This window comes from Chaetodon trifascialis, chromosome 6 (genome assembly GCF_039877785.1).
Source record: "Chaetodon trifascialis isolate fChaTrf1 chromosome 6, fChaTrf1.hap1, whole genome shotgun sequence".
Lineage (NCBI taxonomy): Eukaryota > Metazoa > Chordata > Actinopteri > Chaetodontiformes > Chaetodontidae > Chaetodon > Chaetodon trifascialis.
Window position 1 is genome coordinate 15,295,208 of NC_092061.1, and position 107,529 is coordinate 15,402,736.

Here is a 107,529-nt window from a genome sequence, read left to right on the forward strand (position 1 = left end):
CATCACACATTTCATACTGATAACACAAATTCATACCTGGTCTGACTGAATTTCTACTCTGATGAAGAGATAAAACGATTCCAAACATGAGCTACACAATTCAGGAATTATTCTGTGAGGGCAGAAAACTACTGTTAAACCAAGAAACTGTAAATACTCCCATTATAAGGTTACACATTACACATAAAGAGGTATCATGGCATTGAATGTAACACTCAGACATATCAGATATTTAAAAAAAGTAATCAAAATGTAAATAACTACAAAGACAATATTCATATTTTTAAAACTTTAATTGCCAGTTTAGACAAAAGACATGATTGAAAAAACAAAAATACAAAAAAAAAAAAAAAACAAATACAAAAAAAAAGGTCTGCAGTGAATGTTTTGAAACCTATGTGTGAGCAGATGATATGCACAGTCCAACACTGGTATAATCCCCAGCTGACAGATTTATTTTGCATTCAAGCGACTGAATGCACTGATTGATCCACTGTAAAAAAAAAAACAGAAACAAAAAAAACTACCTGCCAGATCCCACATCAGGTACAAAAAGCGTGATCAAATCTTGAAAATCCCGACAAAATACTGAGCAAGACAACGAGCATGTTTTGAGGACAAGCGCACACCTGTGGCACAATCAGAGGTGTGGAGTCCACACGAGGGCAGCCGGGCTGAGAGATGGCACGCGGGATAAAAACCCCGGCGAGCAGTAATGGGAACAGAGAGTGGAGCTGGACTGGAGGGGCAGTGTTAGTTGGGATGGGCTGGGATGAGGTGGTGCGGGGGTCCGCGATAAACAGCAGACAGGGAGGGGTCTTCACAGACAGTTGGAAGGCATTAGGGTGTCAGACAGGGACTTGTCAGATGCAGCTGTTGCTGTGGCTGATTGATAGAGTTTGTATTCCACCCTGATGGGAGACTGGAGTCGCTAGCCAGTGTTGAGAGGGATTATGCCGATTTCAAAAAGGAAAATCAAGAAATAGAGTAAAAATGTAGAAAAACAAAGACATTTACTGAACACTGAAATGAAACTAAATCCATCACGTCTCTACCATGAGGCTCCGTCCAGCCTGGTCAATCATCGCAGCTGTTTTTTTTTCTTTTTTGGTCTTTGATTTGAAAGAATTCATAAGTGTGGTATGATATATATAAAAAATCTGAACGTAGCTCTATGAGGTTAACATACAGAGCTAGAAAATATATATCCTAAGTTGCACATTTATAAAAGCATTCAGACTTGCTCCCACTTCCTCCAGAAGGACTCACGTCTCCATAAAGTCACATAGCACTTAGTCACATGATAAGTAGTACTTGCGTATGGCTGCACAGGAGGGTACTCGGCAATATGCTTGTTTGCATGTACATAATACTCCATGGAGATACTCAGACTACACTATTCAGATTAGATATTCAGACATGGTGCGACACACCGATATGTAACTACCGTACATAACACAAGGCTTTGGACTATGCACTCCGATCACACAACATTCGTTGTTACCAAGTCAAAAGGAGAAGCACACTTGACAGCCATACAGTACTTCTCAGTGGAAAGAACATCAACAGTGCCCACCCACACATCCTGTAAGGTAATTACTGGACATGTTAAACATATCTACAGACAACCTGGCCTCCACTTTGTGTGTGTGTGTGTGTGTGTGTGTGTGTGTAAGAGTGAGAATGTGTGTGTTAGTGTCCGATGATGACTGAAGGAATGCCATGTGTCCCACATGCCACAATGGCACAGACAGTAGTAAACAAGATTTCCATTTCTGGCAAAGTTCGCCGATTTTTCTTGACAAACCGCTTTACATTGGGTGGGTCTAATGGCAGCTCTCCTCTGTCAGGTTGTAGTAGCCGACTGTTGCGTGTGCACACTCTTCTGATTTGAAAAATGAGAGCGTAGTGAAGGAGGGTAACATACAATACACTTCTCGAAGAGCCAGGCCAACATCTGCCGTATTTTCTTGTGTGTGCGTGTTTGTGTCTGTGCATGAGTGTGTATACATGGGCACCAGCAAGATGTGGTGTTTTCTGTGTCGTTAGCAACTAATGCCTCTTAGCATTAGCAGCGTTAGCATCATATCCTTGCAGGTTCTGTGTCCTTGTCCTCCAACAGACTAATGAACTGACCAAAGATCTCCTTCACTGCCTCCATGTTGTCAGTGGTGCTGCCCTCCAGGATCCAGCGCTTCCCTCTGGCCAGCGGCTCCAGCTCAAAGTACTTCTTGACCTGCCGGCAAAAACAGAATGTGGTCAGTCAAAACAATGAGTTTCACTATCACTAGTCTCAAAAACTGCCTCAATGAAGGCCGAGAGTCTGCAGACTTTCATGCCAAGCTAACACAACATCAGGTGATCCCGATTAAACAAATAAAAACAGAAGCCTCTCGAGGACGCCCCTTTCATACCCAATCATACTGTCACCTGTTACCAATCAACCTGTTTACCTGTGGAATGATCCAAACAGGTGTTTTTGGAGCATTCCACAACTTTCCCAGTCTTAAGTTGCTCCTGTCCTGACTTGTTTCACACGTGTTACCACATCAAAAACAGAATAAGCACATATTTACAAAAATCAATGAAGCTGATGAGGTCAAACATTAAATATATTGTCTTCGTACTGTTTTCACTTGAGTATATGTCAAAAAGGATTAGCAGGTTAAAACATTCTATTTTATTTATGTTTTACACATTGTCCCAGCTTCTTTGGAATCAGGGCTGTATGATCTTGAAGTAGTTATCTTTAGCATTATCATTTTGAAACTTTCATTTTGACTTGAGTGTAAGAAAAGCCCTGGTTTTTGTGTTGCATTACAGTTTTCAGAGGCCACACTCTTTGTCCTCTGAGGCCAAGAGCATTAAAAAGAAAAGAACCAAGAGCCCTGTGTATCATCCCTTCCCACACTTCAATTAGTTTTCCATGCACAATGTGTTTTCCTCACATAATCACTCACAAATACATGAAGGCACAGCCAAAAACTGTCCAAACACAGCTTTGCGTCCAGAATGCAACCAAAGTAAAGACATAAATAAATAAAGTAAAATATTTAAAAAAATAAATAAATGAAATAAACAGTCTTCTTATCGGAGAACTCTGGGGCTTGCTGGCTTGGCAACAGTTGATTATAAAGCTGGCTTTTAGCAGCTCGTGACACTGGGAGCACGGGGAGGTTGAGGGGAGAACCAGAACCAGCTGTTAGGCAAAAACACATCCCAACAGAGGGAAACGATGTCTTAGACCTCCACTGAAGGTGCTGCAGGTTGTTAGGGCTCCTGACATTTTCAAACTGAGAGTAATGGAAGTAATTTCGCTCGCCCCACGAGAACAAAGTTCAGCCATCTCCTCCTGTTTGTCTGACAGCCAGAGAGGAGCACACAAAGACAAATGTGTACTGTCAGCGGCTCTGAGGAAAAAATCTAAATGCAAATACTGCCAGTGATGCAACAGAAGTATAATGTCCCACCATGCATACGTACTTCTTTGATTTCATGTTTTATCATCTATGACACTTATCAGTTGGATCCATACATGGATGAGGTATTCAGAACTCCTTTAAACAGAAAATGTTCAAATCTGAAATATTTATTTATCTTCACTTGCTAAAATATGAAAAATATGACTTGTGGCTTGAGGACACATTCCCAAAGTGCGTTGTTTTTTCTTGGCTTCTTGGTCTGATCATTGTCATCTGGTTTTCACATTGGGTGTTTGTTAAAGGACACAGGCTGGACAGGAGACATTACTGTGAAGCCATGTAAAACATTACACGACTAGCAATTATGAGTTTGACCACAGTCTGGATTCAGATAGCATCTCTACATATCATCAATGATTTAACACATTCTTAAAATCAAAATAGTATAAGCTCAGTATTTTGAATGAATCTTTTCCAATACAAGAAGACAAATACATGTGTGCGCCCTGTAAACACCACCAGCTCCACACAGGTGCCCGTCACACAGTCAAATGACTTTTCAACTTCAAGTGAAATTGCTTTTGTCTAGACCGTGCTGGGCTGTCTCGCTGTGCCATGGTGTGTGGCATGAAGAGGATGGGGGGGACGAGGAGGAGGAGGAGGAGGAGGAGGAGGAGGAGGAGGGTATTCTTTGTGTCTGCTCAAATCCAGCCAGCCATGCCAGTGAGTGGGAGAGTGAGTGCTGTCTCTGCCCCTGAGCCGAGTCTCTGTCCGGGTGTAATGTGAGTTTAATGACAGATTAAGTCACCTCAGCCGCGTTTGGCTCAGAGGCCTGGCTAGAAAGCCGAGCGGACCCAAACAGTGTTAACAAATCTGTCTGGGTAACTTGAGCTGCCCTAGTCCAGGCTCTAGCCCCAGACCTAGACTGCAGACGATGCGGCTGGCTGCCTGTCTGGCTGGCTGGCTCACTTGTCTGCCTGTAGCCAAGGCCCTCTTCTGGAAGACTCTGGCCCCTGCACTGGCAGCCAGTCAAAAGGCCAGCAGTGACCTCTGTGCAAGTGCAGACAGGCTCAAGCTTCTCCCACATCCCCTCCTTGTCTCACAGGCCAACAGAACACTTCCAGGGGCTTCTCACAACGCGCCAAATGCCTTCTGTCGTTGTTGGTAGGATCAGTTGTCTGATACCAGATGACTTACCAAGTTTTCAGTGCAGCTTTACAGTTGCACAGTCATGATAACACGGGTAGTTTGAAATATCAAAAAATCCCCCATTTATTTAATACCTAGTTGGTATGAACACTTTCATACAGGCCACTCTTCATTGACAGCGTACATCCAATCTGGAGATTTTAATCATACAGCAGGTGGGCAGGATACGCCTCCAAAAACTGCCTCAGCGTTACGTGACCGAAGGAACCCCATGACCCGAGAATAGACGGGTGCATCCACACTGGCAGTCAACAGTGTGGCCCAAACCAGTTTCTCTGAGATTAAGTCCTCCTAAGCACACTTATGCTTGCTTAAGGAATTGCGTGAGGCAGTGGGAAGGGTAAGCCACACAAGACGTGGGTTGCCAGATGGCTCCTAGGATGACCACTGGGTCATCCAGTCTAGCTTCTTCTAGGTCATACAGTCCGGGGGCCTCGCCTTGCGCATGGGAGAAAGCGGCTTATACATACATAAGAGTGTCAAAAAATCTTTAATCACCTGAGTCTGTGTCAACTGTATTCCCGCGGCTAGAATCCACCGCAGTGTACTGAACTCCCTGACAAAAGGCCTGGAGAGCTGAAGTGACTTCTGAGCAGAGTGGACAGTGTAATGACTGAGAGTTTGCATGAGTTGGATTTAAGATTGAATTTCTTTGACTGATGTAATTACAGGCAATTCTATTCAACATTACTGCATTATTCTTTTCCAACAATAACTGATTAAAAAAAAAAATTGTCAGATTTATTTTGCAAGGTGGTCAATAACTCGCATGTAGCGTACTGTATCATATGTTTACAGCCTTAAGGATGCCAAAGGGTTGTAATATGCTAATACCTATTGGTCCAACAGAAAAACAGAGAAGAACAAGGAGAAGAAGAAGAGTGGTTTGCCAATCCTGTTCTCACCTCCTGAACATGAAAAGATGAGAGCCGTGTTATAGATCGCAGACTTCTGAGATAACAGCAATGCTGACAGTGCTATAAAATCATTCAGGGGGCTCAGATTGCTGAAAAGCTCAGAGTGCTACAGGGAGACAAGATTCAAGATTAACAACATAATGGTGTCATAGTAACATAGCGAGACAAATGCCTTTGGGGATATTTCTGTGAGCTAAACTTTGGGATGTTGGCAGTAAGGAAGTTGATTAACTTCCTATTTAATCAAACTGCTAGTAAGAACGCAGAAAGAACATTTTTTATTTAAATATGAAACTGACTACATGCGCCAACATGTGCGCTGTTCTTGTACAAAGAAGGTCAATGTTTTATTAGAAAACACTTTTTAGAAATAATGGGTTTCAGTAGCTTTTAATAATTCCATTCATGAACATGTAAGTAAGATTTCAGTGTAAATTAAGTGATGACTGAGGATCCAAGTTAGTGTTCAAGTATGAAAGTGATTTAATGACTGAATGAGGGAGATGTGAGAAACAAGTTGGCCAGAGTAGGAGAGTGTTTATAAAGGGAATTTCCAGATATTCATTTTATCGCTTTTGGAAATCAGCGTATGAGCTATTTGTGGGACAGAAACCAAAAATTTCATCTTAAACCTCACTTGTTGATTAAAAGAGACAATTCAGCAATTACTTTTTGGACAATGAGTCTGAAGGAAACGTCATTTCATTGAAGATCATTAAGGTTTGACAATTTGTGACCCAGTGTCTGCAGGGAGTGGCTGCACAGCTCGTCAGCTAAGCTTAAGCTCCAACCCCAGCAAGTAAACTTCAGGCTCCTTAAGACAGTGGATGGGCATGCATGGCACGTGCACCCAGCTGCTCCCTGACTTATGCCAGATTATTGCATGTGATGTTACAGTTGGCATCACGTCGAGTCAAGAGGATATCCTGGTAGCATAAAAGGCGCTTTGGCAGCTGTCTCCTGCCAGCAGAGGCTTGCTCTGGCCTCCTGACCAACTAAACACACCAGGGAGGCTGACAGAGGTACGGAAAAAAACAAAACAAGACTGACTGGACAGGAGAGAAGAAAAAGATGCCTGAGGCCAAGTTCTAGTCATGGATGTGCATAATGTTGGCTGCTGAGAACATATGTGAGAAAACCCCCTGACAAATTTATATCCTCTGTTCTGCAGTTCTGCGCTGGTGTTAAATTTAAAACAAAACCCAGGATTTAAACTAGAAAGCAGGTGGCATTGTGCTCAAATGGCTCTCTCTTCTCAAATGAAATTTAACCTTTGATTGTCATACCACCATCATCATGAGAAAAAAAAAGCACCACTGAATCTTATAACTGTATGCGTTCGTCGAACATGATCCACCTTTGTCTTGTTTGCAGTGGTGGTTTATTGACTTCAAAATTGAAGTCATTTTCCATGAAGCATTCTTATTATGTTATCTGTACCGTGCATGTTTCCGACAGTCATTTTGGAAGTCGGGTGTGCGCTGAGTAATTCAGGTTAAGTGCCCTTCTCAAGAGTGCGATAGCAGAGGTCCAAGGCAACAGAGCACACGCAATTGACATGCCATGTTCAGGATCTCTGATAAACAGACTTGCTGTGGTTCAACGGTCTCATGCTATGTACATGTATTTGGGAATTATAAAGTCAGTTCTAGCATTCTTGCAGAGGCTAACAGCAAAGCCAGATGGAACAGATGCAGGTTTGTTGGATACACTCCTACAGCAGATCAGTATCGTAAAAGAAAGCTAAATGACCTGCGCGGTCAACTCTCAATTTCTCATTTAGGGCAAGCAATTTTTTTTTTTTTTTTTGCGTCTGGCTCTTGCAGTTGCCTCGGGTGCCAAAAGCCTGAGAAAAATATCTAAACTAAATTCAATAATATCAAATAATACTAATAATCTCTTCCTGTTTAAGTAATAAGATCATAAAAGGAAGAACAGGAAGCGTTCACTTGAGAAGATTTTGCCTTTCAGCCATGTTTAAAAAAGCCAAAACATAAAGAGGAGCTGATAAAAAAGACTTACTCAAACAGATATGTTATCCTTCAAAAGCTGCTTTCCTGCAGGCAACTATCAAAACTCCTCTGTGGAGCATGGAGAGCTTTACTCAATAAACTCATTGGAGAACCAATGATTTCAGCCTTGAGGTTTTCATTTGGATAAACTTCAGCAGGGATCCCTTTTCAACAAAAATAACATCCTCTGTTCAAAGGCTACTTATGAGAATGTATGCATAAAGTGACCTATGGGAATGGCAACACAAAGTGCCCATACAATCTTTATATATATTTAAGAATTTGTTATTTTAGAAGGGAATTTTTGATACAGTATTAGCTTTAAAATATCAGTCACTTGCTGGGAGATATGGCCTCCAATGCCCTTGTCCTAATATGTACTATGACCACATGTCTATCCTGCTTCACTGTCATGTGTCAAAACCTCACCACATGAGTAAGCTATATAACTGGAGAAGGAAGCATTAGGGGGTCTCTGAACTAGGGAAAGTGGCATACTCAAATATCCAAGACAATCAATTACACCATCCCTTGACATGTTGGCCCCTGTGAAAATATCAGTCACTTGGAAAGTGGCCCACACTGGCGACTGCACTGGAATGGGAGGGTAATGTGAGATCCACTTACCATATAATAGATATGCCTTTGTTTGCTTTTCCGGCTTACCTAAAGAGCCTTAAAGACAAGAGAAAGCCCAGAGGTCCCCAAGAGAGGAACACTTGGGAAGCCTGTGAAAAAACAAACATTGCACCACAAACTGTGGGAGGTGTCAAATGAAACAGCCCTCTGACCAGCAAGTAAAACCTAAAGCCTATTTAAGCAAGGCTGTAACACCTTGGGCAATGGACCCAAGATTTTCCATCTGAGGGGATTACTGTCCGTGAGCCTTACCCAAGGTAGATAATGACCTGATCACCTGTCAAGTGAAAGTATTAGCTGTAGGTGAAGCACATGACACTACCACCTTTGTTTCCAGATTAAATAAAGTGAGGACTATGGGTCCCCCCTCTGAATATTGTTGGCTAGCAGGTGGCACAGAGAGAGGAATATAAAGGGGTCAGCATGTCAAACCCTGCCCCATCTCATGTTCACAATAATTCTTCACACACTCCTCCTTGCAGGTGTTATTGTTCTCCGACACAATTGCTGCATGTTGCCATTGTGAAGCACATGAGGCTGAAGCGGAAGCAATCAGCTCAGGGACACCAACGACCAACAAGCCCATCACCAATAAGCGCTGTACAGCTGGCACAGTTGAAGACCTCAATGCTTCAAATCTTGTGAATGCAACAATAGTCATAGCTACTTAGAAACAAACCCAGAAGAAAAGGGTATGTCCAAGCTTAGAAGAAGTTGCGGCGACAAAAACATCAAATACAAGGACCAGAAACTTAAAGTCCGAGCACGGAGAGAAGCAGTGGGATAAAGAAAGAAAGATATGGACTTTCAATTTAGTCCTGTCATTTGCTGTGGAAACAATGCACGCTAGCCAGCGCGTAAAAGCATTGAGGTCAGCCTGGAACCAAGCCATAGCTGTAGAACTGTTAGACCAGGGGATTCAGCAGGCAACAAATTAAGACTCAAGTAACCATGTCACAGTGCAAAAACTGAGCTGCCGTTAGATTTACTGTCCTGTTCCACTCAGGTGGGACCATGGGTCTCCCTCAGGTTCAGTTCAGTGTAGGTTCAAAGTGATTCACTTGCGGTACACTTCTCTTCAAAGCCAACTGACCACTGCCAGATCAGAGCCATCCTCAGAGGTGCTGTAAATCTATGCAAGCCTGCACGGGGACATTCCTTCTGACCCTTTCAGTTGCACAGAGGCATTTATTTTTATTTTTCTTGCAGCAGATCAGATGACTTCCAAAAACACTGGCTGCTCTTACCTGGGTAAATGACTCATGCCTCAAGCCTGGTAGTGGCAACAGCAGATGCATGCGTGCAGAACACACATTCAAACATACCTAAACACTGGGGATTAGGGCTATGTGGTGATTCAATAATGTTTATCCACTTTTAGTAGAATCATACCGTGATGATACAGTATGATCTTATTCTGTTTTCATTCTGGAACTTTCTGCTTGCCAAATTAATAATTCTGAGCAGGCTGTTATCAAAACCAGATCAGTTATCGGAACAGCCCAGGAACAGACAGCAACTGAACCCTCAGAAATGGAGAACATAAAACAGGCAAACCTGATATGGACATTTGCCCGGACAGGATTATTAAACCTAATGCCATGAGTTTCTGTTGTGCTATAAGGTCTCAAAATACATTTCCCTTTGAGTCAGGTCCCTGAGAGAGATCAAGGACTGAAGGTCAGAAACCTGGTGATGTTACAGTCTAGAGGCATGAATGACATTTTCTATAGTTAGCGTGCAGGTTGGGGGCAAAGGGGAAGAAAAACATCCGTCCTCGTGTGTGGGTTGGAAAGTAATTGGCAAGTTCAGTAGCTGGGACATGGCCTCTTCACCAGGGGTTGACCTGTGGGACACTAAGAAAAGTCTGAGAGGGCAGAGTATTTGGGATGTGTGTGTAGTGGGGGAGGTCGGGTGCCCACGTTTGCCTTGCCTTATTACAGATTTACAGTAACTCAATTTATTAAAGGCCAGAGCTCCCTGACAAAGAACATCTGGTCTGTGGGACTTGAACGGGTGAGCTGGCGTCTTGCCCATGCTCCCTGCTGCAGGGGCCAAAGCACCAGCACCTTCCCTTAGAGCCTGCCCGCCCGCCTGCCCTCCCTCTCTTCTTGTGAAGAAGGCCGCCTTGCTGTAGCAGCCCACACAGAGGGCCCTCAAAGCCCAGGAGGTCCATTACAAGCCACCCCTCCTCCTCCAGGACCCCCCTAGTGGGACCCTCCAGCCCTTTCACTCTGGGGCCCCCCTTTCACGCTCCAGTCCTGACAGTTGACCAGCTTTAAAGCTGCAGCAGGCCCCCGCTTTAGCACACAGCACGCGGCATTACAATCAAAGTGCTCCCCTTCTGCAAAAGATTTAAACCATGCGTCAAGCTGGAGTCTGCGCAGGCACACACACACACACACACACACACACACACACACACACACACACACACACACACACACACACACACACACACACACACACACACACACACACACACACACACACTCATATGCCATGGGAACATCATCATTGGAATTCAAGGTCTCTGGGTCTTTTTTTACCTTTTATGCCTTGCATACCTTCTCCCACTAATCATGACCACATCTTCATATTGTTTCTTTGTGTGCCTATGCATGTATACATGTCTGTGTGCGTGTTCTGTAAACTGACCACACAGTGTTTTCTTACAGTAGATGGCATCAGATGACACAAATGAGACACCAGAATAATCAGAAAACAAAGAAAGCAATCATAAAATAAAGGAAATGATGAAACCACGGCTTGTTTGTCCAAACCACACATCACACATTCCACAGCATCTTTTCCAGCTGTTTCAAGTCTGTCTCTAACTCTTAGTAATCGCGGTGTAAATCTACCAAACTGAAAATCTCTTAAATCTACACATCAGTGGTGTTTCAAAATATATGCATACATACAGTGCTCCCTGGGCTCAGCATCAAAAGTGAGATGTGGTGTACTTTAGGAAATGTGTTTATTTTTATGCCCTGTTAATTCCCTCTGTTACAGAACTGCTTCTGACTGGTTTCAATCATTACCAGGAAATCAGGAGTGTACAGCCAATGCTGTGACCCAGCCCACAGCACTGACAAACATTTTCATATCACAACTGTCAAGGATGAAAGCTGTCCCACGTACTCCTTCTTTTTCAGTTAATTACGCATAAACTCAATGGTCGTGAGGTATTTAAGAATGGAAGAGCGAAGGAGATTGAAACGCAGCCATATCTGCAGAGCCGCGATGAAACTTGTCCAGGAGTCCCACATTTGTAAAACACTGATATACCACCAAGGAAACTTTCAGAAAAAAATCATTAGTCATTTTGAGTTTCGTCAAAAGGTTAAATTTCAATGGATGAAAAACTCCATGGAAGAGAACCCCCAGAGATTCCCAGCGTTTGATCCCAGCGAGTCAGCGATGGAACCTGGGGGTCAAATCACATGCTGAATAGGCTTTTCGGAAGTCTTGTCCTGGCTAGTGGCGGCCGGTCGTCCGACCCTGCTTGACCAGCAGACAAAAGGAGGGCACTGACCACAATTGGGATGGGGGGAGATTCTTTTCTCCTGCAATGGAAAGTCCGGTCCTGAATAGGGTCTGGCTGGCTGAATTGCGTTCCACACCGATTTTGAGAATGAGGACCCACTGGGGTCAGGGTTCAGCAGCATTTGACGCGGGCTGTGGGAAAAGGCGAGCATGGTGCCCGCACAACCTGCCGACTGCCCTCTCACCCACAGTGCCCCTTAACCTCCCAAAGGGGCGGACCACCAGCCCAGGGATGACAGGATGAGAATGGCTGTATGGGTGGGAAAAGGAAAGAAAGCGGAGATGAAGGTGGGCGGGAGGGCTGCGCTGGCGGAACAGAAAAAAGATGTAAGAGAGATAAACCATCAAAGACGTTTCTAAGTAGCTTCACATATTGCACTTCGAAGACCTGGTGCACATTCTCAGGAGGGTAATCAATATGTGCTGCTTGACTGGTTTTCCAACCCTCGCCTCCCAAGGTGGATGGATGAAGCACTGGTTACACATCTGCAAGTTCTCTCCAGACACTGAGGGTCTGCAGTCCTTTTTTGCGTAATCACTAACACACCACACACACACAGAGGTTAACTGACGTTATGGAAATGGATGCTACAGAACCTCTAAACATTGCTGACCATTTATGAAAGAGTCGGATATATTCACCTGCAAAAACATCTGGACTTGCAACTCTCTTTGTCTTAGTAGTGCGGTCTGACATGAGGCCACCTAGCAAGATGTTCAGAGTTTCTCTGACAAATACGTTACCCCGCACTGTGACTCTGTCCTGTTTCAGTTGTAATAACTGCTGACTGACAGTTGTGAGAAGTGACAAACTTCTTGCAACTTCATTTCCTTCCATCAACTGCAAGAAGATATGATAACCAGACAGGAGTCAGGCACTCTGTTCCATATGCAAGATGCAAAGATGCTGCCCACTCTCCAACCACCGCCGAGGCAGTTTTCACTGAGATCACAGACTCTGTGGGATGGGAGAGCGATTAAGTCAGCTTCAACAGGTTTATTAACTTCACAGCTGCAAGGGATATTAATGATACCAGTGGCATCACTCGTATTACCCCGAGGTGATCAAGAACTGCAAACCTGACAGGATTTGTTGGGCTTTCAAACATATCTGCATTAAGTTACATTATTAAATGATTAAATCAGACAATGGGGAGCAATGAAGAGGTAACACGAGACTGAAAGGCAGACTCTGGCATTCAAAGACAGCTTAATTGAACCAGTTTACTGTTCTGTTGGAAAATCAAGCTGTCAATGCTGTGTTTTACCAGGGAGGATAGAGTCATCTTACTGCACACGGTGGGGGCCACAGGCTGGCTGGAGACACCTCTTAAAAAACTATCACGCTCTGCTTTTCATGGAATGTCACACTTTGGGGTGCCACACTGTACACCTCATCAACTGACAGGAGGAAAATAATATACTGGCAAGAATAAAGTTTTTCTCTGTGCTAATACAACACGAGTGCTGTGCAATGCCACAAACTACTTTCGTCAGCTGATTCACATTGTAGGTTTCCCAACTAAATTATGTGTGTGTACTGTAAAGTAACATAAACCACAATTATGGCAAGCAAGCATTAAGTAAATCAGTTAGTGGCTACTGGCGTCCAAAACAGGAAGTTAAAAATTACTCATAAAACCACACATCAAAAGAGTAACAGGCAGCAGAGTGGGAAGCTCACTCTGGCACTGGCATTTGTATTTTATCTAGAGTGAGTGTGCTTTCATTTAAAGGGCTAACACCTTGTAAAGAAAAAGAGGCACTCGGCTGATTTATCTCTGTTTATGTGTAAACAGTAGAGCACTGTCATTCATTTTATATTCACGTGCTGAAAATAATGTCTACAGAAGAGGAGTTAAACATAAAAAGCACATCAGCTATTATCATAGCTACTACCATCATATGCTGTGAATATTTCCTTATTATATTACAGTGAAAGAATACCTCTCTCATGCTGTCAACATGTCGAGGACAACTTGAGCTGGGCTCTCAGTGTGTTGTTATATTGTGGTCAATATGTTTATATAATGTGGCCATAGAGCCGTTTTGGACTTGGGTAGAAATGAGGGACAGAGCTCAGCAAGGTCACCTGCTCCTCATCCGTTTTTCCACTGTAGCCAGCAACTCACAAGTCGGGGGTTGGGGAGGAGAGTCGGGGGTGGGGAGGGTTGGTTGCTGACCGGCTTCAGTCTAGACGGCTCAATACGCAGTTGACTTTTTAAACCCGCTTGTCTGGAAAAAGAGCAGACGTGAGGTAAGAGGGGGTGAGCTGCAGCAGAGAGGTGGTGGTGCATTTTGGCTGCCACAGCCAGCAGGCTGGACTTGCTACGAGCAGGCAGAGAGAGAGGGGATGAGAGGAAAAGAGAGGGCGAGAGAGAAAGAGAGACAGTGAGAAACAGACAGCGAGGCAGAGAGTGAGAGCGAGAGACGCTATCGGAGAGAGCTATCCGAGTCACTGGCTGTGGCTCCATTGTCAAGGTCAGTGAGCCGCGGAGTAAAAAGTCACGCCACCTGACCCCCCCCCCCCCCTCCCCCCGCCTGTCTGCTTTCCTGCTGTTCATCCCGTTCTCCCCCTCAGTACCTCCATCAGTCTCGTCTGCTCACTCAGCATACACGTGGAGAGAATCTGATCTCACTGATTGCTCAAATATTTTAGTTATACCGACATCATACCAGAGGTGCTTTACTATTTCCATCACACCAGAAGTACTTTACTATTTCTCCCTTTATGTAGTTTGATAGGGAGATTACGAGTTAAACGGACCGCCCAGCTGCATATGATGCCGCTGAACATCTGAAAGTTTCTCTAATAAAATAGATTGTTAATTCCACAAATCTGTGAAAACACCGTGGTGGTCTCCCTGCTGATGCTATGTCTAAACTCTGCACCAGAAATATTTATGCAGCAGCTGGACCCTTAAAGTTTAGAGCACATTCATCTTCATTTGGCATCCTGAAGAGAGGCTTTAATAGGAAATTAGCAGAATTCAGAAAGAAGGTCTGTTTGAAATGCTGACTGCACTCAATTTGCAGTTTTCATTAGTCCCAATCTTTGGCAGTCTAGCTGATAAAAATTATTTGACATTGCGCAATGATCTCATCTTTACAAGACTGGCAGTGAGCCCTTTTGGAAGTTCTCTTAATTATTATTCTGCAGAGAGAAGAAGACAGATTATATTGGCTCACTTCTACTTTTGCAACATTACTTAACTCTCTTAAGGCAAAGGCAACCCAGTGAGGGATACTGACATCTGCTGAATCATTTGACGGGGCTGCAGCAAACCGTTACTGATTGTCTGCTGGGTCTGAATACTTACTACTGATGATTAAACCTAGATGAAAAGACTAAGAGAGGTTATAACTCACAGACTGCCCTTATGATGATTAAGCACTGACCAGTGCTTATTCCGGCAATGAGGTATGTGAAAAAACAAAGGGCAAGCCAACGCAATAGTGACATGCTGTGCAGCGTTAAGCATGGCATCACTTTGTCGTGAGCATCAGTGTTTATGTGCAAGCCAACTTGCCTCCCTCCAGGCCTTTTAATATCACCAGCCCTTCCTTTCCTAAAGAAAACACAAGCAGAAGAAGGAGAGAACACACCCTTCAGGATACAGCACCACTTGTGGCGATAAAGACAGTCAATCGACAGACATCTGAAATATCATTCACAGCGGCACCGTGCACTCATGACCGGATCAGAAAGAAGGGGCCGTGCTGATGTTATATCATCGGTAGCTGTCAGAGTTGTGTGAAAACAACAATTCTGGTGACAGACCGACATTAATCTCTTTTTATCAGATGTGGATCTGCTCATTGCTCACACCGAGTCATTATGTTTAATCATCTTTGTTTGACGTGTCCCCCTCTCACATGACCTGCGAAGATCCCAAACTAATTATGATCCCCTGCTTCGAACAAAGCACAGTTTAACTGAACGTGACTAAAGTGCTGAAAGTGATGGAGACGTTCTTCTTCTGCAGTTATAAAGAGTGATCTAACATTTTGCTGCAGTGGATGTTGCAGAGGTGACTGTGGGTGTTTCTGATGCTGTTTGCATGTTCCTGTGTGTGGCTGGATGTGCTCTGTTGTGCATCTGAAATGTATTTTAAAGTCTCTCTTGCAAAAGTGATCTTAATCTCTGAGATTATGCAGTCAAGTTGAAGTTATGATAACAACCTTCAATTTTCTGACATTATAAAGTCAAAGGAATTAAAAGGTCAACCTGGCAACATTTGTACATTTCCAAAAATATCACAAATATCACTTAACATTCTTCTCTGTGACTGACGTACAACTTTCATCCTGTTGATTATTCTAAATGAGCTGGCAATAATTAGACATTTCCACTCAGCCATGACGCAAGTGCAAGGTATTGTAAGGGTGATCTTAACAAGTTAGTTAGAGCCATTTGGTAACGGAGTTGCTCACACTGTGTTGTTTCCTTCTTAAGGTTCGTTGATTGGCCCTTACCTGTGCCTCATCTTCCACACAACCAATCAGCAGCTACTGGGGAATTTAGAGCCACCAGCGTCACCAGCCACAATGACACACACACCATGTGCCAGACGTTTGACGAAAGTTTCAGACACTGGGCGCCGCATGAGTCACTGAGCACAGCCACCACCCAATGTGTGCCAAGACCTGCAAGTTCACCATGTGCAAAATGTGACAGAGGACAGTGGTTGACTAGCCACTTCCGGCCTACACTATTCCCAACACAGTTTGATCAAAAGTTATCACTGCACTTTCTGCAATGTCAAGTGACAGCAATGGAGACTGAAAACAGAATTAACGCCCCAGCCGCATGAGGAACCTCAAATGATGGGATTTCTTCAAGCTAGTAGGGGTCATCAGCACAATGTTATTCTGAGCATGAGAAACAAATCTTTCAGCAGCAACCCTTTTTTTCTCTTTAACAATCTCTCATCTTGTATAAATGAATTTCTCTGGCCTCCCAGGCTGTGAGATTTCTAAACTGTATTATTAGCTGTTTACAGATAAGTGAACTTCTCAGTCAACATTTCTGAAATGCCAGTATTTACATCCATTTAGGGTATCAATCAAACTCCTTGGCAGATTAAAGTGTCCTGGGGTTTTTTTTTTTCCCCTCACAGTTTTAATGACTTATATAAAACAGTCTGAACAAAGTTAAAAATAAAACCGACAATTCCAATGTTATCAAAACATATATAAATGTCATTATGTTATACACACACACACACACACACACATACATACATATGCTTTGACATATGCTTAGATGCTGATGTGATGTGATGTGAGATGTGAGGCTCAATCGTCAATCATCTTGAAAGCCTCAATTTTAACAAATTACCTGTTTTGATCATAACTGCCAGATCGTGTGCCAACAATTATTAGGAACCTACTCATTTTTATATCACCTTAATGTACTATAGGTGCACAGAGGGCAGGCAAGACTCAGCATGTGCTGACCTCCATAAGATGTGCAGGGTGGGACACGCAGCGACGCATCACATACTTGGCAGTGTAACTACCTACGTGCTACATGCTGAGAGAACTTATGAACTAATTAATGGATAAAAGCAAGTGGTCTATCGGATGTAACATTCAAGTAGCCATCTGGATGTCTACCACCTGTCGAGGGTGAGTAAGAACATTATGTGGCTAGGAGCGAGATGCGTCATATTTCAAACAACAAGTCACAGTTTACTAACTTTGTCCATTACTACAATAGTTAAAGAGCATTCCTAATCAATCAACCAACCAATGCAGTGGATCTATCATCTATCTATGAATCCTTTCACACAGCTGTCATCCACGTCTGTCTACGCTGCTAGTCATGATCTCCATTTATGCACAGAATGAGATTAATCTGATGCATCTTGACAAATGCGGCCAAGTGATGATGCATCATATTACATCCTGTCAAGGATGTAATATGATGCATTGTGTTACAATGTGAGGCAAAATTGGCTGTAGTTTTGTAAGAAACCCTGTAAAAGGTATACATCTGCTCCCTCCATGAATAGGAGAAGGACATTTATCAATCTTTTGGGAATAATTTTCAGACATAAAAATAAGGCTTTGCTTAATAACAGTGCCTTTCAAATAACAAAAGAAAAACACAATCTTTATCTTTAAAAGGCTGGAAACATACTGCTGTTCATAGTGCATGTATAGAAATTTAAATGGCTCTGCAGAGGAAAATATTAATCTAAATTTAACTTAATAGTACTTAACCTTATTTCAAGCACTACAACATTTATGTTCTGAAGCAAAGTACACAGGACATCGTGGTATCTAATGACTTCCTTTTATCTGGAGGATTTTCTGACTGTAAAAGAACTGATCCACGTGTTTAAGACAGAGCACAGTTTGCTGTGCATAAAGAATATATTTTACAGAGCTCAAAGTCTTTTGATCTGTTTTTTTTTGTGAGTGAGGGGCAAAGGGGGACATGTGACATTTGTGTGAGTTGTAACATTTGGCGACTGGCAGAGATAGAGAGATGCAGTTCACTGAGGGAGACTCACAATGAAAGCAGGGACATTAAGGACAATCACTGGACGTAAAAATTCCTGGTTAAAAGCACCGAAGCCCAGTCGAAGATGTTGGAGCTGATGTAGCTCATGACATCGCTAACCTACAGCTCACACAGCCACTTTTCTCCATCTCAATTTCTAATACGCTGTGGGGTTTCCCTGACCTGGAGCGAGAAGACAGATGTAAAACATAAACTGAGTAAAGAAATAAAACACAAATTGAAACACGGCTAAAAATGGCGCTTTGCATATTGTTAGGTTTCATTTTTAGATGAGTTCAGGTTTCTTACAGAAACAGAAACACATGTGTTGGAGTGCGCAGTTGAGTTGAGATTTCCGGGTTTGAAAATTTGTGTACAGCTTAAGTATTTTTCATGTATATCATCATTACAGGTACGGGTGGCACAGAGCTGACAAGAGAAAACAGAAACCAAGTGCAAATACAACAGCTGTCCAGATGCCTGAGTGATATTTGTTTGTGCAGTTTTTCCCTACGTGCATGATGAACATCAATCTAATGGCACTCTGACGCCTGTACAGACATTTTTGTATAATGTGTTTTGTCAACTTTCTTTAAACTTCATGCTGAAATTGTATCATGAAGTGCACATTTGGTTCGTGTTATAACAGCAATACAGTGGAGAAAAATGATACAGCACTGATCCACTCTGAGAAAAGCCTGGACAATCCTCATCGTGATGACAGTGAAAAATGCCTCCAGCTCACGGTGTTTGTATTCCTCTCTATTAATGAATCAGTAAGTCAAACAAATGTCTAAATGTAAAGAGATGCTTATACTGTCACTTCATTGAGATTTCCTTTAGAAACACAAACACAATCCGTCGGCGACTGTCAGAGCGATGCTGGGAAGTCCAAAATCATTATCACCCCGAGGATCCCAAGACTCTTGGAAACTTCTTTAAACAAATGTCCTGAATGTGTATTAAACAAAGGAAAATAGGGAAGCTGTCGGTGATATATTGAAGTAAGACTGTACCATTATTTTGTGTTTTTGTGTTCAACCAGTGTGCAGAGAAAAATCTAACCTTTAATGAAACAGCTGCAGGAAGGTTTCAGTGACATTCATGAAAGTCTTTTTGTGTGCGCGTTGTTCACAAAAAAGTCATTAAATCTATGTTTCTATTGAATGACTCTCATCAGATTAATCAGGCATTCCGGTAACGCAATGCCTCCAAGAGCAGAGGTCATCAGCTGAAGGTAACTGTACATATTGTTGTGCATTTACAGTACCTAAAACCTAGAGGTGAGAGCTTTGAGAGAGCTCTTCTCCAACGTTATCAGCAAATTACCTCCCAGTGATCAAGTGAAGCCTTCCCTGTGGGGAGTAAATTAGTACATTTTGGATGAGAGTCAAATGAACATAAATTATAAAATCAAAGTCAAATCAAATCAAAGCGGATAAAGCATAGTTTGCTGAGTGAGCATTGTTGTGGTTGCTGGACCTGTTCCAAAATTTGGCAGTGGCTTGTTCAGTTGCACAAAGAGCTGTTCATTTTCATTGTCTGGCTGCTTTGCTTTCATCTTTCTTTATTAAGACCCTTTGGGTTTGTCTGGTCAGACCAGTCGCACTGCACTGGAGCACTACGGAGGTATCGCCTGCAACGTTTTCACAGTTTATCAAACACTGCTGAAAATATATGTGGCTTAATAAGATCCTTTGCAGTGAAGGAAAGTAACTAAGTATATTTATCCAAACACTGTGCTTTTAAGTATAATTCTGAGTAACTTGTACTTCAATATTTCAAATTCATACTACTTCCTACTTTTATTCCACCATATTTTAAGAGGGAAATACATTTAACTGATAACTGTAATCACTAATTACTCATAGCGAGCATATAAAACACAATGCATTGCTATACAGTGAATTAAACCACCCAAGAGTGTAAGAAATTAAAACACATTAAAATAGGAACAATGTGCTGCATACATGTTACTGCATGAATGGTAATCTTATAGTATAGTATATAACTATGTACCAGTGAGCCCATTTGGCTGCATAGTGAGTACTTTTATACTTCAAGTATATTTTCTAGATAATACCTGGGTAAGATTTTTGAATGCAGTACTTTTTTTTAACTGTGGTGCCCATATTCTTACTTTTCTTAATAAATTGTAATAGTAGCATAGTAGTAATAGAATTAGTAGTAATAGTAATACTCAAGTGAAAGATCTTAATACTTCTTTCAGCGTTGATGTTTTGTGGTGAAGTGACTCCGCTGGAGGTGTGAGCAGACTGTACCTGTTTGGTGTGCATGTCAAGTAAACAATAAGGGCCCTCAACACAATGTATTACTTCAAAAAGGCCTCAATTACAAGAGATCACTACACATAAATGTTTCCGTTAAACATGCCATTGTCCGGATGTATACAGTTTTCATGAGTAATTGTGAGAGTTGAAATGTCATTCTCTCCATTGTCAATGACTGGCAGTTCATTTCCACAGGTGATAAACAGACCATCTTTCCACAGGCTAGGATTACCAAAGAAAAGAGGACACAATATCATACGTTTTGAACAGCGGAAAGTCCCTTCTGCACAACAGACACGAAAGGTGTCATTTAAATGGAGCAGGAAGGAAGAAAAAGCTTTTAACTCCTCGCTCCACATATTGGAAAATAAAAGATTTCTGGCCTATTCCCAAAATAAACGCGAAGGACGCTTATCCTGGTTGTGTGCCTGCATCCTTAGAAAGCAGAGCTACCGCAGTGTTCATCTGGAAGCTATGCCACCGCTGCCTCTACAGCATCCAAAATCATTTGATTCACTTCCAGTAAGTGCCCGAATCTAATCAGCAGAAGCAGAGTGTTTTGAGAGGGTATCAGCGCTGAGGACTGGTCGTGCCCCAGGGTGCAGACAATAGGCAGACTCCCCGCAAGCTAACCCGCGTAGGGTCATTCTGGTCATATCACATCAGAGACCTTTAACATTTCACCATTAGCCCCCATTAGGTCTCGGCGGGCTTAGTCACATCCCTAGACATTTTGTTCATTCCCTCACAATCACTGGTTAAACCTGAGGGCCAGTGACTCGACCTCAAGACTGTCATAGCACGCCATGTGCAGTGAGAATGCATGCAGGGATACGGACTCACTGATCTCACGTAAATTGCTTTTGTAATTTGGTGTTACGCAAAAAGAACCTTTTTTTTTAATATAAAAATACAACAACGTTAACACTTATGTGTCTGCTTCCAAAACTGCCTCCAGTCTGCCAACCAACACCAAAAACAAGCCATACTACCAACCCACAACTCCTTCATGGTATAATGCAACATGGCACACCGGGGGAAATGCTTTCAACCGGCGCTCACGTATCCACAAATCTGCAAATCTGGCACATGCCAGTGGTACAGAGACAATCATGTGCTATGCCCACAGTTTAAGAGGCAAAATTGACGACGATTACCACCACCCACTTGAGAACTGGAAAGAATAATGTTATGTGTGGGAAACAAGACGGATTTTCTTTTATATTTGCACTTAGCAACAGGACAAATTGCACATTGGGCATGACAAAACATGTGCTACCAAAAACAAACACATTAGGATTTTGACTCTGATGTACATTACAGTTGCTCAGCAATACTCTGATCACATTTTTTTTTTTGGGGGGGGGGATATTTAAAAAGCAAAGTTCAACTGAAAAACTACACCAATACAGACACAGCAACAGTGAAATCTGCACATCCTCAGCAAGTGAACTTTGTAGGTGCAGTTCCATGTAAGGTTTTTTCCCCAAAAAATAACTGAAGAAAGAGAGAGCAGCAGCTAGCCAACAGCAGCACAGAATTACTTTAATTAAAAAGTCACATGGTCAAATAATCTTGGTTTGTGGTTTCGTACCACTTGGATTTAAGCCTATTTTACTTAAAGTAGTGTACCATATAAAACACATGTAACGACACTATTTAACTTGCTACTGTATGTGTTACAGAGGTATTTACTATGATGTTTTCAGAGATTTTAGCTTCTGAAAGAATTATTCTTTGAAGTCATAATTTTGCGCTCCTTCAATTAAAATCAAGTATTAGACAAACAGGGTGGATCACAGCCGCTGGTGTGAATGGGAAAACCAGTTGATCAAACACACTGTCAGAGCTGGTTCACAATAGACTTTTCCGCAGGCTTTTTTTTTTTTTTTTTTTTTTTTGTTCGAGTTAGGAGATGTTTGCATATAAGAGTAGGACGGAGGTTCAGGTGTAGGCCCCCAGGCCCAGCTAATCCTACTCGAAGTGCACGTCCCATTAGACGGTGTAATCAGGAATGTGCTGCAAAGCAGGTGTGTTAATAATGCTTATTAAACAAACGTCCGTTTACTGCCGTCTGCTTTGGATACCTGATGTTGGTGATGTCATGACAGACATGAGAGAGGGAGGGAGAGAGGAGGAGGTAAGGTTAGTGTGGAGTATTTTCACAGACTGGCGAGTCCAGACAGAGAGGCAGAGCGAAAATAGCTCAAGGGGCAAACAAGGTAACGTTTTTCAAAAGACGCTTCAGGGGGTGTCTGCCAAGTCCCACACAATGCTGTCTGCAGTGAATGTCTGTGCTGCCGCTGTATTGCACTGCAGAACAAAATATCTTAAAACGTCTGGGTGCATGTTCTTAAGGCAGATCAAATCTACTGAAATGGTCCAAAGCTGCTCATCTGAATGCCAACAATGCATCGCCACCTGATGTGCAACTTAATACGCTCCTTGCAAAAAATTTTTTATTCTGCCCAGCTATTGTGTCATTCAGACCTTTATAACTGGGACTACCTGTGAATCTGTACTGGCCTGACGATAAACCCTGCAACCCTCCTCTTCCCTTTTGTTTAAATGAGTACTTTTCCCCCGTATGATTGCTACTGTGTCTCTTTTTGTGGGCCATTTTTATCACCTGTAATGACACAGATCAAGGAAACTTAAATCAATGCCCATATAGTCCCACTTGTCATGAGGTCATAATGCATATATAAAGGAATGCAGACCCTACACTCCCTGCTGGTACTGTGGATTGAGGCAGGCACATGACCATGCTGCACTGAGGTCATGGACATCTCTTGTGTTCATTACATCATAACCACAGAATAAGCCATGAACATCTCGTATAGGGCTATAATCGGATCTCCTACATGGTAACTGTTGTCAAGAATAAGGCCCAGAGGATAACGCTGCTCAATTTACATGAAAGATGAGCATATCCATTCTAAGGCATCACCATGATTCACAGCGAGGGCCTCTGTTGTTGGGAGGGGGGGCGAATTAAGGCTATGCGACAAGTCTGGACACACCCATGCCAGCCGGGACATCCCCTTGTTTCTAAAAGTGGAGAGAGATGGGGCGCGGGGATCGAATGGCCGGTTGTTTACAAGGTGTTTGCCCACTCATATAGATAAGAACTCAAGGGACAAGAAAGCAGGTGAGGCTTGGTCAGATGCAAAGATCAGGGGAGAAAACAGAGAAGATGACCTTCAAGCTCCCCGGTGTTTTGGTTCATTTTAATTCACTTCTATGTTAATAAGGTTTTTTTTTAATGTTAAACATTTTACATTTTCTATGCTTTCTAAGAAGAAATAAGGGTTCACTGAAATCACACAAAGCTTTCAAAACTGTCTAAGAAATAAATCACAGACACTGAAATAGTTAAGGGTACACAGTGAGTTGAGTATGTGACGTGGGTCCAAAAAACAAAATCAGAAATGACTGTGAATGATGTGTGTAAGCAGGAGAGGTGGATTTAAGTGCTACAAAGTGACCGGCCATGCCCTCTCTTTGTGTCCTAAGGCCAGAGTGCATCCTCTATGAGTCCCCTGACGTGCTCAGACCTCATTCATGGGTAATGTACCAGACAGAGCAGATAACTCCCCTTTCTTCATTCTCTCCGCTCAGCCGAGGAAATCCTCCCTGGCCATACCTTCTCGTCCACTTTCTCTGTTGTCGTGTTTGTCCAGATACCAGCTAGTGTGTCTGAATTTGAAAAGGTGAAATTTGACGTAAAAAGAGAATCTAAAAAAGGACGAAAATACTAAGGCGGTGTTTCAATCACGAAAATTCAAGTATAAATGAAGAACACCAGCTCCTAAACTAGTACTTGTACCAATCTGTTGTTCTTGTTCCATAACTTTTGCTCACTGTTCCTCTAAGTAAACCATTTGGCATCAGGGATTGTTTGAAGTGATGGTTACAACCGGATCTCTGAGACTGAGTGATTGCTATCAGCTACTTGTGTTTCCTTAAGTCCTTCAAGAGCAATCTGAAGATTTCCACAGTGGTTCTGCACTGTGAGCAATGCTGGGACACTATGCAGTGTTTACATACACTCACTCATCCATCTCACACACAACGGTGATGGAGGAGTGTTGGGCAATGAGGCATTCACGTCTAGTCCATGGCCTATTTGTCTCCAACGAGCAGTGGCTGCTCAAATGCAAATAGCTGAAAAAATATAGTCTTCTTGACTTGCCCAAGTAAGAAATACCACCTCTGAAAAAAAAGTTTGTGTTGGCAGTGATCATTTTTGTAGAATAATATAAAATGAAAATGTTAACGACTGTCTTATCCGGTAATTACTGTTTTTCGAAGTCCGACATATGTAAGTCGCTCTGATGAATCGCTCTGATCTTAATGTCAGAGGAAAATAATTGCTGAGTTAGATGTGACAATATTATGACTCTACGCGGTGTTTCCCCTCTGCCTCTTTGAAGTCCGTCCTCTCCCGCTCCTCTCCTGATTTGGTGAATTAAGGGTGTATTTCAACCAAGCCAGAGACGGCAGTGATTGGTGGACCAGTGGAAAAACGAACCAAGAAGGTTTTGGTGAGTTTCAATTAGTTTGTCGAGTTTAAATGAAGTGTGTTTTACGATGATAAAATGCCTGTTTCTGTGAATGGAATTTGGTGCTAACGTGGCTGTTTTCTGGTTAAACAAAACAGATCTTACTCTTTAACAAAAATGGTCTCTTGCTGTAGGGATCTTTTCCATAATGTTGTTATTTTTATAACAATCTGGGCCTAGTGGACAGACCTTGACGGTGCATGAAAATTCAGAGGGATTACATCGCAGCCCTTTTCATGGCTGCTGGCTGCAGCTCTCTCACGCAACACTGGACCAATTTAAAAAAATACTGCCTCCATTAGTCACTTACACACAAATACATGAGAAAATAGAGTCCTGAAATACAGATAATATTGGACGGAACTTCTCTCGATCTGGGTCACTGAAATTTTCCAGGACAGGGACTTTCGTTATAAACCCTGATGCATGTGATTACAGGTTTTAAATGGCTGTTTAATACATGCCAAATGTAACTGTATTGATAGAAGCATTAAAGAAGCACGAGAAAGCAGCTGAAACATCCATCCATCCATCCATCATCTATACCGCCTATCCCTTTCGGGGTTGCGGGGGGCTGGAGCCTATCCCAGCTACAATGGGCGAGAGGCGGGGTACACCCTGAACCGGTCGCCAGCCGATTCCAGGGCCACGCAGCTGAAACAAATGGTACAAAACCCTTGTCAGAGGGTGAGAATGTGTGATTTTGCCCTTATCACTACATCCAATCAATTATCAACCCACGCAGGTCTAATGACAACATAGCACAAATTATATCATGTATGACTAATCCACAACATATTTCTGCTGGTTCATCTGATCAGGCCACCCATTCATTCACTGCAGTAGAAATGAGTTGTCATTCAGGAACATCTACTTTGACTGTGGTGAGCACAGTGCAATAGGTTCACTATCACACAGCCACACAGACGGTCCCTTCTCAGGACCCTTCACCACTGACTTCGACGTTGGCTGTGTCACAAACTCAGGCAGACAGAGTGAAAGAAAGCAAAAGAAGGGGAAGAGCTGGCATATGAGTTAGATCCACAGGTTTGGCATCCAGTGGGGCTGGCAGAAACACTGCTAAAGATGGCTGAGTGCATTCCCAGCCCTGGCAAAACAAATGGAACTGTTGTTTGGGTTCAGAGGAGCTGGCCCTCAGAAAGGACACCACGGGAGGGAGGTGGAGGGGTGGGCAGGCCAGACAGGGACATACGAGGACACTGGAGCAGGGTGGCTGGGTTGCATGGCTCACACCACCCACATCAGCTCCGACAAACAGCATCGAGCTGTTCCCAGAGAGGAGTTTGTGGAGAAAAAAAAAAAAGGTCAAACTCTGCGGAAGTGACAACTTAAATAGAAAAGACGTTGTAGTGTATATGAGGCAAATAATGTGTATTGGATCAAAGAATGAAAGAGGAACAAATATGATGAGAAGACACGCCATGATGTGTCACTTTCTCTCGGCATTTAAACGGCATCAAAGGGCTTTGTTTTGATATTTTCTGAATGAAAGTGACTGTGAAGCTCTGTTTGTTGAATCAGTTGGATTAAATATGTGGTGGAGTTAAGACATTCAACCTTAAATTATCTGTCAGGGTAATAATGCAGTAATATTTTCGGTTTTCTTTTGACTCTGCTCTCAAGCACTTTGGAAGGGTAACCCTGATCACAGGAAGCTAAGGAGGAGCGTCTCATGTGGCTCAGACAGCCCAGGGGACTTGTCTGTAATTTGGCGCGATAATCCGGCTGGAACAGTGAAACTGCCCAATGCAGCATGCACTACAAACAGTGATGGATGGGCCTTGAGATGTGTGTGCGAGTGACTTAGTAGAAAAGGATTGATGCTGGCTGACTTTAAGTAGCCGTTTAGGAGAAAAGAAGACTGCTGAGATCTTGTCTTTAAGGACCTTTTGGTCCAAACAGTTCAAGGAGCTAAACTCAGTGGTCAGGAACTCGCAGTTTCTTTAGCTTCACACCTTAAGAACCGGAAAGAAAAGAGAAAGCAGACAAATGGATTAAAATGAATCAGCTGAGATGTAAATTTTGCAAGCATCATCACAGCAACGCAGTCTTTGTTCAGCGACAAAGCAGAAAGTATCCAAACTAACGCTGGTCTGCTGAGGTTTGTCTTTTCTTTTTCTGTTAGTTCTTTTTCTGTTGTTGTAATTATAACTTTGATGATGATGTCCAGCGTCGTCGTTTTGGTGGTTGGTACAGTCTGTGCAGCTTTCCTTCCTGCTCTGACTCTGCTAAGCATTACTCACATACCCTGTCTGCCCCCAGTCATCAGGGGTGGCAAAAAAGAATTCATCTTGTTTTTTACTGTTAGAGTCAAATAACTCAGCACTGGCAGTCCTCTATCATGAAACGGCCTTCATCTGCCTCATCTATTCCTGTTCACAACACCACCTGCAGGCTCACCTTTGTTTATGGTCTGCATGAAACCTGAGACATGATCACAATACAGACAACATGCAAACACAACACAGAAATAGCGTGCGTAAACACACGTGGCGTGGTTGGACTAATGATTATACAACTAGCATATCCAGACACAGATCACATTTTGGTCACATGGATGTGTGGGCTCCACGTGTACCGGCCAGATGAAAACAAAAAGCATATGCAAGAAGCTTGTATAGGAACATGTCTATCATTTGTAATCAAAACATACATGACACAACATTACCCAACCTATTCACTGACTGGAAATGCTGTGAGAAGTGGTTAATGGCATGCACAGTTAGTCAGTAGAAAGCAGCAGTCGGTACGGTTCAGTAACCCCTTCAGCGTGATATGTTATCTCACTTGAAGAATGTTTGTGATAATGCTGCGGCTTTAATCGTACCCAGGCAGGCTTGTGTTGCTCAAGACACCTGGTTTCCAAATCCTGTCGGTCACATCTCCATTTTTGGTCGACATTTTTTTCAGCCATTAAATGCGCCTTGTTTGTGTGTGTGTGACCTGGTATTTATCACATTGTGGGGACAAAAATCTGTTTACACAGTCATATTGTGGGGACTCACCTGCCTTATGGGGACAAAATGCAGGCCCCCATAATGTAAATCATTAAATTTTAGGGTGAAGACTGAGGATAGGGTTATTGGTTAGGTAAGGTTAGGTAAGGTACAGGGTTGGGAATAGGCAAATAATGGTTATGGTTAGGGTAAGGCTCCAGGAAATGAATATAAGTCTATCTAATGTCCCCACAAGTGATAAAAACACAACGTGTGTGTGTGTGTGTGTGTGTGTGTGTGTGTGTGTGTGTGTGTGTGTGTGTGTGTGTGTGTGTGTGTGTGTGTGTGTGTGTGTGTGTGCGCGTGCAGACAGGGTGGCCATGGCTGTTCACCAGCTTTGGCTGGTACAGAATGAAGGAATGCATTTTTGAGAAAAGACTGAATCTGAAATCAGTGATGTTCAGTGAGGAGGCTGTGTTAGTATGAGTACAGTATTATGGCAGTTCAATATTTCTTCTTGCACATTTTGCCCCGTCTGCTTTTATAAATGAAGTCAAAAAGTACAAGAACGTGGACAGGTGCTGATTTGCAAATTTTAGAGAGAAAAACCAGCCAATGATTTACTAAGTTAATCTGCTCAATGCTCTTTTCATGCTCTTTCTTCACTCCACTCAGTATATATTATTTATAGCCACTTGATCAGGCTGTTCCTCTGACAGGGTTAAAAAGCAGAAACCCTGTAAGGAAGGGAAACATACAATCTGTCCCCGTAGCCATTCGGACTGAACTGTACCAGAGAGAGTTAGCAAACACTATCAGACCATCTTTTAAGCCTATAGGAAGAAAATATTGAGCAAACCTCTCCAGCCTAAACTGTCACTAAAAATCATTTTGTAGGATTTTTCAAATGCAAGCTTCCCATTCGCCTCACCTGCTTGGGGGTGTCAACTGAAGTTTGAGATGCTAGCAGTGTAACAAGAGGTCACTGTAATGCTCTGCATTACCAGTTATTCTCCTATCCACTTACTATTGATAACACCACTCATGCATTATCAACTTGGACAAAGAGCTGTTTCTATCATCTCTTCAGTATGTCTTTAATAACAAGATCAGTATACTGCTATTGAGTGGGTTCTGAGTGGCTGGATATTGTATGCAAGAGGCTGTGTTACCTTAATACAAAACCCCACAATCAGTGAGTCTCTGGGCCTTTTTAATTGTCTGCAGAATGCATTAATTTATATAATCAGAGTAAATATTCTTTGGCAAACAGCTCCTTTTTTCACTGACGAGCACAAAGACAAACTAAATCTCTATGACACGTGTCCCTGCTGTGTGGCACGACTGCAGTATTGACAGACGTGCTAACAACTTTATGAATCTCAAAAATGTACAGGTGTGCAAAACCCAACACACGTGCAAACAAGCCTTAACATCTGCTTGCTTCCACACCCAACATCACAAACCACCTCTCCTGCCTTTGACAGATACAACAGGTAAGGCCATATACTGTTTACATGAAAGACAATGCTTGCCGATGCAGATGAGCACCTCCCACGCAACTACCTCACTCCTAACCTCCCTCTTGGCAGAGCATACCAATTTCCACCTGGATGGTCTTCAACTATGTGCCAAGAGGATATCACGGCAGCTCCATATCCTCTGTGTGACAGTGTAATTCCCTCTGCCCTGCAGCAATGTCTGCAAAACTCAGACAGTTTACATGTTCATGTAGCTACATTGCACTGGGGAAGAGTGATCTGCCAAGTATTCTGTGCATTCATTTGCTTTCTGGCACAGACAGTTTAACCCCTCCAACATGTGCTTTCACAGGTGTAACTAAGTCAAAGGGGGAGTTGTGTTTAATCTTTCTCTCAATTCAGCGTATGTCAATCAAAACGCAACACTCTTGACTGCTTGTTGAGTCTTCTGCTTTGTTACGTTTTAATACATAACCTGTAGCATTCGAGGTGAGTGGAAGTACTTCATTTTAGTGCTGAGCAGCACAGTAATGACTGTGTTATGTGGATGAATGGATGTGGGGTATGGGGATATATCAAGTTCCAGACATTATTCAACCCAGGTATATAGAAAAAAATCCTACATATACTATAATTAGGCAATATTGTATTTCATGCTTGATTACCGTACAAAGGAGAGTAGTAAAATACATTTCAATCATTTAGATTCAACATGTAATTAAATCTTCCATATCTCCAGATCACTGACAGTCAAGGTTTCTTTAATCTGTGATGAAATATTACATGTTTTCAATCAAATACAGTAAAGTACAGTAAGCCACAAAATTATTATTTAAGATTGCAAAATCCTCTGGCTACGTGCCAGTATATTACTGTAACTATAATACCACCTACATTGCAGAAGTGGTTAAATGAACAGATGAGATAGAGTAAATACACTTTCAAGACTAGACTGCTAAATTGTTCACTGACTGGGAAGTGGTTGGATATTAAAGACTTCATTTACAGCTCCTACAACACAAGCACTACAAAGACTCCATGATTTCCATGTCAGTCCTCCCAACTCAGTGGAGTAGCTCACTATTTGGGTTCTGGGCTGCCCCCTATCGGAAGAGTCAAGAGCAATCCATTCCTAAATACCTGTGGGGCTGAGGAGCAGTGATGAGAAGCAGAAAGTTTAGTGGTGATGGATTTCTCGAACAAGAGCCAAAAACATCCCAGTTCACCTGAATGCAAGCTAGTTTTGGAAATATATTGTACTATTATGGGATAATTGATCTGTGATCCACAATGCACGTGCTTATCCATGGGGGTCAACATTCAGTTATGTACCAGGGTGCATTACAGTTTTGGTATTAATGTAAAAAAAAAAGTGCCAAAATGAGAAATTACACTTCTCTCTCTCAGTGTCAGTCAGCTGGTCAGAGAGCTTCTCCCACATCATATCTAGATTTCTTTTTTTTCTACAAATTCACAGCCAACTGAACATCTTTGGTCAGACTTATGCCTGAGGAGAGACAATCCAGCACAAGGCTCTGTGGGTGCTCTGTGAAAACCTTTACCAGGTTCCCAGACAGTATGAAAATTGACTAAAGGATTTTTTGGAAATAGGATGTTACACCTCTTAGAATGAGCTTGAGACAACTAACAAACAGCCGAAGGAACAAACAGAGGCATATGTTCTTCAGTTTTTAAACCGATTCTCCATCGTAGACAGCCAACACCAAACACCCCCCACCCTCCACCCCAAGCTAAGGCTATCAGACAACTAAAGCTGCAAAAGTAAAACGACCTGGTGACTGTTAAAGCCCTTGGGAGAGTTTCTGTCTGGTTTCTGGGCTCGTCTATCAAAACTCAGGGAATGACTAAGGCCAGGCCAGGTTTTATAGATGTTTGTGCACATATAATCTTGAGGAAATGTCACCAAAGAATATCTAACAAATGAAGAAAACATGTGCAAGTTTTATGTATAGGGATTTCACAGGAAATCATTTGTTTCAGACCAAAGCTGTAATAATGTACATTTTAATCTCCAGTTCTTGAAGTGTGGGAAGACCCAGTGGATGGATCTTCCAGGTCATGTCCCCCATCCTCTTCCCTCTTCACACACAGACTGGCCAAAAGCACTGTGGTCCTGCCCTCCTGGCCTGTAGGTCAGCGGACGCGCCGATTACCCGCAAGTCCTTGACACAAGACAAATCTGAGCGCTTTCATCTGTGTCGGTGGGTCACCCCTCAAAGCCTTGTTACAGGATTGGCGCTCGCCAATTAGCACAATTAGCTTTTGGCAAGCTGCCGGGGGTGTCACATGGCACCAGCTTTGCACTGATGGTACCTGACAAGCCCGCAGATCAGTCAAGTCTGCCATCACAGGGGGTAAGTTGGTTGCAGGATGGACAGGAGAACAAAGATGCAACTCTTGAATTAAACACAGACATACGTGTGAGTACACAGGCTATATACACAAAGGAGGCACAATCTTTTCTCACAATCTTCAGTTAAGGCTCAGGTCCACCATGCAGCAGTGGAAAAGGTGTCCCTACAAGCAGAGTGTGAAGCTCACAAGCAGTTGGTCTAATATGATCAGAAAACAATGCAATCATCAGTCACATTGCATTGAATAATGCATTTCAGAGTATTCTTTCTGCAAAGTATGATGACAGAAAACCTTGAAGACACATTGGTCTTGAGATGGACCTGTAAAGTTTTTCTCTAGCTTTATAATCCTGCACAGTCATATATCTCAACCTGTCATTTGTCTTTTTAGGACAGGGAGAGAGTTTGTTTGTGAGGTCTGGTTCCCTTAATGTTTTATCCAGAATGCACTGTTGAGAGGCTCACATGTCAAAGTCTTTGAAGAGATGAGAAACATTGGCAAATAAAGTGGCTTTATTGGGGGAAATCCAACCCAAGAAAGCGGTCCCTGCCTTTTCAGGAAAAAAATGTCGATGGGTACAGTATAGGAGGAGAACATCTGGAGGTGGTTGTGCCATGAAGGAATGCAGACGCTAAAACACAGAGGCTTTGGACAGAGTGCAGAGCATCATTATATCAATGTGGGTGTGTCTATTGTATGTGTGCGCAACATGCATGGAAAATCAGCTTGGAAAACAATACACCAACAGCGGTATACTGGAGGAGGCAAACACATGTACCCGAACTACCTGCATTATGCAGCAACAACTCGGAGAGATCACTGTCACATGTTTGATTCAGGATCAGGTCGTTTAAAAGCCGACGACAACCCTGGTGACCAACAAAACAGCACTGACACAACATCAGAGCGACACTCAATAAGTTCTGTATGAATCCTCAATGCTGCTGCACTGCGTGAAAACGATCCCTGATCCTGAAACTGAGCTGAGATCCACAAAGAGAGGCAGACCATAATAGGGCTGGGCGATAAAACGATAACGATATGTCTCGCGATAGACAAGTAATCAAGATCAATAAAAAAATGCATTCGATTAAATATATGATTTTTTTTTCTAAAGTTATTCATATGTCTAGGCTGGTTTTATAGTTCAGTCAATCTTACTGTACTGTCTATCATGTTTAGTTGTTTGTATGTTAAAGATGTCAAGTCCACCTCAGTTTCTGCTATGTTTACAAAACACTGCACATATCTGAAAACATTTTATTCACCAGATGGTGAATCAGCTTGTGAACTTTCTGCACTAAACCTGCAGAAAAAAAGTTGTCAGGTTTCTCTCTGTTTACATTTTTACACTTTTATTTACATTTATTATTTGACTGTTTTCCATGGTTGTGTTGACATTTCCTTTCCTTTCTGCCTTGATAGCTGAGGGGATTATAATCAGAGGAAGATTCAATTTAAAATAAAAATGCTTAAATTGAATGTATTTTTCTCCTGGTCCTTATTTTAAATAGGTCATAAAAAATATCAATAATTATCGATATCAACTGATATAAAACACTTTTATTGTGATACAGTTTTCAGCCATATCGCCCAGCCCTAGACCATAAACAAACCTTCAGGAGCCAAAGTCACTTTGTGTTTATCGAAGTACCGTACCCCCAAAATATTTTGATAGAGGAGGTTCGATAGAGATAGAGAGTCAGGCCACAGCCAACCATGTTTTGTAATCAATGCCTCCCAGGTCTAAAAGAACAAAAAGCCAGGTTACTGTTTTTCTTAGGATGAGCCAATACACTTAAACTATATGAAGAAAGGGCTGGGGGTGTCCATCAATTCCTCATCACTGATGTGGCAGGTAGATAAGACTGTTTTAGCACACCTTTACAGTACCAAGTAGTGCTATTACGAAAACACAGTGGCCTGGATGCAACTGGTGTGCTGACAAAAGAGCCCCAGACGATGGGCAGAAAGATAAGCAGCGTGGGGGGTTTTGGGGCTCTGACACTCTCATTTGCAGCTTTGTATTTCTTTGGCCCTCTCGCTTTTCCTCAGCCTCATCAGTGTAATCTCTGTGTCTGGCTACAGCAAGTATCTTAGGTAACACTGCTCAAGATTAGTATCTCCCCCTCAAAACAAGAAGCCAGGAAGTGTCCCGTCTGTCATTATCACAATTCACCCAGCACTGTGGTTTTCCTCCTCACATCAAATCCATTCTTTATGGTTTCCTTCCCAGGGATCTTGTGTTAGTTTTTTTAAAACCTTTCCAGCTGAGGACAGTAAAGGAGAGGGAGACCACAGCGTCTGTGTATGTGTGTATCTACGTGCGGTGCAGTCGGAGTGCAGCTGCATTCCTGAGGGAGAGCAGTGACTTGACCACACAACACCATGGTGTGTGCAGGAGTGTGACACAACCAGGAAGGGATATTGTGGCTGGGAAGGTTTGTTGATGTAAAACACAACAGTTTGATTTCCACGAGTGCACGCATAAATGAGTACATCAGCACAGCTGCTCGTGGATAGACGTGTTAGAGCGACACACCTTGTCTGACAACACTCAGGCGCATCTGGAGGTCTTGAAGATGAGACAAGTTAAAAGAGCGGCTTAATTATCTGGCCTGAATACCAAAGACACTCAAATGAAAACATTCCCATCTCTTCTCCTCTTCACTCTTCCTGTCACAACGTTTCTTCCCCTCACAAAACCGACCATGTTTGCAATCCACATGAAAGCCTCAAAATAAAGAGTGCACCAAAACACCTTATCATCAGTTGTTAATTGCACCGGGAAGGAGCATTTACAAAGAAAGGAAAACACAGTGACCCTAAAGTATATCGCAAAACTGGGATTTATGCCAGCAAAACAAAAATCAAAGAAAGGGAGGCTGAAAATTCCGTCGTTTTCTCCGAAGTCATTACGCACAAAACTTGTTTCAAAACAACTTTGTGTGACTTATTCCCTGTAATCAAATCAAATGGACCACCTGAACCAGTCAGTTGCTCCAGCCCTTGGGTGTTTTGGATGTTAATCTGCTGAAGTGATTATAAACTAAAGAGACTGCTTGGGAAATAAGTCACAAACAGTGACCTCATCCAGTGTCTGCTAGCAGAAATAGCATGTTGAAAATGCACTGTACTAATTGCTCTTGATCCCCAGTACCTGGTTGTCCTTTGCTTAGCTACAATAAAGTTAGATTTAACTCAGTGTTTTCAGCTGTTTTTCTATCCTGCTATCCAATGACAATTCAACATAATGAAAACATCTTGTGGCCCAATAACATCAGGTCCTGCCACTCCTGTTTTCTGTTGAAATAATATCCAAACTTTGACATATTGCACTGCATCAAAGGAGCTGGTCACAGGATGCACTGTGGTTCACTGCACGGTGAACATTTGCAGTACACTTTGTCACTTCATGCATCTAGGGCAGATTGGCTATCTGATATTAACAAAGCTAAGTGTAAATGCATTCAAAAAGCATACAAGATAGACTGAAGTCTGGCGGATCAAACCACCTGTAGGGGAGGTTTGAGATGAATTCTAAGCAGATGTTGAAAACATGCAAATATATCCACCTCTCCAGGACCCCAACGCAATATTTACTCCTCCCATAGCACAGCTTCACCAGTAACCAGTATGTAGAAATATCCACTCACCGTTTTAGTTTCTTAATACATCTAATACATCCATCTCGGTCTCCTCTGTCCTTGTGATAACAGCAGCTAAAGTTAAACTAAAATTACACTGAAATTAGCTGCTACTGGATCTGCCTTAACCTTTATAAAACCTTTATACTTCATGGATGACTCTTGCAGACAAGTAAATATACAACCATTAACGCTAAAAATCTATTATGGCAATATTCTGCACTGCATTGTCAATTAGCACTATCATGAGGACGTGGACAAAGCCGACGGTTTCGTGTATGGAGCCGCTCAATAGTGGTGCAGGTGTATGTGAAAGGGTGCAGTCTGGTTGTCTTGTCACAACATTCAGTTTGAGCCCTGAAGACAGAGACGGCGTTATCCTCTTATTGTCATGGAGAGTAGTGCCTTGGAGACTTGAGGCACAAAGGCTGAAGGAAAGTTAGCCGTAAAATCTTCTTTGGGGATAGAGTTAGACATTTGCATGATGGAAGAACATCCTCAGAGGAAGGCTTCATGTTCAGTCAGTGGGGTTAGGATAGAAAATCACCTTTATGCCTGCTGGATGTCAGTGACTTCACTGGTGCATATTGTGCCTTTTTTGTCTCATAAGCTATGACGATACAACTACGACTACTACTATGAGTACTACTACTACTACTACTACTATTAATAATAATAATAATGAAAAATAATAATAATCTTAATTGTACAGCTCAAAGTGCTTTCACAGGAGGAAAGAGAAAGGGGGAAAAGGGAGAGGAGGCATATTTGTCTAAACAATGTAATGCAATCTTTACCAGAAATTGCACAACAAAAACTCCACACAGAAAAGACATGTTTGTGCTAGACAACAAAAGCTGGTCTGCAACCACTTGAGCGTGGGTGAGCTAGGCCTATGTAAACTTTGATGGCGAAATTTACCGAGGTGTGAATATCTTGTGGTCGAAACAGTCAGAAACATAAAACCAGCTTGTATTAAGTTCCATACCTCAGATTTGCATACACTTGTGCATGTGCACACGTGTGTGTCCACACACCTTCCAGGCTCATTATACCCCTGTACCTCCACTCAAGTGGAAAAACACACCAATCACTTTCCCCATAGCATCGTCACTCCCTTGCTAGCTCCCAGTCAACATCCACCCCTGTCACCCTTGCTCAAAAAAATCCTTGAGGAGGTCAACTAAGAGATTAAGACCCTTCAAATGGGGTCATAGAGATCAATGATCAAACAGAGAGCCTGTCCCAGCCCCCAAACCCCCACTCCACCCACTTTATTTCAGGAAGCCTGATAATAGAGACAAAAAGGCTGGCTAACTACTTCCCTACACCATGACCCAACCACCCTCTTAATCTGTGGCGGTGGCCTAACCTATAGCTGGGACTGACAGTTCCACCAGTCACTGATCAGAACATCTCCATTAATTGGGGGTGAATCTCAGCAATGTGAGAGTAACTCTGTTCACAAAATTACCAATGTCCAATGTCCAAGTCCAATGATATAAAACACTGTCTGCAAAATACAATACTTATATCTTATGATGTGTAATCACAATTTATGCCCATTGCTACATTTTAAGCTTACTAGAGATGTCAAATTATTAGACATTCATAGACACTTAAGCAGAAAAAATGAAACCTGTGAAAGTACATTTCTTGATCCAATGAGTCCATCAATTATAAGACTTGGTGAAAACATGCAATCACACCTGTCACACAGTGATCTATTTCATCTACCCTGCTGTGCACACAGACATTGGTCGAATGAGACCTCTTACATGGAAAAAACAATTTCTTGGTTGTGGGTTTTCCATCATTGTGTGAGCCACATTCCTGTGAACCACAGGAGAACAGAGCAGGCTGCAGACAAACCCACTCAGCTGTGGGGTTGGCTCCAGAAAAAAAAAAGGTTGTTCCCTTCCAAAAATACGCCTTCCAGTGACTTCTACATTTTCAAACACTGGGGGAAATTCAACACTTTTAGAAGTAAAAGCAAAAAAAATATATATATATATATTGGGTGTCTAAGAGTGAGGAAAGAGAAGGGAGGACATGGAAAGTGATAAGAAAATAAACAGCACACGGTTTGACAGACCAAAAAGGAATTACCCTGCGGGTACATCTATAACATAAAGCTATGTATACTCTATGAAAATAAGGTACAGGGTTGTACGACTTGTCAATACAGCTATACATTTCTGACAGAAAGGTCTCAGAGTCAATAAACTGTTACAGTTTATAGCCGCTATTTCACCACAATATTTTGAAAGAAGTTGTGTGTCAAGTTCGGTCTAAGCACAGCCGGGCAGATGAATGAACGCTAAAAAAGGCCAAGAAAAGGGAGTGGGGATAAAGAGCGAGAGGCCGGGGATGTGACACTTCCCATCTCTAGTGTTTATCAATGGAACTGATAGTATTCTGACACTGTAGTTGTGGGAAAAGAGTAGAGAGAGTGAACACAGAGTGAATTCCTCTTTTCTACAACTCTAATAGTAAGTAGGAAAAACATAGTCACAACACAACTTTATACTCTGAAATTTTAAATGCCACATATGAGGTCTGTAACAATTATTACAGAAGAAACTGAGACAGAACAGACCTCCACCATGGCCCACAGTCCACTCTTTCATGATATGCAAAGGTGCATGTGTAACTGCTATATATATGTTTGGATATATTTCCAAAACTATTACAATCTCACATTTGGATGTAAGTAAGATCGGTTTCATGATGTGTCCATTTATACGTTTCTACAGCCTCACCTTACTTTGAGAAAAAGGCATTTCTTGACGTTCCAATGTCAAAGAGGGAACAAACGAGCTTGGCTGTGTCAACTTTCCAGCTGCTGAACAGGTTCTTTTGCATATGACACCATATTTCTTTCTTCACAGTGGCATAAAATGAACAGGAAAATTGAATCATTAATTGCAAATATTTGTATGACAATAAATTGACCACGCCAGTGACTGGAGTGTCTCTACAAGCTATGATTTGAATAAAAATGACAAAAAATACTGTGACTCTAGAGAGAAGAGAGAAGGAAATAAAGGATGCATACCATACTGCAAAATGGGTAGAAATGAAAAAATCCCATCCAGTAAAAGAAACAAACTTGAACATGTAAATGAAGGGTTAAATCCAAGAGGCCTGGCCAACAATGACTTCATCTATGCAGTGCAGATGCAAAGTCTCACTTCACCACTCATCAGATGGCATTTCAAGATATGTGTAATGCTTTCTTTCACTGTCTATCACCCCCTCTCAGTGTGCGTGTAAGTGTGTCTCTGACACATTCATATATACACAGCATGTAAGTGTTACAACGTAGAATAAAGATGCAGACACATTGCAGTGAACATACAGGGCCGCAACAGCTGGTGACTGCAGTTCTCAGAGTGGGGTTTCCACTCTATGCTCCATTAACATAATCCAAAACTCATCGGATCATTCACCAGCCACACTCCAGCAATTCTATCAAGCTCTAACTCACATAAAGTCACCCAGGCACCAAACGCATGTACTTGCAGAAGGAAATTTAATGCATAATGGCAGTTTACAGTTAAACACTGAGAACTCAACATTTGAGAGCCTCTTCCCTCGACCTACTGTCCAAGACAAGGTCTCATCAACAAATGAGATGTTCTGAGATGTTTGGCTTGTGATTGTGTCAACAGCAGCTGAATGCAGAAAATGTTCTGTGAGGAACATGATTCTTTATAGGATCAACACTGAAGGCAGAAAACATGGCACATATGGCACATATAGAACAAACAATGTCTGAATCATGCACATACTGTGTCTGAGTGCATGTGTGTCTGCTAGTCTGTTTCTGTCAAAACATGGCAAATTGATGATTAATGATTGTTTGCATGCTGGTTGGTGAGGAGGTGAAAATCTGTCACAGTCTGCATTCTGCTTCCTGGAACAGTTGTCTCCATTTTCCGGAAATTGAGACAACAAGAACACAAAGAGTGTTTAAAAACGCAGTTTTAACAATTAACACCAACCTTCTGTAATTCACTTTATTGTGTCACTGGTGTAGCAGAGAACGCTCCACGAGTGTGTGACGCATTTGAATGGCTGCTCGTCTGTGTGGTGTAACTTTGTCACAATGCATAAGCAACATCAGATTTATCTTTGGTACACTGAAAACAGATGTGCTCCAATTCATACCAGGCACTGTTTTCCTCACAATGGGCTGAAGGATGAAGGGACTGTTCCGGACTGAATTGACTTGAGTTTGAGTGTGTGTGTGTGTGTGTGTGTGTGTGTGTGTGTGTGTGTGTGTGTGTGTGTGTGTGTGTGTGTGTGTGTGAGTGAAGGACCGAGGGTGTGAAAAAGAGAGAGAAGAGAAAGAGAGAACATGGGGGGGGGTGCATTACCCCTTGAGTCATTTGGAGACTTTCACCACAGTGTTTCAATGCTTCTGTCTTCAATTTTGGAAGAAAAGCCATCATCACGGTTCTCAAGGTTAGAGCTTGCAGCCTCTCCATTTTTCCTCAGTTACCAGTATTTTTTATTTATCCCTGTCTTTCCTGTATTCTCTCACCTTTCCATGTAAGACCTTCTGTTCTCCCCCCTCTGTGGCTCAATCTATCCTCTGTTGCACTTTTGCAACCCCAACTCCCAAAAAGCTGGGACGCTGTGTAAAACATAAATAAGAACAGAACGTGATAATTTGCTAATCCTTTTTGACAAATACTCTGAAACAGTTATTTAAAACAGTACAAAGACAATATATTTAATGTTTTTCCTCATCAGTTTCATTGATTTTTGTAAATATCTGCTTATTCTGAATTTGATGCAGCAACATTTTTCAGACAAGTTGACAAGAATGCTCCAGAAACACCTGTTTGGAACATTCCACAGGTAAACAGGTTGATTGGTAACAGGTGATGATTGGGTATGAAAGGGCCATCCTGGAAAGGTTCAGTCGTTCACAAGCAAGGATGGAGAGAGATTCACCACTTTATGAACACATGATTGGATAAATATATAGCTGATGCAAATGAATGCATTCTGTTTTTATTTGTGTTTCACACAGTATCACAACTTTGCTGGAATCAGGGCTGCGTCATCAGTTCAATTCTGTTCTCTTCCTCAGATTAGACAAGCGCCAACAGAACCAAAGAAGACCTCTACCTCAGCCCACTAACACTGACAGCATTTTCTAAAACAAGAGCCCCTCGTGAACGCAGTCCATTAGGCCCATCCATCCAAACAGACCTGCTTTGTTGAGGTGTTATATCAACAGGGTGACCTCCCCTCCACTCCTCCCCAGCTTCCTTGGGCCCCCCAATGGCAGGAGATTGATGTCAACAAGGAATTTTGTCCCACATTTCCTTCAACCTCCTCCAGACCCACCCTCCTCCTGAAAAACACTTGCACCAGCACAGAGGGCCCCAGTGAGGCCTTAACAGGCCCACTGAGCTGTATTACCCCACCGTCACCTTCTCTCACCCCTCCCTCAAGCAGTGTCAGAAACACCCTAAGTCACTAACGTTACACCATAAACAAGGGGTGCCCCAGAAAACAGCATTAGCAAATGCAAGTATGTGTGTGTGTTACGGAAATGAGCCACCTTGTTCTGTCAACAGAGTGGTTGCTGTGAGAAGAGGGCCAACATGGAGACGTCATTTGTGTATAGTGTCATCGCCAGAAGAGCTGCCAATAGAATTCGGACCAACTAAATTTGGGCTTGTTTTATGGGTGGCGCTTGTCAAAAATTCACAAGAACCTGCAATGCAGCTGCTGTCTTTGGAGGCTGGCGGAGTTCAGATGGAAAGCCGTTGCAGGAGTCAGGGGTCTTCAGCAGGATGTTTGTAAAATCCAATAAATGTTCCAATAAAACTGCACAATGATCCATAATTTCCTTCACCTGTGGGCCTAATCTAATCTTGCAATCTAGGTCACGCACAGACATTCAGTCACAGACGCACTACGTAGCCTTCCCTACAGACTTCCCTCAGAGAATGTGTGCTTTCATATTTACATAAAACATCCTTTTAAATGTCACACAGGATGTTAAACATCACTTCAAAGCATGTCGCTGATAACTGAGGCTTGAGATTTAATGTGCTTCAGAATGAACCATTTAACTGAGTAGATTAAGGCCTAAACAACAAATCTGTCATTTTTCTTTTTTCATGTACTTTTATGCACGTCGCATTCAGATGTTTTTTTTTTTAATTTTATTTTAATTTCAGACGTAAAGCTCAAACAGAGAGCAACGTATCACAGTACTTTTAACATCAGTTAATCCTTACGCAAAATGTTTCTTTCATTTAAGTTTTCCTTTAAATAACCCCAAACAATGCTGATTCCTGTGCACTCAAACATCATTATGTTTGTGTTTACAAGCTGCTTGGAAGTTTGAATGCAAAAAGTGAGTTACTCTTTTTGGGTGCCAATTTATTTTTGCTTGAACCAGCAACTGAATCTTTGTTGGTAGGGATTCCTCTGAGTTGCCATTACAACCATGATTCAAATGGGATGCTGTGTAAAATGTAAAAATAAAAACAGAATGTAATCATTTGCAAACAAACTGTGTTTACCGACAACAGCTTTACAAAGTCTGCATGAGCCTGTGTAGTCATACAATCATGAAAACGACTGAGCCTTTCCAGGATGCCCCTTTCATACCCAATCATGATTCTATCACCTGTTACCATCTCCCAGTCTTTAGTTACTCCTGTCCCAACTTGTTTGAAACGTGTTGCTGCCATTAAATTCAGAATAGGCAGATATTTACAAAAATCAATGAAGCTGATGAGGTCAAACGTTATTGTCTTTGAACTGTCTCCAATTAAGTATATATCAAAAAGGATAGCATATTATTATGCGGGGGAATGCCATATCATATACTTCAGGATAACATTGGTATAATTTTTAATATGCTAAAAAAAATCATACTGTGATAATGCTAATACTCCCACTTCTGATGTAATGACATCATACTGTTAGACACAGCAACAACAAGCTTGGCTGAACCTGAAGGCAGCATTGCTTCTGGCTCCATGCTGGAGCAGTCAGTTCTAAAAGGTGAGCAATGTCAGTGGTGGTTTGGTTATGAGAGATCAGATGTACAACAAAATGTGATAAAATGTAAGAAGTGCAAGAAGACAATAACAGGGGGCAATACAATAAACTGATTTCTCCACCTCAAGCAGAAGCACTGGCCTGAGAGCAAGGGGAGCCAAAAATCCAGGGAGGAGCGCTCAACAGCTTTGGGAGTTATAAACCAAGCAGACAACCTACATTGGCACAGCACAGCATCACCCAATCTTTGACAAGTTGCACCGCATTTCTCACATTGTCAAAAAAATCGCTATCGCAGAAATACCCTGAAATATTGTGATATTATTTCAGAGCCAAATCGCCAACTTCTATGATCACATTCTGTTTTATGTATGTTTTCCAAAGCGTCCAAACTTTTTTTGTAATCTGGGTTATAGTTGGTTCAATATATCAACCCCTAAAAGTATTAAACAAATATTATATTGAAGTGGCCACATTAACACGTCAAGTTTAATCTCAGGGCACCTGAATAAATCCTATTTAGGCCACATATGCCTCTGGAAAATAAATAAGATGAAGACATCATAGGGTCCACATGGAACCACAGTCTTGTGTGAAAGGTACTTGAGTAGGGGGATTGAAGGGGAACACTGTGGCAAGACTTGCAGCATTATATCCATGCATCACATATGGTATATACAAAACCTAAGGCATGACTTCTTGTTTTAATTTAGGGTGACCTGTCTAATAAACATTTAGACATGCTTAAATCATTTAAACATTTCAAAGGGATTACTAAGGATGGAACCGGACGCAGTTTTCTGGAGCAAATTGTTATGATGGATCAAAGGTTAGGGCTCTTGTTGAAAAGGTTATTTTCAAAGGGTTATGGATAACAGTAATCTTCAATGTTATTACAGCTTTTTTTTTATTACCTGCGTTTCTCTAGTGTAGTTCCCTGTTTAAATAATTAATTTTGACATGACTTGGTCTTCATATCTGCAGCATACCATGAACAGCAAGAAGAGAGGTTTGTTTCCACTTCACGTCTACCACTTACCATTTATTACAGTTCAAAGGTATTAAGAAAGATAAAAAAATAATAGTTCAGGTTCTCTAACATGTAAGGTATTTTTACAGTGTCACTCTTCTATCCTGGTGATGACCTCATAAACAGTGTAAAGCTTCTATGAAGGAAAAGTCTGAGTGAAGTAGCTCCACTGGCCCAAAACATCTCAAAGTAATGTGCACTGACCCCTTAGTGGGACTTGTTTACTCAGGAAAAAAGCTATTGGAAATTCTAATAAATAATGAAAACATACATAACATACCGGGTATATATGGTGTCTTATACAAGACCTTTAAAGGATAGTGCATGTGAGATTATTTGGGTCCTGTGGAAACAGACGGGGCTGTATGACTGATGTAGACACTTTTTCTGGTACTGGTGAGGAAGCTACAACAAGCTGAAAATGACCGTTTAGCACAATAGATGACATTTACTATGCTAACCTACTTTCCTTGGACTTTCATACAGGTTTCTGGGACTAGAACACCACTTATGCTTCACTGTATGTTTTAAACTACTCACGGAACATAACAGTATAAAATGTCTCATAAAACACGCTAAACCTAACTCTTCAGGAAAATCAGCTACAGCGGCTATGCAACAAATTCAGTCAGAGACATAATTCACAGTACCAGTACACATTCTCTGGACAGCCTAAGTAAAAGAGTGATGAGTGAGTGACAAATGAGTTTAATAAGTAGTTTCAGAAATGCAGCTGGACGCAATGTACATAACATGACACTTTCGAGGGTTCACTCTGAGGCCTTGCTGCAATGCTCCTGACAACCTGGCTGCTGAGGATGAGAAAATTGTGGAAATAAGAAGTGGCATATCTTTAATTGTGCTTTTATCCTTAGCTGAGGAGACACGCTGCACTTACACTGGACCAGCAAGGCCAGTGCTAAGAGTGGTTTGCCACCTGTTTCTGACATGTACCTAGGTACTTTTAGCGTAACTTTCATTTAATATTAAGCAACTCAGCTCTACAGCAGAGCATTTTGACAACCTTTATCAATAAGTAATGTGAACACATAAATATTCCCAAACTTCCTGAAGACAAACCATACGCAAGTTAGGTGGCTAAAGGAGCAACGTACCTTAGCAGCTGGCACAACTAGCAAGACCTTCTCAGTTCTGTTAATAATTTACATTGTACAATTAATAATTTACAATTACAAAGCAAATATTAATTTCAATAATGAGGTATGTGATGATATGTGATGGCTGCTAACAGATAGAGGCAGATAGAGGCTGTTGTTGCCGCAACGTAGTCAAATGCTTAGAAAACAAATCTGTAAATAAAAACCAAAACAACAATAAAAACAAAAATACAAATAACAGAAAATGAAAGTGAAAATTGTAATATGGCAAGAGAAGGGAAGATACAAACCAGCAAACGTATCAAATATTCATAAATGCTTTCCTCTAAAAGAAAGTTTTAAGAAGAGATTTGTACGACGCTAAAGATGTAGCTCGTCTGATTTCAATAGACAGAGTGTTCCACAGTCTGGGGGCTCGTACAGCAAATGCCTGGTCACCTTTAGTCACAAGCCGGGATTCTAGGAACAACCAGAGGAGCTGCACCCTCTGAGCTCAGAGAATGCCTGGGGACATAAATCCTTCTTATAATTTGAAGCAAAGCCATTGCTAATGCTTTAAAGATGATTAACAAAATTTTAAAATGTAGAAACAAAAAGCATAAAAGCACTTGTTTCATTTTTGAGGGTCTATACCTGTTTTTTATTTGCATCAGCATGGTCTGTAAATAATGTTTTATCACAAGACAAACATCTTATTTTATCTGTGTTTCCAAGATGCTCCATAACAGAGGTGAAAGCTACTCTTAAGTGAACTAGAAGTGATAGCATGGGAACCTTGAGGGAACTGAAAATGAACTCCAGGAACAGACCCTTGTGGATGTTGAGCAAATGTTTGGTTAACATACTGAGGGTTTGCCCTCTTGCACTGTGCAGTGGTAGACTGGGCAAACCATTTCCAACCTTCTCTCACCTTTATTTTCAACAGTGTAACACATGATGCTACCTGAAGCTGGATGTCCATTAATGACATTAATAATGAGGGTTATTACTTCGCTCGTGAGCTTGACATACAGTATAGAGGCAAAGAAACAGTGTGAGAGAAGAGGTCGAGTCAACCATTTCTTTCATAGTTGGTCTAAAAATTTTTTTCATCTTAGCAAAGATTACTCATGAGTCACTGAACACTAAGCTCCTTCAGTGACACAGCCATGAGTCAGATGATAATATGCACACACGGGCATGGTAACACTCATAATGACGATGTAATTGCAAACACACAAACGCATTACAAATATACACACACTTTGAAAAGCAGGCCAAATAAGAGAATCTCTATGTCCCCAAAACTGAGTTCAGTGCTACGAGTGCAGCACTCCACAGACCCGGTCTATTATTAGACCACTGCTGGTGTTAATCAATTAAATCTGTCATCACTTAGCCTGACGTTAAGACTTAAAAAAATCATCTCCTTGTCATAAATAAACTAAATAACAACATGGATGTATGTTGGAACGTATGTGGATGCCACCCTTTGGTGTTTGATATTAGCAACTGAGAATAAGAAATTACTGCAATCTGCATGTACGGATTTCTTTTAATTTATATTTAATAGATGTGCATGTATGACAAAAAGGTGTGGCGGTGTAGGAAAGAAATAATAGCAGCCTGGACAATGCAAAAATGCCCATATATCCAATCATGTTTCGCTGACAGAAGTAGATGTTGCATGAAAACAAGTGCATCAGTAATAATCAGCTTCTTCAGCAGCCTCGATCAACTCACTTTATGTAAGTCATTCATCATGAACTCAAACGGCCCACATGACACGGTGCAAAAAAAAGGCCTTTAGGTGGAATTAATGTCATCCCTCCTTCCCCACAAGCTAGTCTCACGTGTCATCAGTGTTTGCAAACAGTTCAGAAAAGTCAATACTTCCAGACACTGGTGCAGTGACGGATCAAATATGGCAGAGGACACATCACACGAACGCTGGTGCAGGCACAGGAAGCTCGCAGACTGGATTAATTGGCTGCATTATGAGGGCCAACAAAGAGACCAGTGCTGTGGGCTTAAAGCAAGCAGTTGCCATTTAAAATATCAATAAATTTGCAGGTTTCCGTGACTATAGTGGTGCAACCAGTCCATACTAATTAGTTAAACTAAGTCAAACTGATTCAGGTGGAGTCACAGGTTTTCCTCAAACATATTCAGTTTGGCTCACACACAGTACAATCTGGTATAAAACTTTTCTCTCTATTATTTCCCACTGATGTCACATTATCTGTCAGAAAAGATGAAATAATGCTTTGCTGATGATGCATGTGTGTGTGCATACATATTTGTGTTTATGTTTGTGTGTGTGTGTGTGTTTTGTCAGCGTGTAGGTAAGTGAGGTTCCAGGTTTTGAAACCCGAGTGAGCATTGCAAAGAGAATGCTGTCCATAACATCCTACTCCGAGAGGCTCCTCCTCCGGTAGGGAGGTAGAGTGGTAAAGAATAGCTAGCAAAGAGGAAGAGCGAGGTAGAGATAGATAGATAGAGAGAGAGAGATAGATAGATAGAGAGAGAGAGAGAGAGAGAGAGAGAGAGAGAGAGAGAGAGAGAGAGAGAGAGACTTCACTGGTTGTGCTGTGTTTTATCCCTGCCTCCACTATGAGTGATTAATTTTGTCCTGAGGGGAGGTGGTGACATGACCTACTACTCCATGACTACAACATGACATTTCTACTGTCCTCTAACTATTACAGCCTGTCTGTTGGTGGAGTGGCAAGCTGCTGCTCGAGACAAAAGAAAAAAATGCACTCATGGGGTTTCTGCACTGGCCAGGGCTGGTAAAATGTTCAGTCAGAAGTACAGTACATTTATTCCTACTGTCAATATACAGAGAGGATTCGATGAGCAAAACCTGGCTGTATTTTATATATGTATATAACGTGCGTGCGTGCGTGCGTGCGTGCGTGTATACACACATAGATAGATAGATAGATAGATAGATAGATAGATAGATAGATAGATAGATAGATAGATAGATAGATAGATAGATAGATAGATAGATAGATAGATAGATAGATAGATAGATAGATAGATAGATAGATAGATAGACTAAATGCTACACACTGACCTGCAAAACAACAAAAATCACAACAGAATCTGTAACTTCAATAAGGGGAAAATACAGACAAACAAACCAAAAAGGGTAATCTCTGTTCCAGAGGCCAAAAGCTGTTTCATGGACCATTTACCGGCAAGGATAAAAAGCAAGCATCTTGGAAGCACATGCCCTTCATGTTCTCCAACCCTGTGAAACAGATGAATGTATTTCAAAAAGTGAGCTGAGACTGGAAAATCTGGCTATATATATATATATATATATATATATATATATATATATAAACAAAAGAAAAATCCTCATTGGTTACGGTTAATTGTTATGTTCGATATTTCTGTTAATATTTCTGTTTATACCGCTGGTATAATTGTTTGTTGTTCAATTTGAGGGAGCAATGGTTTCTCAAAGCTCCATCCAGATGTTTAAGCTCATCTTGTCCCTGAAGGTGAGCCAAGACACATGTGAAGAGAGAAACACATTTCTTGCATTTGCATCCATAACCTTATTCTTGTGGTCAGAACCCACAGTGTCCCAAGAGCTGGTCCACTGTTCCACAATCTGTATGCCAGTTGTATTTATCCTGAGGAGGTGTGTCAACCAAGACAGCCCAACAACACTTTGAACCTCATCCCTGGTACATGGAAAGCTTTCTGATTACAACCTTCAACAAAACGATGTGCAAAGTTTACATCTTACAACTCTGCCTCTTTCACAGAGAGCACGCCTGTCGAGTTCATAAGTTTCTCTAAGTGTTCTTCCCACACTGCCCAGTGATTTGTCCAGGTAAGGTCAGCAGTCCTACTCTCCTCTCCTGAGATATTGAATGCTTTGGTGGAAGCTTGTTGAGGCCAACCAAAAATCAGTTTTTATGAACTCCCCAAAAAAGACCAGCAGAGACAACAAGAGTTGCTAAACAGTGGAGTCCCACCAGCAGGTAATCAGGCTTCCACCATGACAGCCACCAAAGACCTTCCAGCATCAACCCCTTGAAGACACATGATCAACAGTGTCTTCCAGAGGTGAGAGTTGGAGACTTTTGATCAGTCAACAGCACTCAGTACCTTATGTTCAAACACAGTGTTCATTATGTGCAGGCCATGACTAGTACAGAAGACTAAAAGCAAAATGCCACTCGACAGGCCATTCTGCCCCAGTCACCCTCCATTAATCCCCACGAGTCTTGAAGTCCCTGTACAAAACTATGGAGCATCTGGGTGGTGCCCTCTCTTGAATCTACCCAGAGAGTCCAAAAAGGCTGGATACCCCAAACTGGTGTCCTGTGGGATGAAACAACGGTCTTTTCCTCAGCGAGAGTCACTAAAACCATGTGATGCCTCTCTACCACGACAACTCGGAGAGAGGTGAATCCAATAATATCTAGTTGGTGTAAAGGTGTAACGATCCGTGCTCTCGATCAATGTATCGATTCGTTGGTCAACAATCCAATAACATCGATGCTACGTGAAAATTCCCATGCCATTTCTGTGTCACCATTTCAAGGACACTAGCATTTGTATTCTGTCATCATGTCCATTTAAGTTCTTTATGAAGACAAAAGACATTTCCGACGTTTTAGCTGAGTTGAAGTTCTTCATGAAAACAATTTGTTGCTGTTTTTTGCTGCTGCTTGATGAGCAGGAACAGCCGTTTACTAGAACTCAGAAAGACTGGCTGACATGTGACTTGTTTTTGGAAATATGACTCTCTAGAAGTGTGTGATTCAACTTTTCCCATGGTCTATTGTTAAAGAAAACGATCAAAAATGGCAATGAATGGTTAATATTGGGTCAACAATACTTGTAGAATCGCAATACTTAAGTAGGGGAATACATATCCATTCATCGTGAAGTATCGTGATCAGGAGACAGGCATATTGTCTCAGCCCTGGTGGACAGTGTGTTGCTGCTGACTAAAGAGTGTCTATGACTAAAAGTGATCGTAATTTAACTCCCAGTCTGCCTCCCGTCTTCCGTAAAGCAAATTAAGAATTGCAGGTGTAAGTTACAACTTCCGGGAGATCTGTGCTACTGCTGGGAACGAGCAAAATTTAACATCAGCCACAACAACTTAACCGTGAGTCAGACAAAACATACAGTAACTTAAAAATAACTCTAACTAACCAGGCAGTGCGAGAGTGAGGGCTGGATTTCTGTTTCACATAGACGGCCCTGTTGAACTGCTGGGAACTGCTGGGAACTGACTGTACAACTGTCTCTTTCAACTCTCCTCCCTCCTCTCCCCGACTGCTGCCATTCAAAATCTGTTGCTGGCTGCTCATATTTATGACTGTCACACTCTATCCAGTCATCATGTAACTGATTGTGTTAAACGGGCATGTGGTACCATCTCATATAGATTGTGGGCCCCTTGAATTGAATCGAAGTCATTTTGTGGCACACTTTGTGACATCAGTAAATATTATATTGTTGTCCAACAAACTGATATAACATTGTATCGTGAAAAAACTTGTGATTTACATCCCTACTTCCTGTCTCATACTAGCTCAGACTCCTTCCACAATGGAGAGGTGATATTTTGAATGGCCACTTGGCAATGTAACAGACTCCTACACCTAAGCTTTGAGGGGGCTGACCCACATGGCATTAGCTCCATGTTATTTATTGGAGCTGAGCCTTACCACGCCCAATTGATACAGGTCAGCCACAAGGGACTTGCCTGCAAGCTCCTGTTCAAGGTCTGGCTGCAGCAGGAGGCCTTGCTTTCACTCTTCCGGATGAGGTTTCTCTTTTCCCAAAAACACTAATTTACTGAGATCTTTTGATCACTTAGCTTGGCCCCTGCCTGGAGACCAGTTTGCCTCGGCAGACCTGACCTGCGTTGCAACACTGCTCACAGGCCGTCTTTAGACATGCATGGGATGGAATAAATTAACAATAGAACTGTGAGCGGGCTAGGTTACCTGGTTTGGCGTCCTTGCAGCAGGTTTGTCCTGATGGTTGGCAAGAATGAGGAAAGGCAGTGTGCAGAGCTGCGGGTGCTGCAGGGCTGAGTGGAGCTCGTTACGAGCTGCCTCAAGGTCCTCATCTGATGAAGCGCTGTCCAATACGAAGACTACACCCTGTGACCCCTGGTAGTAACGACTCCAATATTTCTTGATGTTGTCGGCTCCTGTAGACAGATGTAATGCCATTAATGTGTCAGCTTTGTAGTGGTCATTGTCATAACCGATGTTAATGTTGTCATGTGAAAACCTCCTCAGTGCCAGCATCTCCTGGAGAAGAAGGCTGTGCATCATCAAAAAATAGTGTCAGTTGGTTAACACATTAAATAAACTCTATCAAATTAAAAAATACTATTTCTAATCTATCTGAGTTCAGAACCAAAACATCTTTACATCAATATATTAGAGTATAAGGCGTATATTCTATAGTAACTTTATTTCTGAATGTATGAACCACAGCATCTTGAAATGGATAGCAGACTTTCTGTAACCAAGAACACCAACATATTTTCCAGGTAAATCACATTAAATATGTTTATTTCCAACCAATAATTGCTGTAATATTTAGATTGGTGTTAAATCATTTGGAGGAAAAATAGGCATGATATATACAAATTAAAAAAAAAAATCAAACATCCACTGTATTTATTACACTTCTTTGTGCAAAACCAAAAACCTCTTCTCATGCCAGATTTCCTGGCAGTTCCACAAGCCATTGTTGAGACACGGGAGTGATCTCCAAAGTCCTTAAAGTAAATACTCTTATTCACTGGATTATTTGAATGGAGGTTGGGCTTACTTTCAAGGCCACACCGACACAGACTTCACAGTGAACAACATATGGTTCCTTTTTTGTGCGCTAATTTGGAGCAAGAACGTCCGCTCGCAATAATTTACTTCACAGCAAGTTTATTTGTTAGTGTAAGTAATTTGAGGAAGAGAGCTACATGCTCACAAAATGAGTCACTCATGTCCGTCTTGCCACCCCACCCCTTCCACTACCAGTCCATCCTTTTGCCCACTGACACTGAGTGTGGGTGTTGCTTTTGAGTAAGAAATATGGTTGTTGTTTTTTTAGAGAAATGTTTAAAAGATTCCTTTTTCATTATTCTCATGGCAAATTCCTGTGCACTTTCTTCAGTGTCAGGTCAATTGTTCAGGGTCTGTCCAGATCCCATCTGCTTCATAGGATTTGGACCCTAACCCAGCCTTGACCATAACTTTAACCATTTCTCACTTGAAGCAAATCATTGCCATGTGATTATTGGAGCTTAGCGTGGCCAGTTCATGGCCTGGGACATTTCCTGGCAGCACATTTTGGGGCAATAAAGTCCCTTTGCAATCTTCAGCGACCATGCCCCTGTCAAAAAACAATCCTCTCACACTCAACAGCACTTTTCAATTCAAAATTCTGAAAAAAAAAGAATCAGTCTGTTATGTACTGGAGCTCCAAGACAAAGTATGGCATGGTGGTTTTTGTTCGATGGCCTGTCTGCAAACTGGACAACTGCAGTCCTCTGGATCTGGAAGTGCTCAACCTTTCATAAACACATCTTGAACCTTTGTTCCTTAACTTAGTAGTGAGAAAAGGCTGTGTTTGCTTAACATTTACGACAAATACTCATCATATTATCATTCAGTCTACAGAGAGAAAAAAAAAGAAGGTTCTTCATGAGGTTAGAGGTTAGGAGAGACTGCCCGATGACAGCGTCTGCTGTCGCCCTCTCTTCACTGCTGCTGACAAACTCACTCGACATCACAAACCATGATATGCTAGTCATATCCTCCATGTTACTCATGCTCCTTTAGCACTGGGACATCTTGCTCCTTTGTTGTGACTATTGGAATCCATCGTGACTGACTGAACACAAGTGGACTGCAGCTGCTGATCTCTTAATGAGGAAACCCAGTTTATCTTTACGATGGGGGGAAAAAAAATCACAATAATCTTGATAATCTTGACATTTCTATCTTGCAGTGTAAAAAAAACTTATCTTATCTTCTGCTCTTACACTTAGCTGTCTCAGTTGAATGCTGTCCTTCTTACAACACCTTTTCCATTCAATCATTCTAAATGTTTACGCACCAAACTTGAGAAGAACCGCATACACACAACTACAACGGGTCCAATCACACTGCGTACGCAAGTACATGCAATTTCTTTCACAAGGTTGCACTTATTCTGGTTAAAATTATCCTCCTCCGTCTGGTGAGGTTACTTCCTTTGCAATCTTGTGAACTGTTGTTTTGTTATTGTTGCTCATAGTAAGATAATTGCCAAGAAGTGACGAACTGTGAGGCTGGCAAATGTTTAAACATCACGAAGTGCTCTCAGTGACATTTACCTCCCTTCTCTCATGCTCTCCCTCCCTTCCTTCTTTCCTCCCCCACTCTTTCTGCTCACACCTCTCACTGGAGTGGAAAGCTATCAGACAAAGTGGCACTTGAGAGATTGACTAGGAAGTTTCTCTCATCTTTGCCTGGAAATGGTGGAATGTCCGTCACGTCTTGCTGGATCTTGTTGGCAACTTCTGCCACCTATTGGTCTGACAGGAGGACTTCCAAACATGACGTCATGATTCTTGGGGGATGCTGGCAGCTCTGCTACATATCATTAATCAAATAAGTGCACCATGAGTAAGACCTCATTCCTTTGCTCGTTTTTCCTCCCTTCCTTTCTACTTTTCTGCCCTTAAACACTTTCCTTTACAGCCTCTATATATAGCTTGTAATTATAAAAAATGAGTTTTACTGTTTCACTGAGGCATAATTAGCCAAAAGTCAAGAGCGCAGCACAAGAGATACTGTAAAAATAGCATGTCAGTAAAAGTCATGTCTCTTACTGACCCTGTCAAATACTGACTCATCAGTTGGAAGACTTATTGCTTCATTCATTCACTGCATGGGTTTTGACTGAATGAATGAAATAATGAATGGCTCCAGCAAAATCAATAAGCCAAACAAATCATGAATGATATCACATGAACTAATCATGAATTCATTCCTTGTGCTCAACTCATCAGAAATATCCCACAGCGCAGCGTACAGCTCTGTCGGTCAGTTTGTTGTATTTAAAGTGAGAATCCACTGCATATATTTATGATTTACAATTTTTACTGTTTCCATGTTCCCTAAACTTCTTGTGTCTACTTCTAACTTCTGTTACGACATGCGTTTCCCAGAAAAGCTTTCAACATCCTTTTCACTTGCCCGGACTTGATACATTTAGCTTCTGGTTTGATGTGTAGGTGCAGGGACCAACAAAGCAAGCCATCGTGTTAGTAATGGAAAGAGAGCAACAATTTCCAGTCAGGACAAAATATCATAAAACATATCTTGTGCCTGCACTACATAATTGTCTACTGAGGCTACTCTTGGCAAAAGAAATTGGTATCTTTTGCTTTTTCAAGATGGATTTATTCCCTGTTTGAGTTGTTAAACATTGATGCAAAACGGTGCGTCAGCTATGGGGTATGTTCTCTTTTGTTTTGAGGGAATAAGCCTGAAGTGTTTATGCAAAAAACAAAAAAATGAACAGGAAACATGTATATTGTAATTTTTAGTGTGACTTGAACCGTGCTGACTATATTTTTTGTAGCTGTAAATGTGCTATGATTCCAACATTTTCTGATATTCTTACACTGTGGAAAAAAACAAGTATGTGATGTCAGTGTGTGACATCAGAGAGTAACCCTCTCTGGGATCAAATGGATAGAAATCTGATCTGAGGAAAACACCTCACCCAGCCCACCCAGCCCACCCACGCCTCCCTTTTTCAACCCTCTGTAGCAAATGAAGCCAGCCTGAAACAAGGACTGTAATTACTTATTCAATGTACTGAATACAATATATGAATATTTGACATGTATGCGTGGTTTGAGGTCTGGCATACATGAATCTTAATGACTGCATTGTATGTAGATGTATGTATGTATGTATGTAGTGTTACGCTTCATGGGCATTTGATGATTCATTGTGTATGCACAACCCACTGCTACCGGCCAGTTCTGTGAAACACTTTCCCCGTCCATAAAACATTTGTTATGATTACTTTTCTGTTGGGTCGTAAGAAAAGTAAATTAACGGCAAACTTTCATACAGCTTTGAGCCTTTGAGTTCATGTTAAGTAAAGCCACGAGCTGTACTTTTTAGGGTTAAAAAGATAAGCGGATTCATCGATTGACAGAAAATGAATCAGAATCTATTCTGATGATGAATTTTCAAGTCATTTGTCAGTCACAAATGCCAAACATCGCATTTCACATTGTGAGGATTTGCTGTTTTTCTTATGTCTTATGGGATAGAAAATTGGTCATCTTGAGTTTTTATGTCTTTGCTAAAATTATGAAATGCTCAAAGTGCAGTAATACATACTGTGCCTTATTTACCTTAAAATATGTTTCACGAAGAATAACAAAGAATGCAAAAATGCAGGGGCATTGGCTGGTTATATGCAAATACGGTGCATGTATTTGCTGTGGTGTATCTGATTGGTTTTATTTAGGCAAAGTTGGATTTTGTTGAGGGTCAAAACATGTTGTGAAAATACAGAGAGAGGTACAGTTTTAAGATTCTGTTTAAGTCATGATGCAAATAGTGCAGGGACAGGGAGGAAGCGTGACTATGAGTTAATAAACCAAACTTAAGGCAAATGCCAGTAAAACATAAGGAAGCAATTATACAGTAAAAATTAAAAGCAGATCCTCTGCTTGAATTCATATTCTCTCTCAGTTGTGTTTACTGGCTGGTGTTTCTGAATTCATCCGCAAATTCAAACAGCTTGTGATGGTCTACATTTCAAAAGTGAGTCAACAGAGTTGAAACCTACTACCCTATATTTACATTTGGTCTAAATTAGGCTACTGTTGAGGCTTGTGCTGTTTGTTGTTAGGTATCCATGCAGGTATGGTTTCAGATTCACAGGCAGCTTGAACAACACGTTCTCATACATCTCTGCCATCACGCTTTTTGCCAGCTTTTATCCTGAACAAAATGCAAACATGTTGCGAATCAGGTCTTTTTTCACTCATGAAAGTTGAAACACTGAAAGCTACCCTCTTTGAAGTCTCCCTAACGAAAAACAGACAGTGTTTTTTCCCTGAACAAAACAGCTACAATACGGTGATGGGAGGGAGCGCTGGGACAAGCGAGGGAGGCCTCTAGTAATAAAGTTTGCTTACTTCATTGAGGAATGAGCCGGGGCTGGAGCTGGAGTGAGGTGGAAAACACTTCAGCTGTTGATACACCCATCAACCTGCAGTCTCAGCAGTGTCTGTTTCTAAGTAAACAGTTCCTGCGTGAGGCCGAGCCTGAAATGTACATCAGTCCCTCACATTTATGCACATAATTGATGAATCGGGTTTACAGACATGTGGCACCTCTTTAATATTTGACATAATTACATTGTGTTACATTCCTCCATTCTATTAGGTGAGCCATGTTCATCATGTGCCACTGTGGCTGACACAGTTGTTTTAAGTTATAAACAAGTAATCTGACTGGCTGATAGAATAATGATTAATCTCCACACCATTTCTATTCATGACCACTTTACCCAACCCACATTTCGGCTGCTGTCCCTGTTGCTGACTTCGAATGGAACTCGTCAGCTTGTGCTTACGACACAGGAAGTCGTGTACAAGTTGTGAGAACACTGCTTCTAGGGAATGGTGACATGGATGTCAAAAGACTCATGGAATTTCTTGTCATTCTTCGCTTCTTCTCAAGAAATGTTGACTAAGTCCTCAGAAATATTGAAACTAAAATGACAAGTTATTACCGCCACCGTAAAATGAACTTCCATGACCTGTGCCATTTCTGGAAACGTCAGTGAACACATCACAACTCATGAACGTGGAGCTTTTAGAAAGTTTCCACTTACATGGTCCCACAAGAGGGGGGTGTTCATATGGACTCATGTCATGAACATGGTAAACACAAGCCCATTTGGAGGCAGCATATATAATAATATCAAGTGCACATGGGTCTGCCCTCAGTGTCATTGCACACTTGACCCCAAATCCCCTGACTTGGACTTGTTGCACTGTTACACATTGTAGTTAACAGAAGAGATACTGTTCTTGAACATTTTAGAAATTTAAACTTCAGCTAACGTGCTTTCAAGATATGTTTGCGATCCCTTATAGTATCTATGATGCACCATTCACCCAGTGTGGACAAAAAATCCAAACATCAAAAAGGGTAACATCCTTGAACGAGGCCTCAAATAGAGATCAGTTACACATCCTTTCTGAGAACTCTCAAATCAGAACAGTCTGTGACTGCCAGCATCTGCTTTAAACCCAAATGACAATTTACAAATTATTTCACTTTTGGTCATGTCTTTTCCTATGCAAAAGAAAAGCTTCCCTGGTGGGCAAAGTTACACACACTGTGGTCCTATTTGATAGTAATAAGAACCACATTGGGTCTGTGATGACTACAATGTAGTGGTTTTGTTCTGAGATGCGCTCACATACTTCCTTTGGCCGCTGGTGGTCATAGAAAACTGCTAAATGTTCTGTGATGCTCTTGCGTCTTGCTCGTCTTCAATCATGTTCTATGCATATGTACACGAGAAACTAACATGAATACATGTTCATGATCAAATGAGCTCTACATATGTTGCAGTGACAAGTTCTAATTTACACAAATCTATCAAATTTACAAACAGCACAACAAACATGATCATCTACAAATAAAAGCACATGAACCTTTAAATTGGGACGCTGAGGCAAACACATTTTACTGTAAATTCATCTGATTTCCAGTATACTAGTATTTAGCAACAAACTGGAAAGCATGGTGGCAAATATTGTCTCAACAAGAATGCTGCATGTGTGAAAATATCTACCACTTTACTTATCACTGAAAGCCTCAACGGCAATGAGTGGCGATTATTAGGACCACTTCTTCATCAGCTGTCATTGCATGGCATGAATGCGCACTGTGAAATGGCCCGTCTAGACTTGACGTCATGTCACTGTCCAGACATACACTCACACACTCAAACACACACACACACACACCTAATAGATTCCTCTCCGTGTCCCCAGAGGTGCCCTTCCCACCTAATCCCAATACCTGGCACCAGCTGCCTGCCAGACTTAAGATCCCCAGATGCAAAATTTGCTGCAGTGTTGATGCACACTGATAAAAATGAATCCATCTGTATAGCTAATCTTAGAATGAAAATGCACAATTCTCTCTGAGTATTTGACTGCTGATTAATTTTCAGGTTACTTCTTTGACCAAGTAAATAATATAAGGAGCCATACAGCTGATATTGCCTCTTGGTGCCGATCTCATATTTTGATAAATCATATTTCTGCACTGAGGTTGATATATATTAAGAACATCACCGTCATCGCTGATGGCTCTGAGTGAGAGACCACACAGCTTCTCATCTAGCGTGCACGTGTGATTTTTACAGTCTGCTGTTCAGCTGTGGAAACCAATTCATTTAGACTTATTCATGTCAGTTTAGCTTTGGTTCGATGTTGGATTTAAGCAGCAGTACAGGGAAGAAGGGACGGGCGGGAGGCAGAAGGTAGAGGAAGAAAACAAAAAACTTAAGCCAAAGGTGAAGATGAGAGACACAACACATGAAAACAAGACCGCAGGGACCTCAATGACAAATGCATGAGTGAGACCAACATATAGCCCGGTCTGAATCATTACAGGCAGCATACCATCAGGGCTGCCTGCACATAAGCTGCTTTGTGCCTCTGGTTTAAAGGACAGCTTGCGCTTATGACAATCTGGCCCAGTGCACTCAAGGCAGGGAGAGTTAAAAATGCATTACCAGGCTTAGCAACAATACAAGTTACAGTTGCGAGTCAGCTACACTTGCATGGGTTCCTAGTCTGCATCATTTTAATGATAGAGAGGAGAGCTGGCTCCTGAACGGGCTACACGTGCCATGTTAGGGTCACTCTCTGCTCTTTGCTGTATGCAAGATTTCTCTGCGTGCCAAAGGTTTTGACCTTAACACTTGCTTGTTTCCCCATGCGCCTTCTTCCTGTTCAACTTAAACCACATTTGTCTCCCAGATGAAATGGGTTGAGCAATAATCAGGCTCAACCTGCCAAGCAAACAGCGAGGATAGAATAACTGCACGTAAAAAGCGTGAAGGCTTGGGCTTTCATGAGGAAGGATTTCATGTGTTTTAACTGTTCGAGCAAAAGGAGCGAATACTCAGAAATAGTTACTGTATCAGCGTTTGAGAGTTATCTGTTCTTTTCCGATCTCCGGCACTTAAGGTCACCTGCATACACAAGACTTGCTTTAAATTTCTTACTGTAAAGGGAGGATGCCTCATTGACATTCAATGGGCTTTCCGGTGGGAGAGGAAGGAAATACATGGGAAGTGCTTCACTTCTTCATGCTTCTCAGCAAGCGCTTCTTCCATTGCCTTAGTCAAGGCTGAGTGAAGAGAACAAGCCACAAAGGTATTGTGTAAAACAAGGTTTTTGGGGTCAGGAATACTGATGTCTGTGCGTCACATCTTGTGTCATTTTTCTGCATCATTGATGCAGTGCAAAATAACATAAAACTAAACCAGGCATGTTTGCTTGTTTTAAAGCCGTTGGGAAAGGGGAGAAAAAAAGAATCCTGACAGAAAGGGGAAGTGTTGAGTAAGTTAGAAACTGTGCGGAAAGGAGCTGCTTTAATCAGGAAAACAATCTGAAATGTTCATTATGAAACTGACCTGTGGAACATTATACAAGAGCACCAACTCTCCTGACTCCACATTTACGTCACGTAGATTTGGAACTTCAAGAGCGCGCCTTCATTCAGCCAAACAAATGGGTTGCATGTCAACATTTCACCTCAGACAGAAACCTAAATCTGATACTGTGCTCCAAATAAAAAATTAGTCAGTGGAGGCGTCAAAACATCATGTGCTCGTTTTTTACCCTCTCCAACTCCATATCCATAACGGATGGCACCATAAATCACTCAAATTCTTGTGCTCTGTGTATTTACAAGAAAAGGAGCAGGGGAGTAAGGGTGCACGCAGGGGGGCAAGAGGAAAAGAGAACAGATTTCATCATCCTTTGCTGTGGTGGCAGCCTATACTAACGCATCTAAATCAAACGTGTCATCCATAGGACTAATGTTTTTCCAACCACAATAATGTCCCACCAGACTGGCTTTGAACCAATCCAGAAAAACCTTTTCTGAAAACCTCCTAATGCACTCTGTCCAAATTTGGTAGCACCCTCGTTGGTGGTCCCCCGGTGCCTCTTTGTGTGCGTATGAGTGTGTGTGTCTGTGTGTGTATGTTTTTCATCTTTTCAGAAGGCTAGGTCGGGTGAGCCTTTAAAACATGCGCTGCACCTGTCATATACCTATAGTGCGCAGAAAACAACATAAATTATTTCAGTTTCTTGTGTCACTGTGCTGCTTTTAGGAGAGGAGATGGCGCTCTCGTCACACTCCCTTTAAGGACTGGAAGTCTTCCGCTGCATTTGATCTGTTTACGAATCTCCACCTCAAGATCCCTCATCTGTGCTTATTAAACCGCTTCCTCGAGTGCTGTGCATTTCCAGGAATAACAGGGTGCAGATCGTACAATCACTTCAACACACACTAACAGGTCTGACGTCTGTACACAAACGTCAGCGTGTGACCAAAAGGTGTGACGCTTCTGGAGGTAAAAACTAAATAAGTACGTGACAGAAAAAAAGATTTAAAAAGAAAGTCTTTAACAGGTCAAATCTGCACATCTGGGTAATAAGGTAAATTATAAACCAATCCCAAACCACAAGCAGATGCCCACTGAAGTTAGCGTGGTGCTGCAGCCGGCATGCTAACATCTGGGTTGGCCCCACAAGAAAAGTGCTGGCCAACTGTCTATTTGACCTAACACAGTTTCACTCACAGGTTCACACTGTGGGTTTCACGTGAACAAGAGGAAATTGTCAAATTCAATTCCCAAAGCTTTACAGGCTCAGGCACGGCATGCGTTTCTTACCTCCAAGTTCTTTCACATTCAAGATGGCATTTGGAAAGGGCACTGCTTTGATGCTGAAACCTGAGAGGAGAGAAATGAAAATCCATTATTGTAATGGTGTAATGAAATTGTGTGCCTGTGTGTGTGCATATGTGTGGACGGCACATGTTGTAATGAGTAATGAGAGTCAACTTTTAGGAATGTTGGCTGGATTGCCTTTCAATAGTGAGAGAATGGCTAGGAAAAAACAAAAAAAAAGAAATCAGTCATTTAGTTTCCCCAGGATATTTACTGTACCTTTTCCAACCCACCAGCTGGTAAACACAAGGAGGACTGACAGCATATTTGTATTGTAAAAAGTAAAGAAACTAACACTTTGTGTGGTCCGGGTTAGCAAAACAGAAAAACAAGAGAAGCTAAACAGAAAAGTGTTTTGTTCTATGTTGTAGTTAGTGGAGCATAGAACTAATGCCTGAAGTGCCGCCATGTATTATGTGGTTTGTTCCGGTTGCATGCGGTGGGAAATAGTAAAGAAACCCAGTGAAGGAAGAGATTTAATGTTGCTCAAATTATGCTAAATTGTCTTGGTGGGAATTCCTTTCCTGGAAACATTCACAAACAGGAGGAGAGACAACCGATTATGATTTTCTAAACATCTGAAATAACTGCTAAATGTGGTTTCTAAGTACATTACAACAATGCAAAATCATGAAGTAAGGAGTGTGGGTGGGGGGTGGGGGGGCACGGGAGACTTTCCCCTCATTGCTCTTCGTTATCTTCCCTCTGTAGACGCTGGCAGATGCAGAGTGCTGACAGCTAAATCTCATTTCAGAGAAGTATGCTAAAAAAAATTCTTTGCAAAGGTAAGTAATCAACATATTTGATCTATAAAAGCCTACTCAGTGGCAGATGCAGAAAGGCTTTCACTCCCTTGGTTACAGGCAGTGCATTTGGGGAATTACTTTATATTTAGCTTCTACTGGTGAAAGTGCACAATGACTAAATCTAAAATGGGACTTCTGCAACAGCTCAACTGCTGTAGCTGACTGCTGACAAAGCCAGGGGAGGAAAGAGGAATGTCAGTGTCCTTGAGGGATTGCATTGTGTATATGGAAAGCAGAACGTTGACTACCAAGAGGATGATGTACTAACCCTAAAGCCTCCTCTTCTGGACATACTTAACACCAGCCTCCCTCTTGACTAGAAGAAAGAAGCTGAGTATTGGCTGGTAAGATACAGCAGAGTGTTTCTGGCATGAGCGCTGGAACTTTGGAAGACATACTGAAGACATGCTTCCCCCTATTGGAGAGCTGTAATACCTGGATAGTATTATCTATCTGTGCTTCTAATCCACAGGACAACATGTTCTTGAAGCATGAAAGTGCACATGAGGGAAGGGAGACGAGTATATGTGTACAGGTTTAGTTTTTACTCTGAAAAAAAATGTTCCACGTATTACATGCACATACCAGTTGTAGGTACGATGCCGTCACTGCCCTCACTGCAGAGGCGTGAGAGCAGGCTGGTCTTTCCAGCACCTGTCAGGCCAATGCACACCACATCATACTCTGGTCTTGGCGGTGGGGGTCCTTTACAGCACAGTGCCCGGAAACACTAAAAAATAAATAAATAAATAAAATGAATGCATTGGAAAAAAGTCCAAACACACTGAGGACAGACAAGGTAATGACTGAATAAACTCTTGTGTCTGTCTAATTCTGCAAGAAGACTCATGAGGATCACAGCTGTCTTTATACCATGAAGCAGGAAACAAATTGATCTGGCCTATGATACTATTCTAGCTTGTCTGTTGATATAAGAGGAGCAAAATGTTTTACCATGGTCCACCAGAGAGATTACAAGAACACAAGACTGAAACCACAAGATGTTTCACGTAATACAATCATGTTACACAGTAAAAGTCTACATGAAAAGATGTCAAAAACACAAGGAGTGTTAGAATCATGCATCTAAGCACTGGCGCAACATGTTTTTGTCTGCAGTCTGTGTGTGTGGACCTTGTCTGACTGGGCCCTTATGGCCGCCAGAGGCAGACCTGTCACTCCATGAATCACAGCCTAGGACTGAGCGCCTGCTGTGAGACATTAAGGGGCAAATGCAGTGTGAACCGTGAATGAGATCTTTAAACTTGTGTGGAGAGATCAGTATCCAAAACTAAAAAGAGATCTCTTTTATTAGCATGACAGGAACCAGTCTGGACAAGGCAGGGCAGACAGACGCACACAAACACGCATGCACACGTGCACGCACACGCACACACACAACTACTATATCACATTTCAGGTGGAAGAACATCAACACAAGATTGCTTACTGCTCTTGTCAGGGGACGACCCTGTTCAACACACTGCTACTCTGTTCAATCAAAGACTCTGACAGGAAGGAAAACACACGCACAAGTGTACATGAACTGCTCCACATCTGTGCGCACATTCTCCAGGTGTGCTTGGGCATGCCATTACAAACATATACCTCAGTTAGGCAGAAGCAGATATAAACAAATGAGAGGATAAACAAATATTCTGTGTCAATGTTCAAGTATCTTTGGCAAACGTTCAAGATTTCGGTTTAGGACAAGACGACAAGAAGTCGTTGATGTTAACTGCAGCTCACTCCTTGTCTTGGGATTTGCAAAATGAAAGACTCACATGAGCCACTGCTGTGAGATACAACCACTGCTTCCTTCAAACCGGAGGAGGACGAGAGAGCAGGAAAGAGCGGCGCAGCCTCAATTCTTCCGCATACCCCCAGACATCAGTGACCACCAGGGTCAGTTTTCAGAGCCGTGCCAAAACAGAGCTGCTGTTTGATGGAGATGTGGGGAATCTGCTTCAACAGAACCAGACGTCGGCTGAGCAACCTGACCCCCCCGACTCCTTGGTGAACCCGCGAGTCTGCTCAAACAGGAAACATTCTCCTCTTGCAGAAAAACGGTAAGATCAGAAACACACGCGCGTCAGATGGGGGAACACATGTAAAAACTTGGTTTGATGAGGTCATTCTATTTGCTTTCTTGCTATCTTTTTTCCTGCTGCCTTAACCCCCCCACCCCACCTACCGTCCCTGAAGCTACATGTTAAGACATAGAAGGTGAAATCCGGCCTACAGCTGTCAGTCTCCCAAACTGACAGCGAATCTTTCAAAGGGTTGAGACAAGGAGCAATGGGAGGACTATGGAAGAGCTAGTATGGCGTAGCTATGAAGTTGCTACGAGTCGGATGATTGTTACTTATTCACCCCCTTATAAAATTATGACTAGACCAAGTGTACAAGACAAAGACACAGAGAAGGTTGCTGCCTCATTGGCTTTGTGGGAGCAGACAGACAGGACAACTCCCACCACTTCTCCCTCCACATACAGTGCAGATTTCACAACAGTTACCAAAGGAGCATCCAGGGCCTGACCCTGGGGTCCCCACGTACACAGTGGCCCCTGTGAGAGAGAGAGATGGGAGCTCCCACCTCTGGCCCTCTTTGACAGCAGAAGATTGACGAGGAGAGCTTGCTCAAAAGGCTCACAGGAGAAAAATAAATATGTCCAAAGGCCTTTGCTTACCTCGACACATGCCCCTCCCCTGTCAACCACACACTCAGTGATCTGAGAGTCGGCGTGCTGTGTCACTGAGACTGAGAGCCCGAATGAGACTGTCCAATGATGACTACCACCATAAATCTGCAAGGCATCCAGACGAACAGCTGAGATTAAAACTGGAAATTGAATTCGACATACACAGTCAACAGTTCCCTGAATGTTGTTTGAGTGATTTACAGTACGTTAAGCACAAGGTGGAAGAGAACGATTTCAAAAAGTATTCTCACACGAACTGTCACAAAAAAAAAAAAAAACATCCCTATGGGGGCTCATTAGTTTTACTTCCTTGTTTATTCAGGCTACTGTGAAACTACTATGTGGCCACCTGTGTATTAAAAAGAGGGCAATCTTAAAGAAACACAAATAAAACCTTGCAACTCCTTGCCAAAACACTCTCCGTAAAAAGTCTGCCATTCCTAGACTTTATTGATTGGCTGCCTCTTATAGGATTGGACATGTTTTAATTGTGCTTCCCTGAAAGACCTGCTGAGACATTACCTCACCGTTGTTGTGAAAGCTGATTAGCTAGGCTTTATGTAAATGAGAAAACACTGCCGAATATAAATATCACTGAAGACATAGCCAGCCTGCATTTTTTCAGATGAATGTCTCCTTAAAAGTTGCATGACAGAAAGAAGGAAAAAACAGCCCCCCAGCCTCCAATTTGAAAAAGATGTCAAGACATTTAATGGTTGACATAAGTGGGCCTCCTGGCAGCGGACCAGAGTTCAAGCACACAAGAACAGAAGCTGAGGACGCTACTGCTGGTGTACCAGTGGTTGTGTAAGGATGGGTCAGAGAGGCTCCAGAATTCTACAGATGCTGAATTTAAGAAAATTTGATTAAAAGCACCAAAGAAGTAAAAAGCCCCTCAATGGTAAGGCAGGAAAATAATTCCCACAGCTGATTTTTCAAGAATGTTTTCCTTTTAAAACAATGCTCCAACTCATACCACATGTTAGAGCATGCACCCTAACCACCATCACCATGGAGCCCACTGTCCTCAAGTGACCGTCTGTTGATTTGCATAGAGTTAACACGCGGCATGTGCATGGATATTTGGGCAGTCCATACAAGGATAAAGATCAAGGCATGGCTTCAGCCACTGCAAACTGAGGGGTTCAGTTGGAGTTGAAAATTTTCAAAGAAAACTGTTTTGTCAATGAGTCATAACCCATAGTGTTGCAAATTCACCTGACGTAGTTGGAAAGAACAGGAGCCAGGCTCTTTTTAGAAAACCACTTTGTATTTTTAGAGGTAATAAATGTGGGTTAGAGGGAAGCCACTACCACCGCAGCAGACTAGTTCGTGTTTCACTCTCGTACTCTCTGGCTACTTTCGAGACACCACAGAACAGGAAAATGAGCAGTGGCATGACACCATGTTCCCAACTGAAGTACCCTAACAAGCTGCATAGGAACACATATAAATAACAGCATAATAGTATAATGGTATAATAGTAACAGAACAAGTACTCTGCACAGTACTAAAACATCTGAGCAGATGTGTAGCATCAACTGCTGCTGTTGCTGGAATACTCAGGACAACCACACAATTAATTGAATGTCTTGGCCAGAAAAGGTTAGCAGTTTTTTGGGATGATTAGGATCATTACACAGCATTGTGTCTACCCAGATGTTTGGCTAACATGATCCAAACTTAACAAATTCCACACTTATTATACACAACTGCTTTGGTAGATGAGTTTAGATTAGAACATTTTGCAGAAAAAAATGGTAATATGGTGCTTACATTAAACTCCATGGTCACTAAAGCAGGGGAGTTATTACAAATGTTTCTAAAAATACCAAACATGTCAGGCTGAATCATAGAAATTTTCCATTTGAAATAATGGTGCAGCCATGAAATAACAGTATGAAATTGTTTTTAGTGCTGGGGCAAGCACACAGAATGTATGTGTGATATGTCAAAAGGTAAGGGGAAAAGAATTTACTCAAATACTGAGAGCATGATTTATTAGTTGTCATCAATGATTGACCTCTTGAATCAGCATCATTACTACCATCATTACCATATGTACTTCCAATAACAACCAATGCAGTGGGTCTTGTCCTTGCCCAACGCGCCTGTGGCGTGTCACAACTTCCTCTTGAAAGGTAGGTTACACATCAACTGATATGCTTGAACTGTTTGCACTTGGCCCAGCGATGGTGCTAATGAGTTTAATAATGCCTGTTAAAATCTGCAGTATCACATTCACTTCCAGGAATTTCCAATAGCCAAGCACACCAAAAAGCAAACCATGACTTCCTTCTTGGCTGCCAATTCACACAAGCTGTGTATCCTGATTTCCCAACAACAGTGGAGCTACCAAAGGAAAGAGGAGAGGAGGAGGAGAAAAGGGAAAGGACATCTGAGACACTTGCCTCTGGGAGTTATACCCACCATAGACAGACAGACACAGGACACGGACGGGCGAGCAGGCCGTTTTTATTTTTCCAGACCAAGTGTCGGGACAACACTTGTGTGCAGGGCTCACTCCTGACCTTTGGAAATGACAGTCCTTTATATGGGCGTCCCGACGGAGGAGCGGCGCGAACAGATATGTGTGTAATACACACCAGGCACAGTCATAACACAGGCCTACAAAACCAGGGGTAAGCGGAGGGTGGGAGCAAAGAAGGGCATGCAGGAAGGCAGTCTGTTAGGGATGGAAGGAAGGGTAGAGGGGAGCAGGGGAGGTGGAGGGGCTGTGTGGGCAAAGGGGGGATGGAAGGGGCACATTCATTCATCCTCATTCATCTTCTCCCCCCTTCAGTTGTTGTTGTTATTTGCCGCTTTGAAGCTGGATGGGGGGTGCACGGTGGGACACAGTGTGGTTCAGTACAGTGAGGGAAGGGGGTGTGTGGGGCGCACTGCATGCCATTCTCGTTAAGGGGTGAGACAGACATGCTAGACACACAAGACTGCTCACTGGACTCTTCCCATGGTTAGCTGTTACCGCGCCAACCACAGACAGCTTCAGGCTTGGGTCCCTGCCACACCTCACCACCCATCACCCTTTATTCTGCTTCAAATCATAACCCATGTTTCAAGCCAAGACGTTTGGTTGCTCAAGTCCCCCTGATGTTTTGATAACGCCTCCTCCCCCAGCCCTCTAACCACCTCCGCTGCCACCACTCGCCTCTCGTGGCAGCACATTTTCCTCCCTGCGGGTGCAGGCAGAATGATACCGGAGGCACGATGCTTGTCACTACACGCACGATCGACTGGTTTCTAAAAACCTTAATTGCAAGATAAAACAAACAAAATGCGGATTTGGCAACAAGCACTGTGACACGCTTTCAACTGTAGCCGCGGGTGATGAAATACAAGATTTACTGCACTTCAAAAATGATGGCCAACTAAGGACACTAAACAGGTGCCATTCATTACCCCCGCATCAGAAATAGATCCCTGTACAAACACAGACACCTACACACACATACACGCACAGGCACACACACAGACTCACATACACTGAAAGAGTACACTGGAACATTTGGGGGATACGCGTCACTCCCATTCCATGCCTCCACAGTGTATATCCAGCTGTGTGGAATGTTTTTGATGCAGTGAATGCTGAACATGTCCACTGTTGACTTCAACATCTTCAAACACGATATCACAGAGACCTACTGGACTGAAATGACAGACAAACAGCAATAATAAGATGACCCTGTCTGCACCAGCTCAACATCCCGTCTGGTGAAGTAGACCGTGTCTTACTTAAGTCGACAAAACAACCCACAACCCATTATGCCTGCTTGTCTGTGTGTACGGGGAGGCCCTGTTTTAAAGCTGATTTGCTTGTCACTGTTTTGCAGGCACATCATCCCCTTATTCTGAAGCAACATCCTCCCTCTCTCTCTGTCTCTCTCTCATATCACCCCCGCTACCCAATTCATTCATCCCACTTCTGTCTGTCTGGGCCTCGTTTCAGAGCTCGAACACTATTGCCCTGACGCTAAGGTGTCTGGACAAGGAGACAAGCTGGAACACACACACACACACACACACACACACACACACACACACACACACACACACACACACACACACACACACACACACACACACACACACACACACACACACACACACACACACACACACACACACACACACACACAGCCAGAGAGTGAAGTTAGAGCGCCCCCCAGCTTTCTGCTGGAACACACTGCATCTATTGCACTGTAAAGGGAGAGCCAATGCATTGTGGTAACTCCATTACTGTAACTGAATTAGCATCTTCTACTCTTTAAGTAATGAACACATTTGAGGATTTTGAACAAATGAAGCAAAAACTGACAAAAAACAATAAGCCAAATTTCCGGTTAGGAAGGAGGACATCTAGCCTGCCTAAAACACCAGAACATTCCCGCAAAAAAATCACTTTCATCAGCGTAAACACAGTTCACAGGATAACAGACGAGTAACGCCTGCTACTGCGGAAAAGGAGTGCAAGGTGCAGTTTCATCTGCCTGAATGAGGTGATGTTACCAACTGACCATCTGGAGCGTAAAGTCCACTTTTTAAGAGACAACCAAGACAGGTCTAGACTATGGGTAAAGATTTCTGAACAACAGCCCGGAGCGACCCCCCTGCTTCCCTCTCTCCCCTTCTCTCCCCCTTTTCAGTTAGCAGCTCCAGTGCTGGCCTTCTCCTATCTGGCCTGACATGGTAGCTTGTGACCCTGCATGGTTGAGGAGGAGGCCAGATCAAAGGCAGAGGAGCAGCCTTGGAAAAACATTTGGGCTGAGAATGGACGGGATATCTGTCAGGAAGCCTTTCCCACTGGGCTCACTAGTGCTAAGGCCCAGGGATCGGGTTACCACCCAAAAACGTCGACATGAAAGAGGAGGCGACGCTAATCCGCATACATGGCGCTCTCTGTCCGTCCTCCACTTGCACTTCACCACCACCACCACCACCACCACCAACAATTATGTATCCCTTCTTCTCCTCTGCTCCTCACCCTTTAAAAACTCTCAACCACTCAGTACATCTATGCCCCCCCCCCCCACCAACTACACCAACCTAACACGCCCCTGCACCCCCAAGCTTCTATGCACCACCATCTCACCCGCCTCCCCAACCCTTCAACCCAAAAACACTCAAGCTTCATCACAGAGGATTAACAGGAAACCCTGACACAACCCATTGTTAGGGAGGCAGAGGGGGCTTGGGTGGTTTGCCACCCCGAGTGGGTCTTTTTTTTTTTTTTCCACTGGGGTTGTGATGCTTTTAGAGAAGGAGACTGTGGGACTTCATGGCCTCAGCCTTCCTACTAACCTCCATGACATACACACACAACCACTTCCACACCTACTCCTCCCAGTTGCATAGACAAGACCTGGTGGTGGGCAAGAGCTGTTCAGTAGCAACAAGCAGGGGCCAAGAAAGGAAGGACGGAGAGGGATGGAGCTGGGGGGGGGGGGGGGGGGCTGCATTTGTAGGAACAAGTGGATGGTGGATATGTGTATGTGTGTATTTGTGTGGCAGGGGGGTGGGGATGGGTGTCAGTGCTGTAAATCTTGATGTCACTGACAGGAAGACTGTTGCGGACCATTACCATAAATCTGACAAACGCTAATTTGATGGGAGGCTGTATCTGTCTGGTCAGGGACCAGTCTAGACGGTCCTATTGAGGGGTCCTACAGCGTAGCCCTGTTTGTTTCCAGCACCATCTGGATGTGGCAGTAAGTGCCCGCTGCTATGGTTCACATGCACACACACATTGAGAAACACACAAACACACAGTGTACAAGTACAACATTTCTAAAGCCACTGCAACAGCTTTGACCTTTACATGTCTAACCAATAACTTTAATTTATTTTTGTAATGCAATGACCGTACATTCCTGTAACACACAAGTCCTAGAACAACAGGTTACCACAATGTCTTTAGGTGCTCTGGTCAATGGCTCGGTGCAATGAAAACCTGTCATAGAGTTTGTGTAAATAATTAAATACAAAATACAGCTGATTATAATAGAAAAGCACAAAGAGAGGTTTCTGAAACCATTAGACCAAAGACTGAGGATGCTCGATGGTAAAAAGTACTTAATGGCCTCCTAAAGCCATTAAACATTTTCATTGGTTTTATCAGCACAGCTGTAATCGAGCAGGTCTGCTCAACATTTAGTTAATATCTCTACTGTACATGTACAAGCCAACTTCATAGGCTTGCACAGTAACAGCATTTTCTGTGGAAAATTTAGAGTAGATAAAAAATGTGCACCAGAAAGTGCATTTTCCAGAGGAAATGTACCATTATCTCCCATTTCTGTGACTGTCCTGAGGAGCAAAATATTCACCTGGAACCCTGAAAGTCAATGCACAAAATACTAACACCTCTTAGGTTGAAAGAAGCTGAAAGAAGGCTTCCATTGCCACAGTTTACGGATTTTTAATATTTCCTAGATTAAGAGTACTACAAGGAGTTTTTAACTGGTTATGAAACATTCTCAATTTAATACAAATGACTCTGCATTGCCAACATAATCAAACAAGACCGTCAGCGAGAAGACTGGTGATTTCTTTATTGTTAGTCTTAACGCCTGTCACCAGGTCCAATTCCCCATGAAATCAGATGAAGCAATATATGGCACACAGACCAGAGTAGCTTATGTTTACATTTTCTCTGGCAAAGTTTTGCAGTGAGTAGTACCATAGCCAGTTAAAAGGAAGCAGAAGGAGACTTTTCTTGTCTGTTTTGTAGTTACGGCTTATACTGGGGCAGGATCTACTAAGAGAAAAAGAACTCAGAAACCACAGTCGGTCACTCAACAGATGGAGAAAATTGTGGGATTTGAAGGGATTCAAAACCAATCCTGAATTGGCATCTTCCTTCTACGCAGGTATGGAGCTATGGAACTGAGCAACCAAACCTGTTAGTTGTAGGCTTCCATGTAACCTGTGAGCGGTACTAAAACAAAGTTAACTTTGTTTCACCATTGTCATATTACAGTTCTTACACAGCCACAAATAGATACATTTCCTCATTCCTACACATGCTGCAAACAGCTGTGTTTAAAAAAGATCACCACATCAAGATCGTTGTGACAGCAGGTAGTGGAAACACTACCACTTTTGTCCACAGTGTCCTAGCTTTAATGAACTTAACTTTGTTGTTGGCCATGATATCTGAGCATTTTGTACAACAGCTGCTATTTGTCAGGTCAAAGCCAAACCTACGTCACCTACACTCTGCAAACTGTGTCTAGGAGGACACGCACTGATTCACACGGATTACAGACAGAGTAATGCTTAAGAGGTCACAAAAAGACTACATCTTGCAAGAGGAGCAATTTTATCCCACACCAGAAGCACACCATTGAAATCTGCACTTTTCAATGTTTCAGAGAATCCATAATTCTCTATCTGAAGCGTGCAATAAAAATAGATTTTGCTCAGATTTTAAAATATTGCTGCACAAATTTGAAGTCTCATACCTGAGCCAGTGTTTACCTCTATTTTTCACATCTGTAATCCCCAAGTCTCAAAAACAGTTCACACACGCACACACAGGCACACATGCACACTGCTCATATTTCATTTAACAAAAATAGATTTTCTTTTGAGTTAGTGCATTTTTACTGGAAGGAACATGTTCCTCCTCTCAACAAGTAGGACTAAAGTTCACCTGAGGAGAACCTGGGACAGATCCAAGAGCTCTGGCGGGTTCAGCCAGTACTGCACAGGTTCCACCTTTGTCCCATCCAGAGGGGCCAAAGCACAGACTAGGGCTGCACAGTGTTTGCCTCCAGCATACGGCTTACACTTTGTTTCTTACAAATGTCCTCTCATCAGCAAAGGTCAAAAGCATCATTAAAATTTAAAATTTAATGGCCCAAAAGGAAGCAAAAGAAAGAAGAATAAATGAGGATGTACTTTCAAAGTATGAAATCATTCACACTGAAGGAGCTCACGCGTACGATGTGTAGAGGATGAAATTGGTTTGATGGGTAAGATATTGATAGGAGAAATATAATCCAAGCAGCAGGTCCACTAGACACGCTGAGGGGGACGGAGGGGCCACAGCTTTTTTTCCCCGACACATTTATCTGTCTGGAGCCTACCTTGGAGCTCCTGTGTGTTTCATGACATTTACTGGAAAAGTACATTAGGTAGAGAATGAGAGGGACAGCATTAAGGGGCCCACCCACAGGACTGTTTTCATGTTAGCCTCTTTTTTCAAAAGAAAGCAAGAGGCTGAGGTGGTGGCAAGGCAGCTGCATTCACAGACAGAAGACACCTTTGCTCCATGGGACATCCGGAGGGTAGATAAGGGGGCCACAGAATTGAGGGGGTACCACTGGGCGCCATTATGGTCTATAAATCTTGTAACTGGGAAGGATGATTAGCTTGGCTACATTAGCATACGGCGGCGGCAAAAACTTTGGTTTCCTGGGCACAGTGTAGGGCAAAAAGATGTTTTTCCGCACCCATGTAGAGGATCAAAGCTTGAGGGGCCCCCTTTTGAAGGCCCTGAAACCAGTGTGCAAGAACCAAGGGGGGTGGGGGGCGCCCCATCTCATAGACATAAAAAGGATGGGTGGATGGGGAGGGCACTTGTCCCACTTACATCAGTTATGGCACATTTTCATACAGCATCTATCTATCGACGACTAACTCAATTTTTGATAAAAACAAATCTTAGGGCCCCCATTCACCCTGAAACAAGTGTGGGAAAGTTTCAAGCTTAAGGACATTGTCATTAAATGTGAAAGACCCCTCCCCATCAACTATTTCTAGGCCCCTTTGAGACGACAAAAAAAAAAAAAAAAAAAAAAACCTGATGGGGACCAACTGAACAATAAATCTGTTTTTATACATTGTGCGGTAGCCGAGAATTAGGTTGATGAGTGGGGGGCGGGGGGGCAAACGGGAAAAGCCTTTTCAATGTATATAGATTCTCACAGCACTTGGAAAATCTTTGATTCTTTAATAGAGTGAACTATCCTCGCATCACATCATACAAACAAGGCCACAATGATCATTCACTGCATCCCCAATGACCTCGTTGGACACGTCAAAGTGTGCAGATTAAGAGGGGGGAGAAGAGAAAAGCTTTTTTTGGCGATCTATGACATCTATAGACATGGACAGAAAACCCCTCTGTTCTACAAACCCTGAACAGGGATGGTAGATAGGCCTCTGGAGGCCTTTAAGGCCAACAAAATGGAAAATCCATTAATAGGAGTGAACCACAAACAGTGACGTCAAGACGAGAACAGAGGGACATTTTCAGGAAGAGAAGGATCGTGACCCTTGAGTGTTGTTGGACATTAAGGGAGCATCGAGTGGTTTGTGCAGCATAAGAAGAAATTAGTGGTAACACATCAGAGACCGCTGGATTGTGGAAGTGACGGTCACGAGCTGTGACGTTTGACGACTTCTTGTAACAGATGGCTTCTGTCTCCTTATTGCACCCAAAATATGCAGCTGTCTTAAAATAATCCACCAAGTAATTGCGAAAAGATGTGTGCAACTATCTCTACATAACAAATGTGCTTCAGAGACCTACAGTTACACTGTTAGGTGACAGTGCCACCGTATGTCCTACCAGGTCAGGAAGATCTTTTCAGTGTCTTGTATCCAGATGGACTGTGTCCATGTCCAGCTGAGAGAGTTTCCACACCTGGCACTAGAATGCGTCTCAAAAGCATCAGAATGACCATGTCAGGAGATTTATCAACTGACAGCAAAACATACTTTTGCATATGGCTTTTATGACTTTACACTTCAGCCAGCGCAGTCCCTTTGAATCGGGCTGTATTTGGAAGGTCTGTCGAGCGATACTCCCAAAAAATTGACCAGGCGGTTTAATGTAGTCAGGGATCACATATGCATTCACATCGTACTATGTAATTCACCCCAGAAAATCTGCATCCAAGGTATGCTTTGGTGTGTGAGGTCTGAGACACTAAAGCAATTTTTTCTTGTATTATGAATATTTGTGGTTAAACATGAAGTAATTGATCAATCCTAACGCTCATTCAATTCAGATGAGTTCATGGAGAAATTTACTAAAGTATATATGACTGTCTTTACAATGATGATTATCATCTGTATAAGCATGCTTCATAAAAGTCACTATTTTCAGAAAACTTTCATTTTGACTTAAAAGTTTAACTTTGGCTCAAAAACACAATCCACCGATTCATCATCCTTGAAATTTATGAAATAAAGTGCAAATGTGATTTAGATTTTACTACTTGTTAAACAAAGATACTAAGTAGTGAATGAGCCTATTTACAAGGCTGTATAAAGGGATCACAGCCGTATACTAAGTGGTCTGTCAGTGTTTAGGAGTGCATTCCACAACAGAAGCACAGGCCACAGCCTTCTCTAACCACACACCTCTTGTTTATACACTGTTGGTTTTCACTTGATTTCTGGTGTTTTAATGGCCAAAAAGTGGCTGGTGCCACCCTTCTCTAATAATAGACTTACACATGCAACACAAATACAATGTGCTCCCCACAAACCACACTATCTATAATACATACATTTAAGTGTAATCCAAGAGTTCCTGTTTACATACTATACGCTATAGGACTAGATGAATAACATGGGGGAGGGCACTTGACCCATATGCACATAATAAATGTCCGTTTGACAAAAATTGACAATAGTTAGGAATATGGCGTGTGAGTACATGTTTGCTTTAAAGCATAATAGATGAAATTAACTGCGCTATCCCCTGCTGTATGCACTTAGGCTTAAAAACAAACCAAGGACGACACAAAGGAAACGGGGAGACAACTACGGCTACCTAAGCAGGAGGTCAAAAACACTTTAACTGAGACCTTCCCTCTTGCTGTATGAGAAACATTTTTCCAAAAGACAGATTACAGGCTGTAATAGAAATCACTATTACTAAGAATGTTTCTAGTAACTGTGTCCACAAAACTGAAAACAGTGTGTGCAAGCTTCTTTGGAACAGATCCTGAACTAAAATTCAGCTATCCGATACTGTTACACAACTCCGCTATCAAATTAGCTTGTGTATTACAGAGAAATTGAGTAATTGAGCAAACTGTTCAACAAAAAATAATAATGAGCAGTGAGACACCAAAGCCAAACATCTGGTGGTGTTTCACGTCTGGGAAATCGCAGGTCGTTCTGTGCCATAACCTTTTCCATTGAGCATGAATCTTTGAGACTTTGGGGCGTTTCGGCGCGTTTGTCGGAAGTTAACCAGACACATTGTTTTAACCTTTGCCGGAGGAGCCTCTGTCTCATTCCCAGGGGCTGGCTGTGCAAAAGGGTCAATGACTTCAATAGGCCTTCATTAAGCACAGTTAGTGTCAACAGTTAATTATGCAAATTAGGAGACCCCTCATGTGGTTTGTGGGTCCCTGGCCTCCCCCTTTCATTGCAGCCTTACACACACAAAAAAGTACCACCCTGCAGACACACACACACACACTCCATATAGCACATACATCCACTCATACACACTGTATGCCTTTCATACATTACTTTTCCTCCTCACTCATTTCTTGTCAGGAATCAGAAATGGAGTGTTATGGTGCCGATACATAAATGGAGGCCTATGAGGCCCCTGGTCTCCAGTGGCTTTTCTTGCCATCAAAGAACCTCCGGAAGGTTCTTGCTGGGTGAAGCTGAAAGCCCACCAAGTTCTCCTCATCAAGACTGGGGAGTGGGGGGCATCAGTGCCCCCTCAAAAACAAAATGGGGGAAAAAAAACTGCATCAAAACAGTCAATTAGGCAAAAATGCATGACAGCCAAATTCGAACATTGTTTCTGTGATGGTAATGACAGGCCTTTCGCTCCTCTGCCTCTTCCACACATCTGATGTCTGCGGCCCCCTGATTTTCAAAGGCTGGGAAGCCATCAGTAATTAATAATCACACGCTTTGGGCCCCTCAGTTGTGACTGCCGGATTCTTTGTAGGGCCAGCCTCAAAAACCTCAAATCCACTTTCACCTACCTCTTCTCACCCCATCGTCACTGGTTTGAGTCCATCTCCCTGGCAAATGCCTCTATCACTGCTTGCTGTTTGGTTCAGGTACTTTGTTTATCCACCATATGAGGGGGTCCTCTCCATTGTAGGGGGACTGTTGTGGGTGCCAATTTTAACCAGCCCCCCCCCCAGACCTCCATCTAAACCCATTCACCTCCCACTAATTGTGGAGAGATAGGGTTGTTGGGGGTTTGCGGGGTGGCTGGATAAAATGGCCTCCGTTGTGAGTGAAAATGAATCAAACAGCACACCAAGAACTGTTTACACACCATATTTGGTTTTTAGAACCACTCTCATTTGTTTTTTGTTTTTTATTTCTTTGCTTTTTTTCCCCCTACAAAGCAAACTTCTCAAAAACAATAGTCTCAAAGTGCTTATGTAATAGTAAATCAGAACCAGATTGTGGCCTCCACTGGTCCAAACCCACCCAAGTGAAGCTCGGGGAGCAGGACTCTTATTCCTTCACCATTTGATACAGGTGTCATATGTTCTCCTGAAACATGCAAGAACATCTTGCAGTGAGCCCATAACGCAGCAGCAATCCACTGGCAAATTGAGTGATGATTACTGGTTTTCATTCAGATCATCCAGTGACATGCCTGCTAGCCAATTCCAAAATAAATGCTAAACATATGGTTGTCTAATATACAGGTGTTATATGCTGCATATCCATGCAGCTTGCCAGGAGACAGAAAGGGTCAGTGAGTTTCAGCTGCGCCTAACTGACCTGTTTGTGTGTTTATGCAGTGCAGCCAGAAAGTATCAGGATAGTGACTGAACCTGAAAATGAAATGCAATGACCATCAGCTACGAACATCATGACTCATATTGCAATCACAATATCTAGCAAAATAAATGTAACTGATTTTTTTGCACATTGTTCAGCCCTAATGGTGACTGTACTGCAGCACACTGGATTTAAAATAAAACATCAACCGTGAGATTACAGTGCTGACTTTAGCTTTTGTGGTGTGCAATGAAGTAGTCGTGTAAAAGTCACATTACATCAGGACACTGATCCAAAACACCAGACAAGATCATCATAACATCATCACCAGTGTCTACAAAGGATCTGTAGCCATGTATTATACACAATGAGTTCATATTTCTTTTAAATGATTTTACATCCCTGAGAATTTGGGGGATTGTGTAAGAAAAGGGATATCATTCACACACTGATGTGCCTGTAAACACCCTCAAATTAAAGCTGAAAGTCAGCTCTGTAACCTCATGGCCATTGTTTCATTTCAAACTCAACGTGCTGGAGCACAGAGCCAACACCACAAAACATGTCACTGTCCAAATACTCTGTGACTGCAGAGGACATGTGTGTGAAAGATGGTGAAGATAGAAAAGGCTACGGGCTGACTGAACCAGAGAAACATGTGTGTGTAGACTACCACTATACAAACTGTACTAAATCCCACACAGGGCGCGCTTGACTAAAGCCAATAGACTCCACATGTCTTTCCGACTTCAAAGGGGACAAAAGACGTATCACATCATACAAGCCCATCCTCCTCTTTTACAGGAACGAGCTTAGAAATCAATATATGATCCTAATGTAACTAATGTTTTAACAACCTCAAAAAAAAGTTAAAAAAAAAAAAAAAACTCATATAAAAATACAGAGCTATACCAGCAGTGTAAACTGTAAGCTTGGAAAATGGCCAGGAGTAGTATCATTCAGGAACTACTGTATATAATTGCTTCCTCACTGAGGCTGTCATCAATGCATGTTTGCTCTGCATTATCCTGACACCTACTGGATGGCCAAACGTCCTCAGTGTCTCAGTTCAATTCAATTCAATATGCTCACTTTGCTGCTCTGACTACACTGCACTAAATTGTGACTATTAACATTGACAGAGTGGCAAATAAACACAATGAAAAGGTCTACCATTGTTGTCTCAGTCAGATAAATGTGACTGTTGCCCATTAAAACATAATCACTGTGGAATTGCCCCTGGTAAATGACAAAGTAAATAATTACATAAAAGACGCAGCAGATTAACACCATGTGAGACTGTGCAACAGCTTAGTGCGATGCAGAAAGAACTGGAGACAACTCCACGTTATGAACAAAGTCGTACTTTACCGGAAGAAGAGATGGACACCAGACAAACAGGAGAAAGCCATGCGCATGCGCATGCGCACACGCACACACACACACACACACACGCACGCACACACACACACACACGCGCACACACACACACACACACACACACACACACACACACACACACACACACACACACACACACACACACACACACACACACACACACACACACACACACACACACACACACACACACACACACAGAGTAAGAGCCAAGGCTGATGGATAGATGTGCGTATGGCAGTATTGCGCAAAGGAGCTTTCATAAACGACTGAGCACAGAGGGAAACGTTTACTTAGTCAAAGACAGGAAAGAACAGACAGAGGCCAACTGTGCCATGATCCATCACAGACCTAACTATGACATTGCACAGTGCAACCTGATTCAGAGGTAGCCTAAGCCCTTCCTGAGGCCTGCCTCCCCAGAGGGAGAGCATCCAGCCTACCAATTGTGGATGAGTGGGTTTGATAGGGAACTGGGAAAATGTCTTCATGTCAGAAAGTGTACGGAGATCTAGAGAAACTAACTTGAAAGGAACCACCCGATGTTAACCTGCAAGGGGAGATTCAACGTGTTTCTAATTTAGAAAAATGTTGGTACTGATTTCAGACTGCACATCGATCCTTCGTACAACCCTGATTCTAGAAAAGTTACGACGGTGTGTAAAACATAATTACAACAGAATGCGATAACTTGCTCATCCTTTTTGACATGTACTCAATTGAAAACAGCACAAAGACGATATATTTAATGTTGACCTTATCAACTCCATTAATTTTTGGAAATATATGCTTATTCTGAATTTAATGCCAGCAAAAAGTTTCAAACAAGGTGCGACAGGAGAAACTAAAGACTGGGAAAATGTTCCGAAAACACCTGTTTGGAACATTCCACAGGTAAACAGGTTGATTGGTAACAGGTGAGAGGATCATGACTGGGTATGAAAGGGCCTTCCTGGAAAGGCTCAGTTGGTCACAAGCGAGGATGGAGAGAGGTTCACCACTTTGTGAACACATGATTAGAAAGGTTGTTACTACATGGACCCAGGAACACTTTGTAAATCGTTGTCCGTAAACAGAGACCAAAGTTACTATCAAGCTCTGGTCATTTCTCTCTTGAAGTGCTCTGCTTTGTGAAATCTCTGTGCAAACTTAAACTGGTGTCAAAAGGGGGAAAAGAAAGGGCACCATAAAATATCCCCAGGATGATGCTTTTAATAGAGTCAGGGCAAATACTTTTGTTCCTTCATCATCGATGACGCGGAGGGTTTCGAAACATTTCACCTCTTTGACTTTTGTTTTACAAGAGTGGAAACAATGGCACACAATAAACAAGACTGAAGAAACAACAACGATCTTCCCTCAGAAAAAGCCCTTTAAATTGCATTTCTTTGGTGTGGCTTTCTTTTATTACATTGCCACAGAAAGTTCATCACTTTCAGTTCTCTCTTAACTGCCCAGAGGTTTTACATCCTCCGTACATCCTCTCATGAACATGCTTGTTAATGCCTCATAACACAAACCACAGTTAAGCATGTGATGTGAAATATTCATGAAAAGACTAAAAGAATTCCCTTTACTGTGTTCAGTAACCTGCATGGCACACTCTAAGCTTTACATCCAACAAATACCAGTAAGACATCCAAAGTCCATACTCGCTGTGTGTGCTGTTGGTTAGAAAGGAGAATGCAGTGTATGAATGTCACGTATATGACACAATGCTCATAGAAAAAAGTTGGTTTCATGGGAGATTATTACAAGAAGCTTCTGTAGTAAGTGAGCTGAGCTGACGAGCTGATCAGTGACTACAGGGCTCCACCCAGAGGACGCATGAGTGAATTTTATGGACTGAATTTTGTACCACAAGAGAAATTAAGATGAAGTTTATACAACTGAAGTTTGAATTTCAGTTTTTGAAAGCCATTCAATTTTGGTAAACTTGATAAACAATAGCGAAACTGTCTTCTGCTCCAAAACCATGGAAGGTTTCTTCTTCAGAAGTCATGGTTTCAGATTAAAATGCCTTCAGGTTGCAGCAACTTTCAGCCAAAGAAGTGTCTTCAAACTGCCTTAGAGCTCATCAGGAAAGAATGCCACGGTCAGCAACATCGCTTTTTGTTGCCAATGTGTTCATCTTTAAAGAAAGCGCCAGTGGTAACTCAAGGTGAAACATATTATTTGATTAACAGATTGGTTGACTGACGAAAATTACTTGCCATTTTACACGTAAGTATCACATTTGTCGAGCCCAGTGTCAAATGTAAGCACTTTCTGTTTTTCTCTGTTGGAAACTGGATACTTGGGTTTTTCCAACCATTGATCCAAAAAGCATCAGCAGCTTGAAGGCATCACCTTTGCTCTGATAACTTGTAATGCGTATTTGTTGATTACTTTTTGACTCAGAAATGTATCTAATCACATATTGATAAATCAATCAACGGTGGAGACATTAGCTGCAACTTTAGTGGTAAAATTTGACTGATTGGCAAACGATCACCTCAGGACAAAAACAGACCACATGCTGGACAATCTTTTGGAGGCCTCTTCCAATCAATTAAGTCCATGCTTCAATCTGTGCTGGAATGCTGTCATTCGTGCGCTAAGCTGTGTCTGTTAGGACATTTGACTATCCTTCAAGAAGGAAAATGTCAAGCTCTTTGACAGATGAGGGGGATTTGGAAACCAAATGTACACTCTGTGCTAAACTACATCCCATAAGAGTTGTGTGAACAGTAGAGCCAGTCATTTTGGATGATATGAGAGATTAACTTTGTCTCATAGAAACACTCCTGAATTTGTCTTCTTGCATTTAAATGGAATTTATCATTCTGGAAAAGAGGAATATCATGAGAGAAGAAGTATTTGCACAGATGAGTGCACCGAGTCCTCAAGGTGGCCTCATATTTCTTGCCCATAACGCAATTACACAGAGCAATCATGGACTCAATAGATTGCTGCCAGTGCAATTACAGATATTATGGAATTAAGACATCTTTTGGCTGTTTCCAAAAAAGATGTCCAAAGCAAAAAAAGGACTCATGAAGCCATTCATTTTCCATGCAACTGTTGAAGGTGAATGTTTCACTTGCTCTTTTGTCAGCTCTACCTCACAGTTAATCGGGTTTTGTAGTCATTTTCTGAAACGTACAGGAACCATCTTTTTCTGATTGTCTGCATTGGGCATCTCTTAAATTCCAGTGAGGTGAGTCCCAACCACTCTTCCTTTGTGGAAAGCAGCACAGAATCCCTTTTAATCACTTCAAGATACATTTTTATAGATTTGTTTTTCAGTCACCCTTTCTGATGTTTTAATGTTGAGTTGTTGTTAGTCTCATTTAGTTTGTTTTGTGCCTTGTTTCAATGTCACACTGTAAAATGCTGCGTTGACTTCGTAAACCACCTTCCAATTTGAAATAACTTTGGAGCGTTCCTCTGACAAACTGCAGTGATTTGGGCATTGACCATGTTACCTCTCAAATGTCTTCTGATCCTTTGAAACACATAAAAGTGATGACTGCCAGATGTCTTAACACTTAAAAAAATAACACTAAAAGGCTTTAAATACGACTTGTCTGCCTTTTTAACTGTGGACTATTTACTACAGAGGTTAAGTCCTTCTTCATGTGGTGCTGCCAGTATTTGCCTTTGCACTAAATTCCTACATAGAGTTTAAAAGGACCGGCAGGCGGAGCTGAAGTTTTAGTTGACGGCACTAAGTCTTCAGAGTATGCAGTGTGCTTTAAACAGTCTAGAGCTGTCTGGAGTAAAAGATGCATGACATGCACCACCTCACTAAGTTCAACACTTCCCTTGGTTGTCTTTGTCAACAGTGCCTCTTCACTAACAACAGAGGGCGCCGTTACCTTTTCTTAGAAATCAGCAGGTCCAAGCATGCCCAAACACAATCCTTTCCTCTCCTTCTTAACACTGGGGCAAAGGTATCTTAAATATGTGAGGGCCTCAGTGCTGATCTTGGATGGAACCAGTTTGGGAAGTTTAGATGCATGTAATCTGAGAACTGATCATACAACAGCAACAGTATGTTTTATTGCTCCAGCATCATTTAATGGAGCACTGTGTTGATGTCACAAACCTACTTTTTGCTCTACTCCATTATTTATGTCATCATGTGCCTATAACATTACACTCATCCTGTACAATATATGTACCCAAGGACACTGTACTTTTGGCAATATTTTCATTTTATATTCTTTGTACATAGCCTTCTATAACTGATTTGATTTTGTATCATAACAAGTGTAGCAAACAGACAACAGAAAATGTTGTCTGTTTGCTGTACCTGTTCTGTACCTCTCATTATTATTCTGCTGTTGTAACAAGTGAATTTCGTTTGTGTGGGATCAATAAAGTCTCATCTTATCTCATAACGCCAGAGGAGATTATGGAAAAAGAGTGATGATCTGAGCCCAGTTGAGCTACGTGATTCTCACATGGGTTCAACAGTAATACAAGAGCTGTAATTTTGAATTGTATTAGTCCAGCATGCTTTTTTTTTACTTAAATAGCTGTTTCTGTTGAAAGAGGCACAAGAAAAAGATGTTAATAAAATTGGTTTAAAGGTGTAAAAAGAATGTGTATCTTTCAATTTGTACTGATCTGTATACAAAAACATTACAACTGTTGTGTATTCTACATGCCGCAGTTACTGACAAATGTTTAACAAAGTGTTCCTGAGCCCATGTAGTCATATCCTTTATCCAATCATGTGTTCACAAAATGGTGAACCTCTCTCCATCCTTGCTTGTGAACGACTGAGCCTTTCCAGGATGCTCCTTTCATACCCAATCATGATACTATCACCTGTTACCAATCAACCTGTTTACCTGTGGAATGATCCAAACAGGTGTTTTTGGAGCATTCGAATGCTCAAGCTGGGGTGGTGAAGCATTAAATATAATTTTTTCGTACTGTTTTCTGTTGAGTGTATATCAAAAATGATTAGGAAGATATCACGTTCGGTGTCATTTATGTTTTACACAGCATCCCAATGTTTTTGGAATGTGGGTTGTACATACAGTAAGTTTCAGTCATGATGTTAAATTTCTTATTCTAATACCTTGTTTAGAGGAATATAAGCTTGTTTTTCTACAAATTCCTTTTCATCATTTAACTAAACAAGACAAACTTCGCAAGACATTTTCCATTAAATGTCTAAACATCCCTACAAGAGCTTTGCTTAACAAAAAAAAGTCTAAAAATTGACAAAAACATGATGTTTGCGTCAGCCCTCCTCACCAGGACAGTAACGTCCATGTAAGACTGAGCCTACTGGATGTCTTTGCAGACCAGTGTGTATGAAGACCTCAAACTGTCAGTGCAGGGTTTATTTTTAATGCTGCATTGCATATACATTAAGTAGGAAGCTTACAGTTTAGAAATAATTCAATGTGGGTGCATGCATCTGGGCATATCCATGCAGACATCAACACAGCTGCCCACATTTGTCACACTTCCTCCACATGAAGCCAAAAATATCTGCACTCAAACTAGAAGAGGAAACCCCTTTTTATGGGATTGGGTCTCTCTCATCACTCATATCAAAGAGGATTACATCTGGGGGTGGGCACAAAACTGATGTGGCCACAAGGTTTTGTGCAAAATATTCAGCTCACAGGTCAAACAAACAGATACAGAAGCTCCCGCTCAACAGTAATTGGGTTCATAACTGTATTTCTAGAAAAAGCATTGTTTTAAAAAGTTCAGAAGAGCCGAGTTTGTTCTTCTGATATAGAAGTGACTGATTTAATTGCTTGTGCTTAACAAGGAGCGATACCTATTATATATGCTGCTGCAAAATAGAGCTGTCAGAAATAGTAACTGGAGCATGATCTGCACCAGCTCCATTGTCATAATTAGGAGTCCCTCAGAGATTGCACTGACTGTGGTGTTGACAGTCAATGTTGAGGAGGAGAACTGTTTCCAGCTCTGTGACTGTACCTGAAGTCTCTATTAGTACAACTACTATTGAGCAAACTAAGTTAACATCTATATTGCCTACAGTGCAAGTGCACTCCACGAGAGTCGAGGTGTTGTTTGGAGCCTGTGTCAGCTGTCACGTTTTGCTGTTCATGGTTTCATTCCAATAGGCCATGGATCAGTCCTGCCCACGGACCAATACACCCTAATCCCCGAATGATAAAAAACATGAAGCATCTTCCAAATGCATCTTAACTCAAGCGGGTGAACATGACCAGAGGTTTATAGATTCTCCAAAAATAGAAAGTAATCAGAAAGAACATTTATTGTACATGACATATTTTATCCCTGGGCTGATATATAAGAAAAAAATTGAATTTCCTGGAACAATTTAATCAGGTTGCTGACATGATTTTATTCTGAGTGGACCCTCAATGGACTGAGGTTGGCTGGATCACAAATAAGTGTGAAATGAGTGTTAGAAAGCAACTGTGAATTAAAATCATAACATTTTAGTTTCTAGATGATTTTTGAGGCATGACACAATGGATCGAATGTCTAATCCATAGATTGAGACTTGTCTTAAAAACTGGAGGGCTTCTTTAGTATATAATTAACTTGAACCAAAAAAATTTAATCTTCTAACCCTAACTTTAAGGTTTTATCTGGATTGAGTACAGATTCTGAGACACTAGGATGCCACTTCTCTCATACCAGCAGGGAAACTCACTATCTGCTATTAACATATTTAACCCAAAAGAGTTACTCAAGAAAATAATGCCACATAAACATAAAGCAATATTTCCTGATCATTAATAGTTCCACGACTGAGCTTTGATTTGAAATAAAAAAGGTCTGACAGATCCTCTTAAATCCAAGCTTCACAAAACGCTAATGGAGCATGAAACAAAGTGATCTAAACTGCATACATTTCCCCTAAATTTCTCTGATATAAAATAGCAACCTCGATTACAGCTGCAAACACATTTGGCAAGTACTCATCATGCAGTAATTGTCACTGGAAACTGACCCCAAGCACTGGGGGGGAAAAAGTCTTATTTTGAATCAATATCTGCTTCTGTGGTTCCAATATAAAAGTGTGTGTTCAATCAAAGGTGCCGTTGGAAAAAGGCTACACCAACAGGAAGTCTGGCTCACATGTGCCAGCTGCAAGTTGTTAGATTTTTTCATTTTTCAAAGATTTCATCTATTCCACCACAACCTGCTGCTCCCTTAAAGACTAAAAAATACAGATGGCAGGATTTATCAAAGCAAAGTTTTTTACTGCTGAGAAATATGAATAGAAATGAGGAATTAAGCAGCACGGATAATGACACACTGTTTTTTTTTGTTGTTGTTGTTGTTTTTTCTTTAAAAGCTAATTATTTCAAATGGCAGAAAAGATTAAGAAATGCGATTTGTTGAGAGCAGAGTTAAGCCCACCAGCAGAACAATCTGATGCAACACCAACACAGAGAAGCCATGGATATTACATTTCTATTTGAGTTCTGGACGGACATGGATCTTAACAAAATAAAGCCAGAAAAACCCAATTCAGAAATGTCAGACAAAACGAAATGATTGGTTGGCACTGTCACTCAGATTACTTGCTCAACCTTATTTAGTTTATGTTTTGTAGTGTGGTGTTGTAGTTTGGCAACTCACCAATGAAAAGTGAATATTATTACCTCCTTGTTTGAGCTACAAAGCTGCAGCTAGGTCACACAGAAATGACGATGTGAGGTTTTCACTGGATATTCACACACAGCACTTTTACATGTAAGGCTACAACTAACAGTTATTTTCATTATCAATCCATATTTTTCTCAATTATTTTCAAAATTATATCAGTGCCTGTCAAAGGTCCCAAGGTGATGTCTTCAAAAAGCTTGTTTTAGCAAACTAACTTAGCAGCCAAAAAAGACAAAGAAAAGCAACAAATTCACACAACTGAGAAGCTGGAACCAATTAACTTTTGGTATTTTTGCTAGAAAAAAAAGCCTTAATTATTAATCAATTATTAAAATAGTTTCGGATTCATTAACTATCAGTCGGCTAATCATCAGCTCTGATAACGATTACAATACTTGAAATTCTTAGTATCACATATCACATATCATCACAATAGCAATTTGTAGTACAACACAGTATCACTGATCACCACTCATCAGCACAAACACTGATATATTAAAACAAAAGGTTAAACTTGAAAAATGTGAAAAACCCTGAAATCACTTAGAGAATGATAATGAAAACAATTTGTAAGGATACAATACGAATATAAGGAACAAGATAAAATACCAATCCTGCTGCTTTTCAACATGTAGTCACAGTCTGCATTTAGAAAAAATTGAATTCACTTGGTTTAGGGACTAACAATGACTGGTAGACTGATTGTGAAGAGAAAGAGGCCCTCTGGCTTGGATTACTGAAGGAATTTTCAGCCCACTCGTGTATTACAATGTCTTGTGGATAAGCATATTACAATATGTGCTTCAAGCCCTGAGCTCAGTGTGAAGATGGGTCTGTGTCGTGTCATGGGGACAAAGACTATTGTATAACAGAAAAATGCTTTTAGGCGTCTCACAACAAAGGCCTTTACATTCAAAAGGCATCCGAAATATAGGCCAGCAGAACAGATTCATGCAACATATAAACAGAACAATGACTATGTATCACAAAGGTGTAACTGAATCTGTTGCAACAACATTTAAACGTTCCCTCCACTAAAAAGAGTTTGGCTTACAAACCTGGATGTTTAGCCATTAAAATCACTGTTTTCATAATTATCTGCTGAAGGGGGAAAGCTTTTGAACCTTTCAATTAAGCCATTTAAAATTTTAGTGGAAAAACCATATCAGGTACAAATTACTATTCAAAGCCAGTGTTTTTCAGGTTTTTCTTTCCACTCTTGGTTAAATGGATCAAACCAAACCTTGCATAAAAACATCAATTATTTCCAGATATTCAAAATATTCTGCTGATCCCAAAGGGTGCTGTCTTTTTAAGTCATCAGTGTCTGGTAGCCACATTGCAGTGCTACAAGCTCCGGAGCTCAAATAAATGTGAGAAATGTGCATGCACTGTTGTTTTATTCATTTCCACTCACAAACACATCCCAACACAAAAATTAAATTGGACTTTTAAGTACTTCATGTATTAGACAGAGTTTCAGGCACATTAGATTTGGACAGCCACAGAGCCTGGAGGCATCAAAATTAATCCAATTCCATATCTGATTTTTGCCATCATTTTGCCACCCTAGCCCAATGAAACACACCCAAAAGCCACAAACTGAGTTGTGTGTCATTTTCTGTGACCGATGAAATTAAATTTACACTCCTAACTAACTGCTCCTCAGCTTTCATGACTGCAGCAGTTATTTGGCGACCCCCTTCACACATGCTCAAATAGCAGGAACTGCAGCAGAAGATGCTGCTGATTTTTTTTACCACTATAAACATGCTTATTTTTAACACACACCAATTGTTCTACAGGTTTCTGTCCTGCTTCTGTTGCTATTCCATTCTAATATGGTGTAAATTGCTCAGTTTAACTTCAGGACATTTGTTTGCCCATGATCCTGCTCTGCTACTAAGGAGATTCCAGCCCATACAGTAGTCTGACTGCTAAGACATGCAGCTGCAGCTTAACTGAATAGCCACATTGCTGGATTTGCAAGATCACAAGATCACACAAGCTGAAAATCCATTTTGCCAGGCTTCAAGTTATGTTTTTGTGGCCAAACCACAGTTGTTTTGGACCCTTGTATGAGGAACTACCTGCAGATGCAGCGGGTATGGTTTGGGTGTGAAGACAGCGAGAGAAGCAACTGTTCGTTCAAAAACAACAAGGCAGCTCCTAAAGAGGTTAGATGCTGCCATAGATTATATCATTATATCAGAACTGGAGAGTATTTCTTGGTGCTGAAGGCTATTCTTGATGGAAAAGATGTTAGCGCTCTTCTCCCGACTGGCTTCTGCAAAAGTCCCACTACAAGAAGTGGTTCGTTGATCTGATTGCTCTTTTCCAAAGTTTCCAAGGATGACTTCCCAGAAGGGTCTGTGTACTAATCCGTCTGGTGAATTCCAAGTTCCTGATATATGTGGAACAAGAAGGCCAAACAGCCAATACATACAGGAAGTTATTCTTTGTAGTTTCCCAAAGAACCAGAGCCAAATCCCATCCCAAAATGTCCTTGGCGCAACAAAACAAATCAGTAAGGACTGGCATCCGGGTTTTAGGAAACAGTACTTGAGGTAGGTGGGTGACCTTTGGTGATCTCTCGAACATCATCCAACCTGGTTCTGTGGTTATTTTGAAGTGTGGGATATTCATGGCCCAGGATGGGGCAATGGCTGCTCCCATCCTGCCTTTCAAAAGAACGGAAGAAGGTGGGGAAATGTACGCTGCTTACACACTGTGAGAAGAATGGTTTATTTACTGTGCAGAAAGTTTGCTGTGACATAATAGGCATCACAAAAACAATAACTCTGTGGGATTAATGAGTCCCGAGGGCTTAAAAAAAGAGTCTACACAGATTTTTGAATTGAATTCTGAAGGCCTATCTGAGCTCAAAGAAGCTTTGCAACACAATTCAAAAACAAACTATTCCATGTAAATATCTTTAGCAGAGCTGTAGTTGTACCACACACTGTACTTGGTGAACAATGTATACATTCTAACAAAAAAAAGTCATTTGGAGCATTTAGAGTTCTATGTTCAGGTTATGCTGTGATCAGAGAGATAAAGATGAATGGATTACATCCAACCCCTGAGGTATCCCAAGATAAGAGAGTTAAAAATACCTCCTCCTGAAAACAGGATGACTTTTTTTAACACAGTTTCAAAGGTAGGTAAAGGAATTTCCTCTAAAAACTGCTGTAGGAATTTCTTTTTGTGTCCTTAAGTTTTCCTTTTGATAAATTTTACTGAATGTATTAAGCTGTTTGTAAAGCCTCTACAACTTAAAGAAAAAATTTGTCACTAAAAAAAGTGTGTAGAGTCAAACCTTCCCCATATTTTGCCGGGGTATACGGTATTACCGTGACTTATTAAAAATCACTTTGCAGGGCAGCATGACATGCGCGCAGTTCAGACAGTCAATGCTCACGCTAAGAAGCACCAATCCTAACTTGTAGCATACCAGAGTGAAACCCAGCTAAAAGCCTTTACCAAGCATTGCCACCCAAACGAAACATAATTCATACCCCACGAAATTATATGCATGTAATGAAAACACGAAAATAGTGCATGTCAACGGTACCGCATCTGCTGATTTCACCACTTCACGCAAACCACAATAACCCCGTATCATATGAAAGCAGAGAGTCTGATGATCACTGTGCGACGAAAACTTGGTGAGCTAGCAGCCAAAGAGTAACAGAAAAAAAAAATTACATACAGTATGTCTTACCTTCGCTGTTTTGTGGTCAAAACTTATATTCCAGCCCAAAAACACGCTGCTGTCTCCTCCTACGACTCTGTGTTAGTTTGAGATCAATCACGAAGGTCCTGCTTGTTTACATAAAGAGGAGGGGGTTTCTAGAATGGAGGGAGCGCTCTTCATGCAATAACCTATCTCTGGGCTTACTTCCTTCTGGATCGTCATTGGTGTTTCTATGGTGAATTTGGGTGGGTCGCTGAGCTATTGACCGGCGTAACCACGCAGTTAGTTTCACCGCTCCGTCTCATGAATGAGCAGAGCGGTCACAGAGGACTCTGCCGAGCAGCCCGAAGTGTTATTTTACTGTTTTATTTGCATTTCGTCTTTTCATGAGAGCTAAAAACAATAGCAAGCAGAAAAAAGGCTGAAAAGGTGTTTTCAACAGAGGAGTTTCTCTGTATGCTTGAACGAGATAACGGTACTCTGCCCAGATGAGCACCTGGACATACCTGTGTTAAAACATCTGTATGACTGCTCGGGTTCATTTTTTTAGCATTTTGCACAGTCGCCTTTTTCTCAAGTAAAAATTCAGCCAGATACATTGAATGGAGTGGACTTCATTTTTGTTATGACAATGCTACAATTATGTTAGACCACTATAGACCTATGTGCGCAGCATTTTTTTTTTTTTGTTGTTGTCCTTGTTTTTAATGACGGTAATGAAACTGATACCGTTGCTATTTTTAGATATACCTTATAACCGGATTACCGCCCAACCCTAGTGTTGAGTGTCTTTGCTTTATACATAAAACAGGATTTTGAGTTTCTTCTATCGACAGAGTGGGCAAAGCTCAGGTTAACAGTACAGCAGTGCTTGCTGCTGGTCACCAACACTATAGGGGCATCAACAGAGGTCCTTCCAGATGAGGTACTATCACCCCAATCAATGTCAACCCGCAATCTCTCTCAGAAGCGACAATGAAATTGCTGTCAGACAATCTGACAGTTGCTGTACAGAAACCTGATGAAAATATCCCTCTATATAAAAAGGCTTAAGATATCACAACATGTATGCTATAAAATCTAATATATAATGCATTCTATGCATTATATATGCATTCTATGCATTAGATTTAAAAAAATTACTTCAATCAAAAGCTGTTCCTACTTAACAAGCCTATTCTTGTTTAAAATTAATTAGTCCCCTGAGAACACAAAACTGGCAACTGCTTTGCAAATACACCTTCAACATTTAAAGAGAGAGTGTGCCCTTATTTTGGAAATCTTGCATGCATATTGCATTACAAATGAAACTGTTCACAGCAGAGATTTAACGTCACAGCTGAAAGCGCACCATGGTCAATCATTTCTGTTTTCCCACTTTGTACACTCACCAAGGGGTCTTTTTGAACTTTGAAGCCATTTGGCAATGTCTAGCAGTTATCTATTCAAAACCAAGAAGGCATAACAACGGTGGTACAAGAGCTATCCTCTTATTAAGTTTAAGCTGGACTGAACTGCTTTAACCCTGAACCAGGTTCAGAGTCAGGGATCCACATCAAATACATGAGTGTGACTTGAAAACAAATGTGCTGTGGCTGCTCACAGCTGATGAGTGGAGACAAACATTTATCAGGCCTGTGGTGACAGGAAAAGAGGCAGGCCTATGCAGTGACACAGCACGGAAACCCAGGAGACACGAAGGAACAAAACATCCTCACAACACTCCTCACAACACGCCTACTCAGGTGTCAAACACAGCCTTCAGCTAGAGACTGATAAATGGATCAAGTAAAATGATACAGAGACACTGGTATTCTATATTTCTCAAAGAAAAAAAGTGCACACCAGACTTGTCTATGTTGGACAGTAATGTTCAAGTGAATGACAGAACACTGTATAACCGCTGTTTTCTTGCAATGATGCTTAAACTCAAATTAATCTTTCTTTCTGATGCAGTTACATGACTATTTTGTAACTGTACATGGTCAAATCGTGTATTTAAAAATATTAACTGGACCACCATATAAACTATAAAACTGAAACAACAAAACAACGGTGTTTCAGAACTGTACAAACTTCATTTTATTTTCATATGTAAACAGGATGCAGGTGCTACCACTGTGGTGGCAGCTGCACAACACAACTTTAAGATACACTGTTGTTCATTTTTTCATTTTCATAACCTATAAACTCAGAATCCTCTCTGTAAAATTAGTTGTTCAGAATCAAAAAATCATCTGTATACAATACTGTAGCAAGTGTACCATCAACCACTCTCTGCATAACCTTTTTATGCAAACAAAGCTTAATAACAGCAACCTTAAACCTTCAATCAGCTCTCACCATTGCCCAATAAAAGGAACTGGTCAATCTAGTTCCTGCTTTGTTCAACCAGTCCTGTATGAAGGTGCTGCTAAAGCATCCATGTTGTTTCAGGTTTTAGGCACTATGCAACCTTGTGTGGGGCTTCGATGTGCATTCTAACATCATTTAACATCAGCGTTCTCATCAGGCACACTCCATCAGCTTTCTTTCCTAATTAAACACGAACCAGGCTTGAGACTTTTGGTGTGAATGATGTTGCTTGGGCCTGAGGGTCGGAGCCAGCAAATCAGCAGAGCAGCCATTTTCCACTCCATTAATAACCTAATGAGGTGACCACGAAGTGCCTAATATGATCACTTAGAGCCTTAATGGTTAAGGCATCTTGCAAAGACAGGGTCCAAAAAGCAATAGCTATGGCACACACAGCACAAGGTCACTTATACTAATGTCCGATGGCACCTGCGGTTACCAAGAAATTAACCAACATCTAACTACAGTCTTGCACTGGAAAATCACATGGTCTGATTCATGCTGCAGTTTGTTAGAAATCTAGAAAGCTAATGGCTGCATGGCAGCTAGTGGCATCCTGTGAACGTCATGGGAATGTGAATACTATCAGCCAGTTTTAACAATCTTAAACACAGCATGGAAAGAATATGGGTCAACATAAAATTTAGAACAATAAACAAATAATATTAAAGTTAAACATAAAAATACTCCTCCAATTAATTGAAAAAGAAAAACTCTTCATATACTATTTTTGCCATGCAATTCTATCTTTCTGTATCGTCATTGATCATGTTTTAATTAGGCTATTATTGAATTATTCAATAAAGATACCAGCATGCATGCTATTCTTGCAATCACCATGGAAGCGTGCGGCGCAGTATCAAATTCTCACTCATGTTAACAACCGATAGATGTGGTGTAACCCTTTAACATAGAATTATAAAGCTTTTGCCTGCACTTTTACCAACCTCAAAAAAATTTCTTTTTCCCGACATTATGACTCATTACTAACTGTAAACATGTATGACCTGGTGAATCAGACAGGTGCTTTGCACATTGAACTTTATTTTCCTGAATAACTTTGCATGTTTAACTTCAGTTTGCACCGTGAGAGCTCTGTCTTCTCTTAATTCGAATCAATCTTTTATTCTATTTATTCTATTTTATCTTTATCTAGCACAGTAGTTTCTCTGTACATGTACGTTAACTTCTTCAGGTCAGCTTAGTGTGAATTATGAGTGTTTTGTCATATGTGAATTGCTGCAATTTCCCTTAGGGGATCAATAAAATAATAAATAAATAATAAAATAATCTGTCCATCTATCTAGCCTCACATAATGTCATAAACACAGTGCTGTTTATATCAGGTAAGCCTCCATAATAAAACCCTGCTTGGATAACACCGATAACCGAAGCTCAGGGTTTGTGCAGGTTGGAATATTTGAGAAAATAGCAGTTCTGTAGGTTCCTGGCACTGGCAATGCCGCTCAGCCATCTGCTACAGTTTGATAGGCATTACTGACATCTTGATTACACAGACTGATGATAAGCACTGTATAATATTGGCGAAAGTCGAATACGATGTCTCTTCTGCTATTTATAGTGTGCACAGTGTGAGTGGGTGACTTTACAGAGAACAATCAGCGGGAACACAGGAGAGTCTGAGAGATTACACCCAGTCATAACAAGAATGGCTTGTTGTTAATACAGAGCCGATTCAGAAATAGAGACACTAAACCTAAATGGCAAAGCATACTGTAAATCTGATGTGACAGATGAAATAAATGATTGAGCCAGTGTAAAGGAATAAGAAAAGTTTTTCTTGATTTTCCCAGTGGCATAGCTCATTCGCCACTGTCAGGATTGAATGTCTGATATGAAATGATGAAGGTTTTGGACTAAGACGTTTGTTTTTTATCACAACATGGTTATAAATTTGTATTGCAGACATGCGACAGCACTGGGACTGGATCATATCAGTCATCTCCCACAGCATCACACATGTCGGGGTTTGATTTTGCCCACCACTGTATGGGATACTGTGATGACTCAGCAGGGGTTTGAATCTCAATGCCCACAAGCCAATAAAAACAATCACTATTGATTCACATTTTAAGCACTCCCACAGTATATCTTAGTGAGGGTCTGAAAAATAGCTAATAGGGTCCAAGGGGGATTTAACCCTCTTTTCACATGCATGGAATGCACTGATTTCACAGTTTCAAAGGACAATTTTTCATAAATTTCATCAAGATTTTATGTTGTTATTTTATGACGGACATCTTTGGAGGTTCTCAGTTAATTGTATTCTGTTGCAAACCTGGTTGCACCTGGTCAACTGCCTGTCAGCACTGTACGGACATCTGTTGTCCCCAGAGGATGAAGCCTACTGACTGATGAACCCACAAGCAATGAAGAAAACCTAATTTGAGCCTCGAGTGAAACAGTCCACAGCTGAGATGCAAAGCACCCAGTGGGCGCTAGGAGTAACCATCCTATCAACAGGTACGCAATGGTTTGTCAAACTGCCTCTGAATACAGTTATTAGCAGCTACAGATGTGATTATTATCAACCTTCAAAATCTTCAATATCTTGAGGATTGTCAAGTCACGAACAGTACTGCTATAGGCTATGCTTGTCATGTACTGTAGCTGTGCACAAGCATTCTGTTAAACACTCCTATTTCTAAGTAAGCCTCTCTGTTATTGTTCATTGAGAAAGCTTCACCAGCTGGTTAGGGAATAAGAGGGGACCTGACAATACGCAACATGAGTCATCAGCCCTGGTTAAAATAAAACTGTTTATAAACGTGTTACGAAAAAAGATCCAAAGGGCAACAATTTGCCATAAAAGTTAAACTGCCTCTTACTCAACATGACTACTTAATGTGTACATTGATGAATGAATCAATGAGTGTAAAGGAGACAGCATTATTGAACGTAATCTTTAACCACTTTCACAAAAGCATCATTGCAGTAACAACAATAACAAGACAAAAACAACTTCAATGATATTCCCATCACTGTCTCTGTAGCTTAATATTCATTGATCCATTCATAACTGCACTGAACTAAAACCATTAACCATGCCAGTTGCTAGGAGCTGCAGGAAAAAGAGACCACAATCTATCTTTATTTCTACTCTAAGAGAAACTGACTTTACTCAAAGACTGCTTCTCCCTGGGTTTAATTTACATCTCACAATACTAACGTCCACCAGTTCCACCTTAATATCATGTGAACACCCACTCAAATGAATCGGAGCGTACCATTCGGTGACCAGGCAGCAGTGAAGCAGCAGCTGCTGTTGCTTGGTCAGTATTTGGTTCAAAACACGAGGACACGTTAAACCGCCGTGAAACTAAGTTAACACAATTCAATCGAGCATACACTCAGCACAGCGAGTCCCTGCCGTTCTTCAAAATAACAGAGAGCAGCATGCATGCGTTTTCTTACCGTGTAAAGCCCAATCCTGCACAAGGCAAGGGAGAGCTGCATGTGCTCCGACATTGTCCTCAGCAACAAGCGTAACCCCCGGCAACAAACAAGCCGAGCTCTGGAGTAAGTGAATGGATGAAGGAGGATCAGGAGTAGCTGAGCACAACAGTGTCAGGTCAACAACATGAGTCCAGCCCTTCACCGGCTCGCTGTCAGCAGCCAATATCCACAAGCCATTTCTTTTTCAATCTGAGCTTCACAGAGCGGTTTTGTAAGGGTGTAGATGAGCATGATTGAAGGCTGTGTTTACTCCCTGGGTTCATTCATAGAAAGATAAAAAACTATTGCCACAAGGATCAGCGGACAGACACAAGCTTGAGATTAGTTTTTGAGGATCCCTCTCTTCTCAGAGATTAAGGGCTCAGTGACAGCTAGGGATCCAGAATAAGACTACAAATTGGATTAGTCACCATTACCCACCCACGCACTGTGCCCATACTGTATGCACGGCTTCATAAAGTATGAAAACCATTGCTTTCTATGTATGGAGGAGGATGAAGGGATGGACCACTTGAGCTTACTGCGGTCATGGAGATTTCAATAACTGTTGTGGGACGCATTGTCGGAAGTCAGTCTGCTCGGGGAGAACTGTGAGTCATGTTCAAGTAGCTTGTTTTGGTCAGCTGAGCTGTCTCGCAATAGTTACTGCTACCATCTGCTGACATACTGCAGTTATAAAAGAGTGCTAACTGTAATACAATAAGGCTAAGTGGAAACTAGTTACACCAGCAATAAGCAGTCTAGATTTCAAATTGATCACATTTTTTGAACATTGTAACTATCAGGCTGCTGCGTGCAACACAGAATTCAGTTTGAACTGCGCCTATAATAAACCAATGCATGTTTGCATTGCGCCTGGTATGTCATGGTAGCCGTTCAAAATTTGACAATAAAGAATGACAACAGGACAAAGACCCTTGTCACTGTCCTCACTGCAGTAAAACACTGCTCTACTTAGCCTTTTACAACTCCAAGCTCAACAGCTGAGAGAAAGCATTTACATAAACTGAATTTGGCATGTTGTCCCATCCAATCTGGTTGTACATGTTGGAAAAGAACATCCATTACTACCTAAATCATAATTAATACACTGGTTTCATTCACTGAACACTTCTTTTCATGCTGCACACATGTCTTTTGTAATGCAACTCCTCATGTAACAAGGTGGCATAATACTAGGTCTGCAGCAATTTATTCAGCCTGTCTGTAGGTCAGCAAGATGCTTCTTTATGAAAGACATGACTCACTGGTACAGCTCTGCTTATCAAATCTTTATAGCTTTTATGGACCCATCCTACCATGGAGGACCATAACACTTGTTTTGTGTTACTTTTATATGCGGTGCTAATTATTTGGTGTGCATTGACATATACTGATTCATTTACACTGAAATCCTGAAATACATTTGCAAATGGGTTGTTCACTAATATGGAGTTTGATCTGACTCCATATCCTACAACTCATCAAAAAAAAAAAAATAAAAGCAGGAATATATATTACCAACAACAAATCACTCCACCTATCCATGCCCTTCATATTTGTTTTTCATATTCGTCTTTCACTGAGAAAAAGTAATGAGAGTGGTGATAGCCAGCGATAAAGTAAACAAAATGAAATGCAATAAAAAAAATATGAAAACAGGTCACTAATGCCTCTTTAGCACAATGGTCCATCAACTTATGTGGGTGCAAATATAAAAAGGAACTCAAAGTGCCTGTGTTTGGTCATGATCATAGCATTATGAAATCCCATAAATATTCCCTCATCTCCACCAGCAACACTGGCGTTGCTGCAGCCTGAAGATGCTGACTCACTAGCACTCTCCACAGACACAAGGGAATCACTACAATGAGGTGCTGGCCAGCACACACGACAACCTGGCTGACACGCTGCTGGCAGGTTAAAATCAGGGACGGGGCTTCAGGAATGCAGTTGTGCTCTGAAAGGTATTTCACGTTACAGCTGGAGGCTATGCACTTAAAGTAAAAGGGCAGGATTAAGGAACTGTGGCTGACTTGACCAGACTTTAGGTAAATATCCATTCAAACCGAAACCTGAGTAAACCTCCTCTCCCCAATGGATTAAGTAAATGATTAGCTTAATATCCATCCACATATAAAAAGCACACACATTGCCAAAAGATCTTGTGAGACTGTCGGTGCTCTTATCTGCATACAATAGGTCATTTTTGTTTGCCTCCGAAAGGCGCATGGCGGGGACCTCTGCCAGCACCAGCAAGGTGTGGTGCACGGTCACACAGAGGACAAAACTGAGAGGAAAAGTAACACCTGCCTTGTATCCTATAGGCTAACGACCTGGATTCCTGCAAGAACAAGAATTTCCCATCAGTTTTCTTTCCTCTGTGTTCAATGGTGAGGTGTCAGTCTGCTATAGCCCGCTGTGTGCCCTTGGACAGGAGATCTGCTCTGAAATACAGTTGGTCAGCCGAAAACACTGCATGCTTCTACTAAAACAATTTATTTTGATGAGGTGTGATAGTTAGGGCTGCCATAAACAATGGGGTGTCCTGCTAGGCAAACGGTGAAGACGCATTCCACATAACTGCAGTGTCTCTGGTTCAGTTCTGGCTGGGAACCTTTGCTGCATGTCATGTCCCTCTCTTTCTCTTTCTTTACTGTCTGCTGGCAAAAATACCAAACAATTACCCTAACAAAACTAACTTTTTAACGTTATATTCCAAAATGTTTATTCACAATAGAGCTTAAGAAAATCAAAATCCAACCATGACACTTTCAACATCCAATCAGCCAAACCGGATCACGTTTTTAAAGTTTTAATGCCGTTCAAATCTACGTTCAACAACTTCACAAAAAGGAAATAAGGGACAAAGCAAACAGGTGGTGAGTAGCTTGGGTAACAATTCAAAACTAACAGAAAACAGGTGTTTGGGCAGTCGCTTTGGCCTGACAACACTATTAATAGTGATGACAGCTGAATAACTGCCTTCTCTGCGGTATAGCTACTGTCTAAAATGCTTTCTTGTTTCAGAAATATGGACATATAGGGTTCTCCATCTCTGCAAAATATGTACTCACGAGCCAGCTAGTAATATGCAAGACAAGTCAGCTTTTTCCAAAGGGAACTGCAATTGAAATTCAATTGTGAGGTGCAGTCTTAGCATAATAAGGATAAAATTATATATCATCTAGAAACACTTACACTGTTAGCCTACATATCTCCTGCCACTAGTCATCGTTACACCAAATGTTATTCACTCACTTGCAAGTGTGCACAACAGAGGATGGACCACCAAGGAGTTTAGTGTTTAATTTAAGAATAACAAAGAGACCAGAACATGGATGAAACAATCAATTGTGTCAAGCATTTAGCAACAAAAATGCATCCAAGTCATCATAACAAAACACTCAATGCAACAGCTCAACTGAAATCAAGAGACGAGGACATAATAAACAGAATTTCTCTAAATTTTCCTCCTGTTTATTCTTTCTGAATATGAGCCAGATGACTGGAGGTGTGGTCCAGCCTATTAACAGAGGAAGCTTGGCTCAGTTATCTGTCACACCCATCATTGCCATATCATTTGAGGTCAATGCCTGGTGGTTGCTGTTGTCACTGAATCTTTGTCGTAAGATAGTGACAAATTCCTCAAAAACCACACTGGTTGATCTGTATGAGACAAAGTCAGTGAGGGTTGTTTTGTTTTTTTGTTTTTTTTTACAGATACAGTTTCCTTTAGGGCAGAGCTACAAAATGACCTGAATGTCAGTCCACCTGAAGGTTTATTCACTGATGTGTAGCAGAAACATACAGCAGTCATTCCTTCAACAAAGACAAATGTTGTGTAGGATTGAAGAGTTAGCCTAGTGGCTGTGAATTTGCCTACAGCCAATAGCGAGCATAAATTACGCAGTGGAATATCTATTATATAAATATGACCTTGCAAGCATAACAGCATGTTAAGCAATAATGTACAAAGAAAAAGACCATTTACAAAAGCACTGTCTGCTACAGTGAAACCTCAGGAGAATACTGCATGTTCTTGTTTGAGTTTTAGAAATTATCAATACGGGCACAGCTTACATACAAAATACCCTCTCTTTGATGTCACTCACAACACATTCAACGTGACCCGTCTGGGGAAATCTGCAACAAGTTAGCGTCCAAGAGTTTGTCACACTGTGCATTTGTAATTTGGTAAGGTTGTATCGTGGCAACAGCTCGCACCGAATTCCTCTGTCAGTGCTGCCGTTTTGTGTGGTCTTTTTTAACACTACGCTGACCATGCAGGAGTACAGTCCTTCACCATGCCCCAGCTCCCAGTTGAAACTGAATCCACCCAGGGCCAGATCAGTGCTTCAGTCATACTTCAAACCACAGTTATTACCCAGCAATGTGCAGAAATTATGTGCTTCCTTTCTTGTTCATCCCAATACAATTTTAGGCCTTACCTGATCTAAAACTTACCTAAAAGCATGCATAAGACCTGCAGAGTTTATTGAGGGTTTAGTGACATGTTCCTATTGATTTATAGGAAAGACAGAGACATAGTTCTGGCCTGGGTTTTGTGGCAGGTCTCCAGTGTTTCACAGCAGGAAAGGAGGCCCTGCGCCTATTGAGTGCCTGACCTCCGAGGACAGCCAAGCACTCAGCTCCAACAGTCCACAGAGTTACAGCTGTGCTTTCCACACAAAACTGTTTGTCACAGATAATCTTAAATCCTCAAGCTAGTAAAATGAAGGGGGTTTTTTTCCTCCAAGTATGTAAGCAAAGACTAAACATGGTCAAAACTGAGAAAAATATACAGGCAGTGTGAGTGTCTGCAGCAAAGTGCATTTTCCCAAGAGTAAAACAAGAAAGCTGAGGATAAAATTAGTTTCTATCATTTCAGGTCACGAGTGTGTGCTCCCTTGGACAACAATGCCTCTTGTGTCTAACTTCAAAGCATAAACTTTCCATTAACGTAACAGAGATTACAGAATGACTTATGTAAACTATGAATGCTCCACTTCTGTTCCCCACAAGATTTGTTACAGCCGCAGACAAGCTGGACATAAATCAGTCTGTATGAACTATAGCACAACAGCTCTGGTTCAGGTTGCCGGATGGGACTCGGTCATCTGGACTGGAGAAATGTCTCAATGAAGCAGAAGTTCAAAGTTCCTTTCAGGTCCCACATCTTGGGAGGCCCATTATAAACAAACTGATAACACTGGGTGGGCAAGTTCCTCTGCATTTCACACTGTCACTCTGTCTCCCCTGTGAAATGACAGGACAATGTCTGCCTGCTATTTTTCCTGTGACTTTATGAATTCCCAGGGAAAGCCGTCAGTTACAGCTTCCTCTCTATTGTTACACTTTTTCAGCAGCACCCATCCCATCCCTACAATGTGGGCAAAGGCCCAAAAACCATAATCTCCCAGGCTAGAGCTGGCAAAGTGGCGTGAACTGTAATAATTGCTTTGGTCACAGGTATTACAAATATGCAAGGGACTAATGTTTCGAACCAGTCCAGTTATTGAGTGTCACACTTCCAGCGACATGTTAACTCCAAGAAGCCTGATCCAACACACAGTGCAGCTTTATCCTCAGCAGCAAAAGGGAGTTTTATGGGGAAACAATGTTCTCATCCCACATTACACTGCTAACAGTACTTCAAAGGTGTAGCTAGTTAGCTAGTTATCGTGTCTCACATGTAAACAGATCAGGGTCTGGGTCAACCAGTTAGACCTTGCTCACACAACACTAACAGGGAGAAGCTACAGGCTCGAGCTGACACATTAGCATCAAACAAAAACCGGTACGACATTGAATTGCTGACAGTCTCACACCTGAGTGACATCACTGTCTGATAAGGAGCCCAAATGGCAAGAAGAGAAACGCTAGGACAAGTCTGTGATAGGAATACGCCATGCCACATCGTTTCGATTCATTTACTCACCAGATAATCCATGTACTATCGCTGACCAGTCACAGCAGCACGAACTGGCTTTGTAGTAATCCCGTTTTTGCTTCAGTGAGTCCAAAATGTAATAGATTTGACCACACGTCGCTTTGTATTCCCCGCCTTTCGACAGCCACAGCTAAATAAAAACCAACCTTTGGTGGGTTTAAAAGCAGGATTTTTGTCGCCGTCTTCCTCCCTAACAAGACCAGTTTCAGGACGGAGACGGACGAGTTTGTGTACAACGACGAGGGCCACTGGGTTCCCGTGCTTTTTCTGAATAAAGAGCCCCTCGTCCACCGGCTGACTTCCAGTTTTATCACACAATTATCAGTTGAGTGTTTGGTTGAGGAAACTAGCGAAGCCTACAACGCTACGTCACGCACGTCGCTTTGCGCACGTAGCGTGGTCACATGACCAAACACATGGCGGCTATTTTCATTCAGAGGAGGAAGCGCCCCTAAAAAGATCCGTGTTCAAATCAACTTTACTCTGCATTTTATGTAGATGTTTCCGAAGAGCTGAGTAGAAGTGCGCATTTTTACTAAAACTGCACAAATAATTTGTAGGTCCGATGTGTTGACGGTGATAATTGTTATCCACGGTAATAATACACAATCTCTCACATTGTCTTGAAGGAGAAGACTGTCACGTCACCTTATTACTTGCAACACCAATGAACAAGTTGCAAAAGTAGGAAATAGTGCAACTGTAATGACTACGCCTATATAGCACGTTTCACTCATTCAACGACATCAAAACATCTAAACCAATTACAAGGCAGCAAGCACGAACATTAAAATGCAATAAAACAGGGCAGTATAAAAAGATTCGAAAAAAATCTGATCAAAAATACAACTTTCAGTAATATTGAATAAAAGCAAGGCTAATCTAAAGCAAGCTTTAAAAGGTTGCCTTAAATTGTTTCTTGAAGGAATTCACAGAAGCTAATCACAAAAACGATATTATCATATTGTCAAAATCTAATTTCCACCACTGGGATACCTAGCTGTGACAAAATGTATTGCGCCACTAGATGGCTCTGTGTTGAATCACAATTGCTTCTATTTTTCATTTTGAACAAGTTAACCAACACCAAACTAAGGAATCTGAGCTTGTGCCTACACATTTGTGCAGTTGCAGTTTTCCACAGTATTATCAAGCTTGAAGCGGCACAAAATGCAACAGCCTCTGACATAATGCATTACACAATACATAATGAATGAAAGGAGATGGTACAGTACGCACAAACACAGTTCAAAGTCAAAGACTGGTTCCTCTAAAGCACGTAGGCCTGATCACAGATGTAACAGACAGATGAAGGGAGATAAAAGAAATGATGCGCATTTGTCAGATGAATACAAAACCTTGTGATGTGTTAATGGTTATCAAGTGTCAGAGGATCTCATGTGTCATGTATCCTGGAGGATGTTGCTGTATACTTCAAATAAGCGTTGTATAAGAACTCTAACTTAAACTGAAGTAACTCCATGGTTTCCCTGCAGACAATGGTAATCTGATTTGCAATACTCCCATCATCTTTCCCAATGGTCTGTGCAGAAAATGCTTTTTGGACTTTGAATGTCATCATGCCAGATAGGACCACATTAACAAGACATGAATTTGCAAGGATTATCTAGTGGGAAGCAAACATGGAGCCCAGACAAAGCAATTATGTGATATCCTCCTGATTAGAGGAACAGTACAAATCATGAGTCTGCTAATGTGATGCAAGATGCATACTGAAGTAATTCCTGTTCCCTCAAGACTGCACTCCTCTTCAATATTTCATGTGCTGTGCTATAAAGGAAATCGCCCTGAACACAGTAAAGTGGAAGGTGAATTGGATGTCCTCTGTGCAGGTTGGACAGGTATGGAGGATTTTGGGAAGACACTAGAAGACTTACTGCTTTTATTTTAATTTGCAGAATATTTAAGCATGTGTAAATTGAATGTAGAAGTGTTGTCTGCTTCAGCATGTCTGACCCAGTCCAATGTGAGTAGAGACCTCTGGTGGCCAATAGTGAAATGCTATGGTGGTTGAGTTCAGTAGTGGCTTATGATATATTCATTCGGAGCAGGCTTTTTTTTTTTTTTCAAAATGACTCACATTTTTCGCACACACACACACACACACACACACACACACACACACACACACACACACACACACACACACACACACACACACACACAGTCATGTTTCCATAATTTCTGGGGACATGACATAGACTTACATTCATTTCTTGGAGACTTACCTTAACCTTAACCCAAGTGTTAACCCTAAAATTTAATGATTTACAATAGCGGATTTGTGCAAAAATGGAGACTAGTCCCCACTCTGTGACTGTGTAAACAGATTTATGTCCTCACAGCATGAATAATACATGGCCACGCGCACACACACACACACACACACACACACACACACACACACACACACACACACACACACACACACACACACACACACACACAACAGGAGCTGCTTACAGTTCATTGTCTGGCTCAAGGACATTTTGACAAACGGACAGAAGGAGTTAGGGACAACAGCTAATATTAATGGCCAATCTGCTCCGGCACCTGAGCTACAGGTGTCCCCATGATTTACATTATCGCAGGGCCATACACTGGCATATCGTAGGTCACACTGATAGTCAACGTTTGTCATTGCTTCATTTAGGTAAAAGGTGACAACAAAAAGGTCGGATGCATTCTAGAAAACTTTGAGAAACATCAGATTAACATTTTCAACAATGCTTTGAACCAAACTCTTTTTCTATTGTGATTTTTATTGTTATCATTCATATTATTTTTACCTATAGTAATGTAAAAAAAAAAAAAAAAAAAAAAAGTTCATAGGCCTCTTCTCTGAAAACAATCCAAAAGCAGCCACAAGGGGGCAGTATCCACCAGAGTAAAAGGCACACCATTATTAAAGGTCTCCCAGAGGAAAAGGTTTGTTGATGGAACAGGATGTCAACAAAACACATGATCGGTGTTTAAGATTGTGTATATCTGTCTCTGAGTAAATTAAAAACATGACTGCTCTGAGTCATAAAACACAAGCACATACTGAGTTCATGTGATGTCTGGATTTTATCAGCCCATGTTAAAAGAAAACCACATTCAGTTTAGTATTTTGTGTTATGCTTGGTTTAGAATTCCAACCAGTATTTGTACACATGCATTGGTCAGCACCAAAGTCTGAAACCAGAGAACTGAACGTAGTTAGAAGACAACAATTTGTGTTGATGATCTGTCTATATAAACAATGCCCTAAAAATTACAACAGATTGTAAAGATTCAGTGTTTCTGTAAGAATTATATTCTTTACAAGGAAAAGACGCTGCATATTGTTCATGGGACACTGAAATGCTCCATTTAAAGCAATGGTTATGAGTTAGTTAGCAGGTCCATAAAGCAGGTTTCATCGCAGGTTTTATAGACTGCCAGCCCTGAAACTGTTGAAGTGTCCTTTCTGCACCATTAGACCACTAAAACAAGTGTCTAAATTCTTTGATTTATATGAAAACTTATATCAAAACTTAATCTCTATGAATATATACTTATCACCTTGAAAACTATCCTGGCCAGTGTCAGAGTCACCTTCACTCTGCAATCACCAGCTTATGTTCTTTGAAGCTGTTCATCTGAGTGGCAGCACAGATCAGCTGATGCTGGGACAGACCCCTGTCTAATTTTAACATACTGGGAGCAGAACAAGTACAACCTTAAGTGCAACATTTAAGGGGATTTACAGTGAAATAGAAGTAAAAAGTAAAAAAAAAAAAAATCATATATTTCCTCTTAATTACAGGTAAAAGTTAAAGATTTGATGAAGAAATTCTACATCAGCAACTTCGCTGCATTTCATTAATACACCATACACCTCAAACAAACTCTCCCAATGGAAAAGGGTTTTATGTATTTTAAATATTTAGATGGCCAGGAGACTTTCCCAGTCTTATTCTGGTCTAATCGTGTTTGTGTTTTAGGTTTTCATGCTGCCTTGCTGAAAAAAATTTCCTGTCGTGGGACAGTAAAGACCTGAACTAAATTCTTATAAAAGATAATCATTTGCTGGGTATGACAACCGTACACAAGCAAGGAATATTGAATTTTGAGTCCTTGGGGGAGACTGAGACAACAAAACAGAATAAAAACATTTTGCTATTTATGTCCAGGGTAGCATAACTGCCTGCTTAAATGATCAATAGATGTATTTGTGTATTTTTAGATCAGATTACATAACATTGGAGTGAAATACAGATATACAGTAAGTGCTTTTGCTGCTCAGTCTCGGCCATCATGCTGTGAACCAGACAGTGTTGAATGTCAGTGTTTTTAGACGACATTCCTTTCAGGTGATGACAAAGGCTGGCAAGATCCCAGGTTAGCCTGACATCCAGTCTACCATCTACATCATTTGCATCTTTATTCATGACTATGAATAGTGTAGTTTAGAAGGAAATGCTTTCAAAAAGGAGTTTATGACACAATATCCTGTTAAACATCAAAGCTGAATGATTTTCTTCCTTCAGTACATTTTTGAACCATGAAAGCGGGCATGGATCACTGGTTCCCAACAAGGCTGTAGCTACAACTGAGGACACTGAAGTCATTTATGCCGGGAATTTGGGGGCTTCAGCAGGATAATGGGCATTTTACATTCTACAAGTTAAATCATAGACATTGTGGGAATTCATGGACTGATTCTTTCAAAATAAATTAAATAAAGTGTTCATTACTTTTCCCACCAGAATTGTTCCCTAGAGTGTGGAGAGTGCTTTGAAATAGCCTACAGACCTGACTGTGAAATAAAATTCACAATTTACAGGAAATTGAATTAAATAGGATATGAGAAGTCCATTCAGAGCACTTCGACTAATGACCTCAGCATTTCTAGAAATAGTTATGGTCACGTGTTACCACATTAGTTTTAATGAGTGTAAGTCTACAATGTTCAGGGCCACACCACTGAGGACACAGAGATCATGTCATTTTGGGGAAGGTGAAGGCTTTAGCAACCTCTTGTGACATGCAAGTTGCAGTTTTGCTGAAAATCAGGTGTGAAAATAGTCTCCAAGCGTGATGATCATTGACTATAGCAAGATATATTTTGAATTTAGGCCTCAGCAGCAGTATGTCAGATGGGGTGATGGACAACATAAAGAAACAGAACAGGACATCAAAAACTGTTTTGATGTAGTGGAAACAAAATATTCAAAAATGCCATATTTGATTGACACAATCACATGCGTTATATACTAAAGCATCAACACTGTTTTAAGGGACTACTTTCTTTGCTTCTGTGCATGCCTCTTTTGGATGAGATTCTTTTGTGTCTCATAATTATAAATATCATTATCAATGATGAAAACCATTATTCAACACAAAAACTGTGGTAAAGAAAATATTAATATACTTGAGTAAATTTTACAATATCACACTCTATTACAAGTAAAAGTCTTTACTTTCTTTCTGTATCTTAGTGTTATCAGAATATTATACTTAATATTGAAAAAGTCTTAAAAGTAACTATGGGTGCCAGATCAATGTAGTAGAGTAAAAACTACAATATTATGGCCCCTAAAATGTTGCTCAAAATACTAGAAATATTAAGTAAGTAGCAAAATGTAAATTCCATGACAGAAATTGTAACTTTTTAATGCTGTCAATGTTTTAAGTTCCAACACTGACAAAACGCTTCTCATCTTTGAAAGCCACATGTAAAATCGAACATCTTACCCATTCAGTATTCATTCCTTTGCACTATTTGTATTTATTCACAATTTACATAAACACTTGACTTGTATACAAGCATTGTATGCTGTTGGTCATTGTTGCTTTGTAGATATATATATACACACACACACACACACACACACACACACACATATATATATATATATATATATATATATTTTACCTACTTGTATATACACAATATCTCTATGTTTGTTTATTTACCTAGCTTT

The 107,529-nt window shown here is 41.5% G+C and overlaps 1 protein-coding gene across 2 annotated transcripts; it reads right to left on the bottom strand.

Moving 5' to 3' along the window:
• Window positions 1-236: 236 nt before the first annotated feature.
• On the bottom strand, window positions 237-101,917 carry arl15a (ADP-ribosylation factor-like 15a). 2 transcript variants are annotated; one of them, XM_070963909.1, is made up of 5 exons: window positions 101,546-101,917; window positions 62,201-62,345; window positions 60,753-60,812; window positions 50,732-50,940; window positions 237-2,236 (listed from the first exon to the last, which is right to left on the bottom strand). In XM_070963909.1, exons 1-5 carry the CDS (start codon window positions 101,555-101,557, stop codon window positions 2,084-2,086), a joined length of 579 nt encoding a protein of 192 aa, XP_070820010.1. In that variant the 5' UTR covers window positions 101,558-101,917; the 3' UTR covers window positions 237-2,083. The 2 variants fall into 2 exon arrangements, with proteins under 2 accessions (XP_070820010.1, XP_070820009.1); XM_070963908.1 differs by lacking the exon at window positions 101,546-101,917 and adding an exon at window positions 95,584-95,994.
• Between the last annotated feature and the right edge of the window lie 5,612 nt (window positions 101,918-107,529).

Bases quoted from the DNA above. Each gene is read 5' to 3' on its own strand.
- arl15a (XM_070963908.1), bottom strand. From the start codon at position 95,637: ATGTCGGAGCACATGCAGCTCTCCCTTGCCTTGTGCAGGATTGGGCTT. The intron at 62,346-95,583 runs GTAAGAAAACGC...TTTATTTTTTAG, and splicing joins GCAGGATTGGGCTTTACACG to TGTTTCCGGGCACTGTGCTG. The intron at 2,237-50,731 runs GTAACCTAGCCC...TTTTGCCGGCAG, and splicing joins CTGCAAGGACGCCAAACCAG to GTCAAGAAGTACTTTGAGCT.